The sequence below is a fragment of the Ascidiella aspersa genome, chromosome 3 (assembly GCF_963924565.1).
Source record: "Ascidiella aspersa chromosome 3, kaAscAspe10.2, whole genome shotgun sequence".
Classification (NCBI taxonomy): Eukaryota; Metazoa; Chordata; class Ascidiacea; order Phlebobranchia; family Ascidiidae; genus Ascidiella; species Ascidiella aspersa.
In genome coordinates, this window is record NC_139449.1 from 38,141,650 (window position 1) to 38,277,252 (window position 135,603).

The following is a 135,603-nucleotide window of genomic DNA, read 5'->3' on the forward strand; positions in this document are numbered from 1 at the left end:
CTAATGTGTCAAAGAGGCGGCGGGCCGGATCCGGCCCGCGGGGCGTAGGTTGCCGACCCCTATTCTAGATCATTGTTACAAAAAACAGCAGCAAATCGTTATGATCTCTGATACAAACAAGTATATATACAATAAAAATAGTAGTGTAATAAAATAGCTATTGTTCGGTGTGTCGTAAGTCAAACATAAGTTTTTTAAATGTGCCAGAGGAACTAAATTGATAACCTCTACTTGAAGATATATTCAAAAGTTTTTTAAATGTAAAATCGTGGTAATTTTACCACCAAGTGGTGTGGTGTTGCTGCCACCTAAAGGCCGAATGAATCAAAATTACTTTCCGCTAGGGCAGGGCTGGGTAATTATTTTTGACATTAGGCCGCAGGAGAAACAAAAAATCAGGTGAAACATATTATCGTCCTCTGTTACTACAATATTTAGGTTTTACGGTAAATCAAAACTTTTAAGAAATTGAATTGAATTGAATGGATTGCTGGTTATCACACCCCAGATCAATTCAAGAAAAAGTTAATATGGTCCATTAGTCAAGAAACAAAACCACGAGAAGAAAGTTCTCCAAAGAAACGTCAGTAAGTAGTGATGCCAGAGCCTTCTTTACAAGTTTTTTTTTTTTTTGTAGATGTTTAGCCTCTATCTCTATCCATGACACCAGTTGCTCCATTATAACACAAAAAGTGCATTAGTCTGAATATTTATCGTGTTATTTTTTACTTGTACGCAAATCATTTGATTTATAAAAGCTCATGGAATAATTCACACAGCGGCCAACACAAGATTGTTGTTAGTCTTAAAATGTTAAACATATATTAAGCAGGCTGTGTTACATCTCCATGTTAACGTTATGTACCAGGTATGGCGAACCACTGAACCGCTAAAAATTCTGAAAACCTTGGTTAAACCATGCTGAAAAGCTTTCTGTCGTACCACTTGAATCCCATAGAAAGTTTTACAGCATAAGGTTCTTAGTATCGTGGGAATCTAAATTTGTCTTTCGTGTAACCCAGGGTTGTCCAACATGAGTTACGCGACCTAATGAAAAATGGCACGCAAGCCCCCAAAAACACAACCAATTTTTTAAAAAGCTAAATTTGTTATACAGCCCATTGTCATTATTTATTCACAATACAAAACAATCCCAGCAATTACGACAACAAACAATTACTTCTGATATTATAACATTATACTGTTTTTATTTTTTGTATAAAAGCGCTTTTAATGTTTTGTATAAAAGCGCTTTTAATATAGAAAAAAATAGTTGCTAACCTTTGGCACGGGAAGAAGTTATAAGATAAAAATTGGCACGTCGGCATGTTTGAGTTGGACAACCCTGCGGCGTAATCCGAGGTAACCGCGGTTTTGGAATTGGTTTTGTTTTCTCAACTGTTATGTTTGCTTTTCATCTGCTGAGGAAGTTTGAGAAGTTAGCTGTGCTGTATCTTGCTAAGTAACTAATTGTTGGAATTTGTTCTAAGCGAAACTTCGACAAAAACGCATACTGTGAAACACTGAATGTTAATTGGATAAACCTGCGTCCCAAAAAATAATTGGCGAGTTTAATTTACTCCGTAAATACGTTTATGTTCGTTGTTCAGCAGTTAACCTTCTTGTTTCGAAACGTGCTTCGTCCTATCGTTCTGTCTTCGCTGCTACTTATGTACTGTGTGAATTTGGCGTCATTACACCAGGATATGGAGACTTTAGGCTACTCTAAGAAATAGGTGCAGAATCGAAATTATGCTTTTATATAACTTTAGGTCTGGAAAACTAGATGTTCATGTTTGATTCGGTTATTTTTTCATTCTGCAACTAATTTCTCGATGGTTCAGTGAGTGATTGTAAGTTTAAACACATTTTTCTAAAAAGTACAACTGAAAATCCCTTGGTTCGGTGTTTCTTCTGTATTATTCGAGATTGTTGCACTTTTTGTAAGAAAACAGATTCGATTGAAACTTTGAAAGGAATAAGACAACATGGCAGCACATTCTTACGTAACAAACACCTTCGCAACTGAATGACGTCACAAATACGATCTATTTGTGTTGTCATAGTAACAAGCGATTTTGCGATCAAATAAAGCAGAAATGTCATTTTTTTAATCAAACAAAAGTTAGGAAATATTAATGACGTCACAAAGACATTATTTTTTTCTGCATTAAATTGAAAAGCACGCGAGTTGCTGCGCAAGAAATAAATCTAGACATATGACGTCACAACCTAAAAAATTATTTATGTGACGTCAGATCTAAACAGTTTTGGTTTACGTCACAACCTTCAGTTCGAGCGCATAGAACGGTGTGACGTCGCCAATTTACGAACTGCGTGATATGACGTCACAAAGTTGACGGGAGACACTATGTGTTGGTGACGTCACAGCTGTAGGTTTTCCATGAGGAATCGAACCGCGTGAGAAAACCAGTTGGACGCTGTTTCTCCCGCTCTGCTCAGCTGCTCCTCAACTATCTTCAACATCTCGTGGCTCGCACTGTTCCCCATCATCGCCTGCGCTAAGATCTTCACTGCTGGGTTGTGGGGCTCGTGCAGCAGGGGAATCACCACCGTCTGGGGGTTCCCCTGGGTGCCTGGGGGCAGGTTCTGGGTGAGCTGGACAAACAGGAGAACTTTATCTTTGAAGAGGACCGAAGGCATCCCGAAGGGAGCTATGGAGACGCGCGGGGGAGATGTGAGACAAAGGTTGATCGTCCACTTCATAGTGGCTCCGACTCTTGCTCCTGCGAGCTCGTATCGCATCAGCTGGATGAAGTCTCGGAGGATCATCGCTGGCGACGAGATCATCGTGAAGAAGGACTTCATGGCGTTGAAGCGGTACGGAGAGCAAGCGACTCGCATCTCAAAGTACTTCTCGAGCACGTGGAGGTCATCGGCGCCCCAGTTCTCCATCGTGGGTCCCACTTGCACCGGTTGGATCCGCAGCACCAGTTGTCGGAGGTTCTGCGGCTGCGGACGACAAATGAACTGGAGCGATCCAGACACAAAAGCTGACGCGAGAGATCCGTCAGCTCCGTCGAGGTTTGCAACCGATATCGCGGTTACGTTGCGAGTTGTCCGGATGCAGTTTTCCATACTTCTTCTCACGTAGGTGGCTCCGAGGAATTGTTCCAAAGGACACGGAGTAAAAGATTGGCTCTGAATACGACGGACTGGGTTGTTCATCGGCTTGCACATGATTTCCACTGCTTCGTGCGATAACAGTGTGAAGCGCGCTCCGGCCCAATGCACGTGCGGAATATCGTGGAGTCCGTAGTCGTTGGCTCCGCTCGCTTGCGGCACCGCTTTCGACGTTTCGGGCGACGGAGGATTGTCCTTTTCGGCGTCGGAGCGATGTCGGACGTCCTTCTGGTCGCGGAACTGCGCTAGGAAGGTCGCGAGTCCCGGGATCGGGATCAGCAGGTTTTTGATCTTGGAGTAATCGAACTGCGAGAAGGATCCGTCGCGTATGGCAACCATCCCGTCGCTGCGCATGCGCACGTCGAGGCAGTAGAGCGACATGAAAGTGACGCGAACGTGGGTCGGAGTTTGCGGGATTACCGAGAAGACCTGATCGGCGACTAGAATCTTCCCGCTGACTCCGATAAGCGGGGATGTTGGGAGCCGAGCGAGAGCTTGAAGAGGACGCAAAGTATCCAGGAGAATGTGGAGGAGCTTTGCGATGTCCGGAGCAATGTTGAACATCTCGTTGAGGTAATGTCGCACGAGGCAGTGCGCGTTGCTGGTGGCCGCTCCCTCGCTGCGTCCAAAGTGCAACTGGAACTTGTTTTCGCTCCACGAAATGCTCACAAAGCTGCTGAGCGCCGAGCCGTACTTGATGGAGATCGTCTTGTAGTTGAACGCGTAGAGTTGGGTGAGTGAAGCGAGATCGCAAGCAGGGTGGGTCAACTGCTGGGTGAAGAGGTAGTAAGGACCGTACAGTCTTCCGATAGCTTTCCAGTCTTCCAGGAAGGCGTCGACTGGATCTGTCCCAGAACCGTTCAACGACATGAGGTGGGCCGACACGTCATAATGGAGGTTCACCTGGAAAATAACAAAGTTTACAAAAAAAGAAGAAAGGATTCTAACAGTTTTCACGTAAACAATTTATTGGTATTTTAAATAAAATTAAGGTTTAACAAAAAAATATTTTTACAAAATCAAAGCGGATTATTTCACATAAAAGTCACAATAAAAAAAAAATTGTTTCAGAGAAAAACTGAATATAGGGTCGAAATAAAACTTAACACATTATCGTTTTCATGAGCAAAACATTGAAGGTGAAAAGTTACAACGAAAGAAAGGCTTTAGTTCTGATTTTAAGTTGATAAAAAACTTTAAAATTATCTTCGAGTCCCGCCAACCTGCATGGAGGCTCCCTGTTGCCTTGGCAACCGCGGTTGAAGCGGTGGAGCCTTCATGATCAGCTCCACCGACCAGATCTTGTTGAGGCGCTCGTGGAGGCGGAAGGAGCACTGGAGGACAGAATCCTGGAGGAGCAAGTTGGCATCCGAGCTGATCCCTTTGACTGGAGGAAGAGCGATGATCTTGCAGCTGATTCCGAGCTCCGGACCCTCCTCCTGCGCCCCCTGGTGGTCGATCCCTAGGTCGCTGAGCTTCTCCATGAGGAGGATGAAGGGGATGCGAGCGGAACAAACGGCGGTGATGTGGAGCAGCTCAGACTCTTGGTTGGCGTCGTCCGACGAGCAAGTGTCGGGCTCGCCTTTGTACCTTTAGGGAAGGAAAAGTGTAATGTTCAGCTGTTGAGGCAGCAATGCATGTTGATCAAACACAAGGATAACAATTTTGAAGTGTATCAAAACCCAGCTTTAATACTAATAAATAGTTAACACAGAAGCGAATTTTATCACAGGTTTCAAACACCGATTCTATGCTTGTTAGACAAATATCATGTTAAACCAAATGCGAATGCCATGGCGCATAATTTGTTTTCGTTCTTTGCGTTTTGGTCATCGATGTGCACTTTAATGAAAAAGCTAGAGAGGAAAAGCCGGTCAATGGGGGCGCAATGTTAGAAAAGCTAACAGCGTTAACTGGCGCAGGCGACCCAAACCAAACCTGCACCAAGTTTTTAAATCCAAACTTTTAGTTGCTGCTTATGGATTGATAAGCAAGAACACGGCTCAACCTATCATTTTTGATTTAATAACTACTTCCAAAAAACGTATAAGATGCGATATAGCACAAAAGAGTTTGTCATCAAAATTTGCAAAATAGATCAGGTAAAAAGTATTATAAAATCTTTTAAATACACATATTTGACCTTTTCAAAGGGGGTTGATCGATGTTGAAGGTCGTTAGTGCCTGGTTCAAGGTCACAAGTGTTAGCGCGAAGGTCTCTGACGTCGTTTCCGCCTTTTCCTTCTTAACTTGTGGTTCCACGAGTGGTTTTGAGCTTGTTCGTAGCAGGAAGTACTTATAGCGGATCACCGTCGGTCGGTCTGCAACTGTCTCCAGTCGAACGATGACGTAGAACATCGGGTAGCGCGAGATCTTTATGTACATCAGGTTGTCGCCCAGTTCACCTGTGTTTAATCACACGTTAGGTTAATCACAGGTTAGGTTGTTTATTACTGTTAGGCCAGCTTTGCCAAACAGTCCCAGTAGTTTTTCCATGTGCCCTTGTCCGCTATCACGTCAAAGAGTTGGCGATATTTATAGTAATTTCTAAGGCTTCTATATGAAGTGGCTTGTACTAACAGATTGAACAAGCATTTGTGTCTGGTTGTTTCTCGACTGGTAGAGCGACAGTGTGACGGATTTTGTGAGTTCGAACCTCATCAAAGACTAGTTAACCTGTCTTGCGTGCATCGTTGGTCAACAGATCGGCGAGTCTGCCATGGCTTTCGCTGTACTAATTCTAAGGTTTGTAATATTTTTTTAATTTTTAATTTGCTTAAATTTAGGCTTCCAGCTTCTTGTATGGTTTCATCATATTGGGGAAATGGATATCATTCTCAAACTAGGATCTGCTCAACATTTTTAACTGCACTATTTAACAGCTTGTGTGCAGTAGTTGGCTGAGTATGATTTCAATGTTTAAGCATTTAGAATGTTTTTCTTGTTCTTCACGAATTTATCGTTTTCCTAAAAATGCTCTTTATGAGACCTTTATGTACATCAAGTTATACCCCAGTGCATCTGTTTTTTATAACAATTCGGCCATAACTTTCGTACTTGAGTGTCAGGGAGTGGGTATAGGTCAGGGGTGTCCAACAAGCGGCACGCGTGCGAAATGTGGCACGCGACCAAATAAAAAATGGCACGCAAGTGCCCCTAGATTACTTATATGCTATTTAGCCAATTGTAAAAAAATACCTAATTTTTTATACAGCAAATCGCTGCAATCACGACAACTAACAATTACTTCTAATACTATAACATTATATTGTAGTGGGGGCTAGCATTCACATAACTATAAAGTTTGGTGTGAAGAAACAAAAAGCAAAAGTCAGCCTGCTAAGTTTTATTATTTGTAAAAAAACGCTTTTATTATTAAAAATAATTATATTACTAAACTTTGGCACGGGAAGAAGTTATAGCATAAAAAGTTGCACGCCGGCATGTTTGAGTTGGACACCACTGGTATAGGTCTACCAACCATCTTACTTCAAGGAATTTTTTGTAAGTTTATTAGAATAAATTTATTATAAAGGAAGTTTTTATTAAAGATGTTAAATTAATTAGAAGTAATATGGTTCATCTTGCGCACAGTTCTTTAAACCATGTGAGGCCCAGAAGTCGGTGGATGATTTCATTGGTTTCTGCAGGCGTTTTCCAAACCCTAGCGTCGGCACAGGGATACATCTTATTTTAAACATTATTCAGTTTAACTCCAATTTTACATTTTTATTTTTTACTTTAGAGATCCTCCATCGTTTTGAACCAATGGAAGACTACTTTAAACACAGCAATCGTCAGTTCTAGATTTTAAATTATGATAAAAATGTGAGCATATGGGTACTCTTAACAAACTTACCAATTAATATAACTAATTAAATGATCCAAATACAAAAATATGGACAAAATTGAATAAAAAAAAAAAACAGTTTTTAGGTTCACATAAACATGTATAAACTGTGGCTAATTTACTAAGTTATATTTAACCCACTGTTTGGACCACACTTATTGCTTACCGACAGGATGTTCGCTTCTATTTGCCAGCGCCAGTCGGTCGAGGCACTGAACGGAGAGGTGCTGCAGCGACTTGCGACATCGTTCCCTGCAAATTATGTCCCTCAGCGTCTTCACCCAAGCAACAAGTGAAAGTTGGTTGTCGTTTATCTCCTTCTCCATCTGAAACAAAACTTTTAATTAATATTGTTCATATACCTAGCCGTTTTGGTTTAATGTTTGCTTTGACATAGATAACCAGGACCTCAATCATGCTTGTGTTTTTTTAGGAAAAGAAAAAAATTAAATGCTGAGGTCATTTTTAACGAACAATTAACATTTAGTTTATAAACAAAACCATAACAATTTAAAGTGTAGATATACTTAGTTACTTTCTCGCGAAATAAGTTACAAATGTGCTAGGTAATGCCACATATTCAGGACTTTGTCAGTCAATTATTTTAGGTGCTGAGGATGTTTTTGGCTAAATTGTTTTTGGCTAAATATGTGGAAGTCAGAAAGAAATCAATAACAATTCAAAAGTTTAGATATACTCAAAATTTTGACAATATCTAATTATTGAATGATTTCTTAAATTGCACAGTTTCACAATATAAAGTGTGTAAACAAAGAAAAATAAACAATTGCCGCCGGTATTATTTACGTTGTTTGATAGATTGAAGTTTTGGCAGATGAAAACAAATTTGTCAAATTTATTTTTACATTTTTTCTTTATATAAACACATTATTAGAAAAATGAAAACGAATTACTTTCCCAGACCACTTAAAATCTTCTTGGTTAATTTTATGGCAATAAAACGTTTCATTTTGTGGAAGGACTAGGTTTATTTTATTTTTTTCCATGGAGTGGCGAGAGAGAGAGAAGAGAGAATTTGCTTATTTTTTATTTTTTGTTGTACTGTGGCTGTTGAACTTACTTTATCAAGCATTGTGTCCTTAATACTTTTGATGGAGGGCACATAACCCCCGGTTTGTGGGTCGATGAATATCTTCAAGCAGTCGTCATCTTTGAATGGTTTCAACAAAGGGACGAACAGAACCGAAGACTGGCCGTTCTCATCCTCCGAAAAATACGAGGGGTCGTGCCTAAAAATTATAAGTTGTAAAATTTAAAGAGTTTATATCTGAAGTACATTTTACAATATAAACCAGTGGAAAATGGTTACAACCTAATTATAAATGAACAGTGGTAAATTTTATTTGTAATTTATTACATGAAACATACTTCAAATTTTTGTTTATTCAAATCTTCTTTTTCTTGTGGCATGTTGTTTTAAGTTCTGTATTGTTACCAAATTAATAGCTTTTATTGTACGTTTTTTCCTAATAATTTAATTTTTCCGATTTATGCAATAAATAACCTTCAGTCTTTGTCGTTGCAAAATAAAACATAAAAAGTTAACAATTTATAGAATTCAGTACGCCTAATAATAACAACTGATTTTGGCACTCGACAGTCAGGTGAATTTATAGAGTCCCGTACGGCTCGTCAGTCGGGCGATTGTTGTTAATTTGGGTGTTAATCGGGCGATTGGGTAATGTTAATTAGCACTCACCTGCAGTGAGTTTCACTTGAATTGAGCGAGAGGCGAGTGTAAAAGCCCAACCCTAAGTAATCCTACCTGATGTGCTTCTGCAGCATTTCTTTGACTTGCAGCAAAATGTGGTAAGATCTGATGCAGATCGATTGGTTGAGAAGTCGTTCGAGTGAAAGGTGGTTTATATGGGAAGCTGATTCGACCAAATCGACATCATCAAGGGGAAGTTTGGGGATGTGCTTTATCTGGAACATAGTTGTTTACAAAGGTTTTAATTGATCATCAATAAATGTTTAGTAGATCGCTAAGCTGTGATGTAAATCTTGAACTTGAACTGTGTATCTAACTATTTATTAATTTCTAAGAGCGCATACTTAAAAAATGGTCAAAAATTAATAAATTTGATTACTCATACAACTTTAAAAGTAATTCATTGTTTTAGAGGTAATTCCTAAATGCAGTTGGATACTTAGTTTAGTTATTATTTAGGATTTCAAAAGCTGTCTTGAAGATATACAAACATTTTGGTAATTTTAAATTTTCTTAAAAAGAGTTTGGTCTTAAAATAACATGATTACAACAAAAACAGCTTTTCAAAGAAAAAAATTAAACTTGGGTACACTATGACTTGATCTGTGATGTAGCTTGATAACAAATTGCAAAGCCAAAAAGGTCGAGTAAATCGACATCATCTTGATTAGAACGTTTCGATGCGAACTTGTATCATGTATTAACTGAAGATGATACAAGTTCGTATCAAAACGTCTTATCAAGATGATGTAAATTTACTCAACCTTTTGCACTTTGCAATTCATTATCAAGATAAATAAAACTTTACCTGCAAAGGATTGGATGGTTTGCTTGGGGTTTGTCGAATAACGATTGAGAACGGTTTGGTTTGTTTCTTGTGAGGGTTTAACCTCCAATAAGAGAGACTTAACTTCTGGCCTGGAAGGTATTCCTCGACTTGTATAAACTTTCCCCATCGCAACTTGGTCAGCCGGTCGGCTTGCGCTTGTAAAACTTCAAGTTTGAGTGAAAGACAGAATGAGTGAAGAAGATTAAAAAGGTCGACGAGCGGCTTATCGTTTGCGAAAAGTCGCGATTGAACGAGCTCATGGATGTAGTTCACCTGCACGCTATGCACCAGCGATTTCCCGTTTCCAACCTCACGATCTTCGACTAGAAACTCAAGCTGCAGAAGACGCCATGGAATATCGGCGCTATCGCCCATTAAAGTTATTAAAGCCTTAAACTCCCCGGGAACGTGTAAATGTACAACGCCCTTCTCAACTTTCAGGAAGATTATCTGCGGGGGAATTACTTCTGTAACCAAGCGGAACAAAATTATCTGCTCGATTCGTTTTAATGCCGCTTTTTTTTCCTTGGGTAGGATTGGGTCGGGGGGAATTATTCGGTCCCTGATGCACACCGGTAGCCGGGGGTAAGTCCCGGTTGTGAGAACATCTACGGCTGCCGGAACGGAGAAGTTTGGAAGTCGCGCTTGGACGACCAGCTGGTTTGCGAGGATGTGAATCTTGTCGGCTGTATCGACGAACACCATCGCCTGGAATATATTATTAACCAAGTAGATAAGTTATAAAATGACTCAATTGCCGGGTATTGATAGTTTGACCAATTTTAAAAGATAAAATCACAGAAGAACATTTTACAAATTCGCCAAAACAAAATTCTAGCAAAACAGCTCTGTTACATAAGATAAAATCAAAAATTAAAGGTTTATGATAGTAGTTCACCTTTTGAAGTACTACATTTTACTACATAACACATTTGTGCATAAATAAATCTAATGGCTTGGTTACTAACATATTAATAATTAAAATTTTACCTGTCTATCGAGGAAAGATGATATTTCACTGCATTTGACAACTTTATCGACGGAGCTTGCCCATTTCACGAGCCCCAACAATCTGATGAACAGCTGTCGTGTTCTCGTCGCAAACTGAACGATTGCAATTTTACGTTCCATGTCAGTTTTGCTTGGAAGTAATTCAGCCATCACTGTAATGTCATGAAAGGTTTTGTTCACGGCGTATTCAATCAGAGTGTTTAGGGCCACGGTTCCGGGCGGGGGCATTTGCGGCGCAACCGGTGCCATCTGGTTCTGCACCATACTTGGGTGGAGAAAGTTTGGGTTCATTTGCATATTCTGGGGGGTGTTTTGCTGCATCATGCCCCCCTGGTTCATCATTTGTGGGTCCCCATACTGGTGCATGGGTTGGTTCATATGCTGCATCGGGTTTTGCATTTTTAAGCTCCTTAACAAAGCCTTGAAGAAACAGAAGAAAGAAGTGTTAAAATGACTTAAGTCAATAGGTTGACGGTGCACTCAAGGCACTGTTTTTAAATGACTTGACTTAAGTCAGGGGTTCTTAAACTGGGGTCCATGGACCCCTTGGGGGTCAGTGAACTAGTTTTAGGAGGTCCATGAAGGCCTAATTAAAGAACTAGTGTATACTTAAGAAGTAAAATTTTTCAAAGAAAACACCTTTTGACCGATTTCCTTTGTCCGAAATATTCCAGTAAAACTACACTAGAACCTAACTTATTTCTTCTAAATCAGGGGTTCTTAAACTGGGGTCCATGGACCCCCTGGGGGTCCGTGAACTAGTTTTAGGGGTTCCATGAAGGCCTAGTTAAAAAAACTAGTGTATACTTAAAGTAATTATGTTTTTAAAGAACACTTTAATTAAAAATTAAACGGTTTTGCACTGAAAAGTATAGTTAGACTCCATTTAACTTTCACGTTTTTCGGACTGAAATAAACAGAGTTATGACATCTATTTGTATTGTGACATCATTTTGGAGCATTTCTTGTCTACCGGGGTCCATGCAAAGAAAAAAAAATTTTTAAGGGTCCGCGGTAAAAAAAGTTTAAGAACCCCTGACTTAAGTTGTTGCTCATAATCAGACTGGTTTACAGACATGACCGAACGGTCCTTTCACTGGCCTTGTGTTATTCTTCATGCTATATATGTTTTCACTGTTTGCAAGGATACACAAAAATTATTTAAATCTTGAATCTTACCAATTAAATGTTTACGTGACTTGCGCTATTTATGAATTGACTTGTTATTTATTAAAAAAATACTTGACTGAATCTTGACGCATTTTTAAATGACTTTTTACACCACTGGTAACAGAATTTTTAGCAAAAAAGCTTTGCACGCATTTATTTGTAACATGGAAAATAATTGGTTTGACTTGTGTAAAAACACACGGGTGTTATTATTTGTTGGTAGCCAAATTTTAAGGTAGGCAATTTAAGAAAGTTTTTAAAAATTGTAAATCTTGTGAAATATTATAGTTTGGGAAGTTAAACACAAATCATTTACCAAGCAACGTAAAAAATGAAAAGATTTCACAAATATATTTGGCTTTATCCACGTTTTAATCGAAAAATTAGGCATTAAGATTAAATCCCAAGAAATTATGTTTACTGCAAAATTAAACACAAGTTTAGCGGTTTGAAAGTTAACAAAGCTTCAATACCTTTTAAATTAGCATGAATGAGAATTTTTACCACTAAAATACTTTGCATGTTGATAACAACTTATAAACAAATATATTCAAGTGTTGCACAAACTAATTCCAAATTGTTGCCAAATCTAAACCTTAAGTAAAATTTAAAACTTAGAACAACACTTTGTATTCTAATAATTTGTATTAGGGTACATATACAAAAATTTCAACCTTGTTATAAAAACCTTAAACGAACAAGACAATGTTACACTAGCATGTTTACCGCGCTTAAGTATTAAGAACTGTTAAACTTAAAGTAATTGACGCTCCAAAAAACATCGCATGTTGCATTCATAAATATAGAAACATGCGCACTCTAGCGGATAATAATTTCAATTAAATCAGCCTTTAAGTGGCAGCAACACCACACCACTAAGTGGTAAAAACGTGTCAGACGGCTCTGAGATTAACTACTTCATGATGTTTTTTTTTACAGAACTTTTTTTCTTTCAATGGGTTTGGTTCTTGATTAATATACGGATGAAATGTCGTGACTTTTTTTAATGAAACTGGTCAGTGTCAGTGACAGCTGTAGTTGAAGTCGCCGGTATAACAAAACTAATTTTTTACCAGTTAGAAATAAACTGCTAGATACTCTGTAAAACCTGAGAAACGCCGGGTACTTCTTTAGTACATCACATACAATCACAAGTAAGCTTGCTTAAGGCAATCTTTTAACGGCCTCCACACCAACGCAATTTAATTCGTGACTGTTTGAAAAGTAAAAATTGCTTTAACAATTGGACTATCATAGCACGCAAACTCTACAGAAATTGCAACTCGAGAATAGAAATTCGTATTTTTTTTCTTTCTGGGAGAAAACTACTTTCTTTCTATTTAAGACTATCGCGACGAGGCTGGCTTGAGAAGCAATTTTTCGCGTATATAGCCCCGTCTCTCTCTTGCAATTAAATCTGTTCAGTTGGGTACGATTTGGTATTTAGTGATTCTCCTACATGTTACATTCGGCACCATTCGCTTTGTAGTATTACTTTTACGAGCCACATTATTTTCATTGGTTTACATTGTGCCTTTTTGTGTTCATTGCAAGTTTTTGCAACCCTCTTTGTTTCTCATACGTTTTGAAATGATATGCTTCAGCGCACAATTGAATTATATTTAGAAAGAAAACAGAAGTTTAGTTTTGTAAATTCGTTCGCGAGCATTAGATCACATTGGGTTCTGTTTGGTTGTATTCGGTATTCAGTACCACCCACCTGACTGCATACCATAATTTGTGGCCCCCATAGCTTAATAGCCCGTTTACACTACAGCTGCCCTGAGCTGAGCTGGGCGTAAAAATGTGAAAATCGCTGCAAAGCGTATTTTTTCCAGCTGCACGGGGCTTGAGTTTAGCAAAGTGTGAAAAGCTCAAAACAATAGAATTTAAAAGCAAATTACGCTTTGCTTGGCTTAGTGCAGCTGTAGTGTAAACGGGCCTTAACAGCAAATTTCATGGCCTAAATTTCTACACCACAATCTGCAAAATATGCCCAGAAACCAGTTTGCATTTCATGTCACCTCGCGTGAGCAGCATTAAATTTTGAAGTGTGCATGTGTGTAATCATGGTTGTATGCACACCTAAAGTTGAGGAAGTTAGCACAATTCAACTTTTAGTTATATGCAAGTTGTTAATTCAACTGTTCTCATAAATTGCCAGTGTTGTAATGACTTGACTTAAGTCACTGTTTTCAAATGATTTGACTTGACTTGACTTAAAATTTTTTGGCGCTCTTTTACTTATGTACGTGAATAGTTATGCACAAAACAAAACCGCATACCGCAACGCATATTGTTTGGGTTAGGGTGCGGGTTAGCGTTTGGGTGAGGGTGGGTCATGTAATATTATGTTTATTATTAATAATAACTTGACCCACCCTCAACCAAACGCTAACACAAACAATATGCGTTGTGGTATGCAGCATTTAAAGAAAGTTTTTTTTTTTATTAATTTTCACGTACATAAGTAAAAGAGCGCCAATTTTTTTGCTTTTAATAACTCTTTTTTGTAAAATTGGGTTACTTATCTTTATTATTGCACATAAAACAATTTAGTTTCTATATGTTGCGTTTATGTTGGTTTTTACTTGAGATATTGCTCATAATCAGACAAGTTTACCAGTTTTAATAGTAGAAAGTTATTTTTTATGACATGGACTTAAAGTTGACTTGCTCTAACTATGACTTGACTGGGGCTTGACTTGCGCAACCGATGACTTGGAATGGGACTTGACTTTATTCAAAAAGACTTGAGTTGTTTTACGAATGACTTGACTGGGACTTAAAAGGATTGACTTGAACTGAAGTTATTTTGAGAATAACTTGACTGGGACTCGGGTCATTTAAAAATGACACAATGCAGACTGACCCTGAAAGGTCATATTTTTATGTAAAATTACTATTGAGACAGGCAAGCGGGTTTTGGTGAAAAGGGATGCAAATGCAATCTGGGTTTAAAGCTAAGTTGGATAATATATGAGAAAGTTTTAGGAAGTGCACGGACATTTAGCCTAATCGCCGTCTACATTTTCACCAATACATGATTATTTATTGATTCAAGTTTCAGTGGTAGTAGTATTAGATTTAATTTTCTAAGTTTTGCCCAATTTTAATGATTTTTTGGAGAATATATTTGAATTATTTGTTAGTCGGGTTAATAACCTCAGAAAGTACATATAGGATATTTAACTGGATCACTCTTTTGCTCATCAATTTGAACTATTTGAGTGTCCGGGTGAATATCCTCTTCCAAAGTTTCATTCTCTTATAATTATTACAACTATACATGTTTCTATACACATGCAATGTTGCAAATTGCATTGATAATATTTACAGGACCAAAATTTGTAAATCTTACTTTCAAACAGGCCAAAAAACTTCAAAAATCATGGTGAATTAATAAAAGTTGTTACACTAAACAAATAATTTTAAAATTACAAAATATGGAGGAATCTTCAAAACACCAAGAGACGAGTGAAATCTGTATTCCATCTAACAATGTTGGAATTATTACAAATGGAAATATTGATAATCACATCAAGAAACAAAAGGAATATGAAAGCAACAATATTTCACTTGAGTCAAAGTTATCGACAAATAATCAAAACGATGATTTATTTGGAGTTCAATTGCCATCAACGGTGTTAGATCGGCCCCCACCTTACTCCAACAATGGAAATACTCGTCAGTATGTTTCAAGTCTCAACTCACCGATGTATAAGCCATCACAACTTCGCAACTTTCAATACGATGTAGTTATGATATACGACCCTAACACAGATTTTCACGCTGCCCAGGTAGTTTAAGTTGAGATTATTTAGTTCACTTGTATCTTTAGGAAATCATAAAGTTAATGTCACATCATTAAAAAGATCTCATAAAACGTTTTTTGGCATAATTAAACCTTTAGATGGGTACACTATGCACGGATCTGTAATGTAGCTTGATATTAAATTGCAAAGCCCAAAAGGTCGAGTAGATCAACAGCATCTTGATTAAGACGTTAAGACCTGAAGGTGCTAAATAATGGCCCAACTTTCGAAACTCAGACTGATAACTATTGGGTCCCATCTTTTATAAATGATGCTTAATGTGCTTCTCAGTCACATCAACTGCAGATGATACAAGCTCGTATCGAAACGTCTTAATCAAGATGCTGTCGACCTACTCGACCTTTTTGGGCTTTGCAATTTATAATTAAAATTTTAGAAGTTTTAAAATATACAACCCAAACACATCTTAGCATTTACATATTTTTCAATTTGATTTGCATAAATTATATTATAAAACTTACAATGATAGAAACCTTAAAATTTTATTGTTGTTTAGTTAAACTATTGAACATCTAACTAAACCAAAATTTTAAAATATTTGTTAGTTTTTGGTTGAGGTTGAGTAATATCTAAAATATGATAATTTCTATCTGTACAGGACTTACTGAAACTTATTGAACCCCAAAACCTAAAGATATTTGATTTTGCTCGCGACTGTCCCCCAGGAATGTCACAGAAAGATGTATTTGCTGCTGCATTAGATGCATGCAAGTTTACATGCATCGTTGTAACAAGGTAAATATCAATCATAAATTAATACTGCTAGAAGAACAGCAGCCAGACCTCTTTAATCCATACCTATGAGAACCAGAATGCAGGATATCCAAGAACTTATTAATTTGTTATGCATTAACCTAAGCATCATTAATCCAGAAACAGACTCTAAAAAAAATTAAAACAACTGCTAAATAATAGCGAGATTTTTAAAACTCAAGCAAGAGATTTGGTAAGAAATAAGAATATCAAAGCACATACTGAAGTAGGTTGCATTTTAAACAACATCAAATGTTGAAAATTAATAGACAGATTCAAAACGTTCAAAATGCTACCTAATGCTATAAAGGCTTTGATATCCTTACTATGTCTAAATAAAACCTCCAACTATTATGCTCCAAAAATGTAGATAGTAGTTTACACAATGCTTCATTTCCAAGATAAATTGACTTTTTGTTGTCCAATTAGTTAAATTCCGCTAACGAAGTTTAATGACAAACCAAGATATTTGATTAAGGAGCCCTACCTTTGTATATATTGCCGGCTTTTATCTTTTTAAATTTTATTATATATTTCTTCTAAAAATTTTTTACAGTTATTATTTCTTAATTTAAAGGAACTTTATTCAAAACTTTTGGCTCAAATTCAAAGCAGATATGGCCTTACAAGATATGATACAAAATGAACACAAGCAATATTCTTTGGTTGTGGTCGTTATGGATTATTCAATGAAGGAACAAGATTTACCTCTCGACTTGCAAACAATATCTCCTATATATCAGTCGGAACGATTCTTTAAAAATAGATTAAACAATGCATTTGCAGGTAAAATGGCAATTTTTTTAAATTTACTGTGTATTTTGTTTTATTTTCTTTTTCTCTACCCTTTTTATTTATACACATTGATTATTTCATTTGAACTTAAAATGATTGTTTAAAAAAATAGATTAAACGAGGCATTTTCACGTAAAAATAGTTAAAAAGTTCACTTTGTACACTTTGTTTTATTTTGACTTGACAAAAAAATTCTTAATTTTAATTGAATTTTGATGATTGTGTATTGCATTATGTTTATACAAAATGATCGCAAAGTTTATTTTTTAAGTAAAGTTTTTCTTTTCTTTCTGTGTAGGAAAAAAATATTGCATGTTTTCAAACTTCACACAGACTGTTTCTGAAAGGATGACTGGCATATCTTTCTGTTATAGATCGATCTTCCACAATGCATTTGTTTATTTTTCCAGGTTAATACAATGAGTAATCATATGGGCATTGATTATCTTGTTTATAAGTTTACTGAGTAATACTGCATGCTTCTTAATATAATTCCAGTTTGTTTCTCAGCATGTTTTATTTTTAGTACAACAATTTAGGAAATCAATTTCTGACGATTGTTTAAGTTTGTAATTTTATTGGATTTCTTTTGACATGTGTAGACATGTGTAGAAACATCCATAACTTTATAATAGCAAAGTTAAGAAACGAACATCCCTTTAGTTTTTTATGAAAACATAATTTAAAGTGTAAATATCTTAATGTGGTAACCAAAATTATTCAAAAATTTTTTTTTTCTTTTTTACAGCTAATGTTGCAAATAAAATAACCCTGTAAAGTTACTTAAACTCTAACATCAACCTTGAAACGTTAAAAAACACTAATCTTGATAAAAGCAACTAACATCTAAATCTAATATCACATTTTAATAGAAACTTCAGTTATGTTTTGAAATGTAATTTTCTGTTTTACCAACTTTAGCTTGAAAAATGCCAAAAACCATTTTTACACTTTGCAAGAATTTTTTTAGCGAAATCCTTGATTTGCTAGCCTCCTTTCATTATTGCTTGTTGCACAAATGTGTGTATATCAACTTAATATAATTTTCGAAAATGTTTTTAGACGGTCCCTTTCCAATGATGAGTGGTGTTCGGTCAAGCATGCCATTTCACTCAAACATGACCCCTCCTTATCAAAGTTCATCCGGCATTCACCAAAGTTTCTACGACCAACACTCAAAGCAGCAAAAAACAGAAAGTCTCGCCACCCAATCATCATTCCACGAATCCGACTTTTCAAAGCACCGTAATAGTCCGTCTTTTACTCCGAGTAATCGCACTTCTAGTGTGAAGGAAAGCATTTATGACAGAGCGACCCCGAATGTGTCGTTCCGTAGTCAATTTGAGCGACCTCTTGAATGTCGTGGAAGTAGCAGCGATTCTGAGATTCAACAAAGCCCACGTGTTGCAAGTAACCACAGCAAAAAACAAACGATTTCGAGGAAGTTGAGCTCAAGGTAATCAAGAATTAAGGGTGTGTAATGAGTTCCATTAATCACTTTGCAAAGCAGTATTTCTCAAACTGTTTGCCTTGAGTTTGCAGATTTAAATTTTCCGTATGCGAGACTTAAATGCCGGCTAACATTTCAAAACAGAATATTATGGTATTATTTTCCTATTGTTCTGTGTATTTAGGGACGTTGTTAAGTTGTGATTGTAGTTTTGTAAAAAGTGTGTTTTCTTACTGCGCCCAAAGCTGTAAAAATTGAGAAAAAGTAATTTCCTTGATGCAGTTTTTTTACCAATATTTGTTCGCTGCAAAATTGTTCAGAAATATACACGTGCTATAGAGATTGCAATGTTGATAATTTAGGTAACTTAAAAGCTACGATTTTGTGTTATTGAGGTATTTTTTTCACCAATTTTTTTCAGTGACTCTTCACTGCCATTATCGCCACGGCAACCACAGGAACATAATGAAAATGACCCGAAAAGCAGCATTTTCGAGAAGATACAACCCCTCCCTAGTATGGCACCCAGGTATGTAAAAAAACAATTGCAACTGGGGCTTACATGTTTTGATTAGGGATGTCCGATAATATCGTATCGTAGCCAAACCTGATATCGAGTGGTAGTATCGGTTCTCATTCAATACTAGGGGGGAATTACCGATCCGATAATATTAATTTGTGCATTTCAGCCAGGTTTTGTGACCTTACTTATAGTTTTCGACCTTAAAAGATATATATATTAAAAATCGAAAATAAATAGCTTTCCTAAAGCAAAAAACACTTTTTGTTTGTTTACCTTATAAACATAGATAACTGTTTATTTATGTAACAAAGTTTAAATATGTTATATCACATATTTGTTCAACTGCATAATTTGCATAGCAACTATATAAATATGCAAAACTTGGATCACTTTTTAAACATGATTCCTTATTAATCTCACATCTTGGCCATTACCAGACATAACGTGTAGTGACCGAGTCTATATTAAAACCACTATTTAGTTCCTCATTGTTCTTAATAAGGTCAATTGAGTTATTGCAAGGATTTTTAGTTTCACAATCAAGGGTCTAGTTTAATTTATACCAGGCTTTGCATAAAATTCTATTTGAGCATGATTTAGGCTAGCAATAACTTTTGCACCTCATGAAAAGTTAAAAACATATTGTTGGTGTAACTTAATTGTTAAAGTGATGTTTGTTTTACAGGTTTTTTCCAAGTTTGACAACATTTTTTTTTGTCAAATGGAAAAATTGCTGGACAACTTAAATAAACTCTAGCTATATGAAAGTTACAAATGGTGTTAAATATACTTGTCAATCTTTCCCAATATAGATAATTACCTACTACAGAATGTGCTAATTTAGAACTGTATTTTTGTGCCCAATAATACAAATATAAACTTCAGTGGAAATTTGTCATACAAAAATATTGATACAGGTGTTGCTTTTAATGGCGAAATATATTTATCATAACATCGCAACCAACTAATTTTCGGTTTACTAATTTCTGTACTTAGTTTAATCTTTATTATTGAGGTGAAACCAGAATCGTTTGTTATTCACCATTCAAATTCAGGCAGATTCTGTTATTCGAAAGAAAATTTTGACTACAAAAGTATGATATTTCTATATATATATATATATTAATTTTTCTAGTTCAATTGGTCGACGTCAACCGGTTGAAGCTAGTGACAATTCCATGGTAACTACATCGTCCAATCACAGCGCTTCCTCAATTATGACGTCACTTCCCTCATGTGAGTGCCGCCGTAAATAACCTTCATTGTTCTTGTTACTTGCGCTTTCAGTTTGTTGTTGTTTTGTCTCCGACACTTTCCTTGGAATTTTCCGAAAACCTGACGCACTCGATTGTTGAGGAATGTTTTTATGCGAACCCTTTCACTTTATTTTATGTCGTATTGGAATATTTCTCACTGACTTTGGTTTTGTTTAACAAAAGTTGGATCATTTTCAAAGATAAAACAGAGATATATATTTTGCCATGTCAATAAAACATATCTCCAAAGAGTCAGGAAGGGGCCTAATGATCAAAATGTTCAGTTTGAGTTATTTTTTTTTGTCAGCACTTTATTCATGTTGGCAATATTACAGAATTTCTTAATTTTATAGTATTGTTTAATTTAGATTTAGAATTCACTGTCACAACATGATAATACAAACATGTATCTGGCTTCAAACAAAATTGCTAGATCATTTTGTTTGACCTGAGATGATTTATGGTTTAAATGTTTTTTTTTAAATTAGTTGGTGTTTCATTTAAAATAAGTTGCATCAATTTTTTGTGCATGTATGTTTTAGATTCTATATCAGTGGAGGATCAAAGAAAGAAACTTTCAAGCATCGAGAGTTCAACCCTAAAGCAGCTCATTGTGGATCCGGAGGTAAAGCACAATGTTGTGTATGCAAATTTGACCTGAAGCCATCATTAACAAAAGCAACTGATCCCGGGTCTAGAAAAACGAAGCACTTTTTTAATCCAATATAGAACACAACAGGGATGTCAAAGGCAATAAAGAAGTAGGTGAAGTCAGTGACTTCTTATCATGTTGAAAATCAACAAAGAGTTATCTGAAACGTTCACATAATGCTACATTCTTCTAGATCAGGGATGGCGAACCACTGACCCGCGGGTCACGAAGTGACCCACCACAGATTTTTAATGACCCACTTGTCTCTCTAGAAATACCGAAATGTTATCGCTGTAAAACATAAAGGGTGGCGATCCTTGGAAATTAAGAGTTCGCGGACGAAAAATTCTATAAACCCTGGTTAAACCAATAAACCATGCTAAATAGCTTTCTAGTACTGAACTCCTGTAATCTCATAAAAAATGCTTCAGCTTCTTAATATTTGTGGGAATCCGAAATCATTCAAAAATTACCAACCCCGACAATAACACTTAAAACGACGCAGTAGAGTTTCGCATAAAGTGAGCGGATAATCAAATATATGACCCACTTGAGCATTTTGTAAGGATTAAGGTCGTGTTGTTGACCCGCACGATGAAAAAGGTTCGCCATCCCTGTTCTAGATGGAACCTGAACACACATATGTGTGATTACAACTGAGATCTAGCCCTTCTGAATCTGCTTTTTGACCAACGATTACGGCTTACATATCATTAGTATACCGAAAGCTATTGCAGACTCTTCACCGAATCTGTCGATCAATGATCAGGGCAGACTATAAAAAAACTAGCCTGTAGTGAGGTTCGAACTCACGACCTCCGGTCAAGCCGGGACCGTCGCTCCACCAACTGAGCTATGCAGGCTCACAAAGGGAACGAGTCGAGAAACAACCATACGCCAATACTTGCTCAATTTGTTAGTACAAGCAACTTTATATTGAAGGGGATTCACAGTACCATATCATTATGCAATGAAACCTGAACACACATATGTGTGTTTACAACTGAAATCTAGCCCTTCTTCTTCATGGGTTTCAAAATTCCCTACTTTCTAACTAAAACTACAACCACAATATCGTATTTACCGCTATGTGCTGCAGTATTCGAATAGAATGCTATGTATTTTTTTTTAATTTCCTAAATGTAAGCTGAAAACAAGTCATTAAAATAATTTTTAAAATCATTAAAAAAATTAGAGAATGCTAATCATTATTTTTACTTTTTTAGCATTTTTCATTTGAAAAATTTCCAAGCTCTCCAGAGTCACCTAGCGACGACAGCATCGATAGAATCACATTGGAAATCTCAAATGACGAATTACCACAGCTATATCCCGTGCAGCAGGGTGTAGCATATCCCATGCACCAGCATCCGTCTCAAGTTGTGTCATCCGATGCTGAGTCATGTTCACAAAAAGAGCCAACAAATGCTGAGTCATGCTCATCACAAAAAACTACCAAAGACTCGCAAAGTTTACCGAATAATCCGGGTCCTCAGAGTGGTTATTCTGCGGATAGTGAGAGAAGTGTTTCGATGTTGGCCTCAATAAGACATTCCTTCAACAGATTCAGAAAGAAATTCTAACAAATTTTGATTGTTTCGATTTTTTCTATTTGTTTATTTTTTGTAACAATAATATTGTTGGTTTAAATATTAATTTCCACAGATTAGTAGCGTATCAAAACGTCGTCCTAAAGATGTCGGTTTACTCTTAAACCAACTTTGTCTTGTTATTTATATTTAAGACAAATAGAAAAGTCAAATCATTGTGATAACCCTAACCAAACGTTATTTTACATATTATTACAAAGCAAGTTTCTTTTAATGGTGAAAATAACGGCCAAAATAGACATAAAAAAGCGACATGCTTTATTATTCAAACGTTTCGCCAAATGCTCATGCCATCATCAGTGATATGAAGGCTACATCAGTTACACCCGTTTATACACGCACCTTTTTATCTATCGGTTTTTTGCGACGCTTTTTTCGCACCTTTTTATCATTCCTTTGTGCGACTAAAGTATATATAAACGGGTGTAACTGATGTGGCCTTCATATCACTGATGATGGCATGAGCATTTGCCGAAACGTTTGAATAATAAAGCATGTCGCTTTTTTATGTCTATTTTGGCCGTTATTTTTACCATTAAACTTCTGAACAGATCCGTATATAATGACCCAAAGTTTCTTTTAGAAGTTTGAATTTTCAGTTAAAATCACGAACACAGAATGTGTTTTCTGGATAATCTACTGATCTCCCTGTTTGTTTTACTTAAGTTGGGCCACTCTTGCAAATTAAAATGCAAATAAGGTACAATTTGTCAACAGTGTGTCTCAAACTTAAGCTACTGTTTTTATTTTATGAGTCAAATATCGTTATTTCCATTGCAACAATATTTTCGATAGGCCAAAAGATCTAATCTTTGGGTCTACTCCGTAGTGTTATAATGTAATCAGCATGATTTTTTGCTACATATTGTGATGTTTTTGCTGAAAATAGTGTTTGTAGCACAACAAAGTGGACATTTTTGTTTAGCCCAGCTTAAGCCCCCACCTTTCGTCGTTAAATTTCTTGTTCAAAGTACGCAATACCTAATTTACCCCAAGTTTTAAGGAATGTGCTAATCGAGAAAAAAAAAGTGTTTTCGTTATTTTTTACATCACTGTAATTTTGTTTTGTTTATGTTAAAACTCTCATTTAGAAATTGCCAAATTTCACTGAACTTTTCAAGTAAAAAGAACTATAGTATAAACATACAGTAACTATCGCCTGTAAGTTTTGTTTACCATTTGTTATTCCTACCGTTTTGTTGTTTAGTGCCCTTGTTTATTTTTGCAAATGTGTTAATTTTTTTCTTGTTGCGGGATTTTATTGTAAGTACTTACATTCAGGGCTATTGTTGCATTTATCATCATTTATTTATAAATAAAAGTTATTGGCATCGATAATGCTCTTGTGTAATTCATTGCATGGCTGATACATTTAAAATATATTGGATGATATTTGGATTAAAATATATTGAATATTGGATTAAATTCAATTGATGGCTTTTATATACTGACTTTAGAACAGTGCTCTTCAACCGGTGTGCACGGCGCACCCTAGGGTGCACCAAAATATGCATTTGTTGCACCAGTACGAAAAAGGTATACAAGTTCATATTTGACGTTTAGGATATTATTAAAAGGATGTAGGTTTCAACTGATGTATATAAATGAACCTGTAATGCTGTTTTTGAAATGCATTAGTACTCGCAAGCAGCCTGCAGCCATAATTGAACTCTCGCCGACAGTGTGTAAAACTTCGGCAGTTCCGCTCGGTTTAATTGACATAATGATATTGATATGCATAATGATTTTTCATATAGCTTCTTACCTCAGTTTATTTTAAGGAAACAGGGTGCATGAGTTTGTCACAACAACTTTAAGGGTTCACCAAACCAAAAAAGTTTGAAGAGCACTACTTTAGAGACCATCATTGTAAAATTACATGTCACAGTTATCTAAAACGTAAATGATGTTGGACATATTGGTTGCAGATGTTGAAAAACAGAAATAGGTAACATTTTATAATAATGGAGGTAAATAAGTATGATTTATTATTAAGCTGTTGCAACAATTAAATGTTTTTTGTCAAGTAGATTTAATCTGCAACGCGAAGTCTTATTTAACAACAAATAGGTTCTCTCATTTAGAATATTATACCCGATGCAAAGACGTATTATCGGCACTTGTTCGATACTAGATTAGCATAAGAATTTTAGACCTGGCCTAATTAGCGACCCACGGCAGCGATTTCCATCTTCATCGGTCTGCAGGGCTAAAACTGAGATTTGTAAAGGCTGGTGCTGGTTTCGCTAATTGAATCCGACTCCATTTGCTAAGTTGGTCGAGGTTGCCTGTTTCAACAGCTTAGCCACAGCAAGTATTAAACGGATCTGAGTTTACTCAATAACATCAGAACGGCAATCAACTTACAGGAATAACTTAAGGTCCCTGGTACAATACTAACAGTATAATAACTTCTGTCCGTTACTTTATTTTAGTTGGGTCAGTTGAACCATTTTTCCAGTTGCTTTTAGTTACTACTAAATTCTGTTCGTTCATTTGGCCTACCGCCGATCCTTATGGAATTCTATAGCGGAGGCTTGTTAGTGGGTCCGTGTTACTTGTTTTATAGACACGGCAAAATGTGTTATGGTCATTAGGTTACGTCATAAAGTTGGCTTTCAAAACTTTTCAATAATAGCAACAAATAATAAAATAAAAGAAATAGCAAGTTATCAACTGGTGATTTGTAAACTTCTTTACGCTAATGCTAATTCCAACCTAATAACATAGAAAAATATATTTGTCTCGTCAACTTTGACCACATGGGTGGGGGGTGGTAATGACGACAAGCATGGTAATGACGTCATTTGGTATCAACCAGAATTTTTTAAGGTAAGTATCGGTAAAAAGAGATTGGATTTCAACTTATGGACGTATATTTTTTTAACCGAGGCTACTCCTAATAAATCGCTGCTAATTAAAAATCATTTTACCTGTCATCCTATAAATCCCACGCAAATGGTATAAACCGAACTTGGGAAATTGCAATTTGCAAAAACTAACTTCTTATGCAATAGTTTAAACTAATTGTGGGCTAACTAACTTTTGTAATGTTCCGAGATACACATTTTGTATAATTAGTACCACACTAAACTAGGTTCGACTATTAGCCTTACCTTAAATGTAATGATGTTGTATGTCAGCTTTTGAACTAAGTAAAAAAACAGTTGCAACTTGGAAGACGTTTGTCTTTAATAAAGGTATTTGCAATAATGCTGACAAATTAAATTGGAACAGCAACAAATGAAATTATGCATAGAATCTTTACTAAGGACAAGAACGAGAAAAATTATAAAAAAATTATAAACTTTTTTACATGTAAGTTCTACCAACATAATGACACTGGCCTCAAATTACTTTAAAAGCAACTTAAATTTACAAAAGAATCAATAAATAGAAATCTGTTACAAACGAGCATTCTTTGATCAGAGTTTTATAGTTAACAGAAGCAATTTCTCTTCTAAATTAATTTGCTACTATATTTTTCAAATTAAAAATTGATCTTCTGACTTGAGTTATTTCAAGTCAAGGTCATTGGCCATCTGTGAAGGTCAAATAACGGGCTATAGAGCTATTCGAATCTTACAACTTGCTCATCATTTGTTCCAAATCAACGACAACTTTTCCGACACTTTTCTTCGAGTACAAATAATCCACGGCGGCAGAGATGTCGTCTATTCCTCGGAAACCTTTTTCTTGAACTCTCTTCCCGAGATCGATCCCGCTCTTAAGTTTCCCGGCTTCGTAAAGTTGCGATAATTCTTCGAACGATTCCCTCCATTGGTTCACAAAGTGGAAGAGAAAGAATCCCTGGACTTTCGCGCTTTTCATGAGAAGTTTTACTGGAAGGGCGGCCGCAGACCTCCAAGTAAAAGTTAATTAAAATCAGCCGAACAAAAAGTTATCAGTGTTTTGCGGAGTTAGAAAGTTTCTCCAGATAAATGTCTCAGACGGATTTACAGATTTGAGATATTTAATCACAAGTCAATCAAAGTTCCTTTTTGTTAATAGAGTTTTTTTTGAAAGAAATCACTTTTTTGCAAACACATTTCCTACCAACCAGTTCCAGTTATCAACTTTCCCTAGCAACTTGCCTAATAACCATAGTTACCTAGCAACCACATCTCCCTAGTAACCAAATTTACCTAGCAACGGTGTTCTCACCTCGCAGATTTTGTGCTTCCAACGCCCATCGGATCCTGGTAGCCTGAAATGTAACCGATCACGATCAATCGTCCCTTCACTGCGAGACGATTCACACAAGTGTCGTAAGTTTCACCTCCCACCGACTCGTAAACCACGTCCACACCCTCGGGGTAGTGCTTCTTCAATTCATCACCCAGTTTCTAAAAAAAACATTCGTTTGAAGCATAAGTTGTATAAATGGTTTGCACCAGGGCTACTCAACTGGCGGACCGCGGTTCGTGGAAAAAAAATCCGGATCTTATCTGCCTCAGTATTTACTCAGCGATGCGATATGATGAGTTTTTCTTGGCAAACAATTGCTGCTGTTTATTGAAAACCCTTTCTATAGTAACGGACAGAATTCTCAGTTAAATCGTCACGCCTTTTTATTCTAGAAATAGGCCGATATATTCCACCACCACACTGCATTATTTGACGATGCAGTTTTGCACCAGATCATTGCATCACAGCTTAACCTTAACGTATACTTCAGCCTTCAGCGAAATACAGCTTTATCATTTAGCTATGTTCTTCTTATCTCAACACTTTTTAGTATATAAGCTGGCTAACATAGTGCAATTTAATTTATTAACCCTCATAAGGTGGTAGCTGTTGCCTAAACGTCGTATGACTGTCGTTATTTCGAAAATACCTACATGCAGGTAAGCTGGTAACGTACTCTCGTTTTAATGATTAACCCTGGTGAGGTCAACTGATATCTGCTGACCAACATGGGTTTATAAATTAATTTACACCGGTTTTTACACCTAACTTCTATCTAACAGCAAAATAATCTGGCAAAGCTAGCAATTCAGGTCAGACACATTAACCAGATCTTAAGATGTATATATATTTCGCCAATCAAGGCATCGTCAGTATGTCTTAATTCGAATGAATAATTTCTATCTATTGATATATTTTCATAAGCAAAAAAGTTTATTTTCTCACATGTTTTTTCACATTAATTGGATGATCGCATCCGATTGACTTAAGGAACTCTACTTTTTCGTCTGTTGAACAAGTTCCGATGACATGACAACCTGCCAACTTGGCAAGCTGGACGGCGAACTGACCGGTGCCACCCGCCGCTGCTGTCACTAACACCTGCCACAAAATAAGGATGAAATTAAATCATCAATTGCTTCACGAATCAAGATTGTCCGTGCATCTTTATTTTAAACATAATGGCTAATTAAATGTATTCCTGAGCATATACTTCATAAATTAAAAAAAAATTGAAATAAAATGAACAATTTTTTTTTAATGTTTTTCAAAATAGATTTGACTCAAATATAAATTATGCCACAAAACAAGGATGAAATGAATCAATTAAGATATTGTCCGAAATAAAACAATGCAAGCGCAATTAAATGTTATTCCTAAAACATATTTGCCAGTTAGAAAAACTAAATCATTAAGTCGATATCATAGGGTTGGGCATTTGACCGGTCAAATAAAATCCGGTCAATTGACCGGTCAAATACTCGTCAAATAGGTCAATTATTGGTCAAATACTATACACACAATCAAAAAGCAATTAAAGTTAAAAATAAACCTTGATTTTAACTTTAAATAAATATATGAACATTTTGGTTTAAGTACAATAGTTTGCAAAAAAAAAACAATTATTTTTTGATTATCAATAAGAATTTTTGCAAAAAAATGCCCATCTTGCAAGCAATACTATAGCAGTATTGTAGTAACTTTTACCATTACTACAACCACCAAGTAAAGCCAACAAGTTTATTAACGAAATTTTACAACAAATAAATGCATCAGTAAAAAAGATTGTGGTATACCCAGTGGTGGGAAACATTTTTATTGTTAGCAGTTTCTATCGCAAAAGTCACATTTTAAACCGGTCCTGTTACAAAAAGTCTTATTTTTAGGCAGTAAACAGATAATTTTTATATATACGACAGAACTTCGTTTTATGAAGACAACGTCTTCTTTTCCTATCACATTCTTATAAACCAAACTATCTAACAACCTATTCTTGAGATTAAAGTAGTTGCAAAAACTGGGTGCAACCCCAGGTTCCAGCAAATGGTGCGAACTAGCTGAATCCCAACACTGCTATATAACAGCCACATTGAAAAGCAGCGCAAAAATCTGTTGACAGTAACCAGTAATGCTGCTAACCGGTTCGCTGATCTCATAAAATTTCGTGGGACGGTTCTACAGAACCGGTGCGAACCGGCTGAATCCCACCACTGGAACTAGTGTTTTCTTTTATGACAAACGCGATTCATGATATATGTGTACTTATTCTAAACAAAATAAATCTACTTTGCTATTACAAACACTTTGTGATTACCACAGAACCTGTGTTTGCATCAGGTAAACCCTACAATTTTATATTTGAATTCTTTAAAAAAGTTACAATCAAGATTATTTAAAACTCAAATCACAAAACAACTCTTAAAAAATTTACAACATTTAAATCCAATATAAGTATTTGACCGGTTAAATAAAGTGTGGTCAATTGACCGGTCAATTGACCGTATTTGACCGGTCAATTGACAGGCTTGCCAACCCTACGATATCATGAATAGCATTGAGAATTGGCTCAATATATGTAAAATTCAAGCATAATTATTCTAGACAAAATGCTTCTATATATAAATTCTGCTAAAGAAAACAATATATAAAAGATAAAAGCGGGAAAATAAACAAGTTTATATTTTAACTTTTGTATATTTTAAAACAAGTGTTAATTCCTGTTGTAACTACAGTAGAGAGACCAAGAGACAGCATCCATATATTCAAAAAAATATGTTTTTAGGTTAAAATTTGTTAAAACTGTTAATTTTAGGGCAAAATATTTGGTTAATAGGTGACAAAAATAATCGAACTATTGATATTTAACCAAACCTTTTCTTTCGGCTTTAAATCCCCGCAATTTTTCAACGCAAGCTTGGCCGTCATTCCACTGACAAGAAACGGTAGGTATTCTGGTTCCGCTTGGCGCAACGGGAACACCTTGGTGCCGGCCACAGCCTGGTACTCGGAGAAGGCCCCGCTGGTCATGTGGGCCACACAGGAGCCGGCACGAAGGGACGATGGGGCCTTGTCGCCGATGGCAACCACTTCACCAACTGCCTCGAACCCAGCATCAAACGGAGGGGGAGTCCCTAAATTGGAAAGGAATAAATAATAATTTAAAGGGTGTTGATTTTATTATTTGCTATCTAAAACAAATAGGAAAACAAATGTGATGAGAAACTGCCTTGCTTTGGGAAGTAAATAAGGACAATGATGGATAAATTACATTTTAAACTGAACTAAATTTATGGCATCGGAATGCAGTGTGTTAATAAAAAGATATACCAAGATAAAGAAAAAATATGCAAGTATTAATAAGTTGGCAAAAAGTCGTAGTTTTTTAACAAAATTAAGATTAACAGGTAAAACAAGTAAACAGTAGGATCTCTCTCTATGTTATTTATTTTCATTTGAAATAAATCACATCCGGTGCATATTTTTTTTTCTAAACATACAACTTGAGTTTGACATAAAATAAATTTGAAAAAGCCTTTGAAAAAACAAAGGGTATTTCAAAAACTTTTTAATATAGGAATTCAAAGATAATAATAAAAAAAAATCATGCTCTTAATTAAACTTTATCTATGAGATAATATTTGTTTACTTTTTAAATCAGTTCTTCTTCAAAATTAAAAAAAAATAAGTGGAGAGTGCTCTAGCGGTGATTAGTCTCTTTATCAACTCTTTTTATTAAAAAACGAAAAACTGACCAGGCGCATATTTTCCTGCTGTGAAGTTAATATCCGAAGCGTTTATTCCGACAAATCGATTTTTCACCAGAACTTCTCCGGTGCGAAGTTTCGGTAGTGGAACCGTTTTCATTTCTATGGCTTCACGAAAGTTTGAAGATAACGCTCGGACAACGAGTTTCTTCATCGTAGATGGGAGTGGGCTGGCCATATTTACAAGTTTTATAAATTAAATACTCTGTTAGTCTGGAAAATATAAAAAAAGTATAAAAAATGGCAGTAATAAAGTATTGGAAAATTGTGTCGTAAATGGCATAGATAAGTGAATTCTACAGAGGGGCTCACAAAAAAAGTTGCAGGAATCCAGAGTGCACTGAAAATGGACAATTTATGTAAGAACGGTTCTTGAATGTAAAAATCTGTTTTTCGTAAACAACAGTAAAAAATTTTTGGAAGGGGTGTGTGACTATAAAAGGTTGGGAACCACTGGAATAAATTTTTCAAAATTGTTTCAAAAGGCACAATAAAATAGAAAAATAAACATAGCACTTGTTTAAAAAACAGTAAAAAAGCAATTCAATTCAAACACTTGTAAAACATGATATAAAAATACATGCACAGATAATTAAAATGGTGTTTATAGTGCTTCGGTTTTAACAATTAAAGGTTTCTTTCGTTTAGGTGAAAAAAAAGTATTGATACTCGATTGTGAGGCTTTTCGCTTTTGAGTTGGTTTTACATTTTTACTTTCAGTACAAAGTTTCAATATTTTTAACACGGAACTTGAAATTGCACTTTGTTTTAAAACTTGTGTCGTAACCAGTTTAGTCTGATCGGCAGAAAATTGAACTTTATCAGCGTTAAGTTTAATTTTTACATGATAAACATGATTTGTTTGGTGAATATGTGAAAAAATGTGAACAACTTCGCCAAGATATATTTGTTTAATGAGGTCATAAGAAGAAAGAATAACACCAGGAAGTTGTTTTAAACAATTCTGTGCAACAGTTATTTCAACTTTCTCCTTTGGTGAAGATTTTGATTTTCCAGAATTTTTTTTGTTTTCAGATAGGGGAAGCACCAGATTACAATTGGGGAATTCCCACAAACCAGCCAGCAAACCTTTTTCTTTTCGTTTAACAATCACCCATTTCGACTCGCCATTTTCAAGTTTAAAGTCTATTGCCTCTATGACTAAAACAGCCATCTGTTCATTTCTGGGGGCCTTTTTAGGGGGTTTTCTGGGGTAATTCGTCACACCCAATTCAGGTAGCCAAGGTGAAGATAAGCATAAAAAATTTGCAGAATCTTCAATTTCATGAATATCTTGTTTAGGCAGTTTTTCAAGTTCTTTATTAATTTCATCTGTTTCCAGTTTGATTGTTTTTGTTTCTAATTGATTTGACTCTTTTTTACTCAAATTTTTCTTGATGTATTTTGTCAGATTTTGATTCTCGCTTGATTGACCTTTGTGACCTTCGACCTCTATCTTTGCTTTGCACAGAGAGTTCAAAGGGCAAAGTGAACATTTCGGATTCTTAGGCAAACAAACGGTGGCTCCGAGTTCCATTATTGCCTGCAATCGTGACAACGCACTTTACTACGACACAATGTACGCACTAACACTGTTTACATAAGGGAATTGGAGAGGGAATTGAACAAATATCCAAAGTTCCTTACTACTTGAATGAATTGTGAAATTGACTTTGAAAGACAATATGTTTTTGGTAAAAGAATATACCCAAAAACCAATGCTTTGATAATAATTAAAGCTTTAAACTGTATAGTTTTTTTTTCTTTTAACACTAAATTGTATTAATTTGTTGAAACTTTTGCCAATTTGGCAAAAAAGTATTTAAACACATTTTTTTTTAATTTAAAATCTCCAAATATACACAACAAATTTTTTTTCCAGGAGTAATTCAGTGGATTTTTTAAGGAATGTACTTACATCCTAAAAAAAGCTACTTAAAAAAAAATCCAAAACACACCTGATTAAAGTCACCAGGTCGTTTTGTATCCACAATATCGTTTGTCAACTTCCACAAATGTTCGATAACTTCTTTGCTCGTGCTGTTTCCCCCGATTCGCTGCAAACGACACAAGACGCGAGTAACGTTTCCATCAAGGACGCCAACTGGTTCGTGGAAAGCTATCGAAGCAATGGCAGCTGCAGTGTACCTAGGACACACAGACACTGTGAGACACTTATTGCATTTTACAATACATTCCTAGACATTTAGGATATATTTGGATTAGTTCGAAAACCTTTTTATTTTGAAAATATATTCCTATTTTGGGTCTATATAATTTTATTTTAACAGAAATAACAGTGGCAGAGCGACTACTAGTCGCACACTGATCGCAAGCCGAGGCTTCTCAACATTCGAAGCAATGGCAGCCACGAACAAAAAAAACTTGTTATATTTAACAATACATTTCTGGACAACCAAGAAATATTTGGATAAAATAGGCATATTTTTAGTTTGAAATAAATCACATCTTGTTTCTATAGAATTGTGATGCCTATGCAACTTACAATCAGCATATTATATAAAATTGAAAGAAATTGGTTATAACCAAAATTAATAATTTTATAACAGTTAAAGCATATATGTAATTGTGAAAATATTAGGTTAACAGCAGATATACAAATGTTAAAAAAAATGGATCGCTGCATTAAAAACGATTATTTAAAGAAATGATAAAACATAGAAACTATTTAATATCTAATATCTGTTAGCTTCACAAAATCTAAAATTGTTTACACTGTGAGGCACATTTAGTAATAAGGCTGTTTTTGAAACAAATTTAAAAATAAGTATTTAAATAAATAAAAATAAATTTTAAAATACATTTAAAAAAATAAAAATTAAAAAACATTTAAATATATATAATGTAATATTGAAAAAGGGTTTGTAGAGCTCTTCTGGCAAATGTAATTTGCAGCAATAGCTTATATACGTCTAACTAAGTTAAACTAAATGAATTAATTTCGAAAACAACTATGTTGTGACAACATATGTAGTCAACAAAGGTCGATTGTTTCATCACAGCTGATCGCGAGCTACTGTCAGTATGGAGAACCCGGTGACATTGAGTCGACAGGTTCATCTGTGAAGATCGAGTTCGTGTCTGACAACAGTGTGGCTTACACAGGCTTTGAACTAAGATGGACAAACTTTACCACGCCCAGTGAGTCGTATCTAAGCAAAACTAATACATATAATCAGGGCTGTGGAGTCGGTTTGTTTTGCTGGAGTCGGGTTTGGAACTATGGTACTCTAGTAAGATCACGTAAAACTACCCGAGTTCGACATGCGCATGCGCAGTACCAAATTTTAAAACTGATATGGCCGCCAACTGGAAATTGTAAAGGTGGAATAGCATATGGTGGAACATTTTCCAACTATGTTTTGTGATTGAATGAAGTGAATGTTTTGTGAGTGAATGAATTATACGACACCCCTACAAGAAGATTGCCTAATATCCACGTTATTTTAGTTACTTAAATTGGTGAAATACAGGCTGTAGAGTCAGGGCCGGACTCAAGACTCGATAAAATCGCAAATTTGACCGGAGTCGAAGGTCATTACACCAACCTTCCAACTCCAGGCAATTCCTTTAATAGTTGTTTGCTGTTCGCTGGAATCAGCTTCGATGAACTTTCCATAACCTTGTTGGCGCCCTCATGTAACCTTCGACCTCTTGAGTAATATCCGAGACCCGACCACATCTCGTTCACTTCTTCAATTGTTGCTTTTGAAAGGGATGCTAATGTCGGCCATTTCTTCATCCATCTGAATATTATTCACAAAGTATTGTTTTTCACAGTGGTTCTCAACCTTTTTTCTTTTGTTGGCTATTTTTGTTGCACAAAAATACTGTGGCTCAATAATTTTTTTTTATGGAAAAAAAAGTTAAATAGGATTAGAACAAAAAACAGCAAACATATTTCAATACAGATTATTTATTCAACCATGCATTAGTGAGATATTTTCCGCTTAACAATAAATTTACATTCCTTCTCAATTCCTCCCCAACCCATTATTCTTGTAAAATAAGGTATAGTGACACAAATGAAACTAAGTTTTTCAATAAACCTAGCTTTTTAAACTTGTTCTGTGGCCCACTGGTTGAGAAAAGCGCTGGTATAGCAGAATATGGTCAGTACAAAGTTACTTTCCTACAAAAGATGAAACATGAATGTACTAAATGTGATAATGAAATGTAGATTTACAACATAAAAATGATAACAAGGTATGTTTCTGTGCACTGATTTATTGCAGACAGTCTTTCTATAAATGTGTTTCCCGGGAGTGAAAAAATCCGGGAAAAAGAGGAACCCTAGTGGTAATACAGAAATTTTCAGGAGATAGGATTTAAGCATATTTGGCCCTCACACAAATACAATACTTGATGCTGGTCTAGGATCCCACCACATTTTCGACCTGGGGTTTCAACTGCTAACAATATTTAAGTTAAGATGCAAGTAAGAATTTGGGCGTTGGTCTAGGATCCTACCACAGTTCTTAAACCAACGCACAATATTTGGGTTAGGGTGCGAGTTAGCGTTTGGGTGGGTCAACTATAATTATAGTCATTATGTAATAACAATGGTTGACCCACCCTAACCCAAAAGCTAACCAGCACCCTAACCCAAACAATGTTTGGTGTGCTAGGATTCTAGACCAGCGCCAGAATTTGGTTAAGGCAGGTCAAGTAATATTACTATGACTTTTATTCTCCCATGTTTATTTATTTATTGCAATTTCCATTTTGACAACTCGTTTCCTGACTGTAAAAAAGTGGTAGGATTCTAGACCAGCGCCCATTTCAAAAAGCAATTTGCCAAATGAATATCGGTTATATCTTTGGATTAAACATTTACCTGTTGTAATAGTCGATAACGGTTGCAACTCTTGTCTGTTGAAGCATTATCTCGGACACCCAGACTTCATAAGCATGTTGGTCGCTATCTTGCACAACACAAGTTTTGCGCCAGGGTAAATTACGCTTATTCCCATCGTACCAAGACAACAGGTTGCTTCTTAGTTCTGGTATTTCATCTTCAGTGAAGCTAAAGCTATCCGTCATTTTTGCAAATCACTATTACTTTTTAAATATGCAGTTTTGCAAAACACATGTGAGTTTTGTGAATCGGCAATGTGTTTATCTGTGGTGACCACTAGCCGTTTTATTTATTTATAATGCTTAAATAATGCCAAAATGACAAATAAAACCGTAAATTTTTTTTAAATGCTGTGTAATTATATATCCCAAGGGAAATTTGATTTACACACAATCACACAAATCATGTAGTCTGTTGGCAAAACACATCTATTAAGTTTAGCGTTCTTAAACTAGTCCTAATAAAAAAATAGTAAAAACAGTTTATTTACATCAAATTTACTATTTAAACTTGTTTACCAACTTGTACTAAGGTGTAGCCTATATGACATTTTGCGCTTTTCAAAGATCGTAAGAAAGGTTACGTAAGAAGAACAAAGCTCCGCATACAAAAAATTTACGCTGTACAAAAGTGCGTTGCTTCAGTTTAACGGAAGCAAGTTTCAAGTCAAGTTTGCGGTAAATGTTATACGCCGGAGGCAAATTACAACCTTAGCGAACGCGAGATTTATTGCAACGCAAAAGTTGAATAACGTTGCTATATGAAATATACTTGCGTTTGATGTAGCAGGCTATTTACATGTTTAACAACTCAACTAGCTGATTTTGCACTATTTCCATAACTCTTTCTAGAAAGTAACATCTAACAATAACTATAATTGTACATAAGCAGTGTTTTGGTTAAAATAGTTACTGGGCGAAAGTTTTTTTGTTATATGGAATGTGCTTTTTACGCCACACTTGTCTTCATAAGAAATATGTTTTTTAAATGATTACAGCCACCAGCGTTGTTCAAGATTGAGTTTGTTGGCATTTTATAAAAAACAAATGCCAGTCATTTTTGCAACAACAAAACCTAATTTGACGTGCTAATGGCCGTTATTACCGTTTTCTGCAATAATTCACAGTCGTATAAGTTTCCGAACACCGCAGTGAGTGAAATGGCGCCATAAAAAACTCAAAAAGTGACGAGATTTATTGCAATGGGAACAAAAAACGCGAAAGTTCGACTTGCCCTGAGGGGGGTAAAGGAAGCAAATAATAAGAAGTTGAGTTGAACTGACTTGCTTCAGTTGGGCGTTGGCGGCGACAGCGAAGTGTGTTGTGTTTTGCAGGATAAGCTTATGTTTTTGACTTTTTTATTAATTTTAATATTCTTTTGCTACGTATTTGTATTTTTACTGTACATATACGAACTGACAATACCAGCATAGGAGAAATATTTATTCCTTTAAAAAAATGTCTGATCGTGGTTTTACTCAGGTTTTTACAATTCGACTTTTAGTTTTTTTAGGAATGTCGTAAAATTAAATTAGCTTGTTATATTGCGATGTAAAGCTGAATTTCATGTTAATGTTGTTGTTTTTTTCAAAAAACAAAATTTTGGTAAACCATAAAGAAAATGCGAAAGAATGCTTGCGGAGAAAAGCTTATTTTAGTTAAAAATCCCGAGTTTTTTTTTACAAGTTTCTTGTGTCATTAAGAGCTATACAAGATACCTTAATTAAACTGACATGTAATATTATACAAAGAAAACAAAAAAGAGGCAAATTAAATAAGATAGAAAACTTGTAATAACTAATGACTGAAAAGTGCACTTTAATAAACTATTTTAAAATCGTTTTGTATAATCCAAAAGCTTTTTTTTATTAATTTCCATTTTCTTTTGCTCCACATTAATAACAACTAAAATCTTATTTCCGCAGTGTTAGAAATAAATCTTATTCCTCTCCCACTAATTTCTGCACCATCAAGATGCAGCAGCCGAACCAGCAAGGTCAAGGGTCAAGCTACCGCGTGACGTCAACCAGGACCACTACGTCATCATCGTCGAGAAGTGGGGCGGGGACCGGAAGCCCCATGAGGGACGGACAAGCGGGAAGGGTGAGTTTTAAACTTATTATGCAAATTATAAGAATAAAGTAAATAACATGTTTTTTAGCCTACGGTTTAAATGTGGAACCATAAATTTACCGAAGCACTCGAACTGAAATCCATTGAAAAAAGATGTTTCTCGATTATAATTACTCAAGTTATTTAAACTAAAAGCCTTTTGCAAAAAAACGATTACATCCCAACTCACCTTCTTTAAAACTAAGGCTTTCCAAAAATAGAAAAAATGTTAAAAAAAAACTTTCATGAAACGGATTTTGTTGCTTACTAAATCAGTTGCAAAACCAAAGTGTCACGATCGTCATTTTTTACGAATTAAACGAAATTTTGTGGATACATTATAATATTTTTATTTCTTTGCTGTCAATGCTCGTTGGTTTTCCTTGTTATTTTGCCTTGGTATTGAGATGTCCTGCGTGCCGCCATTTTTAACGTTTGTTATATTAAAAATATTAAAGAAAAACTAAAATTTTAAAAGTTGAGCCCCAAGAAATATTTTTTTTGTGAGTAAATAAAGTCGTACTGACTAGGCTTATAATTATGTTAGAATTTAACGATTAGTAAAGTTTACAAACTTGAAAAAAATATTAAGTTTTGGCCTTTATCCATAAGACTAACGCAATTAATACCCTTGTATTCAATCAAAGTCAGTTATGTGGCAACTGTAAAAATATTCATTGTTACCTGGTTAAGCCAACACTTGCTGATTTTAAAACATCAACATTATTTTGAAAAAAACTCCAAAATATCATCGATTAAATTAAACCCCCGTTTAACCGATGCCATATATCGTTCCCATGTAGATGTCATATGGTGCCTACTCTTCCACTTACGACCCTGGATACGGAAGTGGCGTCGGAGGAGTTTACGTGAGTGAGAAGGACCTCCAGGACTTGGGTGGATCACAAGGAGCAGATTTCAGGAACATGAGATCGGGAGAGAAGGAGGAATTGAAGGTCGGTGTTTTCGAGGGTTGTGGGTTCAAATCCCGGCGATGTGCTTACAAATGTTAAAATAGATTACATGAATATTAATAAGTATTATTCGTTTTTGAAAATGAGTTTAACTAATGCTCGTTGTAATGGAAGGACATTTATTCCATGGAAATTAAATTTGCCTTAGTTATGCGGGTTTTTACGAAAAACGCTTTGTCTGTGTTTTCTTGAAAAATCCAATTAATAAATGTCTACAAATAAACCACAGAATTGTCTAATCTAAAATAACAAAATCATGCCGGGTGTCCAAGTTGAGATATTTCAACACAATTCTTAATTCCACTCAATTAATTTTGTCTAAAATTCAAATCTTTGCAACATACAATTTTGCTATTAACAAATCTACAATAAGTATCAAATCCGGTTAGTAAGCCACATTGTTGGAACGTTCGAATACAATAAATAACATTATCGACGTCATAATGACTTCATGTGTAGTAAGTTGAAATAATGGCAAATCCCATATAGAAGAAGTTGTGATGCTTTATGGTGTGATGCTTTTATAAAATAAATCCAATTGAGAAATTTGGAATAAACAAGCAACAAAAGCTAAACAGTATAGAATTTCTTGTAAAAAAAACAAACAAGAAAATTCTATACTGTTTTGCTACCATTCGAAGTCATTGTCGTCATTAACGTGCATTAGGGCGAGGAGATTCTTAATTTTTACATATTAAGTTTGCAACAAAAGCTACTTATCATCTTAACACTCCTACAATTACTTCCAGGGCTTGAACAATCGTTTCGCGTCTTACATCGAGCGCGTTCGCTTCCTGGAGCAACAAAACAAGCTTCTAGAAGCCCAGCTCCGTCAGCTGTCAGTCAAGTACGAGTCCAAGCTGGGAGACTTGTACGCAAGTGAGGTCAGAAGACTGAAAGCACTCATCGATTCACTCAACACTGATAAAGCACTGATTGATGCTGAGCTCGATCATATGAGACAAGATGTCAACAACTTGAAGCGAGAGTAAGTATTTATAGCCGAACAATATGTAGATTTGGTAATTATGTTGTATTTAGACTATAGCGGTTATAATATTATCTTAATTAAAATCAAGGCTGTTTTTAGAGGGTATTGAATTTTAATACAAGAATTTATTTAAATTATTTTTTAATTCAGCAACTAGCAAGTAACTTTTGGTAATTATGTTGTTACTATCGTTTATAATCTCAACTGATCTTGACGGATGCCCGATAATATCGGTTTGGGGCCGATACCGATGCTAAGTGGTAGTATCGGTATGCCAGAGGTATTTTGCGCTCGTACGCACTAATTCTACTTAGAAGTAAATTTATCAAAACATAGTTGGTTTATAGCTTTAGGCAACTCAATTTACTAATGCTTAGGCAACTTATGGTAAAAATGCCTCTTGGTGTTTTATTTTTTTTTTTGGGGGGGGGGGGTAGTCTCAGACGTCATGTATCAGATCGCTGCTGTACTTTTTGTCCAACATATAAAGTATCGAACTCGCAAATGAATGTAAATATCAGACATTCCTGAACATAATCTTCAGGCCTTTTTTCAGAGGGATAGGATTTTAAATAGAAAAATCAATATAATAGTTGTTAATTTCAGTCGGCGTTATAAACTCTCGTTTTTTATAAAATCAAAATCTGTTCTGCACAATTCGAGCAGCAAAAAAATGTTTTGCAGATAAGGGAGAGAAAAATCAAATTTTAGTAACACATACATTACGTTTACGACATTTTTTTACACAAAACGATTCAAACAATTTATTAGGAAAATGGCTGAATGTGAATTTTTTGTAAAAAAATAAACAATAATAAACTATTTATTCCTAAAATTAAATTGTATTTTTTCAATAGTAATTAAAGAAAATCGGACTGTAACCATTTTAAAACACACTCACCTAAACAAAACATTTTAAATTAAGTTCCTACATTTTTTGAAACTTGTCATATAATTCAGCCAAAGTCATATTTTTTCAAGAAGCGCCACTATATTAGGGTTTCGAGCAATCAAGGTGGAAACGGAAAAAAAAAACTTCTAGAAACGTGAAATACCAACTTAGTTTACACAACAAGCAAAAAACGTTGGCATACAACCCAAAGCACTTAATCGTTGAGCGAGGTGCCGTGTGCAAACCGATATCTCATCACAATCCGAAGTTATTTTAAACAACACCGGCTTTTATCCTCACTTGAACCGCAAAAAGCGTAAACAGAACCATCTCTGGCGTCAATTGCGACCAAAATCCTCCAAAAAGCACTAAATTTCGTGTTGTACAAGTACGTCCAACGCCCAAGGCTGCTAAGCAAATGCCACAGATTACGTCTAGCGCTTAAGGCGCGTAAGCAATCACGCCCGAATGCTTTGAGGTAATAAAAGCCGCAAACGACCTTCACATTAAAGTTTGACCTCGGGCGAAATTGGCGGGAGATTGATCAGATAACTCACAACGCTTCGTGCGTAGCACGACCTTATTTGGAGACGATTTGGAATGTAAGCTGATAAGGTTCAGGTGCTTCAAGCTTCTAAAGTTCAGTTTGACATTTATAATGATTTGAAGAGCGGAAATGAAACCGAATATGGCGATTGTTTTACAAAATACTACTCGTCATATCTTTTGGCAAATTCACGTCACACATTTCGTTTTTGTTTTTGTTTTCAGCTCCGAAATGAGTTGAATGATGTAAATGTTTAATAATTCCCGCATATATTTTAACGCGGTCGCATCAAAGTTAATACTAGTTTATAATTGTAGCTTAACTAAAATATGCATTACCGCACACATTTTCTACTGAAGAATTCCTAAACGCGTTTTAGCAACAGCAAAGCTTGTCTAAATAGAACTAGATGAGTTTGTTAACTACGAATGTACGTGTCGGACCTAAAAGCAAGGATTCGCATTAAAAAAAGTTACCACTCTCAGTCGTAACAATTTAGTCAAGTTGGCCCAAGGTTCATTAAACCATTGGCTTGCATATGCTATTTAAACCTCTGTGACAAGTCCCATAATGGACCTTTTCATCACTTTTTCTCAGCCATAAAACGCCCAGTGTCTAAATAGAGGTAGATGAGGTTTGCATTTAAACTTACAGTGTTTTGATTTCGCTACATATTGAATTTCTAAGCAAAATTTATCAGAAGGACTTCTATTTAACACAAACAAGCATTTACTATACACGCGTAAGCCATTGACCTATTTATACCTTTCTGGCATAACTTTTTCTCAGTGATAAAACGCTCAATGTTAAACCAATTATCCCTCACGTTTTTCCTGTTGTGTTTCCCCAGACATGAGACTGCAGTCAGTGAGCGCGAGGAACTTGAACGTGAACTTAGCAACCTGAGGTCAAATGTGGACGATTGTACAATCAGTCGAGTTGATCTGGAGAGGAAACTCGTCTCACTCAGAGACGAACTCGACTTTGATAATCTCGCGCACACAGAGGTACGGTATAACAAGGAAACAAAACCGAAAATAATAATTTTAAAACTAGTTGCTTATAGCTAAGTGGGATACTTTTATATAATCTTCGAATAAACTATACGGTATAGCTATAAAAAAGGTTTAAAATACCAGCAGACACGGTCGAAAGACTACAAACATTCTTAGATTACTTTTATAAAACGTCAAAAATGATGATATTGGCCGAGAAATTACATATTTTATTCTGTTGTTTTCCAAACGGTTTGAATTACTGATCACGTTCATTTAATTTATATTATGATTCACGTAAGCGTGAGGAATAGAACAAAAAAAACCTAAAAGATCCAAAAAAATCATGAAAACGAATCAGACAACATCTACATTTTGAAAAGAGTCGCAGAATATAGTTTTACAAAACCAAAACTTATTGTTTTACAAAACAAAAACTTTTCCGCTTACCACCAACTTTCTGATGACAAAGTAACATTTCCAATTAATCCAGATCGTCAACGAGTTGAAGTCGCAGCTTCTCACAGACCACGTGAGAGTACAAGTGGACTCCCACGGTCCGGATCTGAACGACCTTCTGCGTGACATTCGCGCCCAATATGACCTTGCCGCCAAAAAGAACCGCGAGGAATCCGAGGAGTGGTACAGCGGCAAGGTATCATGAAATGTTTTTTAACTGTTGCTAAAAATTTTTGTAACATGTTTTTGACCTAATTTACAATCTGGAAATCAGCTTGCACTTACTTTAACTGTATTAGGCACGGTTGTGCAAAGCTCGTCAAGATTTTAATGCAAAGTTTAGTGACAAACTATCTCTATTCTTAAATGTTTATAAGAAAAAGGGTGGAATGTATTTTAAAGCCTATATCGTCGATATCATAGTTTCAAGATGTTCTTAAATGGTAGTGAGATTTTACTAATTTATTTTCCTCCTTTTTATGACAGATTTCGCGCAAATAATGTCTCTTTATGTAAAAAAATATTCAACATTTAATTTTTTTTTAATCAAATTTACTTACTTTCTGACACACCTTAACCACATTCTACATTATACTTACGTCATTGTGATTACGTCACCAGCTCAACGACCTAAACAGCAAAGTGTCGTCAGATGCGAGTCGACTGAAGGACGCTCAGGGCGAGTTGAGTGATCTCAGAAACCGAGTCAGCACTCACACCACTCAGATCGAGTCACTCAGATCAAACGTGAGTAGAATTTGCTTTAATCCGATACGAATCGCATGTGTTTGTTGCAGAGTTTAATTTGGTAACTAAACTTTGAGTTTATTTGTTGAGGTTGAAAAAATTAACTGATACATGTAGGACAGGGGTTCTTAAACTGGAGTCCATGGACCCCTTGGGGGTCCGTGAACTAATTTCAGGTGGTCCATGAAGGCCAAATTGAAATATTAGTGTACGTTTAAAAAGTAATCAAATTAAAAAAGAGTTTAATTAAATATAAAACGTTTTACCACTGAATGTTAGACTCCTTTTTACTTAAACCATCAGCATATTTCTGACAGGCTATTTGATTATGACGTCAATTTATGACGTCATTTTTAATAATTTCTTGCCTACAGGGGTCCATGTGAAGCAAAACATAATTTTAGGGGTCCGAGGTGAAAAAAGTTTAAGAACCCCTGATGTAGGGTTATTAAATATTAACTTCTTAATAAATCTCCTCAAGCAAATAAAAATTACTTGACTTCGATACTTAGGCGAGAAACAGTGAGTTAAAAAAATTATGTGCTTAACTAACCACTTTAAAACATAAATTGATCAAAAAGTCGTTTAGGCCTACTTATTGCTGTGAAATTGGAATTTTTTTATAGATTATCTTCACGTCGGTGAAAAGCTTTGGAAAACTTAATTTAGTTATAAATTCCAGTTTTCAATACTTTAAACTTCAAAGCTTTTGAAGAGTACTTTTTTTAGATAGAACATTAAACTTACATTATTTTACTTCTCTACCTTTCGCTTCTTTGCTTAAGTCAATTGTAGCAATCTTCACCCTATGCTTCTTCTAAAAAGGGAAGCGAAAGAAAGATACTTTCGCTTATTGTATCCAGCTACCGCAATCTTCAAAAAAATTATTGTGCTTTATAATGCTTTTTGTTTATTGCTCCATATGATTTGCGGTTGTTTATTAGCAAATGTTAGCAGCTCTTCTATCAAATTCTACTAAAATACTGTTTTCAATATGTAACACTGTCCATTACTTCGTATTTCAATACGACATCCGATATTATAGGAAAAAACTACGGTTGTACTATTCAATACTAATTCATAAGCTGTTGCTCCCAAGCATAGTATACTAAAAAGAAGCTCTTGCGCTTCCTGTTAATTTTCTTCAACGTTTTGGCCACCAATGCAGGAGGCCTTTATCGGGTAATGCAACAACAATATCGATTCTTTGATAAAAACAAGATAAGGCCATTACAATCAAATTACTGAGCATAATTTGCTTAAACTTTAAGTAATAAAAATACGATGTCTTAGATCTCTAACCATGATTAAAAACTGATATTACGGTCTAGTACCGTGTATCGCCTCTATTCTAATATTATTAGGCAAGTCCAATCTTAGAATTACAGCCTGTTAACTTGAATATTTCGCGGCCACAGAAAGACTACCTTGAGCGCCAGCTAGCGGATGTTGAGGAGCGCTTCAGCCGCGACATGGGGACGTACCAGGAACAGATCGACGACCTACACGCTCAGCTCGACAAAATCAAGTCGGAGATGGCCGAGAGGCTCCGAGAATACCAGGACTTGCTGGCGGTTAAACTCAGTGAGTGGAACTTTGGTTTTAGCTGTGAGCTCATCTGAGCGTTGACAAATAGGCTTGTAACTCTTATAGACATTCATGAAGGCTTAAAAATAATAATGAACGAGTTGCCTATGTTTGCCAACTCAAAAGTTGGTGAAAAAATTCACTCCGTTATTTTAGGTTTTAGTGAAAAGATAAGAGTTATAATTACTTTCTTGGGGGCCCTACGAGGAACTCATCGTTACGTTCCAGAAATACTGTGTTTAATGTCCTTGTGTGAATGTGGGATCAGTGCAAATATGTTTTAGACTGCTTTGGCTTAATAACAAAATCAATCGTTTAAACTTATAAAATTCTACATAAATGTTAGAAAAGACTGACTTTTAACCAGGTCATTCTGAAGAACATTTGCTTGCATTTGAAGACATTGTCGTCATTTACTTGCAAGAACGAGCCGATATGTTTTGATAAACATTTAGCTTAAAGTGAACCAAGTTTCCAAACATTTAAGTTTGCTGTTAAATGGACTTCAACTTTTTACTCCTGGCCTCGACATTCAAATTGTCCAACAGCAACAGTGTATTAACTTTTAACTCACCTCTATATTTTGTCTTCAGGCCTCGACTTTGAGATCAGCACTTACCACAAGTTGCTTGAAGGAGAGGAGGTTCGCCTTCGTGGGGTTTCCCCGAGGGTAAACACCTCAGGCACTACCTACTCGTTACGTAAGGTGGTGGAGGAGTACGAGAGTGCTTACAAGAGCGTAAGTATCCAGGGGCGTAGGATCAAAACTTAATCATTTATTTGGAAAATTATTCTTATGACCTTAATAGAAAAATAACACAACATTCGGTTTATTTCTTTAAAATTTAACAAACATTCTTGGAAAAATAGGGCTTTTAAATGTATTTTGCTGGAATTACATTTTTTCCTCAAAAAAAAGACTTAAGTTTGTCCGGTTTTTGTTGCGATTAAATAAATTAGGTGTCATCATAAGAAATGACGTCACAGATATCAAACCCAAATCTTTTAAATTTTTCAGGGTAGGCTAGTTAAGTAAGGTATTCTAATTAAAGCTCTATATGAAATAAAACTATTTTAAAATGCCAGATAAGCAAAAAAACACTATTATTTTGGGTGTTTAAACGGAAAACGAGTGAAAATATAAAAAAATTGACCATCTTTATTTTTTCAATTTTTCTTTCAGAACAAAGATGGCCGCAAATCGCCCTAGACTGCTCTTTCCCGCCCAAAAGAGGAGCTACTAACACTGCTAATAAACAACTGCAAATTACGCTTTCGAATCATTAAATCCGTGTAAATAAGACAAACTATAGCTCCGACTTACAAGCTTGCAAATATAACCAAGCTATATCAATCGAATATTTGAGGTTTTACCTTCAAATTGCAGCACTATCATGCACTTATTTCACTCTCTGGACAAAGTTTGTGAAAAAGCTTCCAATATATTATGAGTTAATACAAATACGACGTTTGCAGTCAAATATTGTGTTTCTTTTCAGTTCAGTAACTCTGCCATCGACTGAGAATATGAAAATTAGTCATGCATGAGTAAGAAAATGAATGACGAAATAACAAGGATTTTATTCAATAATCAAAGGTGGGAATATCCTATACTTGACATTTTAATCAAAAGACCGATTCCAGATTTTTTAAACCAAAAGTTTAGCGATCTGACCCGATGACGTCATAACTATGTTTCAAATAAAACAAAGTTTAAATCAAAACGTCCAAGGTTAACTTTCCTCAGGTTATTAGGCAAAATTTCCCGTAGTTTAAAGAAATTAATCACTATATTAGTTTGACCAACTATGTTTGATGAATATACGTTTTAAGGTATCAATCGTAGCATTGAGTGGCGAATCGTGGCTAACATACCTATATTAATTTAGTTTCGGGTTGGCACCTATAGCACCGTAGTATGGGACGACTGCCGACACTCCCACCAGGTATCGGGAATCGGCTCCGAACCGATATTTTTGGACATCCCTAATCAGTAGGGCGATTATTTTTGACCTAAACAATAGAAAATTTTCACCTAATAAATTGAAATTTTGACAAATTTTGACCTAAAACTAAGTTATTTTGAAAGATTTTTGACCTGTTAGAAATACATTGATTTAAGTAACCTAGGCGTCGTTAATAACGCGTTTTTGATACCGTGTATTGCTCTAATAAAGATATAATACGGTTAAAATGACTTTGAACATAAATTAAAACTAAATTTTTTTGATGAAATTGAACGATAAATTTCCAGACAACTGAACGACCAATTTCAAAAAGCTGACTATAGTTATTTTTTATTTTTTGGACGATTTATGTGCATTTTTATTCGATTTTGACTTGAAAAAATTTCGACAAATTTTGACCTAACGCGTAAATTTTGACAAAATTTTGACTTTTATTGACAAGTCAAAAAATAATCTCCCTACTAATCAGGTATATAGCAAAAAAAATATTTTTCATAAACTATTGGCTAACACGACACACGGAAAGTTGACTGATTCAAAAAAGTGCTGTAAGCTGCTATTGTAAACATATGACTATAGGGAAGGAATTATTGACACCTAACTTGCGTTTAACTATGTAAGGTTAACAAAGAGTTATGCGTCAGTAAACAAATAAATAACGAACTAGTTTAGATTTCCATATCGGTCACCACAACCTTGTAATTTGGTGATCAATGCAATGTAGAAAAACAATACATATTTGGTAAATGGTGTTTGTCGATGAGGAATAGTTTTGAAAATGATGTTCATACAAAGAATCCTCATAAGATCTTTGACTTAAAACTTTCCACTTACAGAAAAATATTTACCTAAACTAAGCATTAACTGTTGGCCGCTCGCCAACAACATTTGATTGACACTTACTAATGAAAATTTATCGCGAAGTAATTGGTCGTAAGAAAAACGCGGACGCCTGGCTGAATGGTATTTATATTTAAAGCAAGCGCAAAGCGATTTGTATAAGATTATCTGGATTCACATTCTTAGGATCCCGTATTCTACTCTAAATATCATATCTTGTCGCCAGCCTTAAGATTACATATTTTTTAATTTGTGTATATGACTAAAGTTATTTTTGGGCCCTGTCGCGTAACGTATAAAACAGAACATATATCGAATTAACCACTTCAAGTGTCGTAACCAGGGCCCAGTCGCGGCATAAGAGTTAAACCTAATAACCTCTGAGTTAGCGACCAATGGTTATATTCGAAAATTTGAAACGATTCGAAACTCACTGCGCTAATTCAGGCGCAAGAATTAAACATTTTTCAAATCGTTCCTTATTTAATCGCTAAAATAGAGACTTTTATTAAGGAATGCGAATCCAGCAAAAAGCCTAGAAAATGTGGCGCTAGACATTCAAGCATCACTGGACAGCTTTTCTCGTACATTGTTCATAACCGTAGATAAACTAGTTAGGTGAGAGTTGCCCAGGGCCGAACAAACATTTTGTGCAAGTTTTAGCTTTGGTTACCGGTAAGAAATTTTATTAACGGCAACTAAATGATAAAATACTCTGCTGAATAGGCTGTATGTTGAGAGACCGTTTGGCACCTGAAATACACAGTAACCTATTTCTAGGGATAACTTGAGTTCACCACCCTCTGTAACCCCAGGTCAGTAAACATGGAAAACGCAAGTTTATGATTCACAATCACATGCTGTTACGTCACAAAGCATGTGAGGAAACATGGTTTGGCGGGAAAGCAGTTTCTCAAAGTCCACACAAATTCCAAAGTTCACCCGGTTATGGTTGTGTGTTAGGTAAAAAGAATGCGTAAGAGTGGTATGACGTTAATGTTAACGACGTTGTTAAAACCAGCTCGCCTAACGACAAACAGTTTAGCCTTATCACTTTCATTCATTTCATTACCAAATGGAATTGAAATTCGACTTTTTTAGCAACACTTGCCACGTTTGGTGGGGTTAATAATTTTTTTCAGGACAAAATTACATCTTAACTACGTATCTTTAAAAACAATTCACATTTCATTTATTTTGTTAAAGTTTTAGGTTAGAGAGGTGTCACTTTCAACACAAAAGCTACATTATAAAGATGTTATCGATTTGGCGCATAGCGAAAAAAATTACTTGCGGGAAGCGCGATTTATTTTTGGATTTACAAAGTTGAAATTGACAAAATACATTTCGGTGTCCATGACCAAATGCACCCCCTTGGGTACTAAATAAGGCTATATTGTTAGCGAACGTGGTGTAAATTTTAGAGACCGTTTTTTTCCTTTGGAAACCATATAAAAGCAGTGTCTTCTGATAAAATGCGTTAAACATGAAAGCTAGTTCACGTCACCGTTAAACATTCGCAATTGTATTTCTGCTGATGTACAGATCACGTGACGCTATGAGTTCTATATTTTATTATTAGTTCAATCAATCATGCTCACAAGAAAAATAAACACAAGAAAACCACTGAAACACACACTACGCAAATAGACACAACGGAAAGTTTAGTTGAAGAATATTAAACACCTAGAAAAATAGCATCGAAAATGGTGCAATCTATGAACGAAGCTTGCATTGTAACGAACTAACTAACAGGCACATTTCATTAAAATAAAATTCAAATTTAACAATAAAAGCTGGACTTTTTTCTTAGCTTGTTAAATTAATTGAAATTGCGATTGGTAAATTAAGAGACACAATTGCCAATGTACCGCTATGTATGAATATAAAAACTAAGCACACAAAATTATTCAACAAAAAAACACAAATACAAAACAGACCCAAAACTGTAAGACCAAAGCCCAAGTCAAAGTTGCAAGGTTTTCATTTTAATTGAGCAACAATTTATATGATATTTTGTTTAGTGTTTTAGCCTCATAATATCAAATAATTTTATTGTGATTCAAAATATTTTTATGATTGCATTCAAACAGAAATGTTAATAGGGAATCACAACTTTCAATGGTCAAGTAATAGAATACAAAAAACACAATACTAAGGAATTTTAGCAAGAATCAACAATCAGTGGCAAAAACACATTTGCAAGTCTGGAAGTCACAATAATTAAACTGTTTTTTCTTCACTTTAAACACTAATATAGCGATAGTTAAGTAACACTGCTTTAGTGTCACAATTGGACGGTTTGGTTACCAAATATACAACATAGCAGATCATTGAATATGAGGGAAATGCCGTCAGCAGTTTTACTGCGTCATTGGCAATGTTTTTTGTGAATGAAGTTGTAAATGTTTTGTTAAATATGTGCATACAGAGGTAAAATAATTTATAAATATATATGTTTATATATAGATATATTGTTGAGGATAAAATACAATAATCAAGGCACAATGTTTTAATTACAATTATGTTTTAGTTTCAACCAAACCTTGACGATATTTCAACTTTTTATCCATATTTAAAAGTTGTTCACAGGCTATCACAGCCTTTTTTTTTTACAAAACTCATAGACACTCTGAATAAGGGAATATATATATATAAATATTGGGAACTAAATTGAATATATGTGTAACTAAACCATTTAAATGTTAACTGCATAGTTTATCACACTGCAAGTTGTTTGGAACAATATATAAGTTTTAAATTTAGCGAATTTACATGTATATAATTAAATAATTAGTAATGAATTGATAGTATGTTTTTATTTAGATATAGAATTTTTTTTAGATATGAAGACATTTTATTAAAAGTCAACATTACGTTTTAACAGCTCATACAAAAAAAAACAGGTAAGCCAAATTAAAACGATAGTCTGGCAAAAACACTGAAAACCAAAATACAAACCTCGCTCAAAACCATATTTCCTTTTCCCTGGTTTTATTTTGTACGTAAGCGGTAAACCTCCTTAAAAACTTGGGGTACTCTCGCTTGTAGATAGATCTTAGGACGGAAGCAGGTGCCCAACCCCCAGGATTAACGTTCGCCACGTAGACGATCTCACAATGCAGGCAGTCACGGTCCAGTGGCCTTCCATCTTTGTATGGAGTCACAAAAGTTTGGCAGATAAGACAAATCTCGACCAGAGCGCGGATGCATCCGGATACTGGGTTTGCTTCATCGTGGTCGGCTGAAAAGTTGCAAACCATCCAAGTGTCGTGAGGGATTCGACCGTCTCCACTGACCGGAGGGTTGTCGACTTTCTGCATCGAGGAAACGTAGAGACAATCGCGCTGCGCAGAGGGCCAGATCCGCTTGTGCGTTTGGTAGATTACAATCGTTCCCTGATCTAGGATCTCAAGAACTCGGAAGCTCTCAATCGTTCCTTCCCATTCAAGACGGACATCGGTCTCCCAGAAGTAGTGGCACATTTCCCTGGCGGTTACACGCTTTATGCTGTGGACTGCTTTCAAGGGGTCGCAGATAAGTCCGTCTTCAACAAGCTCGCGTCTGTAAACCTTCATCTCACCCTCCTCGGCAAAAAGCTCCCACGCTCGGTCGCTCATATCGAGAGACAACGAATCGGAGAGGTGGTTATTAATGCGCTTGTCAAGCTCTTCAGTAAAGCGATGATGACCCTTTGGTTGTTTCTCGGCTTCCCTGATCAAATACTTTGAATGTTCAATGTCCTGCGTAACTCGCTCCTGACGATCTAGTTCCGCCTCGACTGCATCGAAGAATTCCTCCTCTGTTAATCCACTCTGCGGACCTTCCTCGTAATCCGGACTTCCGACAAACCCATTCTTCTTAACAGCAGCGAGCGATAAATTGAAGTGCTCTTCCGCCTTTTTCCTCCTTTCTTGCTCTTTTTCGAGCCTTCTTCCCCAAACTTCCTCCCTCTTGTTAATAAGCTCGATGCAATGGGAAAGAGTTGTTAGAACTCCGCTTGTCGTCGCTTTGAAAGTTATCGCTTCTCCACGGAAGTCCATACCACTTACTCCGAGTGGTTTCTCAGGAGTCACGGCATGAAACGACGTCATCTGCTCATGATTTTCTTCTTCGTCAATTTCATTTTCACCAGTCCAGTGATTCCTAGGATCTTTCGGTTGGATTTGATTGGCACAAGAATCAAAGTACTTCTGTAGGTTTTGAACTTGTCGGTCTAAGATGTCTCTGAACGTTTCCAGTTCGGCAAGTTTTTCTTTGAGGCCCTGACCTTTCCGGAACGATGATGATGAAGTTATCGAAGGCCCGCTGCCGAGCGACATAAGTGATCCATGTCGCCGTAAACTTATGTTGTCGGCGTCTAGCTTATTAGCTTCAATAACATCAACCCATTCCTGTTTTTCTGTTTCCGATGCAGCTCGGAGATACCAGGTGCTGTCGTTGATTGTGATGTCAAAGCGACATGTATCGAACTCGTGTGAACTAATAGACGCTTTTACAAGACTAATCGAACCCCGACAACCAAACTCGGTTTCATCTTGAGTGCGATAATAGCACAATGTACCGTCCTTGCAACTCACAAAGCGATCCTGCCATCCGTGGATGTAGTTTGTCCACTTACTAAGGACTCCTTTCATGCTCGGATTGTCCGATTCTTCCTGGACGAAGTCATCATCCTCGTCGGAAGCACTGAAGCTTGCGTGAACGTCAACCATGTTTGATTTCTATAGTTAACCAATCTAAATGCAAGTATGATTAGCTTTGTGCTTGACAAGCCGTAACCTGTGTGACAAGTCCATTATTTGCTAGTAACCTGTCTTTTACGCTTCTTTGATAAATTTGACTTAAGTCATTTGCAAAATAAGTCAAGTCCAAGTGAAATTATTTTACGAAAAATAGCAAGTCAATTCATCGACCTCAAAGTAAGATGCTAAATAAATTCCAAAAAGTAACAGTGAGCAAAACGTTTTTTTATTTATTTTTTTCAAGTTATTTGCCAAAAGTCATTATAGCATATAAACTAGAATAATTTGATGTTTGGTTAAGCACGACCCTTGGGCTTTTTATCTGGAGTGAAAAGTTTCTAGCCAGACCAGATTGGATACTTTGAATATTGCATTGGATACGATTATGCAGCTTAACTATTCGCAACTGGACTAAAATGCTTCGCTAAAATTTGCGTGCCTGGAACAATGATATTTTTAAACTTTTCACCACTGAAAATATGCTACTATAATGAAAACCGTTAGCGCAATGTAAGATTTGTGTGTTTGAAAGCATTTTACATAATAATTGTGGCTATGGCCGCAGCTGATATTGATAACCTCGTAGCCAGAAGTGTGCTGGCAACATCACCCAGGCGATATTAAAGCTAGATGAATAATTCTTGCTTTCCAACAGGGATTAATTATAAAAATATTTTTTATAGATTATTTTGTAGCAATTTAAAACAGCCTAATCTTAAACTCTAAACATCCGCAAGTCTAACAATGACTTATACTATGCAAACTATGTCAGTTGTAGAATAATACCTGAGTAGTACAAATATTTATAAACTAAAAGTGTTATAGTTAAAAAATTAAAAAAATCAATACATTTTGCCAAACAATGTACAATACTAAATTAGAGCCAATTTATTTACTAATACAATATATGATTAACAAGGATAAGTATCTTTAAACAGCACTGGGATAGAATCTAACGACACAAGGACACAACCAATTGTTTAGTGCAGTGCTTCTTAAACTTTTTTAGTTTTGTTCGCCCCTACCACCTATCTCCAGATTTCATTCACCCTTTTCTCATGATATGATAAAACTATCTTGTCTATATATAACAACACAAAATGACTTAGGTTGTTTCGCAAGCTATCATCCATTTCTGACAGTTCACCCTTATTCACCCTTTTTGATTGGTTCACCCCTGCAAAAATTTTATTCCATTCACTTAAGAAACACTGGTTTAGTGCACATTATTTGGGTTAAGGTTAGCATTCGGATGCGTCAGGAATTATTCTTATATTTATTTATTTATTTAACCCTTGTAGTTTTAATTTTAACAAAATTGTTTTGTTACTGTAAAAAAGTGTTAGGATTCTAGACCAGCGCCCTTTCAACTGATGTAAAGTACAAAAAGTTAACTATTCCTCCACTATCCTACCGCACGGCCCTTTTGATTTTGGATTAGTTATTAGTCACTCAACTAATACCACGCAATCACATGATAGCACTTAATCTGAAATCCGCTTAAACAGCGTTGATGAATAAGATACAAACTTGGACAGTATGTGTACCGAACCAAGTAACAACTTAGAAAGTGGAAACTAGATTCCGGTTTTAACAAATTACTTTAAAAACTAAAACATAAAATATCTAAAAGTTCGATATGAATACGACTATTCGCAAAGTTTTAAGTATAAAAAGTAACTTTGTCTTATTACCAATTCTTTTTAATATACATCCTCATAACAAACGTTTTTAAAACGCCTCATTAAAATTATCCCGTTTGCTATTATTTAAAACCCTTTCCGGAGTTTTTATACTGCTGGGAAAACCTTCGGAAATAACCAACTTTATTTACTTTACTTTAATTTCCGCGATGTCGCGAAAGGCGACAAACGGTAAAATGTCGCGTGTCGCATGCTGGTCTCGTACGCCAATCACATAAGATGTTAAAAGTACACTTCCTCAAAAATAAATAACTGCTTCAGCCCTAACACAGATTACTTAGATCTACCGTATCCCATAAAATTTAACTCGAAATATCCTTAACACCTTTAAAGAGATATTAGGCCCCTAAACCTTACATACTGCTACGTGCAATCCTTGATTTTACGTCTTTTGAAGCGTTTGCACATTGCAAGAGGAAACACACAATAAGACCTACAAAGCAACAATATCTAAAGCATAAAAATCGATCATACCTTAATGTCAAGACCAGCGACATAACAAGACCAAATACGCAGCAACACTTACGAAAGAATAAGATCTAAATCGTCTGAATAAGACCTAAATACCGCCAGTAACTATAGGGAGAGGGTATGGGGCGATCGGGGGACACCTGTCTGGCGTCGCTGTTTTGGCACAGATTGTTTGGCGTTAGGGTTGTTTTTATTAGGGGAGTTAGTGAAGTAGCTAGGAGTTGAGTAAATTGTGGAGGGCTGATCGGGCGATTTAGGTCTTATTCCGACAGGTTTAGGACATACTCCAATACAGGCGTTATTATGACTATTAGGTATTAGTCTTACTTCAAACTGCATTTTATTTCGACGTTGTTGTTCTTATTTCGATCTTATGGCTAAAGTCATGCAAGACTTAAATTAAAACTTTGGCTAGTTTCCGTTTACTTTCATATTTTATCTTTCTTTACACAAATCACACAGAAGACGTATAATTTTTAACTATAGAACCAGACTTCTCAACTTGTTTACATTTTAAACACATGCAAAGGAATGACATGATTGATTACCATTGCCCTATCAAATTCGTGGATTTAGATTATTTTTTATATCAAGGTATCAATATTAAAGCCCATACAGAAGTAAAATAATTTTTATTCAAACGTTTAAAATGCAACTTACTGCTGTTTGGGCTTTGATATTCTTTCTACGTCTTACTACAAATCTCCAACCATTATGCTCGTATATGCAATACAAAATACAAATGCTTTAATCTAGTAAAAAAGCAGGGTAAAATTTATTTTTTGAAATAAATTTACCTTATAGAGCAATTTAATAGTGATAAAGGAAGCAGAAATGTCCACTTGCTTAATTGTAGTGAGACACTGTAATCCGCAAGTATCGATTCAATAGAATGCAAGTAATCACCAATCCTATAGCGGAGTTTCATGTCTGTGCCAACTTTTTATACAAAAGATAAATAATAATAGGAAAGGCCTTAACCTGATTTAAAGTAAAAAATTATAAAATTTACTGTTGTAATATAATAAATTACTGTTGTAATATAAATAACTTATTTAAAGTGAAGCAATTCATAAAGACAACTTTTGCGTCGACTACTGAAGTAAAGGTAGGTCTAAAAAATAACCACACATAAACTTTTATACAAATAACAAAACACAAAAAAAAAATACAGAGTTAATTGTTTGCAGATTATTGTGCAGATTCATCTTCTATAGTTTTCCATATTCCTTCACAAATTTCTTCTGCCGATTTTTGAGCTGAGTTATACGAGAAGTGCTTTATCTTTCCAGATGCTGTGATAGTTTGTCCTTTTATCGAATCATTTTGCTCAACACATTCACTGTCCCATGATATGCGAGTTATGTTTTGTAGAAGTTGGTGCATAAACTTATCCGTGGGGTTTTGGATCATTACTGTTTTGGCCAACTCAACCAATTGATTTTTCTGCTGTTGAATTTCTTCCTCGAGCGCATTTCGTGAATCTTGTGACTCACTAAGTTTGCTTTTTTTCGTTTCACATTGCGTTGAAAGTGAGTCGAGTTGAGTTTGCAAGGTACTTTGAGATTGCAACAACTGACTTTGGCTTTCCCAAAGTTGGTCAAGTCTGGAAACAACAATCTCTTGAGAGTTCTTTAATTCCTCCCATTGCCTGTTATATAAGCTGTATTGCTGTTTGATGAAATCTTTTTGCTTGAGACTCTAAAAAATAAGGTATTTTAATATATATGGAGGTAATACGAGGAACAATTTGTGAATAGTTGACAATTTGTTTGGCCTTTATCACAGACATCTATAGCTACAATAGGTTTATGTCTTCCAAATTTAAAGTAGTTACGTAATTGATTCAGCGAACTTTAAATAGATAAAGTAATGCCGTACAATAATAAGAGAACAGGAAAATATTTCAACATTCTTGAGAGTTTCTTTTTTTATGAAAATATTACAATTTGGGTCTTAATGTATTGTGGAAATACATTTAATTTATTTTTGCTAAATTGTATCCCCACTAACATTAAATAGCATCACATGATTGTGAAAGTTTTATCCATATCAACTGTTATGTTGTTGTTTAGATTTACTATGTGTAGCTGGCTTGTAGGTTATTAAAGCTTACTATTAATCATAATCAAGTCTTTGTCATAGATAAGATTCCCAATATGTGGACACATAGCCTTGTCATTTATTGACATAAATAACATAGCCTTGTCAGTTATTGGCATTTTTTTCACAAATAAACATCACTGCTTCATTTATTTAAAAAAATAGCAGGATATAAAATAAAGAGGGGCCAATTATTCTAAATTCAGTCCCGAACTAGACGGTTAACCTAACAATTTAAAGATGTGGATTAACCTGTATAAATTATTTTATAAATATTACACTTTTGGTTGTTTGAGACTTATACAGAACCTCAGCATAGAATTAGTTTAATGAGAGTAATAATAAGGCTATTTTAAAACAAGTATAAGCTATTTTCATGATATAGTTATGTACCTTGCTTTAAAGAAAAATCCTTACACATAGAAATAGATTTGGAAGAGGCTATTCACAAGGACACCAAATTAGTTTAAATCGACATATAATCACTACTGGGTGCAAGCACAAAGAGCGACTCAATAGCCACTTTCTTATAGGCTATTTACAAGGCTAAACAAATAATTTAAATCATTTTCGGAATAAATCCTGGAAGTTATGCAAAACTCAAAACATTAAATTTAATACTTAAACCACCACACAAACGCTAACCTTAATCCAAATCAATGCATAATCACTCATGGATGCAAACGTAAAAGAACGATCGGGGCAAACAGCCACTTCCTATACATTTAGTGTTTTATTTAAAATCATAAAAATACAAAGACCAACTTACAGCTGACATTTGTTGTCTAGCTTCTTCAATACTATTTAAAACTTTATTTTCTTTATTCAAAAAGTCCTCCTTTGAAATTACACAATCCATTTCTACTTAATTAAACATTAACAGAAATTCATGAAACCTTTTTAAATAACAGTAGGTTAGAAAGTAACGTATTAAATATTCTAAAAAGTGGAAAAGTAAAATTATTACCAATTTAAAACATTAAAACAGTTGTTTGCGCTGATTTAGAATCCTACCTCAGTTCTAAAATCAACGCACAAAATTTGAGTTAAGGTGCGGGTTAGCGTTTGGGTGTGGGTGGGTCAAGTATTATTATATTCTTTGTTTAATAATAATACTTGACCCACCTTAACCCAAACGCTAATCCGCACCCTAACCCAAGTGGTGTTTCGTTGTGGTAGGATTCTAGACCAGCGCCCAGTTGTTCCTAGAATGCTAGTTTGTTGGGGGCTGGTCTAGAATCCTATCACATTTTCGAATGTTGTTTTATATTGCCAGCAATATTTAGGTTAGGGTGAGAGACGAGAGCTAGCGTTTGGGTCTAGAAACCTACCCTTTGTTTTACAGTAAATAAATGAGTTGACAAAATTGAAATTGCAAGGAAAAAATAAATATGAGAGAATAAATATAATTTGAGCAATCTGAACCCAAACGCTAACCCGCACCTTAACCCAAATATTGTTAGCAATATAAACCCCCAGACGAAAATGTGGTACGATTCTAGACTAGCGCCAAATTCTCTACAAATCATTTATCCAAATACCATGAGGTCTTCTTTGATTCAATAGTTTATTCAGTAAAGATACTTGTTTAGAAATGTGAAACAAAACAATATTGAAACACTAAAAATCGAAAAACCGCGTAAATTTCGCCGCTAGAGGGAATACTGCGATTATATATTTTAACCGCTAGGTGGTGTGCTTCAAAACATTTAAATTTGTGTAAATTGTGTTTGTAATAATTTCATTTTTATGTTGTAACATCTAAAACGGTATCCAACACAGATAAAAAGAAAAATCTAATGTTTTTTAAGATTTTGTTTTACTTTAAATTTTTGGGAAAATAAACTTCTTAAGCTCCACAAAATTGAACTAGAAAAAATCACAAATAAAAAGTAAAAAACAACGAATTTCTTTATAAAATCAATATAACTATTTTATTACAAAACGCCTAAAAATAGGCGCCGTATTTTCTATTTATAAGCAGATAGCGTCGAAGCAGTGCCTATAATATTATAGGCACTGGTCGAAGAAAATCGTTTTTTTTTTAAACAGTTTGCTATTGATAAACAAAGGGCAAATTCTATTTTGTTTTAAGAAATATCTTCAAATAGAATGAATAGCGAGGTTATTCAGGTGCAAACGATTTTATTTGGAATAAGCTCGAATACAAAAGCATGTAACCAAATCCTCTCCTAATACAAGCATGCTAGCCGACGCCCAACCGTCTGTTTACCAAGCAATTTACACAACTGGTTAATATGTTCGACCTACATCAGTGATAGGCTACAGCCGGTATAAACGTTGTTGCAATTTAATTCGTCAGAAAAAGATTTATTTTTATTGCGTTACTCACTTTTCCTAAATAGAACTTTCTTTATTCAGTTATTTTATTCACGGCGTTCATAAGGCAATAAGAGTACTTCATCATTTACCTCGGGGCTAGTCGTTTCGTGCATTTAATTAATTAATAGGTGTTTTGCGTGACGTAAAGCAACAGAGCAATGATGCGTGTGACGTAATGCAATACATTTGTGATGCGTGTGACGTAATGCAACAGAGCAATGATGCGTGTGACGTAATGCAATAGATTTGTGATGCGTGTGACGTAATGCAATACATTTGTGATGCGTGTGACGTAATGCAACAGAGCAATGATGCGTGTGACGTAATGCAATAGATTTGTGATGCGTGTGACGTAATGCAATCGATTTGTGATGCGTGTGACGTAATGCAATCGATTTGTGATGCATGTGACGTCAGGTGATTGACAGGCCGATCTAAACGGAACTTTTCCGGCCAGACATTTCATGCAATACTTTGAGAAAGTGCGTCAATGCAGTTCGGCTATTTAGTTCCTTAAAGTCTATGTTGGTGTGCAGCTGTGTTGTTGGTAAATGTAGCTTAACTGAAATCAAGCTCGCGTATCGAAGTTAAATTGTTGCGATTAAATGAACGATTAAGAACCTGTAAAGCGATATCAGGCGCTAGTCTACAATCCTACAACATTTTTATAGGTGTTTACATTGCTAATATTATTTGGGCTAGTTTGCGAGTTAGCGTTTGGGTTCGGGTGGCTCAGGTGTTACTATTCAATTTATTCTCCCATTTCCATTTCTTCCTTGCAATTTAAATTTTGACAACTCGTTTTGTTCCGTAAAAAAAATAGTTTAATAAGATTCTAAACCAGCGCCGAAATCAGTAGAAACGCATTTACGCCCCGCCCGCCTGCTATATATTGGATTTATGCCAAGTCATGTACATAAAGGTGCTACTACCTGAGTTAAAAAACAAGTAATTTTTTACTGATGGGCTATGATTGGGCAAAAGGGCATTTATATTTGTCACTAAGCAAAAACGCCATTGAAACTTTTAGTTTTTCTGTAATGCTTAAAGCATGAACAACAACATCAGAAGGGATTTCCCTGGTCGTTTTGCATGTAACTCACACCACATTCAGTTCATTGCTAGCCTGAGGCGTTCATATCACGATTGGTTTATAGAAATAAGTTTGACGGTTTGATTTTTGAATTTTTGCCTTGTATGCTACTTAATTTAACCATTTTTGGCAATATTTTTATACTAAATTACCTTAACTATCTAATATATCTTTGTTTAACAAATTTAACAGTTTGGTAAATCTAAACATGGTTTTATACATAAACTTTTGTCAATTTATTTTAGCTTATTTGTTAATTTGTTTGTTTTTTATTAAAATGCCATTCTGTATGACAATATAAACATATTTAACCTATCTTTGCCTAACAAATTTGGACTTTAAATGCAAAATTAGGGCGTACCTTTATTAATCTACAAACAAGTTGTTTAACTTTTGTTTTTTGTGTAGAGTTTTTGACTCCTACTTGTAAATAATGTGAAAAATAATCTGTAAAATAATTGGCCCCGAATTTCACAATGTTGGTCGAAGCAATTGGATGCACTCTTGTGGTTTTGCTTTTAAAGTTCTTGAACCTCTTCGACAAACCTTCCTCACCAAGATTACATCATTCAGAGTCAAAGTTTATCAAGGTACTTCATTAATGTTGCTGGTTTTTGAATAGTTTTATTCATTTATTAATTTGTTGGTTTTTCATATGTTTGATATATCCAGCTTTGAACTAAAAAGTTGGAATAAATGAAGTACTAGTTAAAATGTGTAAAAAATTTCTACCTAAAGTTCTGTATTTTACCAAATAATGCTAATTTAAAAAATGGTGGCAAATTTAAGAATATCAAAGCCCATACCGAAGTAGGTATCATTTTGAACGTTTCGAATAACTCTTTACTCATCTTAAACATAGTGATACCTACTTTTGTATGGGCTTTAATACTCTTATTACGTCTTACTACAATCTCCAACCAATATGCTCCAAAGGTGGTAAATTTGTTAACCTTATTCACACTTATGCTAATACAATTTCATAATAGTCCGATCTAATTGCAAAGCAAAGTGGTATAAAACAAAAGTAAATCCACAATGTTTCTATGTTGAAATTTTTCAAAGTTAGCCTACTATTAGTTTATATGGTATTTTGTTTTCAGCGTATCATATCTCGCTGTCCGTCCTTAAGCACAGTGTACCAGCCACCTCAGGTATGGGGAATGTGTGGCCACATTCAGACGGCAATTTATGGAAAGCTGGGCCGCTGGAACTGCCCTCGGCCGAACGGGAGGCGTTATGAGATCAAAATGGACACGGGGGAGACCGTGACCTTTGATATCTTTCAACCGATGGGAATCACAGACAATCAAGGTAATGGTTATATGCATGGGCGCTGAACTTTCAAAATTCCAGGGTGTTATTTTCTATCTTTTAGGATTTCTATGGAATTTAGGAAAGTTTAAACACTTTTGGTGAATTAAGACCGGTGCTACAAAAATAATTTTGCACATTTATTGATAACTTGGTCAAATTCCAGAGCTTTTTGATGCTCTACATGAAATCCAAGGCGTCTAAAAACGCTCTGCACACCCACATTCGGCGCCTATGGTTATATGTATACATATTTTTTAAATTTTGTTATTCTAATATAATGTATAAGTTTTTTAATGGTGAGATACAGAGTGAAATATAAAGCTATATAGACTGATAATTTTTTATTATTAAGGCTTAAAAGGACCATTTTTTTAGTTCTTTTATATGATTATTACCATAGGTCCCTTGTTATGATAGGCAACAGCAAGCCATTATTGTGCATTAGAACCCATTAGCTTGCTTTGGGAAAACCTTATCCCATGACAGTCCATTAGTGCACACATTCATTGCTTAACAGTAGCTGTTTTAAAGGTAGAATAATTGTTAAAGCCGTACAGAATAAATTATGTCAAACTACAACCTACAGTCATTATATTAATTCAAAACGTTCAAAAAATGCTTTCTACTTCTGTATGGGCTTTGATATTCATTCTACGTCTAACTACAACCTCCAACCATTATCTTAAGATTTATTCGAAACCTTCACAAAATGCTACCTTAGTTCTGTATGAGCTTTGATATTCACTCTGCGTCTAACTACAACCTTCAGGTGGTATCTGAAAAATTATTCGAAACAGTCAAAATGTTACCTACCTGTGTATGGGCTTTGTTATTTTTTCTACAGCCAACTACAACCTACAACCATTAAATCACCTAAGCAGTGGCTTTGTGTTAGGAAATGCACACTTTTTAGCTGATTCCAAAAGTAAAGATTTTAATTATATTTGTTTTGTTTTATTCAGAATGCCTAACGATTCTTGTGTGCCCTGGCATCTGTAATTCGTCAGAGAAGAAATATGTGCGTACGTTTATCCAGCACTTTCGTTACCAAGGTTACCGCGTTGTGTGCCTGAATCACATCGGATCACTTCCAAACGTCAAACTGACATCACCAAGAATTTTCACTTATGGTAGTTTTTGTTTTAAGTAGAATGTGTCATTGCAATACACAATTCATTAAATATATGTATATATTTTTATATGAAACTGACTAACATAAAAGTGTGTTGTAATATTTTTTCTAAAAGAAGTTACACTTAACCTTGTGTAAATTGCCTATTTTTAAGTAGCTTTTAAAAGTATGACCCTCTCACCGTTTTAGTTAAGATTTAGACGAATGATTTTATTGTTTTATTGCAATTTGTGTCACCACTAGGCACTATAAGTAAAAAAACAGTATATTTTTGACCCTTTTGTTTATTTTGAGAGTAATTGGAAATTGTATGGTGTACTTTTACTTTTTGTGATACTAATCTCATGAACTATTTAAGACAGGCACAACGCACAATAAAAACCAACAGCTTCAAAGCATCTAATTAGAATAAATGTAATTAAGGCACATTAAAAATAATGTAACTAAAATCAATTTAGTGCATAGCTTGATCTTTATCATTGATGAGCAACCAAAATCGTTTGTTCTACTGTATTCACTTTCAGGCAATCCTTATATCTAAATAAAATTTTTCATATAAAGTTTTTTAACCTATTTTCAGGTGACACTAAGTACTTTTCGTCGATGGTTGATTTTGTCAAACAAGAATACCCCACGACCACATTTATTATTGTTGGGTTCAGTATGGGCGGGAATATTGTGGTTCGATATTTGGCTGAAGATAAAGCAAGACAAAATAATGTTGTCTGTGTGGTCAGTTTATGTCAAGGCTATGATGGCCTAAGGTAATTGAAATTTTATGTTTAAAGGGTTGTTTTATTCAGATTTATGGTTTTACAGAACAAAGGCTTTGCAGTTATGAGTAAATATCAAATTTTTTAGTTCTGTAAAGTTGTTAAAAACTGTATGGGGACAAAATTTTTGAGTTCAACAAAGTACTTTATAAAATATAGTTTTTGAAAACTGCAAAATTAAAAAAATAAAAATAGAGGAGATTTGAAACTGGGTAAATTTGTATGTTCTGCAAGGCAACAGTAATGGTCTATCCTGAAAGTCAATTTTTTTTAAAAAGATTTAAACACTGTTAGGTTACATTTAAGAGTTTGATTTACTAGCTTATAAAAAACAGGTTCATATTTAAGTTGAAATGTCAGTTAATTACATGCGTTTCTTGTCGTAACAATGCCAGTATGTTTGTTGTGCAAACATCACAGTGTGACGTTAAATGACATCATTGCAACAATGATGTTTTAAAGCACGTAATGTTTGTTCAAAGGTCCACGGTTCCACTCACAAAAGGTTACAGGAGAATCTACAGCTACCTCGTCGCAGCAAACTTTAAAAAAGTCCTCAAACCACATTGGTAAACCATTGCACGCAGAAACAACTTAAAATGGCTATTGAAAATATAATATGTCATACAATGTGCGATGCTGCATTAACTATGTTACCAATATAAAAATCCTCAGTCTACTCCTAACAATTAGTGAATGTCAATAAAAATATAAAATTCATTGAAGTAAAAAATCGACCTATTATTGGTTGTCAAATTGGATAAAAAAGTTTGAAGTACATTCAAAATATTTTACTTTCCTTTACTGATAAAATATATTATTGTTTGGTTAATTTCTCATTGGGTTATAATTAGGGTTGGGCATTTGACCGGTCAAATACTCGACAAATAGGTCAAATATTGGTCAAATACTGTACACATTATCAAAATGCAATTGAAGTTTAAAATAAATCTTGATTTTACCTTTAAATAAATATATGACTTATTCTGAACTCAACAAAATAAATCTACTTTGCTATTATAAACACTTAGTTATTACCACAGAACATGTGTTTGCATCAGGTAAACCCAACCATTTTATATTTGAATTCTTTTAAAAAGTATTATTAAAAACTTATATCACAACAACCCTTAACAAATTGACAACATTTGAATTCAATATAAGTATTTGACCGGTTAAATAAAGTGCGGTCAATTGAAAGGCTTGCCAACCCTAGTTATAATACAATCTTGATAGCTTTTATATATTTTGAATTTTTTTAGTACGTAGTAGAATGCTAGCATTTTTATTTTACCGCTTTTTTAACTTTTCCTGTTAAGCCAAAAGGGTTTGCAAAATGAAAAAGTTTAAAAACAGCTGGCCTAGCTTTAATTTTTATACAATGAAGTAATTTTTTTAATTTAATTTGCAGGAACGAACTGTTTAACGCAGCTAAAATGGGCGACAACAATAACTTTGACCTCTACGACGACCCAAGGTCAACGAAAACAGAGGGGAAACGATATTTTGATGAGGAAAAAGTCAAAAGGGCAACTTCGATGTACGAAATAGAAGATGGCCTTCTCAGGTGAATAGTTGAATATTTAAAGCTATTTAGAGAGGAGTGCTTGCCTAACTAGGGTCACCCTTAGGGCTACATCCATGTTACACAAACTGTTTCATTTATATATAAATTGTTGTTGTTCATTCTATCGATATGCAAATGGTAGAATTATTAAAAAACAAAACCCTTAAAATACACCCCACTTGATCTTTAATCATTTAATTGGCCTCTTAATGTTGTGTTTTGTATTTCAATTTTGGCAAAATTAAGATGTGTTGTTACCGGTTAGTCGTCTTATAATTCTGTTAACGAGCAATATTTTTATTTTATATTTTGTTTGAAGGCATTTTGACGGACACTCCAGTGTGGGAGACTTTATGGAATATTGTGGATGTGCGCACTTAATTCATCACGTGAGTTGGAATTTGATATGAATATGCACGAAACTTTTTTCAATGCTTTGTTGTATTAACTCTCAGGAGCAATTAATTTTTATCCATGACGTTGACAAAAAAATGTCATTGTTTTATTAAAAAAATAAATAATTTAAACTGTACCCGTTTAGATTAAGACATAATGGGCTTCAAAATAAGTAAAAGAAATACATTAATGGTCACTTAATGTTAAAAAAAAGAACAAAATACTCTATTTTGGTAAAATTCGGAGTACGTAATTTTTCAGCAACCAATTTATTGAATTTCCAACTGCGCGAAAATTATACATAGCAGCCAATCAATAATGAAAAACACAAAAGAACGCGGTTTACAAGACATTGTTCAGTTACGAGGGCTTTTTCTTGCCTAGTCTTGAAACCATTGTTCCATTGTGTGTTTTTTGTTGTTTGCGTGCGATATATATTTTTGACCAGTTGCAATATTATTGTCCGAAACGTCGGTAAATTTATTAATAAAATATTTTAACAGTATATTAATTAATAAATTCAATTTGAGGGGAACGTTTAAAATGCTTTGATTCAAAACAAAAATTAATTTATTTCTAAATAGTTCATATTATGTTGCTTCTATTATTTATTTGTTTTAGATCGATCTTCCAATCTTGTTGTTAAATGCCGAGGACGACCCGCTTATTGTCACTGAAGTTCATGACGTGCCACAAACATTCAGTCGTAAGTTCTAATTATTTTCTTGTCAAAAATTTACCTAGTTTATATTTTCCCGATGACTTTTTTCATTTTTATTTATAACCGTGGTTCTCAACAAATGGGTAATTACGTCCAAATAAAGAGGGTATAGTTATTGACATTTTTATAAAAAATATCTTTTAAGGCTGAAAAGAAAAGGGTAATATCAGGCATTTGAATGTCGAATTCTTTAATTTACTGAAATGTAAATTTTTAGTTGTAGTGTTGATTCTTGTTTTGTTCATTCCTTAGTTAATCACAGCTTTCACGCGTCATAAATTTATGAAAAAATTGAAACAATTAAAAAAAAAGGATGTACGTGTAATGTAAATCCACTAAATGCTTCATAGGGTTGACCGAACTAAAAAGGTTAAAATCCTTTTGCTTTACCCTTTTACATCGTTGGAATCTCCATAAAAATGCTTGCTGAAATGCTGATTGCCTTTAGATGTTATCTGTCATAACTCTTTCAGCGTTGTGCAATCGATATTCCCGCACATGAATTATTAATGTGGAAGCAATCTAGCCACGTTTTGGTTTCAACCATTCATTTATTATTAATCACCAACACAATAGAAAACACTTTGATGTCCAACCGGAGAATTAAAAAGTTGAAAAGTTTGATCTGATTTTACCATTTGCCTTTAGGGTCAATTGATTCTATTATTTTGCTCTTTATATACTTATAAATCTTTGTAAATGGCCGTATTTGTCTAATTCTAAATCGCGCTTGTTCTATTTCGTGCATTTCAATAGCTTTCATTTCTACTTTGGCCAAATTAAGCACGGTTGTGCGAAAGTTTGTCGACATTATAACAGTTCTGTCAAAAAGACAATTGGGAAAAGATTGTAACCCTAGCCATCATCTTGAATTTATTGGTGATTTGCCATAAATAAGTTTAAGTTATTTTTTCTTCTATGTCAAGTTTTGCGTGATTTATATTGTTAAGCATGAAGTAGATCAATTTATTTGTTAGTCAGTAAGATATATGTTTATATTTCACTGTAATGCTATCAGTGGTGGCATAACTGTCATAATTTAAATTAATTTCAGTTATTTAATTTTTTTAAATAATACTTACATTTTTTTAACATTAAAATGTTGTTATTTATTGTGAAACTTGGTGCAACTAAAAAAAACTTAAAATTTATTGGTATATTGTACTTGACTGCCTTTTTGGTCCAACAACAAGCTTTTATGTGAAACCTATTCCAGGTCTCTATGGCTAGCTTTGAATTTTAGCTTTTATTGTGAAGTCCTAATGGTTATTTGCTTTAATTTAAACAACGATACTTAAGGCGTCATTATCTTTGACACATTTTGAGGATTATATTATATTATTTGTTTCTGTTGTAATTAATCCCCCAAAACTACCTGTAATTTATTTATAACGAAATACCAATAAATTCAGAACGATTGCTTTATTTTTTTTAACTTTAAAATGTTGTTATTTATTGTAAAACTTAGTGCAACAAGAAAAGGCGCTGTTTGTGACGACCAAACATGGCGGCCATCTTGGATTCTACAAGGGCAACTGGTACCGGCCCGACGATAAAACATTACTAGAGGAAGTTGTTACTGAGTATATTGAGGCTGTTATGGAAGAAGTCGAAGCTTAAGTTGAACTTGACAAATTCCCGCGGTTGTAGGTTCAAATCCCACCAAGAAAAAAGTTTGTTTCAAGTTGACTATTTTGCCTTAATATGTTCCATTTTTAGAATGGACCATACTTTTTTTTTATTGTGTTACATGATCTTATTTTATCAAAAAATTTATAATTGTTGCATAAAAGTTTCAGGTATGGGATGTTGTAAGTTTAGAGGTATTTTTGTGTAAATTGTGACTAAAAGTGTCTTATACCCATTTAACTCCGCTATGTCAAGAGTAACTATTTCGTCTTATTCTTTTGAACTAAGTTCCAACTCTAGCCTATGACTTTCCTTTTTACTTGCGGCCTTGGCATTTTATTTGCAAAACTCATATGCTTTGCTTTTTTGCATGTTTTTTGGTAATTTTCCGTCCATAGTTGTTATTATTTCCCGCTTACGTCATCCATTTATTTCTTTTTATATTCACAACTCTATTAAAGATTATTAAATATTATACTTCTGTTATAACCCACAAAAATGCTTTAATTTTGAAAAATTTGGTAAAAAATTGTGAATATTTTTTCTTATGCATTGCTGCCTTATTATTGGGACTAAAATGGACATATTTCAAGTTTTGTTTTCAAAAAAATTTGAAAATTTTGACAATTTCGAAATTAAGTACTACCAAATGTTTTTTTTTTAGAAATATACTTTTTTATGCTTTTCTTTTTTACTTTAGAACATTCTATTTCCAGTTAAGTTTTTGTTACGTGTATAAAAAAATTGTGACACATCAAAACCGAAATAATATTTTACGTTTAAACTTTCAAACTGTTATCCGTATTGTGAACTACGCAATTTCAAACACTATGAGCTGGAACCTTTATTCCCAATCAAAATGCATGATATTGTAAGAAATGATTTTAAATTGTTGCGACCATTTATTTCGGTGTTGTTTTGTGATTATTTTAATCTTTTCAGGTTTTTTGTGCTTAATAGTCGTTCGCGAAAGAGTCACTAAAATTTGTGGTTTAAGATGATTTCTAACAATTATTCCTTAAATTACTTATTTAATGAACCGTAGCGATAAATTATGACAATTCTTTGATATGAGCACACATTAAATTTGTTTCATTTCTGCAAAGGCGTTTAGGTTTAAAGTTGACTTGGTACTATTGTGTATTTGCACGATAAAAGTGCTTATTTTATTCGGCGATGTTTTGTAATCTCGGGTATTTGAGCATTTTGTTAATCCCGCCAAGCAACATTACTTACTATTTGGACGTAGTAAGAATATCAAAGGCCACATAAAAGTAGGAAGCATATTTTCACATGTTGAAAATAAATAAAGATTTATTGAAAAGTTTACAAAATGCCACCTACTTCTGTATGGGCTTTGATATTCATTCTACGTCTAACTATACAACCTCCAGTTATTATCTTAAGATGTTTTCAAAGCGTTATGCTTCTACTTCTGTATGGGTTTTGATATTCATGCTACTTCTTAAAATTTAAATGCTAAACTTATTCGAGTGAACCCTATTATGGAAAGACTTTTTGCGAAAATATTTGTATCTTGAAGGTTTCGCGGTTGAAAACGGTGATTTAACCTGAATACACTTAATATTTGAAGCAAGTATGGATTTTCACGCTCGTAAGCATAACTATATAATTAGTAAATCTATTGCTCTGTATATTTCTACCAATGGAAAACTAAAAAAGATTTACTTTTTAACTTGATGATTTGCAAATAGTGACTCTTTGACGATAAACCTTGACGTTTTTACGAAAATTTTTATTCTTTTCAGCTATATAAAAGTCCTATTTTTAGTAAAATGCAAATTTGTAAATTTTTAGTAAGATTTCAACTCAAACTTTTCAGTGATCGTCATTTTTTCCAAAACCACACGTTGTCGTAATAATCTAACTTAAACAAAAAGTTTAAACATGGCAATTTTCACTAATCGGCCAAAAATATTTGAAACCCTGGATTATTTAACTTTAAAACCTTTAAATGTTGCAGTTTAAAACAGTCGGTTGTTTTTGTTTATGATTTTTCATTGCTCGACATTTTAAGCGTTGCACTTTTTAATTAGCTGTTGTTCGTTTGTTTGTTTGCCTTATCATAATAAATATTATAAAGGAAGTTTGAATTTATTAATTAACCTTTGTAAGATGTGGCAGCACGTATCAACATTAGAGTGTATCTTTATAGAACCGAAAACCATCGGCGGCAGAACTATGAGTGTTACTTGTTAGCATTAAGGTACGCATTTATACTTCGCCATAGTTTTGAGATTAAAATGAGCAAGTTTTCTTCTATATTATCAACTGCATCAAAATAGATCCAAAGAGAAACATAAGGGTTAAAAAATATCTAAAAAAAATAAATAAAACCCCTGAATACTGATTTAGCGTCGCAAACGATGTCATCGGCGTACTTTCAGTTTCTGTATTTTAATAAAGAATTTTTTTTTACTTTTATTTCAGTTATTTTAAATCTTTTCTTTAATCTTATTTATTATGGATAAGAAAATCAGCAATTGGCAGTGTTGGAAAAGGCACAGATCTTAATATAAACAACAAAAATAACCGTTTTTAGCGTAACTGCATTATTCTGATGAAAAAAATTACCTTTGTGTTATGGTAACTTTATGCGGCAAACGATCCTCCTGGTATGTTCTATACTAGACGAAATACCCGGCGTTACCCAGGTTAAAGAATATTTACCGGTTATTCGGAAGATCTTCGTAAATGACATAAATAATGCAAAAATATTTTTTTTAATGTCATTACAAATTTGCTTATGCCTAAACGTTTGAACTAAGTGTCACTAAATAGAAATTTCAAATCTTGTGATGTGAAGTCGGTTAGCTATAGCGCACAACACTTGGCTAAGCATGCAATACATCTTTTAAGTAACGAAAACCCGTGACGTTTGTCAATTGAGATTAACTCCCAAACGTAAAACTTTAGGTTGCAGCAGCAATTTGATTAGACTTGCTTGATAGCGTCATGTTTAAGCAAATACGTAATCCCGGTGCTAAACTGCGTCAAACGTGAGAAAAATCCTTATTGAAAAAACAAATGCTTACTGTTAACTGCTGCAATAATGTGTGTGTGGCAACATTTCGCGAACTCTGCTAAGTATTGCGTGGGTAAGCACATTGTAAGAAGTCATTAGGAACATGTTGCCACACACACACATCTCACAAACTTTTTCTTTTATAATGTAGATATCTCATTTTTTTCGTGTCTGCTTATATGCTAGGTATCTATTGTCTTAGTCAGAGGGCCCCTGTCTCTTCACCAATGCCAGAACAACCTTTTCTGGTCTCCTTTGCACCCCTTCTATTCTACGACCTTCCTGTACAGAATAAACTACAAACTAACAGCACAATCAGTAGTCGGCAATATACATATAAGATGCCCTACAGGGGCTAAATCGCCAAATATATGTGTTGGAAGAGCCGTAACTACCACCAGTAAGAACAAGAGGGACCCACAGTCTTGTTTTTGAAAAATATGAATGATGAAACCTGTACCGGTAATGGTTTCATATACTGGATCTACGCTACGCTTTAGATCCTTTTGTGATGTACTAAACAATTTTGGACCACCATTAATCTAATATTTAATATTATGCCCAGAAAATGGGCCCCATATTAAGTTTTTCATTCAGAATTAGTTTTAAAGACATTTTATTTAGCTACAATATACTTATTTTACATAATAATTATCTTTTAATAATGACGATACAATGAACAGTGATATAACACAATACAAAAATAACAGTTAAATAAATCTCAAATGATTGAAAAATTGCAGCTCCTTAAACACAAATTATCATCTTTTAATATTTTGAACTATATAAATTTATGAATAATTTTAGCAAACAATATAATTACGATATTTAAAATGCGAAAAAAGACATGACAAAACAACTGTACCGTATTAATAACACAACAAGATAATGTTGACAGGTATTTGAAGAATTTGCAACTTCGTAGATGAGCACTATGTTCTACTTGCACCAAAATAAGTCGAAAAATGTTGTGTGCAGAAAAAAAAACGATTACCCAGCTTAATTCAACTGCAATAACATACTTATTGCGGTGTTTTGATGGTAATGCTTTCAATTATGATCATATAGCCTCAAAATTTGTATTTTTACACATGCTGTTTTTCCTATTCAACTCTTTGGCAAAACTTTTTACAGAAGTAAAACAAAATTCTAAAATTTTCGTTGACACCAACTGAGTCGTTTTGCAAATAATACGCGATTGTATATGGCACTACTACGTCATACAGATGCTTGACGTCATACAGAACGTGATGTCATCGTAACCCGTTAAGGTAGATGACTTCATCAAAATCAATAGACACCATATTGAAGAGGTTAGCAAACCATTACCGTTGACAAATGCAGTCACTTAAATCGCGATAAACTTGCCAAAATTATTTTCCTAGAACGTCGTTCGGTCAAACTTTCACCACTGGTATTAACATTAGTATTAGGTGTTTGGAAAATATCGATGCCGATCCGATATGAAATTTATATCGGTTCAATTTTGTCATCCAATGAGGTATTATATAATGATTCTGACGGTTGTATTTTTGGTCCAAAATGTCGGAATAAATGCAAACTATCGGACATCCTAGATTGTTGAGTCCCTGCAATGGCGAATTACCACGAAACAAATTTACGATGAACGAACTGCATAGGATGGTAATACTTTTACAGAAGTCATGATTGGCCCACGTTCAAAAAATAAATCTACATTAAGAATATACATTTCCTGATTTTCTGAGAAGTTAGGCTGTTTTTATCGAATTAGTAATTTGGAAACTTATATATAATTGAACTAGAAACTTATTTAAGTGAGCCGCAACCTAGTCATATTTAAAAGAAAATATCAGATATGATCGGTATCACGAATATAGTGAATGATTTGGTTGAATCGGTGAAAAAAGTATCTGCAATTTGTTCATGTGATTATAGTTCATCATGTATCACGATTCATGACACACTTTCACATAATAACAGCATAATAAAATAAAGATTAGAATCATATTAAAAAAAATATATCATCAGCTTTTAAACATCCTATTCACACAAACTTCGTGAAAGATTTCGTGATGTTATCATGAGCATTTGCTGCACATGACCCTAGCTTTCACGGGCGTCACGGTGGCCTGAATCGGTTCATGTGATATCGCTTCACCGTCTATCGTGAGTAGTCCCGTGATATTCGTGAAAGGTTCGAGTCTAAAAGCTCGACAAGGTATCACGAGCGTATCATCTGGGTACTGGTTTAGGTGCTTCCCCTCCGCAATGTTGAGTAATATGCTGAGTAATCCGATCTTGCCCTGGAAGTAGGAAGGATAAGAATTAGAATGCACTGGATCCATATGGAAAAACTAACCGAATTAGACAACCTTATCAAGATTGTAGTTCAAGCAAGGTAGGTTTAGAAAACAACTAGCCTGCGGTGAGGTTGAACTCACGACCTCGGTCATACTGGGACCGTCGCTCTACAAACTGAGCTACACAGGCTCAGAGGGGAGCAAGTCGAGAAACAACCATAGCACCGTTGCCTGCTGCATTCTGTTTGTACAAACAATTCGTATTTAGGGGATCTACAGTGCCATATCAAGTCAATGCAAGATAAATACACACTATATAATAATTATAATACACAATTTCGTGCGTAAATTCAGGCTTGAAGGTAAAAGCTTGGTTTCGTCTAAGACTAACCGAATCAGTCGATCAATTAGGGATATTGTGCAAGGCCAGGATAGTAAACCTGCGAAGGGATTCGAACTCACGACCTCGGTCATACTGGGACCGTCGCTCTACCAACTGAGCGAACCTATGCTAATTACCCTAGTATCGGGCGATTACCGATATTACCACTTGGCACTTGTCTGGTACGGTCAAGGTGTAACAGACTTTTGCTACGCATATTGACTGAGAGGTACAGAGATGTTTTGAATTAAGGCTGTTAATTAAATTGTACTGACCGATCCGTGTGTTAAAATGGTTGCCCACCCCTGTTTTAAGTGTTTCAAACCGCAATTATTTCCTTTTTTTAATTTCCATTTAACGAAAACAAATAAATTATAAATTCGTCATTTTAGTAAAAAATAACAACAAATTCGTTGCATGACGTCATAACTCACCACGCCGGCCTTGAGGCAGTACAGATATATGACGTCATCATCGAGTTGAGCTTGCGGCATCATGAACATGTCTTTTCCCACATGTGAGAGGTAAACCGGCATCACCCACACGAACTCCCCCTCAAGTGACCGCCACCCGGGGGGGAGAACCTCTGTGACGTCACCATGCAGGTGAAAGTTGTCGCGCGCGGTGACGTCATCGGGCTGATTGTTGCCATGGCGATCGGAGCTGATCTTGCCGACCGGGATTTCGGCGGGTTGGTCGGAATAGCTGGCAATAATGGATGTTATTGTGACGTCAGTAAATCGCGCAAAAACTAATTGTGACGTCAGAAAATTGTCTGAAAACTAAATTTTGACGTCATGATGGACACGATTGTGTTTTAAGTTGTTTGCTATTGCATACAATTCGTAATTTTGTTCAAAGAGTCTGGATGCCCATAGCAATTATTGTAACTTTAGTTTGCTTACGATGGATTTTTCCTGAAACTTGTTTCTTCAAAGTAAGTCACACAAGAATCGATGTTGTCCCCTGGGAAAGGCTCTCCAACGCTGTCCTATGACGTAACAACAAGGCATTGTTCAACGATGTGTTTTTAAACAATAACAACAAGGTTAAAAATTATTTCTGATTTTAACGCAATATCGACTTCAGCTATAGTTCTTGTCGGACCCCCTTTTCGACCTTCAACTGACCTCTAGGGGAAGGTAGGAGATCATTCCGTGATACTTGCGCAGATTGACAGTGCGCACGAAGCAGCCAACCGTGAAGCGTGCGTGACCAAGAGCTCTGTGACGAAACAATCATCAAGTTATTGAGTTTTGGAGAATTCATTGTTGGAGGTTTTATCATACGTAGTAAAAATATCAAAACCAGGACATGTGTGGTTGTGTACTCATGGAGTCGGACTCGGGAAAATATATTATATCACACCCTCTTATTGGATTTCTGAATATCCGCCCTACTTCAAATACGTAAAAAGGTGCAACACAGGTTGCACAGTCGGACTCGGGTTCAATTTTTTGAATCTTTTATTTCTTAAATAATAATTCAATTAAGCGCGAAAAAACCTTATTAATAAAAAAGGTATACTTTATTATTTCGTCCTCAATGGATTTGCTATGCACGTATTTTACTGTGATTACAGGAACTGACGATGCCAGTGAAAGCGAGGGTTTCCTAAAATTTTTTACCGCGAGCCCCTTTTATTATTTTTATCTTCGCGTGTACCACGGTATAGGGAAGAAATGTTTAAACAAACTAGTTCCCCCAAGGGGTTGATGGATCCGCAGTGAAGGCCTTAATTTCCGCTTCTTTCGCGTTGGAAGTTATTGACAATCTTTCTGATCAATTCTAAGTTGCTGAACCCAGTTTAAGACTAAATAAATACAAAAAATTCCCAGTTTCTACCGACCTGTATTTTTCGCTCTCAATATCCACATCAGCGACGAATCCCCAGCCAACATTAAGAAAGGAGTAGAAGCGCTCCTCACGCGATTGTGCGAGGACAATAGAGAGGTCTCTCCTCCTCCCACGGATGATCTCGAACAAACAATCGGAAACAATGTCCTCCGAAAGATGCTGTCTGCAATGATGAAAATTTTTTTGATTTTTTTGACAAATTCGACATATTTAGTTTTTGATTTTGGCGCCAAGGGCGGTTCCAGGGCCACGAGACCATAGGCCCCTCTTAAACTTTTTTTTTGCCTATTTTACAACATAAATGCAAAAAGTGGAATCTGAATCATTTTGTTCGTATTTCTTAAATCTCCCAAAGAATTAGCAGTGGCTTTCTTTTTTACAAAGCGGTCTTGTAAATTCAGTAAGTCGTTTTTTTGCCAGCATTGTCCCAGCAACCAAACGAGTTTTTCCGTTTTCCAAATCCTTTCCTTAGCCCAAATGCGTTGTGCATCGAGCCTTCGGAAATTTAAGTTTTGGCATCTTAAACAAACAATAAGGGCGTCTTTTCGATTTACGCAAATTGATAAAGTTTTTAATATAGCTTTTGTATTGAAGCAATGCCTATCCAATCGGAAACTTAAACAAAATAAACGAACGGTGGAGTGTTCTTGGGGTTACTTTTTGTGACGTCACATATTGTCATAACTTTGTGACGTCATCTCTTGAAAAGTGTCATGGGCCTCCAAAACGAAAAATCTACATTCATTTAAAAGTTAATGAAATTTATTTAAAACGCTCACGAAATAAAATCCCACACTTGTGTATGTGCCTTAATATTCATTCTATGTTACACTACAACTTCCAGCCATTATCTTAAAGTTCATTCAAACGTTCAAATGCTTCCTACTTCTGTATGGGCTTTGATATTCATTCTACGTCTAACTAAAACCTACAAGTATTTTGCTAAAAAAGTGAGCTTTGTTTACGTAACATATATTTTAAAATGATTGGGCGCGCGTTTAGTTAAACTCTACCAGGAGAAAAAGATTAAGAATCACTGTTTCAGAGAACTATACTTTTACTTAACGTAGCTTTATATATTATTTCAATTTCGTATACATTTAAAAAGTTATAAGCTCTGCTAAAGACACCTAATAATTCAGAGTTCGGTAAAAACGACTTACTTTACACCTACCGCATCAAGAAGAAAATAGTTTTAGAATTAAGACAAATAAACTACAAAGACACAGCAAGTAACATACATAAGTTTTATTTGCATTAGTAGAATGTGCAATAGGATGTTACTGAAAGCAATAAGAAGCTATAACACAACGTCGTAAATGTGGGTTAGTACCGATTAAAAGTATTAATGAGGTATGATAGAAAGCTAATAAACAAGAATGTTTCAATTTTGGGAACAAAATCAAGCTTAATATTGGATTGCTTCATAAAAAGTCCAATCCATAAGTAATTAAATTTGAACGTACAAGTAGGTTTATGACTTTTGGGTCTCTTTCATAATGTGAACTCGCATATTACCTGGTGGTTTCTGGTGGTTTAAGCAAAAAAAAGGAAAAATATTTTACTCGACAGGACTTTAGAATAGAATTATGTTTTCAACACCAGAAAAATAAAACAACACAAGTATCTCAAAATCTCTACGGTTTGGCAACATTTTTTTAAACAACGGACAAAACATACAGCAAACGCACATTTTGTGAAGTTTTCGGATCAAAATTAACAAAAATATAAAATTTTAGGCAATTTAAATGTTCCGGTTCATTATGACAGAATTAAAAGTTGTAATTGCTAAATAATCCATCAAAACAAAATAAAGGCAACTAAAGAGTAGAAAGATTGTGCAATTGATATTATTACAACAAACTGCTTTCAACAAATGGTGCATTATGACGTCAAACGAACAGCACTTGAATGTTTAACTTGCATTTAACAAATATTGAAACAAAACGACACAACACAAATAAAACATTAATAATAAGGAATGTACAAGTAAATATTGTGGAAGACGTTTTTTAATTTATATATATATGAGCTTTAAATTTGTGTATATCACATCAAATATATCTCGGGAAAAAGCAATAGTAAAACATAAAACGAGCTAAAAAAACAAGAAAAAATCTGCTTTGTTAGAACTATTAACAGCAATATTAAAACACACTATTTACATTAATTGTTAAAACACAATTCTTTAACATGTTTTTAAGCAGGTCATGGAATACTTATACTTTATCACACATTGACAAATACATTGACAAAACAACATACTACAAACATATGAATGACAATAGTAACCATTAAAGTGAAAATGTTACAATACTATAAAAATATTACTTTTCAACAAAAACTTAGTTTCCGCAAAACATTCATTATATGAACAGGAATAATGCCAAAAGTTGCATATTTAGAATGTTAAAATAGTATCCAAAAATTACACATTTCAAAAAAACCTCATTAGTATAGTATATATTTATGCAATTTAAACCGAATATTTTTGTATTTTCAGTTAAAAAAAATTAGGTTTTTTTTTCAAAAAAACAATTGCAATATCTGAGTGAATAAAAATGCGCAATATACTTTATTATACATACCGTTGCTAGGATGCTTTAAATGGCAGGTTATAAATAAAAATCACTTTGTTACAATGCCGCTCGCCCTTAAATAAAACTTAACCTTAATAATAAAGTATTAAAAAATAGTTTTTTTTATAATATTAGGTACCTGGGTATTAAGTACATCGTGTAATAGGATGGTTAAAAATGCAATTTTAATAAAAAACAAGCGCCTTTATGGTTTTCATACAACTTGAAAAAAAATTAAATTATGAAACCATTGAAATCAAGGCGTTGCCAAAAATAAATTATGTAGTTGGTGCAAAAAATAAATGGAAATCTAAACAAGTTGAAAAGTGGAATGATCGAAAAAGTAACTTCTTTACAAAATATAGTTTGTCTGAGTTTACACAAAAAAAGCAGGATTAAATCAAAATCAGCAATTTAGATTAACAAGAATTTATTAGTTTTTAATAATTTTATTTTTGTTGTTTATATTAGGATCACAACACTTTTAGTTGTTCATGTTTTATCCATATCATATAGATTTTATAAAGAACAATAAAAATTAAAAAACGATAACTTTCAGTTTTCACTGTTCTAAATTTCAATAAAGTTTTTTTTGGATATATTTTTTAAACTTTATGGTTGTCTTTGGATAAAATATTTGGGATTTTTAGTATTTTTAATTGTAATGAATTGTAAGTTTTTGTGGAAATATTCAAATTTATGGTTCTTTTTTGATCTCAACAGGTTTTTTCACCTAAACTAAACTTCATTTTTCTCGACGAAGCTCCCGTAAACCCTCGCCAGCTTTTTGTGGACCTGACACTGGATGGCACCATAGGGCAGCCTCTCCCCGTCAATCGTCATAATCTGTGAATGGAGGGTTTTCGGTTCCACCCGGAACGCTCGGCACTGAGACACCCTGAGGTTTTCTTGATCTTGGGGAATCCCCGACCCATCTTCCATTTTACCCCAGTTGTTCAATAATTCCATTCTGGTAACGGAGCTCTTTATTTGCGTGAGGTTTATTTCTCCATCACCCGGTTCCGATTGGGGGTGCATCAAAAACTCACCCCCTATATGACTCAGCAAAATCCCAGATATTTGAACTGATTGTGACTCGACAGTTTCCCAAGTTTCTGGAACAGCTTCGGATAACGGCGGCAAGAAATTTTTGAGTCCAGGTTTTTTCTGAATTCCGTCGCGGGAAATGTTAGCATCGCCACTTGCTTTGTTACACAACAATTGCCCATTGTCTGGTTCAGAGGTGGGAAGGTAACTTAGCGTAATGTTGTAGTTCCGTTTTGTCGCGACTCGCATCACAGCGTAGATGTTCGAACGCAATGCTCCTCCGAGAAATCGCAGTTTTTCGCTTTCTATGTCAATGTCGGCGATAAGCCCAATAACAAATCCGAGCACAGAATATTGTGTTATCGACTCGTTTTCATTTTGCGTGTCGTGAGTTTGGACTTCGAGCAGATCAAGCAATTTTGTTTGACCTCGGCAAATTTCAAAAAGGCACGAAACAACAAGAGATTTCAGAGGATGCAACCTGGATAAAAAAGATACATTGAAGAAAATTTTAGGTAAAAATCTTTAAATATTTTTTTATAAATAAAGTTACAAGAATTTTTGATTCTTTGAAGAAATAAATTTGTCGAAAACAGAATCGATAAAAGTTAATTGTAAGTTTGAATAATTTGTTTATTTTTTTCTCCATTTATAATTTGCCAGAAATCACCTAACATTTAAGTGACACAAGGTTGCGAGAATCAGATTCAGCATTTTTATTAGAGCAGTTTCAAGGTTTTTTTAATATTAACAAGGTTTTGTTTTTATGTTTTTAAAACAAGGGTTGCTGCAAATAACACGGTTTTTAAAACAAAACAAAAAATGTGATTTAAAAGAGCATCTACAAATCAACAAAACTACAATTTTTCTTCAGGTAATTTATGCGACTTCGGGCCATTTCCCCCCCAAAAAATCATAAAATTAGTGAAAAAATGTGCGTTTTGTTTATTCATATATAATGAAAAAATAGTAAATTTCGATGAACAGCATAGTTTTAGCCAAACTCATTTTATTACCCAACATATTTGCAGCATAGAAGAATGCAAATACAGGCAAGTTTGTTTCATTAAGGTAAAAAATTAAATTGGTTACAAATTTCAGAAAAAAAAGTGTACCTTTTCTGATAAAAAGAGAATAAAATAGCAAAACTTGGGGACTTGTTAAAAAATAGTTTTACTTTTTTCAGGGATTTGTAAGACATGTGTCTAGTGTTTTTGGAAGTTTATCTGAAAACTTGTGAAAAGCAACTTGTTTAATACACATTTAATTACTTTTGTTGATTAAACGCACAGGGTAACCTGTCCTTTAAACCAGGGCTTCCCAAACTTTTCAGTTGGCGACTCTTATATATTATCGACATTTTTAGCGACCCCTAGGTTTAACAGCTTAAAACATGACATTTCTTGTTGTTTGCTTTGGCATACATTTGTTGAAGTTATGTGCATTTTAAGGGCTTTGTTTCGCATTAGGTTTCGCATTAGCATATTAAACAGAAAAAAAAATTAATTGATGTCACACTTTATATAACAATTTATGCAGACTTGTACGTTTATTAATATTTGAACACACATACGGTTTCCTCAAGGGTAAGTTATTTAATTAGCCCGATCAGGTGACAAAATAAATGTGTAAAAAGAGAAAAAACATATCCTCGCCCCAACATTCAAATGACGACAATAAGTACAAATTGAAGTATTGTTTTAGTTTTTTCTTATAACTTACTATAAATGCAAAAAAATCACGCTTTTACTGGAATTTAAAGTTTGTTTCTGGCAGATTCTTTTGATAAAGTCGTTTCGGCCGAATAGCGTCGTGCGTATTATCGCACAATCTAAAGCAGTGGTTCTCAACCTGCTAACTTCAGGGACTCCTTTTTGACACGGTTGAAAATATGCATTTAATAGATATAATTTTTAACTAATATTTTTAACATACATTTATCTCTGCCACTAATGTTGCTTTTAGTTCTAGTGTACTTTTTACTTGTTCTTTTAATTACCTTGTTTAGTCTATTTCTAAAGACATTTTGTGGCAAAAATATATTCTCCTTATAATTTCTAAATAACATACTTTGATTAAGACAGGGAAGCCCAAATAATATACTTTATCATGTGACAAGCACTTAGATTAGCATTAGCTTCAATCAAGTATTCACCAACTGTAACACTAAATCATTGATTTAAACTCTACATATTTAGATTGTGAATATTGGTCAAGAAGTTTTAGCAGGCTTTTTAAAAGTGTGACAAAAAATTATTTTGTGCATTAAATTTTATTGAAACAAACATGCAAATTAGCACAACGGCAAATCTATCGCTGAACGCTTTTTCTCACCTTTTTATAAAGTTTCAGCAAAAGTCCATTTTACAGCACTTTTTTTCTTTTTTCGGGTTTGTTCTTTAACTTACAAAAAGCGAAACAAACTCTGTCTGATTTACTTAAAAATTTCCATAAAAAATGCTATCAACATTACACTAAATTTTAGTTTAGTTTTAACTGTTAAAAATGTTGTCACGAATAAAAACTAAGTGCAATAAAAGAAACTAAAACAAATAAAATAAAAGTTTGACAAATCAATATATATACATATATATTATATGAAAAAAGATTTTTAACTAAAATTTTACGCTGTTTTCATTAAAAAACTACATCATACTTCTTGTGAATACAAACTATCTAATTAAAAGTGGTATTTAAAAGGTTTCTGAGTACACCAGATAATAAAACAACCTTGAACAATGAAAAAGGATTCTGTCTGCCTTCATAAGTACTAGTCAGTATTTGCTGAATATCAGTACGACTCTCTGATAAGGGTTTATTGTTTGGATATCTTCAACATCTTTACTCAAACACAGATCACTGCAGTTACTTTTGCCAGAACTGATGAATCCACATTTTCACAGCAAGGAACCGTGTTTCAAATAATTTTTTAGATCTTTTTTAAACCTGTTTTAACCTTTGTTGTTTTTTTTAGATCTTTTGATATGGATAAAAGAATACAACTGGCAGTGTTTAAGCGGGCCTAGATTCCAATAAAAACAATTATAATGTTTTAAGATTTTTTTCCCTTTAAATGAGTGTTTCTCAACTTGTTTAACATCATGGGCACCGGGTATAACCTAATACTCATCAAAAAAGTAATTTGAGACGTAAGAAGGTTTTATTTTTTTTAGCTGGAACCTTGGGGGCTTGGAACAATTGGGTGGATTATGTTGCTGTACTCACTATCCAGGAAAATTCAATTAGTGGGTTTTATTATGAGTTTAGAGACCTTCATTGTGTTGTTACATAACACATTTCTGCAAAACAGCCACTCAAGTGGCGAGTGGGACAATCATGGCATTTGGGTAAACCTGTATTTCCCTGAAATAGCTTGTTTATTGTTAAAGGCCTTATAGATAGTTGTAATATCTTTAAAGTACTGTGTAATTAATGATTTAAGTCACAAAAGATTGTGAAAAATTCAAGAAAAACTTTTTTAAATATTTCTTGATTTGATTGCGGAGCACATGGCAAAATTTATTATGCACAGGTTAAAAAAACGCTGCTTTAAATACTAAACAAAATCAGGTGCATACTTAATTTTAACTGTTATTTACAACTTGACTTTATAAATCATAGACGTATTTGTCCAATTCTGAATGAGACAAATTGTATTGAAATACCTTGTTGAGAATTTAATACAATTTGTCGTTACACAGTGCCATCTGATACTCTAACTTGACTTTTGTTGTTTATCATTTGTGCCTAAATTGTTCGTTTCAAATGGAATGGAAATCCTTCAGCAATGCTGCAGACATAACAACCGAATGCTAAACAAGGGATGTGTTAATGAACCGTTTCCTCTGGTGTTTTTGCACATATTCTGACAATGCAGATGGAAGGAAATATTGTACCATCAGTTAATGCTGATATTATTATTATTTTTTGAAGTTATAGACTTTTTCTATTATTTAGCTTTGTTGTTTGGTTTAGTGCTGCTTTTCTGAGAAGTCTATCTATTAATTTTTTTCAATTTTATCCCATGTTTTATTGTCAATTGTTTTTTTGCAGATACTAATGAATTATTTTTCAAAGCAAAACATATTGTTTTTTTCTGATATAGTAATCATAATTTTGCACAAAATTTACAATAAATTAAATCAATTTTCTTTATAATCATGGTGTAATAAAACTTTTTTAGGTTTATGCAAATCTCTATTTAAAGTAGTAAAAAAATAGTTTTGTTTAACGGAATTTGTAAACACAACAGGTAATTTCACTACTTTCACCATCAGTGAAAATAATTTTGTATGCAATAAAAACATTTAATAAAATTTATGGTAAAAATAGAATGTTTGCTTATAATTGCTGTAATAATGACATAAAGATTTACATGAATGCTTTCAAAACTTTTTTAATGTTATGGTTTGAAACAAACCCAATTATCATCTCTCACCCAAAATTATTGACCGATTTCACTTTAGTTTCAGCCAAAAAATGTTTTTAGCCAAATTGGATTTAAATATTGCATTTTTTTGCCATAATCTTTCCTGTCAGTTGAAATATAACTATTCCTTCAACAATTTGCTATCGGTCAAAAAATCTTGAAACCATCGGTATAAAAAGAAAAATTGACCCACCCTGTTGATGCGTACACGATGGCAGCAGCGAGCGCATTTCCCGAGCCCCCTGGCACGATTCCCAGCGGAGTTTTAATCGCAGTTTGCCAATCACTCCGATCCATCAATCCATTAATCACCTGCAAAAAAATAATAGGCTGTTTTTATTTAACTATAGCCTACTTCTTAACAGTTTGAATTACTTTGACAAACTAAAAACTGCCGAAAATTAGAAACATTGGCTAATAGGAAAAATGCTACAAATATTGAGAAAAAAAAGTTAAATATTTTAGATTTTTTAAAAATTAAAAGCAAGTTAATTAAAAAGTACCTAAATGGAAATAACATCAGCTGAAGCTGTTTTATATTTACAGCTAAAAAACTACACGCCAAAATATGGCCAACAGGTTTTTTCTAACAAAAAAGGCATATTTTTTCTAGTTAATAAAATTACATATTTTTTTCTAGTTATCAATAATAAAAAGTAGTTAAATTTAAAGGCACCTCATGCACCAATCCATCCCCGGAAACGATGACAATTCCGTCGTATTTCGTTAAATCAAGATCTTTTACCAACTTTCTTGCATGACCCGCATATTCTGGAAGGTTACAATCAAAACATAGAAAAATATTTACAACAGAATTATTACTGACAAATTTAAAAAAAATTCTCAATTTTTTTACTGTTTTACATAAAAAGCCCAGTATAAAACAAAGCAAATTTTAACAAATTAGCACCAGTTTTAACAATTAGTATTGAAACTTAAAACTTCAAGCTTGAACTCAAAGCAGAAAAAATCGAGGCATTTTAACAAATGCTACACATTGGGATTCTTTGTTTTGGGGTTTTCTTTAATAAATTAAATTATTAAAAATTAAACCAAAACTGTGAAAAGATCTGAGTAAAGAAATACTTATTTACCAGTTTTCACCATTGTGTGTTTGATATCGGCCTCCGCAAACATTGGCTTCACAAAGTTCTTGTACATTTCTGAGGCTTTTGCTTGTCCGCTGAACGGGTTTACGTACACTAGGAGGTGCCGAGGAGTAGGGTCATCGAGGTTATCAACTGACGGAAAATAACGATCAGAAGTCAGTATAAATATTGATTTAAATTAAGGTTTATTGTATGTGTTAATCTGAAGTTGTGTTGTATGTGTTTCGTGAAGGGGTTCTTAAATTCAGGTCTGTGGACCCCTTAGGGGTACCCCACGTATTTTTTATGGGGGAGGCTAATGAACGTCTAGTTAAAATAATGTGTATTATTTGAAAAACGAAATTAATTAAAAAAAAAGTTTAATTGAAAAAAAAAAACACAAAAACAACAGGCGTTTTAAATACTGTTGTATGCAAAAAAAAGTTTAATTTCATACAAAAATGCATAATGTTTTCCTGGTGAAAAATTAAATAGTGGATTAACAAAAAGAAAAAAAAGTATTTTAATAAAAAAGGTTCAAGTTTTTAACATATGAAGTAACTTAAAAAAAACTAACAATTTTTTTAAAACAGATCTTTAAATTCTTTTAAGACAAGTGATTTCGTTATTTTAATATCAACTTTTAAATCAATAAATAAGTTTATTTATTTTAAAATGTTTTACGTATTCTAAAGCTGTCTTTGTATATAAAGTAGCTTAGGCTCATGAAAACTCAAACAACAGCAGAAGCAAGTCTAACTCAATCTCTTACAGGATTTGCAGTTTAATTTAGTATCAACGTTAAAGAACAATTCCTGTCACCCTCCTCATTAATTTCATGTGGTTTGTGAGACATTGTCGTTCAAAGGGCAGGAACTTAAATTTGAAACGCGATGATTAATTGACACCAACTGGAGAGCAAGAGCTTGTAATGCTTTTTATCATGATTCTAAAGCAATTAACGCAAACTGGCTTGCATTTTAATATACAGTTTATTACTTTATGTTTATTACTTTATAAAAAGATAACAATTTTGTAGAAAACCCGAACACATCAATATTAGCTTTAACTTAAATTTATAATGCTTAAAAAATAAAACAGTTTTAAACAACATTAAACTGAGAACAGTATATGGCAAGCCAGAACAAAAAAATCAACAAAAATGGTGTTTTAATGTTTCTAAATTTTGCATGTTATCTCGTTTCGACAGCATTAATGCAAAACATTTGCATTCCTAATAAACAAATTTTATTTCCTGTCTTGTTCAAATCAGCTATAGTTAAATGAACTACCTGAATTGTAAATGAGTTTACATTTGATTGGTGTCTGTAATTTTCTGTGGTATAAGCAATTATTGTATTTAGGTTTAATAGAAATGCTATAAAGAAAAAATGAGTTCTGTATTAACCAAAATACCCCAAAACAGCTAAACAGCTGACTATGTGCTGATTACTGATGCATCGGTTAAGCAAACACAAATAAAGTGGAATTGGTGTTATTGGAGTTAGGTGTTGTTTGCAGAATGCTAAGTGTGTGTTTAGTGACGTTTATTATGCAATTGTTGACAATGAGTGCTGTCATTTACCACAGAATGTTTCTTTCAAACAAGTGTATAGGAATTAATTTTAAAAACGAATAAAACACCAAATACCATTGATTTTTATATAATATTAACATCTTTTAACAAAAAACAAAAAAATTGTTATTAACAACTATTCATTTTCTTTAACAAAAAGCTTATATGACATAATATTTTGTTTTAAACATTGATGTCCTTAATATTTGCCAACACCTTATTGGTTTGTTATTTATGAAGGAAATCATGTTAGGTTTTATAGGAATATGCCCAAGACATTTGTTCCTGATGGTTTTAACCATTGTGCTTGGGTTTGCTACAAATCTTTGTTTTAGAATTCAAATATAATATCAAGGAAACATGCTAGGTTTATAATATAACATAAAGAATTAAGTACGCTTTAACATGTACTAGCCAATATGTAAATTCCTGGCACGTTATCAAAAATATATGGGTGGGCTTTATAAATACCATGTATAAGATGAACAGCCACTAATATAAATTTGAATGTTAATATTGGATTGGAGCAGATTTCCAAAACAAAGCAACAATATACTTGGCACTCGTCCGATACTAGGCTGTTGTTGGTGCTGATTTGACACAAAACAAATTTCAGCCATGGTAACAATCTCACTGAGCATTTCTACCTTTTATTAATTAAGTTTTTTAGAAATAGCATATATTGACAATAAAGATAATTATTTATTTTAGCTTAAAAGAAAGTTTCTGATAATAACTAGGGAACCATTGGGATGCTATGTTTCAATTTATATGTCCATAGTAACAACCTCGTTTTTATGGATGAAGACCCATAATTGTAAATGTGATAATAAATTAACAAACCATTGTCTGAATTGACGTTGGATCCAGAAATAAGATGTTGAATTACTCTTTTCCACTTTTTTGCTAATTCAAGGTTTTCTTCTTCGGTCGATTCACACTTGAATCCAAAAGACCTAAAAAATAGTTGTCATCAAAATCATGTTTCTGATGAATAATGCTGTACATATGTGAAACATGTTACCGTAAACACATTAAAAATGCTACCCACTTCTGTTTGGGCTTTGATATTCATTCGACATTTAACTACAAACTCCAGCCATTATGTCCCTCCCCCCCCCAAAAAAAAGTTTTTACAAACATACCTAGCACAGACTTAATATCAGTAAAAATAATAATCAAAGGTTTTTTTTTAGTTATTTACTAAATCTTTGAATTATTAAAATATCTTTATATACATATTAGTGATAGATATATCTATATACAGTACATATATTCTTTGAATGTACACTGTACAGCCCAATTAAAGTATGTATATTTTAAATATTTAAATAAAAAAACAACAGCTCATTAAATTAAATGATCTGTCGTTAGCCAATTTTAAATGCGGTTTAAAAATAAAATGATTTCCTGCAGCTTAAAATAGAGAGGTTTGTCCGGGCCAATCAAAAGGTATTTCAAAGCAAATATGCTATAAATACAAATTGTAGTTCCTTTCACCTTTTTAAAAATGTGCAACATAATCTGAATTTTAATCAAGTTTAATACGTATTTTATTTATTTCTAGTAAGTTAAAAAAACACATTTATGGTTGCCAAAATGCAGAATTCGGCTATACTTTAATAGGCTGTGAGAAACACCAAGAAAAAACACTGATTATTTTGCAAATGTCCCACTATTACTGGTAACATATTTATAAAGATTATAGCAAAAAAAAACAACAGTTTAGCAGGTAACTTTATTTGTATAGTTTTCTTATTGTATTTAAGTTGTATATCTACAACTAAAAGCCTTTAATAAGGATGGGTATTAAAAATTAATACAATTATATCAGTGGAATGAAAAATGTTCTTTACTTAGTTTTAATGGCACATTTTGTTATTGCAATTCTACTATTATCTGTGGCCCTTATAATCTCTCTACAAGTGGATAGTCAGAAGTAGATTTAATTCCCATTGGATTCTAATGGATAACTGTAACATGTTTTGTCAAAGGTCCTTAAGGATTTGTAGGATGACAATAAATTTTAAATTCTGTCTAAAATGAACAAAAGCATTTTCTAAATGCTCCCACATGGGATTTCTGAATGTATATGAGATTAAATCAGTGTAGTATACAGAAAAGATTGCAGATATTTTGTGTTCGTAAAAAAATAAACAGGAAATTAGTTTTGCAAACAAAAAATAAATTTATTTCTAATGATTTGTGTTTTTCTTGTATTTATGTGTTTATATGTATCAATGTAAAAGAAAATAATGTTAAATGTAAAACACTTCTTTTTACACAAAAGGAGGCATTAAATAAGAACAAGTCAGCGCAGTCTGGTGCCACATGCATATAACAACAGGTAGCAGTGGTCCAAGACCTAATGATCTCTTGAAAAATGTTGGTATATAATAGAAGCAAACAAATGTCAACCTGTAGTTACTATATATTTAATTACAAAGAATATATTTGAATTCTTTAATAGGTTTCTGCCAAGCCACATGGAAAAAATAAATTTAAAATTTTGTACTACATTTTTGTATGGGAGAGTGTCTACCAGTCAGCACTAACCCTAAAAATTATACTCAACAAAAAGTTACTATGTCTGTGAATTTCTTTTTAAGTTCAACCTGCTTTTCTACCTCAGTGCTTTGAGATGGTTCTCGTTACAGCCTTTTGAAAATGCATTTGACCTTTTGTCATGTGCGATGCTCTTATTTATTTTGTTTTTGTAGTTGCACAAAGCTTAAATGATTAGGAATTTACGCAATAATTGGCATTTGGTCTTATCAATATTTCAAGTCCAGTAGGTCTGATAACAATAAGCAGATTTTTCTAAGCAAGTCGTCAATTTAGGTAAGTGCTCAATCAGTTGCCTCTTAAACTGATATTTAAATAAAGAGCATTTACAAACCATTTTGCTTAAAGCTAAAATGCGATATTTCTTTACTAAATTACCAAAAATGTGACATTCACAGCTTTTACATTGCAATGACAGAGAACATGTGAGTAATATTTAAACAAGTATTGTATATACCTTGACATCTTGTGTCGAACCAATCCTTTAAATATCTTTTTCTTTAATGGGTAGAAGAAAATGCAGATGTGCCATTTTGCACATGTTGTGTTGTTTCCAGATGTAATGTGGCAACCTGAAGAAAATGGAAGAAAAAATAGTCCAATTAAAAAAAACATAGACTTCAATTATTATTTGTTCAGTAATAAAGAAAAGACAGAACGCCTATAAATATCAAACGCTTATCTTTTTAGCATTTAAAAATACTTAATATTTTATATGGCAACATTAAAAACAAAATTTCATAACAAAAGAATAAATGGAGAAAAATGATCATGTCCTTAAGTCAGTATTGTAAGGAACTATAAAACTTCCGGGACACTAGCAGTGTTTTTAAGCTTTGACTTTGGTTACCAAGATTTTGTAGAGAATGCAAATATTTTATTAAAGTATGTTAAAATAACCATAGTTGCAGAAATCCTTTATTTATTATTTGCAATGAACATTTTACAAAACAAGCATAGAAATAAATGTTCAGAGGACCAGCTTGCAAAAATTAACTGCCAAGTCTCTGCTGTAGTTATAAAAGTAGGCTATGTTTTGAGAGAGAGTTTTGGTTAAAACATGCAACAACAACATATTTTTTTGTTTAAAAAATATGGTATGATTACCTGTTACATCGTTGAGGTCTATAACTTCTGGGCCAGAAGGAGTTTCGATGATGACGGAATTTGTTGTAAGTTTAACTTCAGCTTTGGTTTTCTTCGGGTACAAAAGTAGTTTTGCTTTCAACAAACAATCGTCGGTGGAACCCATCGTAATAAAAGCTAATTTACATTTCCAACACTGTAATCTTTTTAAAATACACACAAATAAAGGTTAAGTCTTTCTGTTGCTTTTTGGTATTTTTTTTTAGTTTTTTTTACAAAAACTTTTTTGAAGAGAATTAATTAATGCCTATTAAAACATGCTTTAATTGTTTTAGATACACCCTAAATAACTACCAGTCATTCCTGCCTTTAATTACGAAATATTTTTCATGCAAATTGTTTAATTAAACACAGCCCTTTAGTTCTGTTAGTTATTACCTTTTATCATTTTATGGAAAATCCATTATTTTGAGTTTTATTTACATGAAATTACGTTATCAATAATTAATGATGTTACTTCTACTTCTTTATTTTAAAGTCTGGTGTTATTTTACCTAACAGATGCTTTCTTGTAACTTGTTTAAAGTGCTAAACAGACATATAGTCAGGTTCCACAATAATGAAATCAACCAACTGCAAAACATATAACACTGGTAGAGTTAAATTTCCCAAGGGACAAAAATAAAATGTCTGTCTGGTGAAACTTTGTGCAGTACTTACTGGTGTTTCCCCTTATATCTGAACTTACAACACAATACTATGTTGTAATTTCCTGCTGCAAAGGCAGGACAGGCTCAAGTTTATGCTAAATATTTTCTATTTTCACATTTAATATATTATTTAAAATGTAGAGAGTTCTTAAAAGTTGCTCATTTGTCATAGGTAACATGTTGAAATGGTTACTAAAATTAAAATCAATTAAATATAATGAACAACACCTTCACAGTACTCGGATATTAGCATACTATCAGGTTTTAGGTAACTAGAAAGCTAAATTTGAAACTATACAGATATCTTCGGTCTGAACTCTGAATAGTTTTTTAATGAGCTCTTCGAAAATATTAACGTAACATTTTATAAATCACAATTAAATTTATAAAGGTATATATCTAACATAAAATTATTCAGAATTTGACATTTATGCTTAACTGAAGTTGTTTTTTCATGGAACTTACTAAACGGTTTTCACAACCTCTGTTACAACATGCAACATGACAGACTGACAGTAGATAAATAAATTCCACATTTTCATTCATGCAAGCTTACTAGTGACGTCATGCCTACCCAAGCGTTGAATCGTATTAAGCAACGACGTAAAATATTTTGCAAGTAACACAATGAATTCTATACGATTTAAATCTATATCTGAATGGTTTGTAATTATTCTGGACAAGTCAGATTCAAATTTCACACTCACAGGTTCAAGAGTGGAAATTAATTGTAAATAACGTACGTAACTTAAATACACTTTGCTAAATTCGGGCGTCGTAATATTAATAGAAAAAGTAAAAACTTATATTATGCAGAAAAAGAGCTTTGTAACTATTTTCTACGTACTTTATTGCAATACAGGCCTGTTAAAGAAGGTTATCTAATTTTTAACTAGGTTATTGTAACTTATCTGGCAAAATTACTGTCAGATTTTCTGAAGTCACGATAATAATGTAATAGACAAGAGGCACCAAAAACGATATTCGTGCGTTAACGTAAAGCACATGTATCGATGCTAAACAATTTTAGTTATTCCTTGACAATAACCTAAGATAGCCAGGGTGAAAAACGCAAAATTAAACATCCGTATTACTATTTATAATCAACAAACAAGCTTATAAAGAATTGCTAAGCTAAAATAGATAACAACTTTATTTTAATATTTTGCAAACCTTCCAGTTACTTCATTACACTGATATATAAGCTATTGCTGCCAGGCATAATATCAAGTTTGTAGAGCTCTTCTGGGAAATGTAATTTTTACACTGATATGTTTAACTGTTCCACGATCGTTAAACTAGTTTCAATCAGACGCTAAAAAAACGAGACAAACAACGCTTAGCCTTTAAAAATTACGCAGAAAGCCTAATCAATCAAAAGACTGCATACGCACATTGCAAAAACGTAGCAAAAATCGTGATAAAAGTGACCTCATAACCGTATTGCTTTGATCACACTCGCTTGTTGCAAGCTGTCCAATTATTTTACAGTCTGGGGATATGTCATTTGTCCAGTCGGTCATTCGAACCTGTTCGCGAAAACTTCAGCTCTTAATCGAATAATTTCTGGTTACCTGTGAAATAAACCTCATAACTCAGCATATTTGATCTGTTTAGTACAAAACTTTTTTTGCCTATTAATATTCATTTTTCTGTTTGTGTTCAACTAATCTTTATACCAGTTCAAATTGTAATAATTCCACAGACATATTTTTGTACCACTTTTATAGTTATTAAATATTCGACAAAGCCAATCCATTGATATTTCTTACCTTTATTACGTTACAAACAGGTCTTCAAACTCATACTTTCTTCCCTTTAAATCGGTTAATTACATCAGAGAGGAAATCTAACAATGAAAAATGGTTTACGAATGTATATAAAATATCATAGCCCACATTGCATTAATGTTTCAAACAGACCTTTATTCGTTTCCAGCATGCTACATACTGGTTTTCATATTATCCAGTTTTCTCTACTACAACACATCCATTATGACGTCTAGAATGTATACTGTTTTAATAGAACGTTAACACAATGCTAAATACTTATTGCATTAGATTTTTGGCACTTTCTTATGTAAACTACAACTTCCAAACAGTATATACTAAGGGTACTAACGTTAGTAATCTATTTAAGATTAGTTTTATTACGTCTATGTCATAACACGTATAGCTAGAAACAGTATTTATTACGTCGCATTATTAACGACAATGTGGGAACAAATGATGCTAACTTAAAAATGAGGCATTGTTTGAACAAATGGTTCAAGGCATGCAAAGCTTCCATGAATAGCCTGTTATGTTGTATAGTGACACGCCATGGTGTGCACAGCGATATATTACCCCCTTACTCATACAGGAAACTATTGTCATTTACAGACATTGCTGCAAAGGGAAATTACTTGGCTCCTGCTAGAACACTGTGTTGCAAAAATGCAGCTGGTAAAAACCGTTTTTTATGTTTTATTTATACAGGCCATAAATTAAACCTGTGTGGAGATGTTTTACGAATGCAAAAAAAGCTTAATCGGGCACAAACATAGCAAAATAAAAGATGGAAGAATTATGCTGCAATTTACATCCTTGTTTACAAAATCAATGACCTGTAATAACCTGAGATTCCGAACTTTAAAAAAATATGAAAAGAAACGAAATATTTTCATTGTTTGCTGTTTATTGAATAGAAATTAACGAATAAAATATATTTGTTCTACGAAGCTGCGCAAATACAATCGCAAACCGGACAAGTTCGTTGACCTTTGAACCACGTCTGCATGTGATTTCTATGACCACCGTGAGAGCAAAGTCGACAGGAAGCAAAGAGCTTCTGGAAATCGAAGTAAAAAATATATTAAATACACTTCAATTTTTTGTTCACCAGAGATGACAGAAGTAAAAAACAATTGTAAATAAAAATACTCCAAACAAAACTTGATAAAGTTAGAAGCATGGGAAAGACTACCTAACTTTTTTACTCTTAAATAGGCTGTAGGTGAAAATTAGTCGGTGCATAACATGGTTTAGGTGTAAGCTAACAAAATAATGATTGGAGCTTCGAAAACGAAAATTATTAGAAATGTACCCTATAAATTAGGGAACTGCTTGGATAGCAAAAATATGGCCAAATTAAATTCATTATGAGTTTGATGCCGACAATTTACTTGACATCAGGTGTCGGATCTGAACACATTTTTATCGGAAATCCCTAATTATTTGTAGTAAAATTGTACTGTGCGTGTGTAAAAAAGACAAAAAAATTGCAAACTAGTTAAAACACATGACAATTCAGTAGAAAAATGACAGTAAAACAAAAAACGCAATTTTGTTTTTTTATACGAGAAAAAGAGTATTTTTTTCACTATTTTTAAGCGTTCAGAGATCATTTGCGAATTGTTGTTTAACTTACCTTAACTGGGAGTTGACAGATAGTGCATATGGGGAGGGACTTTCCCTTAGTCGAACAACTTACCCCACATTTCGCCCCACATTCGCGACATCGACTTTTGAACTCTGAAAGTTGGAAATATATTAAACAAATAAATCTTAACTGACTTTAAAATCGACATCTTGGGAACTTAATTTTATTTTAAATCAATATTTCTTCGGGTTTGAAATCAACAAGTTGATAATAAGTTAGTTTTAATCAAAATATTAAAGCCATAAATTCGATAATAGGTTTCAAAGATTTACCAAGTTACAACATGTAGTGCGTTTCAATAGATACAATCGTTTCCTAAAAGTTTAAAAATTCAAATTTATTGGTCCTAAAAAAATCTTTTCGTTTTAAAATTGTCAAAAGTCAATGTCATTTGGCTTCTTGATTAACTAATCGAAACTTTGTTGTTTCAAATTTCTTAAAAATAAAATTATTAGAACCCAAACCAATGGGAATTAATATTTTACGGCTTTTTAAATGTTAAAGCCTCAAAAATGAAAAACGTTGGTATTTTTTTAGGCTAAAAAATAAAACTTATTAATAACCGTGAGTTTTAAAAAACTTTATCGCTTTAATTTATTAAAAAAATGTTTGAAATTTCTAATCGGCAAATCAAGCTTAATTTTTTTTTTCTAATCGGCAAATCAAGCCACAAATTGACTAATTTAGGTCTTTAAAAAAACCTTAAAAATCACAACAACAAAGTTTTACGTCAACTCGAGATGTCACGAACGGGGAATCCCCAGAAGGTGCTTACCGGGTTTCTTGCCTTGTTGTTTCCTGCCAATCATATGTTTCTTGATCTCAGCCGCCTTAACATCAAGCATCCAGCGTTCAAGCAAGTCGGAGTAAGAATGTTTGAAGGCGTCCATTTGTGAGGCTCGGGAAGGGTCGACCATACACCTATGAGAAAATATGGGGCTTATTTATATGGACAGACCAATCGTGAGATGAATGAATGCGGTATGAGTCACATTCAAAACGACTAGAAAAATCCCTTCAGATGACGTCATTGTTCGTGCTTTGAGCATTAAAGGGCAAGTAAAACTTCCAATTCGTTTAACAGGCTAGATATGTTGTTTTGCAAATATTTCCGACACGGTACGGAGCACCTTTAGAAACACTGACCAAACTTAAGTCCAATATATAGCAGTTCGTTCGGCGCTGGTCTGGAATCCTAACACCTATTTTTAAGCGTGACGAGCTGTTAATATTGAAATTACCAAGAAAAACTAAACATGGAAGAACAAATATAATAATACTTGACCCACCCAAACGCTAACTCTCACCCTAACCCAAATAATGTTAGCAATATAAACCCTCGGCCGAAATGTGGTAGGATTCTAGACAAATACTAAATATCGAATGGAACCCAACGGAATCGAATGCCAACGAAAGTAAAAAAATATGTATTTTGTTTTGCTCAGGTATGACTGAATTTTAATTGTTGCATAAACTTAAGTTGCAAGTATCTTTAAATGTTTAAAATCAGTGTCGCGGGTTCGAATCTCATCACAGGCTGGTTTTAATCTTGCTTATAATTATGTATTTAATTCATATGACATTCGGTAGTTTTGTTGACATTCGTTGTAGTAGATTTTTCAAATTCTTCCACTTACTCTTGAACAGTCGCTGTATTTTTACTTTTCTTCCTTCCAAGGTTCAAAGGTCGCCTCTTGCGCTCATCCGACGACGTGATGACGTGTTGCTCTCTGATTGGTGAACTCGCGTTGCTACGCGACGCATGCTCCATGAACGAAGGACCTGCAAATATAAGTGGAAGGAATCACATCCACCATAAGCTTCTAATATTTTTCGTGTTTCATTTCCTTTAAGGTTAATCTCTGTAACTGAAGTAAAAAAGCAGAGCGTGACTCGTAACTTATAGAAAAACGCAACTTATAGCAAGTGATTTGTTTTATGTGCAAACATTTGGATAAATAGCTCAATTTTATTAAAAAAAGACTTACAGAAAGCACTTCAATTCAACCTAAGTAATTTGCCCAAAAGACTTAAGTCAAGTCAAGTCATTTGCCCAAAAGACTTAAGTCAAGCCACTTTTCCAAAAGACTTAAGTCAAGTCAAGCCATTTGTCCAAAAGACTTAAGTCAAGTCATTTGTCCAAAAGACTTAAGTCAAGTCAAGTCATTTGCCCGAAAGACTTAAGTCAAGTCAAGTCATTTGCCCAAAAGACTTAAGTAAAAGCGTGACTCGTTTTAAGTAGATTATTAGCTTCGAATTTACCTTACATGAATCCATGATCCATGTCGACTTACTGCTGGCAGGAATAACATTAATATAAGTTTTAAACCTTTTTTCGTGTCGTTTCATGATTTCATTTCTCAAGTTATTTTGACTGCTAGGAGGTTTGAGTTGGCTTCCATTGTGGTGTATTACTATTTAAACTTACGCGCGAGATTATGTTTATTTACAACCAAGTATAGCTGCTACAATGCAAGTATAGCTGCTACAATGCAATTTTTGTAGAAGTTGTGCTGAGCAACAGTTATTTAATGCTTAAGCTGTCTTCCCCAGGATAAGTTTTTAATTTTGATTGACATTACTATAAGCTTCAAAGATTTTGATAGCAATGAACAACATGATTTTATTTGTTAAGTTATTATGGTAGGAAGAATTGCTATTTGCAGTGTTTATTAATTTAAAAACGCTAATTTGAGTGACAAATTCAAAGAACACCACAAATGTTTCACAGGATAACAAACTGTTAATTAATCGCCACAACTGAAATATCAAAAGTCACTGTATATATCCCACGTAAAGTTATCAATAAATCAACAGTTAAACTTCGGTGCTACGTCATGAGCTCACAATGTAAATTTAATCTGTTTAAAACAAAAAATATCGTAAGGCCTTCGTGATGTAATCGGGTTTAACAACAGCTAAATCTGTTTAGGGATTCTAAACAAACCATTTTTAAATAATGTTAAAGTAACAACTTGACTTTTTTTTACAGAAACAATTTTACTTTTTCCATAAAAAAATCCTAAAATTTGGTAGAGCGATGGCCTCGGTTTAGCCGAGGTCGTGAGTTCGAACCTCATCGCAGGCAAGTTGTTTTTCGAGCCCAGCCTTAAAAAAATCCTGATTAGGTCGACTGAATTCGGTAACCCTTTTCGAGAGCAACAAGTGTTATTTAAACAAGCGCTTCTTAAACTTTTTTAGTTTTGTTAACCCCTAGCATCTAGTCACCTGATTAAGAAACACTGATTTAAATAAACCAAGGCCAGTCACACAAGAGTAGAGTTAACATGGTTCAGCTTAGTTTAGTAGGCGAATATGAATTATATTCACACAGATCGGGTATGTTATTGCAAATTATTACCGGTGGGGGGCGACCTCGACAGAATGTTGTAAATACGTGAAGACCAATCCTGGAGATCGCGGTCCTTAGAGTTCTTTGATGTGTCGGTAGACTGAAAGAAAAGCAACAGGAGTTAAATCAGGGGTCAGTTAACTACGGCCCAGGGTCAGATCCGGACCAGATCCGGCGTCATCAATGAAGATAAACTACAGTTGAAATATTGTTTAATGCAATTCAGATATAAATTGTCATGAAATATGAATAAGAACGACAATTCATTAAGGCAAGCTACAGTTTTTAATGCATATTTATTTCTATTTGTTTTGTATAACGATAAGTAATTTAATAAAGTACGATTCTTTTAAGTCTTTATTTCTTACGTTTGAGTTTGATTTAAAATAATAAATCAAATAAATCTCGCGGCAATTTAAAAACCCAAAGTATAAAAAAACATGAATATCTTGTATGAAGGAAACTCTTGTTTTATATCTTATAAAATAACTGACTTTAATTATGCCAGGAAGGTTCGCAGAACACTTACTATAGTTTAAAAGTCTCTTTTGTTTAGAGACACCAAAAATAGTATTGGGTTAAATTTGAAGATTAAAATCGATTTTGTCTCTTTTATTTTACAAGATGCAAAATATCACGTATAAAAAACTCCATTTTAATTTTCAGGATAAGACCCAACCTACCCTGAAAGTATCGTAGGACGCGGATCGCTTCATATCGCCACCTAGCGACTTGCGCTCGTGCTTTTCCGCCACCGCTAGATGGGGTTGTCGGCAAGCGAATGTGCTCGCGAGTGTGGCGAGCGTTTGAACGTCGTTCTGCTGGCAGTAGTGGTCCATGCTGTGGAATAAGCGGTACAGTTGGGTGGTAGACTTTAGTTTACAAGTTATTTGCAAGTTGTAATTGAAGTATTTACAATTTTTAGAAGAGTTCTTTTTTTATTAATATTACTATGCCTGGTAGCAACAGTCTATATAAAATGATCAGGTTGCGGAAACACTCGTGTGAGAAACCTCAGCAAACCGCGTGTGGCACAAATAAGACAAATTTTGCTCTGGATAGATTGGAGTAGGTGAAACATTAAGACACTTAACGTTATGGTAAAAAATAAACTTTATGGGTTAACCTTGTTTGTTACTTTGAGCAAATGTCAGCCGATACAAAAGTTTATGACAATGGGCAATAGGCTTAAACAAAAAATCAGTTACCTACCGCATTAAATGGTAAGGTAGTGTATAAAGTTCAATTGCCTAATAATTAAATGCCAAGCTGTGTAAACCTCATATCAAAGGTTGTATACTCAGTAGTTCCTTTACTTCGAATACCAACCAGGTAAGTTAAGCATGTTTCTGCGTTTTAATCAAATGTAGCAAATCAGAAAATTTACGAGTTAATTTTACCCTTGCGGTACCTAAAGCATACCAAGCCAATACAGGAGTAGGTAGCAATGAGTGATTGGTCGAATAAAAATTTTCCACACATCATAAACTAAAAAAATTCGGTCAATCTATTGAGTTATGATAAGATGTAAAATTTTATAACTAAGTCAGAAAAAAATCAAAATATATTTTTTAGTTTTATCACAACACAATGAAACTTTGAACCTGCCAAATTATTTTTATCTCAAATTGTTAAATGACTTTTAATACTCACAGTTGGGAGAGGAACGTTTTTCCCATCGGCGTCGCAGCAAACGGCGCCACCAGGTCGGTGTTTAGGGGGTTTCCCTCTGATTCGGGCAGCATGGACACACATGACCACAACTAAAGAATTGGGGGGATGGATGTTTAGCGAAAGTTTCATAAAAATATAAACACAAGATAAGAGACGCAGCTTTTATATAAAAAGTAACGTGAAAAAGCTGCATACTAATTACTGCTTTGCACATTTGTATTTAATATTGTAAAGTCCATAAACGGCCTTTTTATAACCCCAAAACACTGGGAGAACATTTAAAATGTAAAACATACATACAGTTTAAGGCCATATATCTTGCAAAAGGTAATTTTACTTTTCAATGGGACTTAACCTGCACAAGGTCATCCATTTCTTCTTCCATGGCTTGTTGTTTGTTGTGGAGACAAGCTTCGACGAAGTTCAGCTTATCCGGGCTAAAAATAATCACAAGTAATCGTTCAATAAATGAGTACACAAACGACCTAATATATAACCTTTAGTGCCATATGCTTATATGATACAATCAGATGACACAACTCACGTGATACACCTCACATGATACTCTCATGTGACACAACTGACATAAAACAACTCCCGTGGCCGTGATACATGATATAATACATAATATACTCACATGATACACTTACATGATACAACTTACGTGACACACTCACATGATACAACTGACGTGCTACACTCACATGATACAACACACATGATAAAACTCACACGACACACTTTTATGACACAACTCACATGATGTAGTGTTCAACCAGTGGTCTCTGCTCACGGGCAATATTCTCGTGAGATCCACCACAGAACATTCACATGATACAACTCACATGATACACTCACATGATACACTCATAAAACACTCACATGATGTAGTGTTCAGCCAGAGGTTTGCTCACGGGCAATATTCTCGTGAGATACAGTACAGCGCATTCACATGATACAACTCACGTGATACACTCACATGATACACTCACATGGTACACTCACATGATACACTCACATGATACACTCACATGATACACTCACATGAAACACTCACATGATACACTCACATGATGTGGTGTTCAGCAAGTGGTCTGCTCCAGTGCATTATTCTCGTGAGATACACCACAGCGCACTCACATGATACAACTCATATGATACATTAATAAGATACAACTCACATGATACACTCACATGATCCAACTCACATGATACACTCACATGATGTAATGTTCAGCCAGTGGTCTGCTCACGGGCAGTATTCTCGTTAGATCCACCACAGAACATTCACATGATACAACTCATATAAAACAGATCACACAATACAACACACATGATACAGCACACATGAAAAATTCACATGATACAACTCACATGATACACTCACATGATGATAAACACAACTCACATGATACACTCACATAATGATAAACACAACTCACATGATGTAGTGTTCAGCCAGTGGTCTGCTCACGGGCAGTATTCTCGTGAGATCCACCACAGACACCCGACCAGCATATTGTTGTGACTTGTTTAGCTTGGCATCGATGCTGTTGGTTGGAGATTGAGAAGGAGGGTCAAACTCTTTAGTGAAGTAAGTCATGTTGGAAAAGTGCTTCAGTTTACGAGTCGACCTCTGTTCAAAACACAGGTTACTGAACTATAACTATTTACACTCAAAGTGCTGAGTTAGAACAACAAATATACAATTAATTAATAAGAAAAATATAGATTTATTTACGTTAAACAACAATTTAATAGAACGTGTGTGGTTTACTAGTATTGTACAACATTTTTTTGCAGAAAAATTTTTTAATTCAAATGAATTTTGTTTTGGTAGTTGCTACGTAAAATAGCTGTGCAATGTGTATAGATCCATTTCTGTAAAGCAGGCAGTGACATTTAGTTTAGCTTATCGCGGTAAAAGCGTTCAACAGTGCTTCTTAAAATTATGATTTATTAGTTAAAAGTTGACTGCTATATATATATATATATATATACGTTTGCTTGGAAACTGCATTTTTAACCTGTGTATGATTGATACCGCCATGTAACAGATGGTAACTTGATTGACTAATGTCCTAATGTTTTTATGTCAATTAGGTATACCATAATATCTAAGACATCAACATGTTTTAAATGAACTTTAGCCTAAACGTCTGACAAAACTTAAAAAAATATGGATGCTAACTAATCTAACATAAAGTTATGACGCAAGCCAGAATTTCTGATTAGACAAAAAGTTGATCAAAAACCCTACTTTTTCCTTGTAGTAGAAACTGTGTAGCGAAACATCGAGCGTGTTCGGGCTCGTGCTGTATTGTGACGTCGACAATTGGTTGGACGAGTTGTTGCGGTAAGGGGGAAACACCATGGCAGGCGTAGAGTTTCTGTGGATTGTCAAACTCGCGTACGATCTGGAACAAAATGCAAAAAATGAAATAAGGTCAAAACCTATTAGTGATAGTAAATTTAGGCACGAAACATTCTGTATCTTTGTTTAATTGGGATGACCTAACTCGTCCACCCACTAATGCAATAAACAGTATGACACCTAAATAAAATGCGTGTCGGTACACGGCAAATGAATTCCAGTATAGCGTCATGATTTTTAGGCGTATTCCTCAAAGAGTTTACATAAAGAATCAACCGATTACAGAACACACAAATCCTAGATAAATGTAAACATTGATCAGCAGGATACCAATATACCTTGATACACTATGCATGGATCTGTAATGTAGCTTGATAATAAATTGCAAAATAAATTGCGTCCCATCTCTTATAAGTGATCCTTGAATTGCTTCTCAGTCACATTAAGGCGATAGGTCCCAGTAAGCTGGGTTGTAATTTTGAAACATTGAATCAGCACTAACGTCTCTTTGAGACTGTGTTATCTTGTGAAATACTAAAAAAGCGCAACTTTACTAAAAAACACATAAACAAAAGGTAAAAACAGCTTGCAAATTAATATCAAAGACAAATAGGTCAAATAAACTGACATCATCTTGATAAAAAATTACTCGACCCATTTGGCTTTGAGGAGCATTACAGATTGGTGCATAGTAGAAATAAACTGTAAAAAAATCACTCGAAGCAATGTTAGAACATCTTAAAATTATGAAGCCGTGATAAGAAATATATTTTTTTGAAAATCCACAAAAACCAAACCGTCTTAATATTAACAAGGTAAGTTTGTAGGTCATTGGCAATTTATACAGATAATACCTTGGTGTCTTTTCGTTACTTGAAAGGTAACCACGCACATGAGCCGGACGCAGAAAGATCACCAAATATCCAACTGAACAGAACCTGTATACAGAGAACCAACTTGCATAAACCAATTCATCTCAATAATTAGTTTCACAAATGTAAGTGTAACATGGGTACACTATGCACGGATCTGTAATGTAGCTTAATAATAATGTAGCTTAATAATGATCTACTCGACCTTTTTGGCTTTGAAATTTATTATTAGTAACTAGGGTAGAAATTTGCATATTTTGTATAATTAAAAAATGCTAATTCCAAATAAAATTTTATTTTGACAATTTTTTTAAAAGTGATAGCAGGAAAAGTGGGTTGTGGTACCATGGTATGAAATTAGTAAAAAGTGAAGATCTTTTTCAGAGGTTGATTCAAATTATTGAGCAACAAACCCAAAGGATGACATATTTTGTTTTGTTTGTAAACAAGAAGTTTAATTTTAGTTTTACGTATTTTATGCAAAACTTTTTAAGCTTTCCAAGTGGTTTGCTCATTAAACAGGATATTAAATGGTTTTAAAAACAATGTTAAAGTTATACGTAATAAGAATATCAAAGCCCATACAGAAGTAGGTTTCATTTTGAACGTTTCGAATAACTCTTCATTTATTTTCAACTTCGCGATTATCTTAAGCTTTATTCGAAACGTTCAAAATGCAACCTACTTCTGTATGGGCTTCTATATTCAATCTACGTCCAACTACAACCTTGAACCATTATGCTCCAATGTTACAGTAACTTAAACGTTTTCCCACCTCGCCCCACTCGTCCTGGGGAAGGGTACATTGGTAGGGACGGCAAGTAGTTGGTGTTGGCGTAAAGTGTGGGCGAATGAGAGGGGAGGGGGGTCGAACGCGTCAACCTGGTCCTCTTCATCGTCGTACTAATAAGTGGAAAGTTGGTTGAGATAAATCTTTCAAAAAAATCTTGATTACAGCACGAAAAACACTTTCAGTATTTTCGAAAACATGCTATGCTATGCTGTCTTAATTAAAATTATTTTTAAAAGCTAAAAAATGGGACGATTTTAATGCCTTTTTGTCAACCTATAAATGCATGCTACATGACTACAGCCATGGACAAGTTGTATCTGGCATTGTTTTGTCATGTGATCTTTGTAAATGGCCGTGTTTGTCTAATTCTAAATAGGGTATTCAGGTGGCACTATGTAAAGACAAATTGTATTGAAATCTCAGCAGAAAATTCCTGTACAATTAGTCTTTATATAGTGCCACCCGGATTAGACTATTTACCATGTGATGTGAGATTAGGGGCACCAAATTTTTTAAAAAGGCTCGATAAATACAAGGATTGACGATCGCAGCCGGATGTAAAATTGTCTACTGACCTTATTTGACTTGATAGTTATTTAATGAAGTAAACATAAAATGAATTATCGTAAGTTTAAAGCAAGGCTAAATAAGTTTTTATCATTTTGTCAACGTTTTATCCATCTTATAAACCTGACTAAAAATCTGAGATAATTTCACGAATAGAAAATATTTTGAGAACTATTTAACTGCTTTATGACGAGGGATACTTGGAAAATATGACATAACTGTTGTTGGGTGACATAAAAAATTATAGAATATAAGATAATATCTGCAAAGATCAAAATGCTGATTTTGTTTATAAATATGTTAAACAGTATAGCTAAGTACTAAGCAGCCAATACCCTTTACGTCAACAAATATGGACATTTAAAAAATCCCAGGACCTAATTTTACCAATGTAGTTTCTCCCAATGGTCCCAAATTTCTGCCAACTTACCGTCATTGCACTGAACTGTGCCGTGAGTTGTCGTAAGCAAGGTTCTAAGCAACTTCTGTTGTTCTTAACATGGTGTTGGGCACTTTCATGCAAAGTCTACATATAATACGAAAAGTTAACGATTTTTGGCTGAAATGTACCTTTTTTTAAATCATTAGGATTTTTGCAAGCTAATAAATTTAAAAACTCAAGTTTACAAAAAAAATATATGCCTTAATTAGCAAATTCCTGAGATATTTGGGTTTTTAAATGCGTTTTTTGAAATGATGCAAGTCAAACATCCTATTTAATAAAATGTTTTTACAAATGCTTAAAGTTTATATAAAATATCAAAAAGTTCATGTAATTTATTTACAGCTTTCAGCTTTTCCACTTGCTCTTGCTTCACGTTGGACACATTTGTGAAAACAAACACCGGGGGTTCGTTGTGGGGATAATTACGGGGGAAGGAAATCTTGAGGGTGACGAAATGTAGGGGGGTACGCAACGTCACCGCACAATAACGCTGGAAGGGCTTGATCTAAAACAAAAACGTACAACAGTGTGGCTAAAACTGGGCCATTATTAGGAGATGCTACAAAAATACAAAAATATATTAAGACCATAAGTTTTATGTACAACATTTATAGGTTTCTCTACATTTCAATTACTTTACCTTGCATAAATTATTACATGCAATGATTTAAAACTGGAATAATTCCTTAGAACATCTATCTAATATTTCAATATTTAACATCTAGCTCAGTAGTTCTCAGCAGGGGGTCCGCAAAAACTTCTAAATTTATCTTTAGTAAAATAATTAACACTGGGAAACATGCTTAATCACAATCTTGGTAAGTGATAAAATCACATTGTAACATGTTGTAAATCGCATCGAGTGTGGCATAACACTTCCATTGTGATACAACACAAGTATATTGTGGAATGGAAGGCAGCATTGTTCACATGTACCTGACTTTAGTTTATGATATCGTATGCAAAGATGAGATGCGTTTAGCACAGATATTACACCAGAAAATGTAAGGGGTCCGCGACTATTTAAAAGCATCAAAAAGGTGCCACGGGTACAAAAAGGTTGAGAACCACTGATCTAGCTGAGCTACTAATTAGGAATGGCCGAAAATATCGGATCGGAGGTGACACTTAATACGAAGTGTAATATCGCTACTACTCTGATACTAAGTAGTATCTGTGATGATCCAATAACAAAGTGGAAGGTATTTTGGCAATGATTTGTGAACCACACAGCACTTTCTACATTAAAACATATTTCTTTATTGAAATAGTAAACGATCACGAAAAAATTTGTATGCCTTTCTATTTATTCTTGTCAAATACTGGTCGGATATTCTGCAAAAGTGTTTCCCTTTTTGTGTGTTTTTTGACTATACTAAAATCTTCATTTGGTATTGCATTAGATTAGACGGTCATACGTTTCGCCAAAAATATCGGAACAAAATAGAAGTATCGTACATTCCTTACATCAGTGTTTCTTAAACTTTCTCACTTCGAGGTACACCCAGAGCCAATTATAAACATGGCGGCGCACAAGGCGAGCAATGTGAGCGCAAAAAATACTAGTACCTCCCTTACTGAATTGATTGCAAGTTTTTATTACATACAGTAGGCCTCATAATATCATATCTTGAAAGTACTGTTGAATTTATGAGCTCGAACAAAAAAGTAAAAAAATATATGTTTATATATAATAAAAGTTCCTGCAGACTAAGCCATTTACCTACCTATCACTAAAAACATAAAAATACTATTACCTCGTCCATATAAAGGTTTGGCAAATAGGTGTTGAGTAACTTGAACTCTTGCTCAAGCGATTGCATCGATGCGTCCGCCATGAAAGGGGCTTTGGGGGTTAACGATGAATCAGCAAAATGTAGCTCTGAGAAACCATCATGGTAATCTGCTGAGTCAACTTTGAAGTTGTCTGATATCAGCGACATGTTGCTTTCTGCAAAAAAAATATTCGATAAATAAAAACAAAAATGATTTGACAAATATAAGGTTACAAAAGATTCTCATGCAGTAACTGGAGCAAAAACCTTTAATGAATTAACTACTTTTATTTCAAATTTTTAATGACTCACAATTTTGTACCATATCTAAACAACCAAAAGAGAAATAAAAATCTGTAGTTAAACCAGCTAAAGATTATTTGCGTTTTTCTACAGAAAGTTTACACAATTTTCAATAAAAAAGTGGTTAAAAATCAGAAATTTATTGCCAAGAACAAAGTACACTGTTGGACCTTTTGTTTCTTGTATTTTTTGGGGGGCATTTTTAAGAACCCCATTTAAACACATTGGTTACATTATTTACCCAGACTTGAGCTTGACAGTTGAGCAGTTTTTGTTTCAACCGGATGGTGGTTTGATTCCTGCAGAAATGTTTCGTTTGTGAAAGTTCGAGCCGGCATCGGTTCTAATTCAAACGCTGGCATGTCGTCCTTTGACATCCCACATTCGACAAGTAAATCGTAGTCTAACTTGCAAACTCGCAACATCTGATCTTTCGACCAAGTTACCAACTTCCATGTTGGATCTGAGATGTTACAATGTTGACAACTTGAAATTTGTTACATTTAAAAAACATTTCCGAAAATTTCGCTTTGAATTTGATTAATGGTATAGTCTCTTTTTTATAATTGAGGCAAAACTCTCTTAAAATACAGCTATAAATATATAATCATTTTTAAAAAACAATTTTGTAACAAAGAATTAAAATTTATTTATCAAAAAAATAAAAAATATGTAACTATATTTACCTATTTAGTCACAAGAATTCTTAAAAATATTGAAATACCTGATTTAGATTTGCATATCTGGTAGCCGAGCACAACATCTGAATGTTCAGCAAAGTTGTGGATCGATTGCGAGAGATTGTTGACGTTTCGTAAACTCATCGGCGTTTCACGGAAGTTGGCGTATTCAACTGACACCAGCCCACTTCCAAATGGCTACAGCGCAAATATTTGCGAAGGATTTATTTGAAAATGGATAAACAGTTTTATAACTTATTCAAGCTCTATATTGAAGACAATAAAAATAAAACTACTAAATGACAAACAAAGTTAAAATTATACTGAAAGGCAAAAGTGACCAACACCAATCCAGTTCTAAATAGCTACGCACAATTATATGCATAGACTTGATTAAATAATGTAATTTATTGTAATTTTTTTTTCTACTCTAAATTCTAAGTTTGCCAAAAAAAGGTTCTGACCAGATTTTGAAGTAAAATAATTATTAAAACTTATATAGACCATAGTACATACCTTAAAAATAAATATATATATATATATTATTTGAATATTTTCATAAACTTGGTGCAATATTTCTACAACAGCTTTAATCTTTCTGCCAACTATATAAAACACTGTTTAAAGCAGGGCTGTCCAACTCAAACATGCCGGCGTGCCAATTTTTATCTTATAACTTCTTGCCGTGCCAAAGTTTCGTAACCAAACTAATTCTTTTTAATCATTAAAGCGCTTTTTTACCAAAAAAAACGTTTATTTAAACTTGAAACACTGTGTAGTAGAAATGAGCATTGCTGCATTTAAGTGTCCGTCGGTGAGCTAACTATTATAACTTCACACCAAACTATACAATTATGTTAATGCTAGCCTCCAGCCCTTCACTACAGTACAATGTTATATTATCAGATGTAATTGTTAGATGTTGTAATTGCCGCGATTGTTTTATATTGTGAACAAACAATGGCAATTGGCTGTATAACAAATTTAGTATTTTTGACAATTGGCTGAATAACAAATTGAGCTTTTTTGGCAATTGGCTAAATAAAAATTTGGTATTTTTTGGGGAGCTTGCGTGCCATGTTTTATTAGGTTGCGTGCCACATTTGGCACGCGTGCAGCTTGTTGGGCACCCCTGGTTTAAAGATAACAACTTACCGTATATGAAATTTTCCAAACTGGGAACTTAAGGTTAGTTTGGGCCTGGGCGGTCCTCGGAGTTTCTGACATATTCCAGCATCGAATTGAGGTGTCGTTACCACCGGAGGTCAGCAAATGCTCATTGTTCGGATCCCAGTCGAGACAATTTATCTTGGAAAGGTGCGCGGTGATGTAATGGGTCGCTGTCTTTGTGTTCTATAACAAAACATACAACGTTATTGAGCTCAATATTTAGAATGTTTAATGCATAAGAACTACAAAGCATAAATCATTTATAATTATTATGTAAAAAGTTAAAAATTGAGCTACTAGGTACACAAGCTTTTCAAAGAATACAATGAAATATATATATACTGTGCAAGTATATGTGCATTACCCTGTATAAAATAGAAATCATCAGTTTCTAAATTCCAATATCGCTGTATTTACTGAACAGGCTAAATATCGTTTTAAAGCAAGAATCTTTTTTGCCTGTGAGATATTCCTTGTCACATAAAACTGTCTCCTCATTATTATTGGAAAAGATGTATTATAAGCTACATTGTGAACAAAACTAGCATTTTTTCTTAATTTTGAGCATAGATTATTAAAATCTTGAATTTAACTACTAAATTAATTGTTTTTGTGGGAAGAAGTATTTCCTTCACAAATTCAACCTTAGTATTGATTAAAAAACATTGTTCTTATTAATCTTTAACATGAAAAGCAAAACAAAATTTAACGCTTGGATGTATTTGCTTACTTCTATAGAGTAAGTGTAAAATCTTACACAATTTATCATCCAAAACGAAAATAAATAAAAGTAACAGTTAAAACCAAGCCAAGAGTTCCTTACCCTTATATCCCAGACCCTTATGTTTCCGTCGTGTGCAGTTGAAATGCAGTAAGCATTCACTTTGTTCCATTTAACTTGGCTTGCTCCAGCTATAAAGTCACTATAATGTTACTTTATGCTTTTATAAACAAAGACTGTTACGAAATATTTTAACCACAGTACATTAAAACCTAGGTTAATACTTTTTAATGTCGTTTGCAAAACTAACAGCAGTAAAACCAAAGCAAACTGATATCAGATTTCTTGCTAGAAAGACGTCATAAATTTGCAACGTCCAATATTTACAGTTTAATTTCACAGTAAACCTGACTTTTGTTCTCTGTATAACAAACTGTTGGTTTTAACTAAGATAACACTAAGTTTGGGGCAAAATATACAAACATTAATTAATTTTATTATGCATAATCACTTACAAAATTTTTTTTTTTTTCACTTTCATATTTAAGAAAACTCACAATCACAAAGCAACTTACAGACAGTTGAAATCGCTAGTTTTTGTTTCTTTAGCTCCCTCGTGTCCCAAACGTGGATGTAGGTATCCAACGAACAAGTGGCACATAACCTTGGCTCCACAATCGACCAATCAGCATCGCTTATTGCCCTCGTGTGACCTTCAAGTTGGGAAATGCACTTTCCAGTGGATTCAGTGAAAGTCCAAACGTCAGCCCACTGGTTGTACTGGAATATAAATAAATATATGAGGAGCAGAATTGTACAAGGTCTTCCCGTGTAGGAATGTCCAATATCACAGTTGAAACCCGATGCCAAGTGGAAGTATCTGTACACGTCCGATACTATGGTGGTTCCGGTGCTAATCCATATCAAATTAAGATTAAATTCAACATATCATTCATGGTTCGCAAAGCAACGATGCTATTTTGAAAATAAAATTTCTAGAAATCAGAATCTGATCCAATACCAAATAACGTCATTACGTTTGGGTATTAGGCTGATATTTGCTATTGCTCATGAAAATTTATTCATCTTTGAATTTAATGTAAAACATTATTAGAAATTTTCCATTTCAACTTTGGATAGCATAACATCCTAATGCATAAATCAGTTTGGATTGTGACCAAAACCACTTTAGTATCGGGCGAGTACCGATATCACAACAATAACTTATCGGACATCCCAAGTGGCTAATTACCAAAACAGACACTAGCTTCTAAACAGCCTGAAACAACTTATTTTCACTCACAGTTGTAAGCAAGAAGTTACTTTGTTCCAACGATGGATTCCACAATAAATGGCTGATGTCCCACTTGTTTGTAAGGTGGATACGCCGGACTACCTTTTGAGGGTCACTCAGCTCCAGCAAGGTCAAATTCCGGCGAGAGCCAAGAACGACCAAATCTCCCTGGGCATTCACTGCCATCGCACTTGCCTTTAATAAAAGTTTAAAAAAATCATAACAAATATACTATTGCTACCAGGCATTGTATTAATTAAAAAATCGTTCTTTCAGCAAATATTTTTTTGTGTAGGTTATCAAAACGTCTGTACATTTAATAAAAAAAAGATGCCAGAAGAACAATTTTACAATAAACAATCAAAATATTCTTTTAGCTTTTTTTATTTACTTTAAATACAATGGATATTAAAACCAGTCTGTATTTTGTGGTACTTCGCGTCATGATATTGTGTGTGTGTGTGCAGCATCAATTTTCCGGTGAGCAGGTGTGCAATTTTTTTTAAATTAGGTTTGCGCAAAAATTTAACACCATTCAGTATGCACCAACCACAGAATGCTGACTGGTATTAAAGCAACATTATAATATTTACAAAGCAACTTTAGAATAATTAAAACTGTAAATTTGTATGTGGTGACAGATATTTCGTTTCAAAATACCAATAGCATAAAATGGTTACAAAATTTGCACAAAAGCATCAAATAAATAAATCTAATTCTATTCTTTTGCAATATAGCTGGAAACCAAAATTTACTACTTTCCAGAATTAATAGGTAAACTTACCTGAGTATTAGCATGATGTGCTGCAATCATATCCCCATTCCAAGTATTCAACATATTTGTTGTTTTGGAACAATTTTATCAATGTAAATACATAATAATTAAACTACTTATTATACTGCAATTATGCAATGCTTCAATATTTACATAACTGCATGTACAAAGTCATTTGGTGATTCAAATTTATAACATTAATGCAAAACACACAAAAAAGGTTATTAGGTTATAATCTGAGTCAGCTTGGGCCAACAATATTTAATTTTACAAATGTTGTGCCAAGTTCAAAAGATTCATACAAACTTTTTTTGAAAATGGTCGATTCTTTTCTAATAATGTGAATATTGAACTGTACTGTCTGTACATGAATATGCACCTAAGGTATTCGTTCTTTAAATTTAGTAAAAACTTAAATTAAGCCAGAAAACTTGCATGAACTATTGCCGAAACTTTTTATCACAGAGACATACATCGATTTTTCAAATGTCTTGGCTTTTATTTTTACTAAAATTGCTGAATATTTTTATTAAATATATTAACAAAACCTGTGTATTGTGTTGCAATGACATACTTGATTCATTTATTCTGAACCTTCCGCCACGAGCGCAACTCTTGTGTGCACTCAGGCGTAAAATAAAACAAATTCAGCGAAAAAAAACAAAAAAAAAAACGCGAGAAAAAAGCAAAACGCGTCATCAACGTTAAACAAAATGGAGCAACGTAATTTAATATTGTGACTTCAATATTCCGCTGCCTTAATATACGTTAGGAATGCTTTCAATCACTTGTTGTATACTATAAAGTTGTTTTGGGTAAAAGTTTAAAGCGTTAAGTCACGACGTGTTGTATTTTAGGAAACTTATTTGCTGCAAGGAATGTTTATTTTGTAGAACGCTATCACATTCTTTTTTGCTTACTGTTTTTTAATGCTGTGCATGAATAAATGTTGTTATTATCAAATTGAATCAATGTAATACGATGTTTTTTTGTTTCAATATGATTGTGGTCTAGGTCAATTTATAAGTCATATTTTGCGATAAATATTTCATGTAGGGCCTACTAAGACGAATTACCACTCGTTTATAATTACCACCGTTGCACAGTTGATTTGTAAGAATAATGCAGTTCAAAACTAGCTGATTTAGGTTAGTCTTGTGTGATAGCTAGCCTTATATTCTAGCGATATCAGTAAAGGTGAAATAATTGAAAGTTACTGTATGTTTATTAATTCAAAGCTGTCATATAATACCAAATTTCACTGGAAGTTTATAAAGTCTTATTCATATGTAAAAATGGATTAACTATACTTCTTCTTGAAATATGTTTAATTTCTGTTATGTTAAGGTATTTAAGAAACAATTTAGTTCTGCCAAACATGCACCTCTAGATCCACTGTTTAAACTTTCTATTTAAAATTTTCAATAATGCACAGACGTGGATGGTTAGGGGGTCCGAAACCCCCCAAAAATCCTCATTCTTTGGAACATCTCAAGTAAGTAGTATTATAATGTAATGCTAAACAGTTTAATAAGGTGTCAATATGCAGGTAACAAGCGATAAGAATGATAACGGTCTAATAAATCCACAGGCATGCTCATAAAGACGTATATATATATATGTAATATAATACTTGATGATAAATTGTTAATGTGACACATTAACTAAAGATGATACAAGCTCGTATCGAAAATTCTTAATCAAGATGCTGTCGATTTACTCGACCTTTTTGGCTTTGCAATTAATTATCAAGCTACATTACAGATCTGTGCATAGTGTACCCAACTAATATAATGCTGCTATTACCAAAACGCGTAACCAAAACGCGTAGCCTTTTGATTTGATTTTTACAAAAAGTATGTTCGAATATATACCACACGACATATTTCTGCTTTTGTCATGTTTTGGGTGAATAAGTATATTGAGTTTTACAAAATGCCAAACAGATTCTCACTAAAATGACTTCTTTGCAGATATCTCCACCATGTGCTTACAAAGAACCACACAATCACGGAGAACAACAAATCGCTGATTGTCGAGGCTTTACGTTCCATGGCTGAGATCTTGATATGGGGAGATCAGAATGACAGCTCAGTATTTGAGTAAGATTTACATTTTTTGTTTTTTGTAAAATGACCAAAAACATACGACTGTGTAAGATATGTAGTGTGTAAGAACAGTTAAGATGGTTATGTTATTCTATGTTTTATATTTTCACTGGTGTTTACACACAAATGCAAATATACAATTAAAAATATAAATACATACCTTTTTAAATGGTAATCTCTGTTGTTGGAAAGAGAACAACCTTAATTGATTATTATCAGTTTACCCACTTTGTTTTTAGTTTACAGTATCTAGCTTATTGTCAACTTTAATTTCATGTATTTTCTAGGTTTTACTTGGAGAAGAACATGTTTTTATTTTTCCTGAATATCTTGCAACAAAACTCGGGCAACTACGTTTGTGTTCAATTACTTCAAACTCTAAATATCCTTTTCGAGAATCTACAACATGAAACTTCACTGTGTGAGTTGTCACTAACAACAGACAATTTATTATATTATATTATAATAATGGATAAATATACAGAAGTTTAAAATGTTTTTCGGAAAGATATTCACATTACTTACTGCATTAAAACCTCAAAACCATCAATTTTAGGTTTTTTGATACCATGCAACAATAATATATTAATAAATTCAATTTTCTTTAAATTTAAAGAGTAAAAATATTTTTTTTTTAAGATAAAATACTAAGTTGTTCTTGTTTTTTTTTGCTGAACCCTGGTGTTATACTTGCATTATTAATAACGAACATATATATTTTATTAAAACGATACTTCTTTTTGTTAGGATATGTAAAACACACACAATATACTAAGTTTTTTAAGCTGTAGATTTAATAAAATACAAATGATATAACAAACCTTACATCTGTCAGATGTGATAATATAATTTTTTGCTTCAGACTACCTGTTGTCGAACAACCACGTAAACGACGTCATTTGCCACAAGTTTGACTTTTCTGACGAGGAAGTTATGGCTTATTACATTTCCTTTATCAAAACCCTCTCACTCAGATTGAACCAGCACACAATACATTTCTTCTACAATGAAGTAAGTAAAAAAACATATATTTCTATATTATTATTATTATGAAATTTTTTTTCAATGGATGTGCAAAAACAAAAAACAAAAATATAAACAGAAATGGGTAAATATTTGTTTATGAGAAGGTTTTAAATTTCTTACTTAAAATCAAAACTTTTTCTTAATAACACACTCATAGACACAAATGTTGATGTATAATTTATTGTCGATTTATGATGATTGACATAGTTATAAATTGGCCATTATAGTTTAATATATTGATATTATTGACTTCTATGGCTCTTTAGTGCGCGTGTGTTTATAATTTAAAATAAAATCACTCATTTCCAGGTGTTAAGAGGAAACTGTTACTTTATTTTCAGCACACAGATGACTTTGCGCTTTACACGGAGGGAATTAAGTTCTTTAACCATTCTGAAACCATGGTTAGGATCGCTGTGAGAACATTGACGCTCAATGTATATAAAGGTAATAACTGCTGCTTTTTTAGTTCTAAAGGCAAATTGAAAACTCTGACATTAAAACTAAAAGAGGAAAATAATATTCATCGAAAGGTTTCTGGGAATTTTGTTTAATTTTCAATTCTTGTTAATCACCTTTTAAAAATTTGGTTATTATTATCATGTGAAAAAAAAAATTTGGATATTATTATCATGTGTTTACACAACTGGCATTAAGTGTAAGACACTAAAAATAAAAAAAATAAAATATTTAAAAAAAAATAAAAAATAAGGTTTATAGATAAGTTTTTAGGTATTTTTTAATTAAAAACAGCATACTGGCAAAAATTGGCACAGTTTTTTTTAAAACAGTTTTAATTGTATTTTTTGGGGGAATTTAAATATGACGTGTTTTTATGTTTTTTGTTTTATATTTCCAGTGAACGACCATGCAATGCTGCGATTTATCCAAGACAAAACCGCGGTTCCTTATTTCACCAATCTTGTTTGGTTTATCGCGGAACATGTCCGCCAAGTCGACGCATGTGTGAGAAATAACGCAGAGTAAGTTTAAAAAAAAATATATATATATATGAGCAAGCAAATAATCAAGAAAACCATTGTTTAAAAATTTTAACATCAAAATTGCCAACATATATAATTATATATTTTGATATCTAACAGAGTGACATTTTACTGTACTTTAATAAGAAATGTGAAAAAAGTTGTTGTTATATGCAGAATTGTTAAATTTGAATGCTGTAAGTGAAGAATCATCTGCAAAAAGCAAATTCGTTTTCCAACCAGTGGCTTAAATAGCTACCGGTTTTAGATATGACTGTAATCATTTATTAATTTTGCCACCTCTAATGTAGATTATTGTCAAAGTATTCTTTCTGAAAGCCAATAAACACTGTTTTTCAGCCACCAACAAAGTGATCGTTTGCGTGACATCGTAGCCGAGCACCTTGACCACCTTCATTACCTCAATGACATTGTTACGCTTGAGAACAACATGCTCAACAAAGTGCTCATCGAACATCTGCTGCATCGACTTTTTCTTCCACTCTATGTCCGATCGCTCGCAGATGGGGCTCCTGGGGATGATATTGTGAGTTTTTTATAAGCTTGTTACACCTCAACCAGATCTCGCTAAATCTCTTCTTGTGAGAATGATCTCTGCAAGGGCATAACAGGCTGTGGTTTTGTAACATGAAAAAAAAAAGGGTACCTTGTCCAAGTAACATCAATAGTACCATAGTGCTCAGACAGGGTTTCAAAATCCAGGCTTTTTCATGGAAAACATGACATACCATCATATAAAGCATTGTCATGCATTTGTTGTGCACCTCGCTGGTGGATTAGTAGAGTGGAAGGCTTTTATATTGCATTCTATTAACTGTTTTTGTACATCCTTTTTGTTTGTACTCTTTTTTTTTAAGACTTTACAATTTATAATATATATATAAGTATATCTACTTTATCTATGATTTCTGAAAACCTAAACTAAAGATTTGAAATAAAGAATATTTATACAAGCAACATTAGGCTAAAATAGTAGCCAACGGTGTTAAAGTTTACCGGGCTGCCAGAGCGTTTTTTTATCTTTAAAAGTCTTTGATTGCCTTTAAATTGATTTGCATAGAAAGTCCCTGAAGAAACCTGTGTTTTTCCAGAAGTCTTTGAATAGTCTTTCGATTCATTTCATGTCCAGCACAAGTTATGTGTTTGGAGTGTTTGTAGTAAACCGAATTATTTAACTATTTATTATTGTATTGACCACAGCATTTCTGCTGTTTTGTGTTTGAATTCTATTTAATACAAGTAAAGTGCGCCCAATTTTTGTTAAAAAATCTTTGAATGTACTTGATCACTCTGTCACCTAAGCTACATAATCCAGAAACAAACAAGCCTATTACATTAAGGAATCTCTAATAAAGTAGTTTTAGTATGATAGTTTTTGCCAAAATACCACTAATATAGGTAGTAAGGAGACCGATTTTAAAGTTTCTGTTAAATTAACAGGAAACTCCTTTGGTGAGTTCGGTGACGGCCCTCTTCCTACTTTCTCAAGTAAGTTAAATGTTTTATTGCTTAAATCAGGGGATCCCAACTAGTGATATGGGAAGGTTTTTTCAGGTGGTCTGGGAGTAGCTTCCACTTTTTTCACCAAAAAATGGATTCACAACAATTTTGTTTATCTGGTTTTATTTACAATAATAATTCCTGAAGCATATTCTTATTATTACATAACTATTCCTGTTGTTTCGTATTGTTAGAATCTTCACAATACAGGTCACATCAATTGTCAACAAAGTGTTACTTGTTGACAAGTGACATGACCTGAAAAAAGCTAAATTTACACCCCACATCGACCAATTAGTGTACAGTAAACTTATGAATAAAATGTGATTCAATCAAATTGGTTGTTCTGCAAGGAGTGGTATGAGATTGTAAAAAGTTTGGGAACCCTTGGCTTACAGTAAAAGAAACTTAAAATAACTTAAAAAGAGCTTTGTAAAATAAAGTAAAAATGGTTTTACTGAAAAGAGTATTTTTGTGGAAATATTGGCTGAAGAGATAGAGCTATAACATTGTGGTGAAACACCGATAGTCACAGAAATTATATAATGCCTATCCAAACATTGCATGTTTAGCATTTGCAAATAAACAAAAAACAATAAAAGAGAAACTGAATTGCAATCTCCATATTATTCATTACTTTTGTTAACCTGGCCGTCTACTTTCACCTTGCTGTTCACAGTTTGTATTTATTTATTTAACAACTCAATATGTTCCTAAAGTAAAAAAAAATAGTTGATTTGTTACATTTGGTCAATACTGTGATTTTCCAGGTGTTCCTCATTATCCACTATGAACCGATGGTTCATCAACTCGCTGAAGTTATTTTCACAAAGAACTTGGAATCTTTATTCATTTCATCTGTAAGTTCTATTGCATGTTTGCATGTCTTCATACTCAGCGAAGCTTTAATTTACTCAGTACATTTTTATTTACAAGTACATGTATAAAAGTAAGTATTTATATGCCAGCATTGCCATTTAAGATATGTGGTCGGTTGTCAGTTTTGTTTAAACTCTACCAAATACATAAGTATTTGTATCTCTCTTTAATTTTTGATCACTATTAAAACTCCATCTTTTCAATCTGAATTTCCTAAACACAAATGCCTTTTTGTTATCTTTTTTTGGTCAAAATCATTAGTTGCATGTATTTTCTTGATTAAATTGAACCAATTAAGCCAAATAAAAACTTAAATTTAAAACTAGTAGTTACTAAAAATATGGAAAAGTGTCTTGATGTTTTCTCAGCAAAAAAAAACATTTGGAACTAGCACATCTTGCAGATGTGGTTATTGATAACTTACGAAGCTCACATGTTATTATTATTATTTATACTTGTTATTTCAGCCGATTGAGCACAAAGAACTGCTTCAACAACCTGAAAGTCTTGAGAAGCTTTTGAGTTCCAAAAAGTTGAGAAAGAAAAACAAAAACAAGAAAAGACCCAACTTCAGAAACCACGGTAACATTTTTTAATCAAAATATGCCAGTGTTGGCAATACTTGGTTGTTTATGGTAGACACTAAACTTTTGCTAGGTTAGAATGAACAGTTTGTTGCCACTCTTGGAATAACTTGTCTTAAGGCTTGTTAATATTTTAGTTTTAGATTGGTTGTTTTTTAGATTTTTACCTAAAACCCAAAAACACTATTGTTGACTGTATCCAATTACTGTTTATTTTGGAGTTTTAATAAAGTGCTCATCTATTTATCTTTGTGTGCAAAATAAACAAGAAGAGTTTCTCAAATGTAAATATAAATAAGTTTTGTCTTTAGTATATTTGAATAATATTTAATATGTCTTGTTTTCCATTTTTTACCAATTACAAAGAGCTTTATAAGGTAAATAATAGCTACCAGACACATGCAATCAGTATTATTAAAATAAAAACAATAGGTAGTTGCTATATGACTCAGTTCCTCCATCAGTTTATGCAAGCGCTAACATAATATTTTTGCTGGTTTAGCATATAATGGTAAGAAATCTGATCCACTGTTAGGTGTGGGATGTAGAGTAGGTTTTATTTGCCTATATGCTTTGAACTGTTTTTTTAAAATCATTTTACTGTGAGCCACTGTTGTAATGTTGAATATAAAATTTTACACCCACTTTATTTCGTTTTGTGCTGCCTTACTGTAAAATTAAATTGAACCTTTACAATTCAATAGAACACATTGTGTTGTTATACAAGGTAGCAATTCTGCTTTTAACTTGTTTTCCAATCTATCTTTATTTTCAGGTACACTATACATAAATCTATAATGTAGCTTGATAATGAACTTTAAAGCCACAAGATTTGTTAAAAATTACATTAACTGATAATGATAGAAGTATGTATTGAAATGTCTTTATCAAAATGATGTCAATTTATTCAACCTTTATGGCTTTGCGGTTCGTTTTCAAGCTATCTTTATTTTGTGGACAGAAATTTTGGCAGCAAAACTAAAAGGAAAAGGTTTGTCAAAAAACAACTTCGATTGGTTCTACTTTATTTTTAGTGTCAAACAAACTTTGTTGACATTCTGGAAATAATATAAATTTGCTGCTGCCTCTGTTTTACTAATAACATCCATACACATTTGTTAACTGTTATTACTGACCACCATTGCTTTTTTTGTAATTCTTTTTGTTTTTCTGCTTATTGTATATATTTTGGTGTAAATTATGGTAATTAAGGAAAGGTAATAAGAATACTTTGAATTTGCTAAAATATTTTTAAGGTGTCTAACTTGCCAATATTTCTGTAAATAATGTTTTAAACATACTTTTGTGTGCTTGCAAACATTTTGATTTCAAAACTTAAGTCAGCACTTAGCAACTGGTTGCAATTTTGCTAATCATTTACATTTTGAAGTGTTTAAACAACTTTGTTTTGACCCTGAGAATATAATACTAATAGATAACTCTCTGTGCATTTCTGTAATCATTACAATTTTTTAGGATGGATTAAATTGCTGCAATGAATCAGAAATGTGTTAACGCTGTTCTGCAATTTTGTTCCATTTTTTAAATTCACTTGATATAAAGAATAATTCTCTGCGTCAGTTAGAAAAGTAGGCTACATTTTGAAAGGATGAGTATTTATAGACTGTTTAGTTTCCTTAAAACACAGCACATGTGTACAACTTTGATCTACAAGATAACACACGCTTTAGTAACCAATGATTTCGTCGACTGTCTGCATTTTTCCTGTTAATTACTAGTTTATATTATTATGGAACTAGTCCTAATAAAATGTGCTATTTTTATTCTTTGTTTTTCAAATGTTCTGAAGTTGCACAAAAAATAAACTGAATCTGAATCTCACCAAAATTACAGGTGTTCAAATGGAAATTTGCAAACAAGTTGATATTTTTTATGATGTTGTTTCAGGTTCTGACGAGGAAGGTGGATCAAAGAGTAGTCCAGAACCCGACGCTGAATCGCTTCCTGTCGGAGTTTCAAGCGAGCTTTTTCATCGACAACTCAGCGTTGCAGAGTCACAAACAGGTGTGTAACATTTTTATGTGCGGTTGATTTTTTGTTAATCTTTTAATGTGCTTGGTTGAACAACTGAAATATGTCTAAAATCAACTTTTTTAAATTATGTTTTTTTCACATTTGCAATTTATAGTCAAAATAACTTATTACAATCTTTAGAAACTATTTTTAGACGCTAAATTAATCTATATAGACATAAGACATTCAATCAATATTATGCTTGAGACCCCTTTGAACTTATTGTGTTTATATTTTTTAGCTTCTTTAACTGAAACAAGATTGACATCTCCACCCATGCCTTGTCCAACAGACAGGTAAGAGAAAAAGGATAAATTGTTAAAATAGATTTCTAAATTTTGGCAATGTTTTGATGTGCTTGCCTTAAATAGTAGTTTAAAATGTTTTCCATGAGTTGTGATAGATCACAGAAAACGCTTTGAACTATTGTTGACTGCGTGTATAAAAATATCTCACTACAAAACCATGTTTGGGACATAACTTATGTTGTTTATTTGTATTAAATCGTAAAGTTTTTTGAAATGTGCTACTTTGAAGCAGTTTATTTTTAAGAGAAAAAATCAAGCCAATGTTTACTTAAATTGTTTTTGTTTACAGACCATATCAACTATTGAAATATTTATGTTGGTCTTATTTGTTTTTTTATTTACATGTGAATATAATGTTTTGTATTTTTTGCAGACAAACATTTGCGTTAACCATACTTTAAATTGATGTAATGGTAATTAACTCTATTAATTTATACTTGCTAAACGGTACTTCCTCACTCTTATTAAAAAACATAAAAATCAAGCCAATATTTACTTAAATTGCTTTTGTTTACAGACCTTTCCTTGACACCATCTACAGTGCTCTTAATTGTACGGAGAACGACTACACTGCAATATTTGCTTTGTGTCTGCTTTATGCAATGCTACAGAACAAAGGTGTGTTCTTATTTGACAAACCACATTTTGACATTGACAAAGGTCGATTTGCTGTCTGTTATGTCATAATCATTTATGGTTTTATGCAATTTTAGATGTACTTCATGTTTATCAACCTGAAATTTAGAAATCAAGTGTATTTTAAAACATGTAAATTAAAAAAAGTATGCTGAACATCCAATTGCAATAACTAAAACAAGTTTTGAAAAAAAAAAAGAAGTGATTTTATGTTTTACCTTTTTTTATAAACAGTTTAAGATTATCTGATACAAAAACAAGAATCTTTCTTTTACATTTTTTTGTCTGCGGGAGATTCCTTAATACCTAAAGTGTTTTAGCTTATCAACAAAGGCCAATTTAATCCCTTATTTGCTATTTTTTCATAATGACACTTTGATCAATGAATAGTTTTTTAAATATTTTACAATGTTTATCATTATTTTTTTAAACCTCAGATACTGTATATAATTAAAAGCTAGTAAAATTTATAAAAAAATATCCTAAATTGCCAGGAGCTAAAACATGGTGTTGCAATAATAAACTTTATAAATTTATTTAATTTAAACAATTTATCATTGTTTTTACTCATGCTGCAAATTCTTAAGGAGCTGGTAAGTTAAATGTGCTGCGATTGATTCAAGACGCTTTGAACAATTCAATTGTTTTATTGCATAAAAAGGCAGAAATTTGCATCACTTCCGTAAATTTTTGCTGCACTGTCTTACCAAAGCTAAATAAACATGCACGCAATGTTCTTATTATTGTCAGTGTTTTTGTTCAGTTGTTGTTAGCTTTAATTTAAATAAGTATTTGCAATAACTGTTTGTCTGTTTTTGTTAAAAATGCTTTTTTATTTTGATTTATGAAAATAAAGCAATAATACATTATCTACATGGTTATACACTAACCAGCGTTAAAATGGCAACTTTACTAATAAATATAATTTTTCACACATTCACAAAGTTCATGCCTTTTCAAATTAATCCAACAAATAATAATGTTGTTATGTTGCATATAACTAATTAACTTACCTCAGAACTTTGCACTGAAATGTTCAATTTTTCATTTCAATGCACAAATGTCCAAAGTAAGTTGAAAAATTCAGTCATCTTAATTTTTTGACATTTCCAAACAAAATTCAAAATTGTAAATATATACTTCATATAAGTGCTTTTAAAAGTAAAACCTTTTGGGTTTTTAAACTGGTTTATGGGGTCAACAAAACTTTTTAAAAAACAATTTCGTGAAATATTTTTTAAAGTGAAGTATATTTATTAGTGTAAAGATTTTTATCAATTGATGTATGTTTTTTGTTTATTTGTGGTATAATCGTTTAACTTCAATGTGTTTTTTCATATAAGGGTGCGATGGATCATAAACAAGTTAAAAAGGGGGACTATAAAAATAAATAAATATATATGAATTACTGCTTACCATTTTTTTCTCCCGTCACAGTTTTACTTCTCTAAGAATAGTTTGTATTTTTCCACCCCAGGTTTAAGTTGTGACCTGAAGAGCATCGTCCAGCTTGGATCGAACAACTCGGAAGCAAAGAGTGATTCTTACTGCCACTGGCTCATCGAGAGGTTGCTGAGAATTGTCAGTAAAGCTGTAAAGCCAGGTGAGAGGTCTTACTTGTTACGACTAAAATTTTTTTGCTCTTTTTTTATTTTTCTAAATTTGTATGATGCATTTTAGTACCATTTACTTTTGCTTTTTACAATTTAAAATGACTAACGTGTCTAACAAAATTTTTGTAAGGTTTTATGCAAAAAAAATCATTAATGATAACGATATCAGCGTATTTTCTTAATCTTTGTTGCCTGAATGTTGCCAATTTAGCTCGGTGCTTGACTTTTAAGTCTTAGAAAATATTCAAAATGCTTCAAATAAAGTTTAGCAATATTTTTAATTTTTAACGAAGTTTGCTTACCATCACAGAGAGCAAGATCCGGCTTGCCACGCTCCGACTCACGGTTATACTTCTTCGCAAACTTGGGATGTCTGAAGGGGAATGCCTGCTTCCTGATCACCACCTTACTGCTATAGAGGTTCGCTAGAAAAATACGTTCAACTTATTTATTTAGAATGGGGGACTGCTCTCTTGCTGAGCAAATACTTGATAGGTGTATTTTAGGATAAATTTTGCATACATTGAATGTCTTTAAAAAGACATAACTTTTTTAAACCACGCTTGAGATTTATTTTACTCGACAAAATCAACGGGTGATTCATATTTTTATGTTTTTAGGCGTCGCATGTTGGGTAGATCCAAATTACGTCATTACTACTCAAGCAAGCAAAAAATATTTAAACATCCAAAGGCGTTTTCTAAGTTATGACGTTGTGAGGCTTATTTATCTTTTGATTGGATCATAAATAGTGGTTAAAATCCTCCATTAAATGCCAGTTAATATTTCTCCATTCATTATCGGATCGGCACCGATGCCACCCTACTACCGGATATACTGTGACCAGTCCAGAGCCGATATTATCGGACACTTCAAAAACTATGTACTTGTATTTCGATCTGGTATCGGACATCGGCTCCGATAATATCGGACATACCAAGCCTAATAATTTCTTCTCAATTTGTAAATTTCAGAACTACTCACTGCAAATGTAATTTCGATGCACTCGCGTTAAATTTTAACTATTTGAGATGAATTTTTAACGTTTTGTTTTATTTCAAGTTTGAGATTTACCTTTATTTTTGTGTTTAGCAATTTCGTAACGAGAGCATGCAGAATCTACAGAAGTGTTTGCAGGTAAGTTCCTGTATTTTATGTATTTTAACCCAACATGTATGACAGTAAAGAAATTGTTCTTGATTATAACGTTTTAAATCTAATCAAATGTTTGGTTGTTGTAGCAAAATATTATTTAAAATTGTTCATTATTTTTTAGGAAGAAGAGATGTTTCTGGATATATTTGAAGATGAATACAGAACTTTTGTTGTGAGTAAAAATAAAATACGAACTTTTTAAACCCGTCTTAGTTGCTATAAATACCTAAATCAATCCAGGAATCTAAATTTCCCCCCAAAAAACGTAAATAAAGTTAAATTGCAAAAAAATATCGACTTCGAATGACAACGTGTACGCTTTCAAACAAGACTGAAATAATTTAACTCCGTAAATCATTTATTTATGTCCAAGAAAAAGTAGTTAAAAATATAGTGTTTACTTGCAAAAAAGGACTTTTAAATCAAGTATAGTTCGTTAACCTCCATAAACCACATTGTTTATTGCAGCTGGACAAACCAGATTTCTATGAAATTCACTGCTGTTTATAAATAATGTGGCGTAATTTTAATATGCTCATGCAACTATTTAAAACCGTGCTTTGATGCTTAAACGACCCAATTCACTCCAGAAAACTAACAGAAATATTTACTTACTAAGATTTTAACCGTCTACATTGAAAACTGAATAAACTTGCCAACCTCGCAAATCATTTACTTTTGACTCGGAACTAGTTTTTCTGAAAATGTTAAAAAACATTATTGAAATAAATAGGACTTTTAAATCGATATGGTTTTCCTCCATAAACCACTTATTTTTTCACCAGGACAAACCATTCAACGTTGAGTACTTGATGATGGACTCTTCACTACTCCTTCCCCCCACAGTTACCCCCCTAACTGGAATCGAGTTCACCAAGAGACTCCCCTGTGGACCCACCGAGCAAGTCAGGAGGGTATGTCTGTGTGACGTCACAATATATACCCCCTATTGGAAGTGAAACTAGCCGAACGTTTTTAAAATGTATTTGGCGCAATTTGATTGGTTTGAACAACGGTTTACAACTGTAAACAATTTGGCTTTCTGGAAAGTGTAAAAAGTATTTCAAATAGTAAATTTTTAAAATAGAGGTTTTTTATTTAAATAACCGTCTGGAACAAAATGAAAAAACGAGTTTTTTTGTCCAATTTTCAACAAGTCATCACGTGTACTTTAAATTGTAGGGCGTCTGATGAGGCAAACAGAAATTTCAAATTTGAACGACTGGGCCCCATTTAAGTAAAAAATCAGTGGTGGAAGTGGCCGCAACTGCCCGAGAGTTTCGATAAAATACGTTATTTTAGGTACGCCGTATTGGTAAAAAAAACATCAAGCCTTAGCCTTTCTTTCACCAGGCAACCTCTCCAACTCCTTAAATGCATGGAAATTATGTTTTTTACATATTTTTGCACGACCTTGAGCAAAAACCCCGGTTTCTTCAGGGTTACTTGTTTCATGTTTCCTGTTATGACGTAACTCTTCTACCTTTCAGTCGATCGGAGCTTTCCTTGTACTTCGCGATCTCTCGTTGTCTCTGTGCAAAGAAGTTGAAACTCAGCTCCCGCTCACAAGGACACAAGATTGCATAAAGACCGACGATAAACTGGATCTTAGTGAGTAAAGGCTTATTTTACGTTTTACATGAGTACCTATACAATGCGAGTTGGTGACAGTGTAATGCAAAACGACTACAATTAAGCACCAGGGTTTGTATCAAGACCGACTATAAACTAGACGTCAGTGAGTTGTTGTGATTAATTGTGTCCTTATACGGCTTAATTGACGATTCACTTGGACACGTACACTGCGAATTCGTAGCACTGTAATGGGAAACTACTACAATTAAGCAATATTTTTTCAATTTTTAAGCATCTTAAAACACAAAAACAATTACAAGTCAATTTTGGTTTCCTATAAAGTAATTCTCGTTTCATCTCAGTGAGTTGTTGTTGATTCTGTTCTATACTTAATTAACGCTTACCATTCGTATACTGCGGATTGATATCATTGTAATATTAAACTACTTCATTTAAGCAACACTTTCCATTTATATTTCAATTTTTAAGCACCTCAAAACACATAAACGATTAAAATTCAATTTTTGCTCCACTTTAATTAATTCCTGTTTCCGATTGGTAAGAGCTTTATATCTTTTAAAACTTAAATTGTTTTTTAACTAAAACTAGGAAAACAACATAAATTTTGGGCCACATATTTAATCCGTTGTTTGCTGAAGCTATTTGCTTTCTAAAGCGCTCAGTTGTGAACAGACTTGGACAATTAGATAATTCTAGTTTTCTAGTTTACTTAATTAGAGCAAAATACAGCTAATTCCTATTTAATTTTTACAAAAAAACGAGGTTTATTTTAACTCTTTAAAGTTGGATTCTGGTTTATAACGAGCAATACGAAATCTATTTTCTTCCTAGACAACAGCGACCTGATCGCTTGCACGATTGTGAGCAAGGACTCGCGTCAACGTCGCTTCCTAGTGGTCGATTTGTACCAACTCATCCTGGTGGAACCCGACAACAAGAGGTTGGGCTGGGGGGTCGTCAAGTTCGCTGGATTCCTACAGGTTTGTTTTATCGAATATTTGATAAATTCGACTAGTTTTGATTTTCGAACGTTTTGGCATACACTCATTCCCATTACCTACTGCAGAAACTTTTACAAAACGGAATATATTTCGGTTTTGTTCAATGTTCCAGGCTTAGTGCATTTCTTTTTAATAGACTGATATTGTAATTGGCATTTATCGTTCGTCCGTTAGTAATATGTCTCCGACTTGAATCTTATTTAATGTAGTGTTACGTTTAACTGTGTTTTTTTATGATTCATTTTAAATGTTTAAGTGAACTCTAATTGGGTTTTGAAATTAATTTTAATCGCAGTCTGGTGTAATCCATTGTTTAAATCGGGGGTTACTTAACTTTTTTTCAAAAAGGGACGGATAACTTTATAATGCTTAAATCAATTGTCCATAAGTTTAAAAAAAAAAGTTTTGAAATTGCACCAGAAAACATTTCAACTGTACTTTATCTTCATTAAGGAAATATGCTGCCGGTCGGTAGATTTAACTCTGTAATTTGCTGACCCACGGTTAAGTCACATAACTCTTTTATTATAGTTATAGTAAGGATGAGAAAGTTTGCAGGGAGCTTAATTAGTAGAGTAGTTGAGGCGACTGTGAGGTCGCACCTTCTTTGCTCTGTACGAACATCTCGCCCAAAGGTGCTCATTAAAACTCATAATATAGGCCGCATATTTAAAAAGATTCCAGTTCGAATCTCACTTAAGCACAGGTTGTATCAAGACGATACTCAACAATATTTTATGATTTAATTATTGGCGCTGAACCAGGGGTTTAATCCATGGTTATACATGGCTTTCTAACGGTTTTGTTATGCTTGTTCCAGGATGTAGAAGTTGGCAGCGATCCAGACGACAGCCGGACCCTCCACGTCACAATCCACAAACCTTCTGGAATGCGACGAGTTCCAATGTTGGCAGCTAACTTCGTCTTCGATGACCATATAAGGTAATTGACGCTGATCGTTAAGTGCCAGTATTTATTGAGGTTTTGTGATTGAGCAATAATTAACTTCACTAAAGGGTGGTGGAGTATATATGTTTAACTGGGAATGGTAATTGGATGATATTTTGTTGAATTTAATAAATGAATATATAAACTGTTGCTACCAGGCATGGTAATATAAAAACTCCTCTGGTAATTGTAATTGTAACAATTACAGTTACCAGAGGAGCTGTTTTTGATTTATATTAATAAATGAATAACCAAATAAAAAAAATGAAAAGGCAGGTATAATCAATGAATAAAATCTTGTATCTGTCTCCGCCAGTAGTACAGTGTAGATTCAATCAATAAAAACACCACTGGCAAGATTGTTTCTATTTTTCATTTATAGTAATATTTTTGAATGAATAATTCGCGTATCTTCACTGAAACCAAATAGATGATTTCAGAGACATGTTCCACATGTTTACTTTAAAACCTTATTAATCCCTTCATTGATGCCTTATACCCCCTCAATATATGTTTACCCCCTCAATCTATGTTTACCCCCTCAATATATGTTTTAACCCCCTCAATATATGTTTTAACCCCCTCAATATATGTTTTAACCCCCTCAATATATGTTTTAACCCCCTCAATATATGTTTTAACCCCCTCAATATATGTTTACCCCCTCAATCTATGTTTACCCCCTCAATATATGTTTTAACCCCCTCAATATATGTTTTAACCCCCTCAATATATGTTTTAACCCCCTAAATATATGTTTTAACCCCCTCAATATATGTTTTTACCCCCTGAATATATGTTTACCCCCTTAATATATGTTTTTACCCGCAAACAACTATGTTTTAGCCCCCTAAATACATTTTTACCCCTAAACCTTTATTGTTATCCCCTCAATATATGTTGTTTCCCCCCAGATGTATGGCCGCCAAGCAGCGGCTTACCAAAGGTCGGATGAGAGCAAGGCACCTGAAAACTCGCAGAATCGCCGTGCTTTTGGGGATTCCCCCAGATGCACATGACGATCCTTTTTCTTCGAGCTATCTTCTTAATTCTGGTGAGATTTTAATCAAATTCCTGTGGAGGTAACCCTTGAATAAATCATGACAACATCTATGAAGAAAATTAATTTTTAGATTTTAGATTCTCTTGAGACCTAATATAGAGAAGTATTTTTTGTAAGATCTCAATGGCTATAAATTTTGCCATCTAAAAATTAAAATAAAATGTTAAAAAATGCTCGATTAAAAATATGTTAAACTTAATGAATATTCTGGATTTTCCATCGCTATTAAATTTCATGAGCGCATTATTAAAATTCTAAGTTGTACATAAGTGTCCCAACTAACCATTCTTTCACAACGGACTCCTTTAAACCATAATTCAGGGCACTGTTTAAGATTTTGATGTAAGTAGTAACTGTTTATTTTTCTGAATTGAATTCGAAGCGTTTTGTTTAATCGGCAACACTTTCCCTTATACACGTATTGATTAAATACCTAGTTGAGTTTGTCCTCTAAAAATTCTTAACCCCGGCTATCTTGAATGTACTCATGTTGTGGTAGGAACGCTCGATTAAAAAAATGTTTAACTTGATGAATATTCTGGCTTCCATATCGCTGTTAAATTATATTAAGTGCATTATTAAACTTCTGAATTGTACATTAAGTGCCCCAACTAACCAATAATCATTCTACTACAACGAACCCCTTTAAACCATAGTTACCCTAAATATACTAAAACTCGCCCCATTTACCCCATCTTATACATTCACCCACAAGGTGTCGCCCATTGATGGCAAAACAATAGTAAAAACACCCAAGTTTTGTTAAAGTTTGTCTTCGAAAGATTCTTAACCCCGACAATCTTGAATATAGTTATTTTAACCATAATGCCTAAATTACACTAACTTACCCTATTCACCCCCATCTCCTTATACATTCACTGTGTACTTAGTCCCATAAACCCCATAAAATTTTCTAGGCTACCAACGACCCCAGGACCAATTCCGCGCCTTCGCCGAGCCCCAAGTGCTCCGATCCGACCCCCAGCGCCCGGGGAACCCCCTAAACCAACGGGACCTGTCCCGGACCCCGACGGCCCGGGTGCACCCCCTTCTCAAGCGTCCCGGCCACGCCGCAAGCCGGGTATTCCCCTCTAAACAGGGGTCAAGGGTCGGGAGCCTCGGTCTGCCTCTATCGCCCGCTAGGGGCGCCAGGGAGGCAAGTTCCGACGGGAAATCCCCCGCTGTGACGTCACCTGGTGTTGGTGCTGACGTCACGAGTAATGACGCGCCGGTGGCGGTCAACCGTGTCGAGGCGATGTTGGAGGAAACGGAGCGTGACGATAATTGTGGAGAAACGTCGGGTGAAGTCAAGCGTGACGAAGTTTTGGAATCAGTCAAGGGTGACGAAAACGCGTCAGAAGAAGCCGACCGTGACCAAACGTCACAATCACCTAACCAAGGTGAAGTTAATGACGTTATTCCTGTTAATGACCTTGAGGCCCCGGCAGAGGTCACACGTGGTTCAGTGAACCATGACGGCGATTCGGGTGCGGTCAGCAATAACGAAAGCCAACCAAGCGAAACGAGTGACCTTGAGAGCGCAGATGAAACGAACCGTGAAGGTCAACTTTGTGTTGGGAAGAGCATCGATGATAGAGGTTTGTAAGGATTTCATTAAAGTTTATAGTTTTCTTAACATCTAAAAACCCACTCAAAATCGGTGCCATTTGGCAAAAGTTTTTTGCCTTGTTACAATAAAAGTGTTTTGCCTTGTTAAAAGTCGGTTTTAATGTGAAATCAATTTATCGCGATTTAGTATTTTTGATGTTTAACCGACTTACAGTGACTTAACGTTTGTGTGTCTTAGCATCAGCTAAGAATAGTTAAAAATTACAAACTGTGATTAAAGATATTTACTCACCCTTAGCGAATAATTAAACATATTGAGACCAAATAAAAATTTGAAACGTTGGTCTGTTATAGGGCCAAATGACTTTAATACAGTCCCACAATAATTTCAAGATTAATTATTTAAAATAATTTTTTTTTTTACATTTAGGTGCAACCTTGGGCGAAGCTATCACAGAAGACCCAAGATAATTGACCAACCATATATTTGAATAGAATCACCTCCTTCTAATCAATGCTTCGTGATCTTGTGTCTTTCAAATTCCATTTGCTCTTATTTTAGTTTTAACTGTGTAAAATTATATGTAGATGTTATTGTATTTTAATTCATCGCATTTTGTGCACTAAGAAGTGAGCTCGAAAAAAAACTTCAATTTTTTTTGTTAATATTCGATTGACCAATTTTGCATTGTATGACATTTTTTCGAAAAAACGACCTAAAACTGAAAACAATTAGTTTTCCTTAGGTTAAGCTACAGGACAGAAATACTAAGTCGCCATTATATTCTACCATTTTTGCCCTAAACTTGAAAAGAAAACGTCATCACTTCTTGTCAATATTCGCTTGCTCATTGAGGATTTTTATAAAATATTTGTTTAAAAAAAAGCCTTGAAAAATAAAAACACTTTAATTCCAGAAATACCAAGTGTTTACGCAATAAAAATGAATATGTCTGAGTGTACTAATCACATTTTTAATTTATAACAACTTTATATTTTCGCTAAAAGGGGCCTAAAGTTTCTAATATAAGCGCAATTTTCCGCTAATCCTACTTATTCCCTATAATCCATTTGCAAATTACTTTGAATCCCTATTTTCTTAACGTTGTTTATTTAGCAACACCTACTAGTTGGTTGATGTACGGTGCGAGTTTGTGTGAGTAAGGTGCTAGTTGTTATGTACACTGCTGTTGTATCTTGCATTCGGAGCAGAATATTAGTGCAATAAATTATCCACATAATATTCACAGTTTTGAAGCGAGACGCTTTCTGTGTTGCTTCGAGTTCGTGTTCAGCGAAAAAAAGGGCAGACGATTACACATTGCAATGCAGAGGAAAGAACGAAAGGAAAAAGGCAATATGTCCGGTTCGGTGCAGTATTACTGTGTGCGTCGGTAAACATAGAGCGCCGTGCTTCTAATGATTGGCAGTTACGCCATGTACATATTGCTGGATAGAAGCGGGATATTGACTTTGAGTAACCCCGTAGAACAAAAATATGTTTTATACATTTTTTTATTTATATCATAATGGATTGCATCATTCTTCGCTGTATCAAGGTTTTTAAATGCACTTGTCATGGGATTATAATTTTTTAAAGAATTTTTTCCTCAATTGAGTTTAGATACAAAATATGCGAGTCGCTAATAAAACTAATTAATTAGGATTAATTTGTCCTAGGTCAGCGCGCTTTTGCGATATAATGTTACTTTTGCCATCTAAACGTTTTTAAGGAAATTGCAATCTCTGCGCCTGGCTTGTAAATCGTAAATAATATTTGAAATAAACTAATAGGAAAAGAGTTAGTTAAATAGCCTAATCACAGAAAAAAAGCTTGATCTTTTACTTAATAAACTCATTTCGAGCAGGTCTTATCAATGTAATAATACATAATTCCGAATACCAAACAGACATCTTGGATAGTCTTTGGTTACCCCAATTACCCCAGATTGTCCACTTTGACGTTTTTGAAACATAATTCTAAAAATAGCTCCTAATTTGAACCAGGCGCTTCCTGTCAATTACTTCATGTTTTAAAACGTCCGCTGCATTGAAATTTTATCTGACTTCGAAAACCTTAGCTTTTGTGCAATGCAACCAACCCGGTGTGCGTAATAACCCGCCCGCCCCTTCAAACGCACAGGGGATTAGAAAGCGCATTGTTTTCGTGTTCTAAACAGCAACAAACGCTGATTGTTCCGAACAAGCGCCATTGTTGGCGAAGAATAAGGTGTTAGTTGCACGTAGAAACACTATGATTGCGTTTTTATGGCACAAATAAACAAATCATTCTCATATTATATGAAAGACAGCAAGAATAAGTTGTGCCAGATTTTGCCTTCTGTGTGGCATTCAACCAACAGCGCTTATGACGACATAAAGGTGTAATTATGTACTCACAACGCGGTCTGTCCAAGGATTATTGCGTAATTAAGAAGCACATGAAATTAGGTGAACCAGTTAAATTCAGTATGTGAATAAAATGCCTTACATGGCTGCACTGCTTGGTATGGAATTAATCGTTTTATTACTTTACATTTCAGTATAAGCTACAAAACGCGCATAATGCACGTTGAATGCATTTTTAGGCAGTTTTTATTTCAGGGTTAAAGCCAGAAACGTAGACGACTTTGGAGCATAATGACAGTAAACGTAGAATACCAAAGCACACACAGAAGTATAGTTAGCATTTGGCGAATGTTTCGAATATCACTTCAGGGCGATAGGTAAATATCATATTATCAACAAGTTTGTACCCCATAGTGCGCATTTAGTCTAAACTTAAAGTTAGTGCCAGGGTCTTCTCGAAATTTTTAGAGAGTAGTTTATTGTTTTAATAAGCATTATTATTTTAGTAAAATATAATCAAAGTTGCTATTTAATTTACTCAGATTGTTATTTTTGTTGTTTTAAAAGTTTATACGGTTTCTCCAAGTTAATTGCTGAATTATTGTCTAAAAAATGGGAAGATTGTTGATTTTAAGTTTGTAACAATGAAAGTGCATAGTAAGCTAGTTTTAGTGCGCAAATGTTTTTGATGCGCAGTTAGAAAGGAAACTGCTTTTGAACCAATGAAACTAGTGAGCATGACCTTGTTGTAAATGAAAATCGTTATTAATACATTCAAGGAATTGGCGAAATGTCCTTGTAAAAAAGAATATTCGAAACGCCAAAATGACAAAATTTGAGAACCACTAATTTAAGAACTAGTGAAACGAAAATTCTCTTTTTAAACTGTTTAAGCATGACCCCCGCTCTAGCATTAAGCGTGCTGCGCACACAAGCTGTAACTGAAGCTCTACATACACGTGGTTAAGCTTACAGTGCCAACAAAATAAAACAATGCTGTAAATTGGCGATGAAGCTATAGGGTAAATAATTCATAAGTTGCGCAGTAAGCTGCCAATCTATCCACTACAGTGCAGGATCATATGAGGATATTGCTTCAACAGTTTTTTATCCTAAAACACTTAATTTTAGTTACTCATAGGTGAATAGCCGAAAAAAGGATGACAATTTTAGTATAGACTTTCACAGCAATTGGAAAAAACTTTCAGAGATATTTTGACAGCGGTTTCCTTTGGAAAGCTTTAGTTCTTAAGCTTTGTTTAGCTGAAGTTCTTGCTAGTTATAATTTACCACGTAAAAAACGATAATGCCAAAAACGGCATCACTAAGTTTTACTTGATATGTGCAGATGATTGAGGTTTTAAATATAAAGCACAGGATACTAAGCAAACCTTTAGCCAAGAATTGTTTATTGTTGGTTCTCACCTTTTTGTGATCTGTAGCCCAAATTAACACGATAGCGCTAACTTATAAACAACTTATGCTAAGACGGTTTAGTGTCAGTAACATGACAAGGTTAAGTGGTAATTTAAACAAAAATAAATCGTCTTTGAAGAACTCGCCAAGTTTGAAGGATTAAGTGGAGCAATTAATGAATTATTTTTAACGCGCATTTTACCATGTGCTCTATTGTACCAAAGCATACAGCTATATCTTAAAAAGGAGGTGTAATCAGAATATTGTTACGAATAACAGAATCTTCGTGAAATCGATTGGTGAGAAACAAGGTTTTAAAATTTAAATAGTCTACTGATGATGCTTTTAGGCAAAATATATTTATCACGTAACATCCAAACAAACTGATTTTCGGTTTACTAATTTCTGTAATTAGTTTATTTTATAAAAAGAGGTGTCTTTGATTTTACGATCCATGTTTCAATGCAGTAAACTTCAAGTGGAAAAATTTAAAGCTGTGGGCGTGAAACTTGTAAATCGGTTTAAAGTGGGCGTATTTTAAAAGTGCGTAGTTCCAATAAAACGTTGAGGTGTGGTCGTCAAGTACTTCATGAGAAGATTTGTTCGCTTGTAACTCAATAAGCTGCAAACATAGGGAGGTTTGTTAAATAAGGAAAATGCGTTTAAATGCTGCTTTTAAATAAATAATTTGTATGTATTTTACAATAACTATCTTGAACAAATATGAAAATGTATTACAAAGGGTTTGATGGCCATGTAATATTTGAGAGAAAAAAAATGTTAAAAACGTTGTCTTTTAAACAGTTTTATCGCTTTTATCTTCACTTGATTTTTACACTGATGGCATGAGTTATTGCTGAAACGTCTGTAAATTGCGAAATGTCGATTTTATCGAATATTATGGCTTTTGAAAAAGTTACAAAAAAAAAGTTACAAAAAATAACAACTTAACAAAATAATTTGAATCTGAAAGTCAACAAGGTCGAGTAGATCGACATCATCTTGATAAAGACGTTTCGACACGAGCTTGTATCCTAACATTAACTGAAGATGATACAAGTTCGTATCGAAACGTCTTTATCAAGATGATGTTGATCTATTTGAACTTTTGACTTTGCGATTCATTTTTAAGCTACTTCACAAAATTTTAAATTGTGGCTTTTTGATTATTTCAAATTGATTAAAATGCATATTGAACCAAAATAACCATTAATAATCAATTTTTGAGCAAATGTAAAGTGTGTTGTTCGAAATATTGTTGCGCATTCTAACTTGTCACAAATTTGTAATTGCTTGTTTGTGATGCGGTGACAATTTCATTGTTCGCTGGAAGCTCTTTATGACGCCACCAATCGTATTGTGACGTACAATCGTGCCTCGCAGCAAAATCTTTACGATGACGAATTGAGAGTTTATTACGACACAAGCGACGGATTGTTGGGAAATTTTTGCTCGCGAAAGTTGTATATGAGTTGGTGTTAACAGTGAGTCTGCAGCTTTGCATAAGATAGTGATGGCAACTTTAACAAAACGTTTAGTCAAGCTTTTCTGTTGTCATTTATTGAAAATTAACTTAGATTCTACTGCAGGGTCGGGAACCTTTTCAGCTAAGTGAGCCATAAAACCTGAATATTTTTGGTTGTATTTTCATGAGGGCCATATTATATCATTTAACAATTGTTTGGGTTGGCAAAAATAGTAATTTGAAATAGACCGTTTGAAAAGCCGACATATAGTAAGCGCGGAAAAATACTTTGGCTAAGTTTGCGAAAAATTGATTACTGAGTGCCATGGCACGAAAAAGGCTTTTTATATTCAAAGGGATTTTTTCAAATCGGCTAACAGCCACGAAAAGACAAACAGGACTCGCGCGAAGCAAGGATTAATTGTTATTAGATTAGTTTTAAGTTGATTACAAATTTGTTGAAGACTTACGGTTAACTACAACTATAATATATAAAGGTTGGCTAAAACGCGATTTCAGAAGGGCCACACCACATTTATTGCATACGTATGTATATTTATATTTTATTCTGCTGCGTATATATGTTGGATAATATTGATTCTAGTCAATAACCGATGCCAATTTATAGTATCGGTTATCATCCGAAACATTATTATTCGTAGCGTTTTGGGAACAATTTCCACTTGAGGTTTGCGATAATTTCAGATTTGCACCGGCACCATGTTGTAGTTATGAAATTTGTCTGATAAAACACTTGCTGCGCTACCAAACTAACTTCTGACTATTGCTGGCGGTTTGGCAAAGTTATATGTGCGAGTTTGTGTTGGCGACGAGTTCGAACCTTCCTTGAAAATACAAATGTGCAATAGATTTATGCTGTTAAATTTGAAATGAGATTTTTTACTAACTATAATTTAAATGACAATATTAATTCATCAAGAT

At 33.8% G+C, this 135,603-nt stretch overlaps 11 protein-coding genes across 12 annotated transcripts; 4 read left to right on the top strand and 7 right to left on the bottom strand.

The window, feature by feature from the left end:
* Positions 1 to 1,939: 1,939 nt before the first annotated feature.
* LOC146162868 (mediator of RNA polymerase II transcription subunit 14-like) lies at positions 1,940 to 10,919 on the bottom strand. The gene is made up of 8 exons (XM_083384476.1): positions 10,546 to 10,919; positions 9,535 to 10,263; positions 8,781 to 8,941; positions 8,076 to 8,244; positions 7,161 to 7,320; positions 5,288 to 5,549; positions 4,368 to 4,734; positions 1,940 to 4,047 (listed from the first exon to the last, which is right to left on the bottom strand). The coding sequence occupies exons 1-8, from the start codon at positions 10,906 to 10,908 to the stop codon at positions 2,386 to 2,388; spliced, it is 3,873 nt and encodes a 1,290-aa protein (XP_083240602.1). The 5' UTR covers positions 10,909 to 10,919; the 3' UTR covers positions 1,940 to 2,385.
* A 4,189-nt stretch (positions 10,920 to 15,108) lies between these two features.
* LOC146162869 (uncharacterized) lies at positions 15,109 to 23,053 on the top strand. The gene is made up of 8 exons (XM_083385424.1): positions 15,109 to 15,536; positions 16,171 to 16,307; positions 16,903 to 17,111; positions 18,183 to 18,576; positions 18,992 to 19,099; positions 20,229 to 20,329; positions 20,892 to 20,974; positions 22,228 to 23,053. The coding sequence occupies exons 1-8, from the start codon at positions 15,183 to 15,185 to the stop codon at positions 22,582 to 22,584; spliced, it is 1,743 nt and encodes a 580-aa protein (XP_083241550.1). The 5' UTR covers positions 15,109 to 15,182; the 3' UTR covers positions 22,585 to 23,053.
* Positions 23,054 to 25,816: 2,763 nt separating this feature from the next.
* LOC146162870 (prostaglandin reductase-3-like) lies at positions 25,817 to 30,758 on the bottom strand. The gene is made up of 5 exons (XM_083384545.1): positions 30,552 to 30,758; positions 29,671 to 29,930; positions 27,745 to 27,900; positions 26,776 to 26,957; positions 25,817 to 26,473 (listed from the first exon to the last, which is right to left on the bottom strand). The coding sequence occupies exons 1-5, from the start codon at positions 30,739 to 30,741 to the stop codon at positions 26,194 to 26,196; spliced, it is 1,068 nt and encodes a 355-aa protein (XP_083240671.1). The 5' UTR covers positions 30,742 to 30,758; the 3' UTR covers positions 25,817 to 26,193.
* A 106-nt stretch (positions 30,759 to 30,864) lies between these two features.
* LOC146162871 (adenine DNA glycosylase-like) lies at positions 30,865 to 35,645 on the bottom strand. Its single transcript, XM_083384121.1, has 4 exons — positions 35,422 to 35,645; positions 34,133 to 34,330; positions 32,522 to 32,711; positions 30,865 to 32,106 (listed from the first exon to the last, which is right to left on the bottom strand). Exons 1-4 carry the CDS (start codon positions 35,625 to 35,627, stop codon positions 31,168 to 31,170), a joined length of 1,533 nt encoding a protein of 510 aa, XP_083240247.1. The 5' UTR covers positions 35,628 to 35,645; the 3' UTR covers positions 30,865 to 31,167.
* A 1,694-nt stretch (positions 35,646 to 37,339) lies between these two features.
* On the top strand, positions 37,340 to 46,226 carry LOC146162872 (glial fibrillary acidic protein-like). The gene is made up of 9 exons (XM_083383581.1): positions 37,340 to 37,544; positions 38,357 to 38,509; positions 39,277 to 39,515; positions 41,808 to 41,964; positions 42,446 to 42,607; positions 43,033 to 43,158; positions 44,577 to 44,742; positions 45,339 to 45,484; positions 45,929 to 46,226. Exons 1-9 carry the CDS (start codon positions 37,416 to 37,418, stop codon positions 45,953 to 45,955), a joined length of 1,305 nt encoding a protein of 434 aa, XP_083239707.1. The 5' UTR covers positions 37,340 to 37,415; the 3' UTR covers positions 45,956 to 46,226.
* A 2,885-nt stretch (positions 46,227 to 49,111) lies between these two features.
* On the bottom strand, positions 49,112 to 52,300 carry LOC146162873 (ceramide transfer protein-like). The gene has a single exon (XM_083384381.1). The coding sequence runs from the start codon at positions 52,265 to 52,267 to the stop codon at positions 50,519 to 50,521; it is 1,749 nt and encodes a 582-aa protein (XP_083240507.1). The 5' UTR covers positions 52,268 to 52,300; the 3' UTR covers positions 49,112 to 50,518.
* A 3,068-nt stretch (positions 52,301 to 55,368) lies between these two features.
* Positions 55,369 to 57,478, bottom strand: LOC146162874 (uncharacterized). Its single transcript, XM_083385661.1, has 2 exons — positions 57,344 to 57,478; positions 55,369 to 56,172 (listed from the first exon to the last, which is right to left on the bottom strand). Exons 1-2 carry the CDS (start codon positions 57,431 to 57,433, stop codon positions 55,663 to 55,665), a joined length of 600 nt encoding a protein of 199 aa, XP_083241787.1. The 5' UTR covers positions 57,434 to 57,478; the 3' UTR covers positions 55,369 to 55,662.
* Positions 57,479 to 60,425: 2,947 nt separating this feature from the next.
* Positions 60,426 to 69,652, top strand: LOC146162875 (monoacylglycerol lipase ABHD2-like). The gene is made up of 9 exons (XM_083383962.1): positions 60,426 to 60,600; positions 61,114 to 61,324; positions 62,290 to 62,457; positions 63,040 to 63,223; positions 63,715 to 63,801; positions 64,644 to 64,799; positions 65,119 to 65,188; positions 65,817 to 65,901; positions 67,385 to 69,652. The coding sequence occupies exons 1-9, from the start codon at positions 60,487 to 60,489 to the stop codon at positions 67,534 to 67,536; spliced, it is 1,227 nt and encodes a 408-aa protein (XP_083240088.1). The 5' UTR covers positions 60,426 to 60,486; the 3' UTR covers positions 67,537 to 69,652.
* A 1,684-nt stretch (positions 69,653 to 71,336) lies between these two features.
* Positions 71,337 to 89,679, bottom strand: LOC146162876 (sphingosine kinase 1-like). Of its 2 annotated transcripts, XM_083383471.1 has the most exons (11): positions 89,504 to 89,679; positions 88,854 to 88,968; positions 86,675 to 86,787; positions 84,262 to 84,408; positions 83,844 to 83,938; positions 83,361 to 83,479; positions 75,105 to 75,275; positions 74,386 to 74,479; positions 74,161 to 74,246; positions 73,690 to 73,960; positions 71,337 to 72,876 (listed from the first exon to the last, which is right to left on the bottom strand). In XM_083383471.1, exons 1-11 carry the CDS (start codon positions 89,646 to 89,648, stop codon positions 72,652 to 72,654), a joined length of 1,581 nt encoding a protein of 526 aa, XP_083239597.1. In that variant the 5' UTR covers positions 89,649 to 89,679; the 3' UTR covers positions 71,337 to 72,651. The 2 variants fall into 2 exon arrangements, with proteins under 2 accessions (XP_083239597.1, XP_083239598.1); XM_083383472.1 differs by lacking the exons at positions 71,337 to 72,876; positions 73,690 to 73,960; positions 74,161 to 74,246; positions 74,386 to 74,479; positions 75,105 to 75,275 and adding an exon at positions 76,373 to 79,219.
* Positions 89,680 to 92,869: 3,190 nt separating this feature from the next.
* LOC146162877 (GATOR2 complex protein WDR59-like) lies at positions 92,870 to 110,550 on the bottom strand. The gene is made up of 22 exons (XM_083385322.1): positions 110,417 to 110,550; positions 109,642 to 109,827; positions 108,914 to 109,118; positions 108,441 to 108,529; positions 107,603 to 107,800; positions 106,492 to 106,645; positions 106,009 to 106,230; positions 105,447 to 105,640; positions 104,030 to 104,194; positions 103,675 to 103,770; positions 102,660 to 102,787; positions 101,867 to 101,950; positions 100,899 to 101,055; positions 100,081 to 100,274; positions 98,994 to 99,075; positions 98,618 to 98,727; positions 97,648 to 97,804; positions 96,974 to 97,064; positions 95,250 to 95,394; positions 94,388 to 94,533; positions 93,601 to 93,704; positions 92,870 to 93,021 (listed from the first exon to the last, which is right to left on the bottom strand). Exons 1-22 carry the CDS (start codon positions 110,468 to 110,470, stop codon positions 92,905 to 92,907), a joined length of 3,078 nt encoding a protein of 1,025 aa, XP_083241448.1. The 5' UTR covers positions 110,471 to 110,550; the 3' UTR covers positions 92,870 to 92,904.
* Positions 110,551 to 111,759: 1,209 nt separating this feature from the next.
* Positions 111,760 to 130,659, top strand: LOC146162878 (protein CLEC16A-like). The gene is made up of 24 exons (XM_083385323.1): positions 111,760 to 111,902; positions 112,381 to 112,509; positions 112,803 to 112,936; positions 113,378 to 113,526; positions 113,883 to 113,988; positions 114,401 to 114,524; positions 114,885 to 115,071; positions 115,986 to 116,033; positions 116,816 to 116,905; positions 117,392 to 117,506; positions 119,417 to 119,533; positions 119,784 to 119,838; positions 120,368 to 120,468; positions 121,964 to 122,089; positions 122,410 to 122,519; positions 123,192 to 123,236; positions 123,376 to 123,426; positions 124,040 to 124,168; positions 124,745 to 124,865; positions 125,682 to 125,830; positions 126,672 to 126,793; positions 127,714 to 127,853; positions 128,780 to 129,460; positions 129,862 to 130,659. Exons 1-24 carry the CDS (start codon positions 111,835 to 111,837, stop codon positions 129,900 to 129,902), a joined length of 3,138 nt encoding a protein of 1,045 aa, XP_083241449.1. The 5' UTR covers positions 111,760 to 111,834; the 3' UTR covers positions 129,903 to 130,659.
* The last annotated feature ends 4,944 nt before the right edge of the window (positions 130,660 to 135,603 follow it).

Excerpts from the sequence above, each read along its gene's own strand:
- LOC146162876 (XM_083383471.1), bottom strand. The coding sequence starts at position 89,648 with ATGGGTTCCACCGACGATTGTTTGTTGAAAGCAAAACTACTTTTGTAC. Across the intron at positions 74,480-75,104 it reads ATTGAGAGCGAAAAATACAG|AGCTCTTGGTCACGCACGCT; the intron begins GTCGGTAGAAAC and ends GTTTCGTCACAG. Across the intron at positions 72,877-73,689 it reads ACTGCCTCAAGGCCGGCGTG|GGCAAGATCGGATTACTCAG; the intron begins GTGAGTTATGAC and ends TCCTACTTCCAG.
- LOC146162872 (XM_083383581.1), top strand. The coding sequence starts at position 37,416 with ATGCAGCAGCCGAACCAGCAAGGTCAAGGGTCAAGCTACCGCGTGACG. Across the intron at positions 38,510-39,276 it reads GAGAGAAGGAGGAATTGAAG|GGCTTGAACAATCGTTTCGC; the intron begins GTCGGTGTTTTC and ends AATTACTTCCAG. Across the intron at positions 44,743-45,338 it reads CTTGCTGGCGGTTAAACTCA|GCCTCGACTTTGAGATCAGC; the intron begins GTGAGTGGAACT and ends TTTTGTCTTCAG.
- LOC146162869 (XM_083385424.1), top strand. The coding sequence starts at position 15,183 with ATGGAGGAATCTTCAAAACACCAAGAGACGAGTGAAATCTGTATTCCA. Across the intron at positions 20,330-20,891 it reads TATGACGTCACTTCCCTCAT|ATTCTATATCAGTGGAGGAT; the intron begins GTGAGTGCCGCC and ends TGTATGTTTTAG. Across the intron at positions 20,975-22,227 it reads AGCTCATTGTGGATCCGGAG|CATTTTTCATTTGAAAAATT; the intron begins GTAAAGCACAAT and ends TTACTTTTTTAG.
- LOC146162868 (XM_083384476.1), bottom strand. The coding sequence starts at position 10,908 with ATGATGAACCAGGGGGGCATGATGCAGCAAAACACCCCCCAGAATATG. Across the intron at positions 5,550-7,160 it reads TAGAAGCGAACATCCTGTCG|GTGAACTGGGCGACAACCTG; the intron begins GTAAGCAATAAG and ends GATTAAACACAG. Across the intron at positions 4,048-4,367 it reads AACAGGGAGCCTCCATGCAG|GTGAACCTCCATTATGACGT; the intron begins GTTGGCGGGACT and ends GTTATTTTCCAG.
- LOC146162877 (XM_083385322.1), bottom strand. The coding sequence starts at position 110,470 with ATGTTGAATACTTGGAATGGGGATATGATTGCAGCACATCATGCTAAT. Across the intron at positions 106,646-107,602 it reads TTTGGAAAATTTCATATACG|CCATTTGGAAGTGGGCTGGT; the intron begins GTAAGTTGTTAT and ends TTTGCGCTGTAG. Across the intron at positions 98,728-98,993 it reads AAATGGATGACCTTGTGCAG|TTGTGGTCATGTGTGTCCAT; the intron begins GTTAAGTCCCAT and ends CCAATTCTTTAG.
- LOC146162871 (XM_083384121.1), bottom strand. The coding sequence starts at position 35,627 with ATGACGGATAGCTTTAGCTTCACTGAAGATGAAATACCAGAACTAAGA. Across the intron at positions 34,331-35,421 it reads GTTATCGACTATTACAACAG|ATGGATGAAGAAATGGCCGA; the intron begins GTAAATGTTTAA and ends AATAATATTCAG. Across the intron at positions 32,712-34,132 it reads GAATTGCCTGGAGTTGGAAG|GTACACTGCAGCTGCCATTG; the intron begins GTTGGTGTAATG and ends TGTGTGTCCTAG.
- LOC146162875 (XM_083383962.1), top strand. The coding sequence starts at position 60,487 with ATGTTGGTCGAAGCAATTGGATGCACTCTTGTGGTTTTGCTTTTAAAG. Across the intron at positions 64,800-65,118 it reads ATAGAAGATGGCCTTCTCAG|GCATTTTGACGGACACTCCA; the intron begins GTGAATAGTTGA and ends TTTTGTTTGAAG. Across the intron at positions 65,189-65,816 it reads GTGCGCACTTAATTCATCAC|ATCGATCTTCCAATCTTGTT; the intron begins GTGAGTTGGAAT and ends TATTTGTTTTAG.
- LOC146162874 (XM_083385661.1), bottom strand. The coding sequence starts at position 57,433 with ATGGATTGTGTAATTTCAAAGGAGGACTTTTTGAATAAAGAAAATAAA. Across the intron at positions 56,173-57,343 it reads CTAGACAACAAATGTCAGCT|AGTCTCAAGCAAAAAGATTT; the intron begins GTAAGTTGGTCT and ends CTTATTTTTTAG.
- LOC146162878 (XM_083385323.1), top strand. The coding sequence starts at position 111,835 with ATGCACAGACGTGGATGGTTAGGGGGTCCGAAACCCCCCAAAAATCCT. Across the intron at positions 124,169-124,744 it reads CCACCGAGCAAGTCAGGAGG|TCGATCGGAGCTTTCCTTGT; the intron begins GTATGTCTGTGT and ends TCTACCTTTCAG. Across the intron at positions 129,461-129,861 it reads GAAGAGCATCGATGATAGAG|GTGCAACCTTGGGCGAAGCT; the intron begins GTTTGTAAGGAT and ends TTTTACATTTAG.
- LOC146162873 (XM_083384381.1), bottom strand. The coding sequence starts at position 52,267 with ATGGTTGACGTTCACGCAAGCTTCAGTGCTTCCGACGAGGATGATGAC.
- LOC146162870 (XM_083384545.1), bottom strand. The coding sequence starts at position 30,741 with ATGGCCAGCCCACTCCCATCTACGATGAAGAAACTCGTTGTCCGAGCG. Across the intron at positions 27,901-29,670 it reads ATTTAAAGCCGAAAGAAAAG|GTGTTAGTGACAGCAGCGGC; the intron begins GTTTGGTTAAAT and ends ATTTTGTGGCAG. Across the intron at positions 26,958-27,744 it reads CAATTAATGTGAAAAAACAT|AAACTGGGTGATGAATTGAA; the intron begins GTGAGAAAATAA and ends TGTTTTTTTTAG.